Here is a 144,179-nt window from a genome sequence, read left to right as displayed (position 1 = left end):
TTGGCTTCCCCATAAATAGTGTTATTTGGGATGCCACAAGATGGTGCCAGCAGTCAGGGGAAACCCGGGCAGGACGGACTGACGTCTGTCGTCCTGCTTTGAGGTATGGAGGGTTAGTTAAACACGGCTCCCGGGACCTTTTCTGCCTGTTTCTAGTGAAGAACTTCAATTCCAGGCTCTTCCAACAGCTCTTAAAACATTTTTCATGGCTCTGCACCACACACTTCCATGGCCTATTTTAGGATTCAGCTCTGGATGCTGTAGGGCAGTTGGCATTCCCTCAAACATTTTGTTTTTCTAAAAAAACCCAAATACTTCTGTTGTTTCCCCTCGTTCCTAACAACTGTTTAAAATCAAGTGACATGGAAAATCTAGGGATCTCTATGTCCTAATCCTTCATGCATCCTTCCTTTTGGATTAATGTTTGGCTGTGACTGCTTTTGTTACTCAGTCATTGCAGAATCAAACCAAATCCCAGTGTTCCTTTTAAGAAATCAGTTATTCTGCATTACCCTGAAGTGTTTCTTTAGGGAAAATTTTGGGACCCTCCTGACAAGGCAGACGAGAGTCTTTCTGCTGAGCAGGTGTTGCTCACATCCTAGTAAACTCTGTCCAGATATTTACCATCATTGAGGCTGGATGTAAAATTAAGTCCTGCTTCAACTTTAACATTAAAACTCATCTCCACTTCTGTGGGGAAACCTGGAGCTCCACATAGAGCAGAGCTGTAGAAATGCTTTTGCCAGGGGGTGGAAATCGTGCCAGGGAAATACCCTATAGCCCCATCACTTCATACAGGCTGGGCAGAAGGATGAGGCACCGCTCTGCTTTTGCTCATACAGACTGAAATAAGGAGCATTGCAGTGGATCGAGGGAAGGGATTATCCCCTCTAATCAGTACTCACTAAACCAGATCTTCATACTGCATCCAGTTCTGGGTTTCCCAACACAGGAAAAGCATCAGCCAGACAGTGCAAGTTCAGCAGAGCCCACCAAGATGTATTCCTGGAGTTGATGAGGATGAATTACCCCTGAAGTGCCTTCTCTCTCCATTGATTACAAAGGGAGCCTAAATATCTAAAGCTAGGTGATACAAATCTGGTATGAGGTGAATTGCTGAAGGTCACAGGGGGATCTGAACAACCAAGCCTGAATACCTAAGTTTGTTGAGTGTTTAGCAGCTTTTCAAACAACTAAATTGGGCTTGGTTTTGAGCTTGCCCTCATGAGTGACAAGTTTGCCAGGCCTTTTACATTGGTTTCCACACATGCAGATATTAAACTTTACCCAAGCTTTCATCATAGGTTACTCACTTGATGAATGTAACAACCCCATTAATCTGCATCACCTTATTTCAAGTGATCCAGTCATCATTTCAACAGTAACTTTTACACTGACCCTAGAAGAATAAGTTAACATTCTCAGTTGGGTCAGCTTTTGTGGGAAACAGACTCCATAGAGCAGTAGCATCCTATAGAGCTACATGTAGTGCTGAAAAAGAAATGGGTGTAATCAGCAGTTCCTGCTCTCTGATTTGCATTTGAGTGTCTTGCCAATTGATGCTGTGATGCTGAGGTAGCCATGGAAGTCAGTATTTCCTGCTTCCAGTGTTCAGCCCCACTAATCTATGCTTGTTTTCAAAGGTGGAAGCTGAAGATGCTTGGTGGTGCAGAAAATTAGGCTCCTTGTGCAAGTCTATAAATACAGCTATAGATGCCAAGCTGAAGGAAAGAAGAAAACAGATACAGCTGTCTCTAACACAGCTGCTGTCTCATAGGCTCTTGAAAGCACCATTACACACAGATCTTATTGGCCACGATTTAAACGGTAACAACTGTAGAAGAAAACATCCTAGCAACTTCCTCACTGTACCTGCAAGCATGGGGAGGGAGAATAAAGATTTTAAATATGACTTTTATCTCAAAGACACCAAATATGCACTGGGACTTTAGCTTTCCTTTCCCAAGAAGCCAGTATTCCTGGAAGTCCAAATGGGTGGGAAGCTGTTTGCATTATGTAGTCACCTCAAGAGGATTCCAAATTCTTAAAATAATGTTAAGAAATTATATCTTTTTATTTCATTCTGCTTAGTTTGCTATGCCTGCAGTAGCTCTGTACCAGCTGTATCAGCTCCTCCCTGAACAGTGACATTTAGGCACAGCTGTTTAAGAACTCAGTGTAAGAGGCTCTGCTACAGGTTATGTTTGATAACAGAAGAGATGCCTGGGAGTCTGTGACATTTAGTGCAATAAAACAGTGGGATAACAAGGATCAAAATTTAAATCCTGAGGACCTACAACCAGCATGGCTGGTGCTGGGCCCTGGAGGAAAGGCATCTCGGGCTGTCTGTCACAGCCTTCTTGATATACCACATTAGCATCTTTTCCACACTGACCCCACTGAAATGTCACAACACATTTCTTTCAGTCCAAGCATCAGTGCCAATGCCAGTGGCACAAGTTTGCATTAGCTCTGAAAGATTTTGGGTGCACTGGCCTGAAGGCAGGAGACAAACAGGGGTGATCTCTGCTCCAGCTCAGGTTGCCCTTTCAGAGAATCATAGAGTCATAGAATTAACCAGGTTGGAAAAGACCTTTAAGATCATCAAGTCCAACCATTACCCCAGGACTGCCAAGGCCACCACTAAGCCATGTCACTGAGGACCTCATCTAAACAGGTTTTGAACACTTCCAGGGATGGTGACTCTACCACTGCCCTGGGAATCCTGTTCCAATGCCTGAGCACCCTTTTGGTGATTATCTTTTTCCTAATATCCAATCTAAACCTCTTCTGGTGCCGCTTGAGTTCGTTTCCTCCTGTCTCATCACTTGTTATTACCAGCGAGAAGAGACCAGCCACCTCCTCGCTCCATCTGCCTTTCAGGTACTCATAGAGAGCAGTAAGGTCCCCCCTGAGCCTTCTCTTCTCCACCGTCAGCCATTCCTCGTCACACTTGTGCTCCAGACCCTTCACCAGCTTCGTTGCCATTCTCTGGACCTGCTCCAGCACCTCAGTGTCTGTCTTATAGTGAGGAGCTCAGAACTGAACACAGGATTTGAGATGCAGCCTCACCAGTGCTGAGTACAGGGGGACGATCCCTGCCCTGTCCTGCTGAATGCACTGTGTCTGGTACAAGCCAGATGCCATTGGCCTTCTTGGCTGCCTGGACACAAGCTGGTTCATGTTCAGCAGCTGTCAATCAGCACCCTCAGGTCCTTTTCCACTGAGCAGCTTTCCGGCCATTCTGCCCCAAACCCATAGCTTTGCATGGGGTTGTTGTGGCCCAAGTGCAGGACTTAGCGCTTTGCCTTGCTGAACCTCAAATGTCCCACATGGATTTATTAGAGGTTTTCAACGCTATAATGTGGGAGAAGTTTTGTGCTTGTGTTGTAGAGCAGCAGGCTCTCCTCCAAGAGGCCTGGCAGCAACATGTGTCTGAAGCAACCCTGGCTTGTCCCTGCAGGAGAAGAAGCTCCTTTCCTCATTGACATGGAGAACAGGGATGCTCATAGCTATGGAAGGAGCTGTGGGAAATACCGTCACCTTCTTTATGGATTGTAGGACTTGTCTCTTAGATCTCACCTCTAGCATAAACACTTGTGCATGTGCTTGCATGTGTCAGTGTTTACCTGAAACAGGGCTTCCCAACAGACACCTCCAGAGGAGATGAGAGAAGAGACTTGCTCCAGAAGACACGCATGGCTGATCACACGCTCCTCACTGGTGGTCGATGCTACTGCATGAGCGCGGTGTAAGAGCCTGCATAGAATAAAGCTTTTTCAACTCTTACATTAACCTGCTTTTCTGGTGGAAAAAAAAAGAAAAAAGAAAAGTAATTTTTAAAAGGATGCTTTAGAAGCAGTTAAGATGGGTATAAACGAATGGCCAGATTACCTCTGTAAACCTTGGTCTGCAGTTTTCAGTACAGGGCAATAAAACCTCCTGGAAAACAGGAGCTCAATGTCCTTCCACAAAGACCAAACCAAACCTCCCTGAGCTATTTTAGAAACCTGAATAGCACTGCATAAATGTATTTTCATCCTCCAAAAGGCAGGTCACAGCAGCCTTAATTATCAGAGGCCAGGATGGAAACAACATAAAAATAAAAGCTTCCAAAGTTTGCTCTCATTACCACATTTGGCATATTTAAACATAAACACCATCTGTGTTTATCATGGAACACAACGATAACTGCTGTCCGATCTCGTGGTGACGCTGGTGTTTATGCAGTGTTACAGTAAGGGGCACCAGCAATGCTTCCTCAGAAACACAGCTCCCCTGAAACCATTTGCTGAGCCACCAGCTGCTTATGTAGACAAGAGGCACTTCTGCCAAGAAAAGGATTATTGTGGAAGAAAAACAAAGCCTCCAACCTTGCTCTTAGGGCAGCTTCTTCCAGCAGCCCCGAGGAGGCAAATAGCAGGGAAAATTACTGACAGCAACGAACCAAGCCACAAAACACACTCCGTGCCTTTAACATTTCGACTCCCACCAGGGGAGGAGGAGCATCTGCAGAGCCGTAGGGTAACCCTGCTGCTCTGCACCCTCGCTGTTAGAGCAGGGACCTGGGGACATGGGTGACTGCATGCATGGGCTGGGCTTGTCTCTCTCCTTGCTCCCAGGTAGGACAGTGTGGTCTGTGAATGGACTGGGCATTATGTCCTTGTAGCAGTCCATCTCACCCAAGTCTTATGCAAGAACTCCAAGAGATCCACGGGACATCTGTACACAAACAGGAGCCAGTGGGAAATGATTCCTCTGTAGCTGCTATGGGAGCACATAACAAGAAGAGCTGGCTCCTCTGGCCACATGTGCCCATGGGTCCTGGCTCTGGGTGATGTTTATTTGGGCTCCCCATGATCCTACAGCAAGGCTACTTCTGTGCAGAAGCAAAAGCAGAATTAAAAGACAAGGATAGGAACAGAAGCAGGATATGCCCTACTTAAAGCCTGGATGCAGTGCTGCCAAAGGGTGACGGCTTTATCACAAACCCTTCTAGACACCATCATCTAGCTTAATACAGGCATTTGGAGTTCTCCCACTGGGACCAAATTGTCCTGTAGATGTAGGATCCAGGGGCCTATCAACCAGCAACGCATCCTCTGTGAAGGTGAAGCCATCAGCCCTCTGAAACACAAAGCCACAGGTGATGGCAGGCCTGCCTCCACTGCAGGCTGTAGCACTGGGACCAGTCTTTGGTTCTTTGATAACACACAAGATCTGGGCAGACCACTCCTGTTACAGTCGCTGTGTATGGCTTGCTTCACCATGCTAAGGAGCCGTATGGATGATATAGCAAAATATAAATCACTTTTAGATGATGCAAGTAATTAAGTGAAGATGTAGCAAGCTCTTTGACACTGGAAGATTTAAAAAGAATAATGTAGACATCCAGAATGTGTCACATCACCTAAACCTGGCACAGCATCTGGTCTCCATTGCTCTAACATCACTTGCCCAAAACCAGTGAAGGTCAATGATACTGGTTTCATTCAGAGCATAATTTGTGTCATTATCTCCCTTCTTGTAGACGTAGCATTGGGTGGGCTGCTGTGTAACAGAATACACTGAACCATGCAAGGACATTTCAATTAAAATTAAAACAAATAAAAAATCCACAGTATTAATGTTGATTTGTTCAATTCCAGCCTGATGTCTTTCTGAGGAGCAGAAGTTAGCAAAGCTGTCAACAGCAGCTTCGCAGTACAAACTCATCAGTAATATGTTCATAGTGTTTAATTTGAATTTTCCTTTTCTTAATTTCCCCTCATTTAAACTAATTACCCTGCCAGTGTGTTTGCCTAAGCAATTTTTCTCTATCAACAGTGTTTACTCTCCTCAGATATCTACAGACTGTTTTCACATCTGCCCACACACTGTGTTATATTTTAGACAAACCCTACTTAGCTTTATGATTTCCCTTGTCAGTTGATCCCTCTGTCCTCTCCCAACACTGTCCCTTTATTCTGGACTCTGTCATCCCACGGGGCCCAGTGTACCTCCCAAAAGCTGTGAAGGCAGCAAGGATGATCTGCATGCCAAGCAAGCTGGCCCACAGCCATAGAAGCAACTTTCAACCTGTGCTTAACTTGAGGCACACAAGTAATCCTACTTGCTTTACGGAGATTACATGTGCCCTTAATATAAAACCTTGCTGAGCTGCTGTGCTGGAGTGGGACCAGAGGTCTCTGTCTATTCTGCATCAAGCCCATTAAGAAAAGACTTTTCACCCATTTCTCCACAACAAAACACATGTGTGAATAGAGTTCAGGGTTTGTTTTCTTGCAAGTAGCTGCCCTCTATTGCTTCAGTGTCTCCAGACATGCTCTCGTGTCTGTGCTTCTCCTCCCTGTGAACATTTGTGACTTTGGTCACTTTCCAGAACAAGCTCATGTTCTCCAAGCTAAGTCATGCTCTTATTATCTTCTGTCCAGCCTAAAAAGAGAACTTGGACAAATGGGGGGATGAAGGTAGCTTTGGCAGTGGGTTTACATTGGGAAAATACGACTTGGTGGGAAAGCAAGTGAAGAGGCTAACAGGCAGTGCAGGACTGCTTTCCTGGAGAATGTCTGCTGGGTCACTGCATTGTTTTATGCCAACTCCAAGACTTCTTCCAGTGGCTGAGGTAGTTCTCATGTGTTTCTCCTGTAGAGCTTCCCTTCTGTCTGAGAAGCCATTGGTCCTTGTCTCCTGCATCCCCACAGAGACATCCACAGGGGCTCTTTTTCTTCTGTACACAGACATTTATTTTTATCAAACTTGTAAAAACTGAGCTGTGGGACACACCAGCTCACATCAATCACAGCTTGATAGTGTGGTAATAAGGAGGAACACTTGCACACATGCTCTTCTGCCTAAGCCACAGTATCACAGGAGCTTCACTTCCTTAGCAAACTAGGCTAAAAGGAGATCTGCCTGAAGAAACAAGGAGTTATCCCAGATGAGTTATGAAGAGTTGTACTGTGCTAATCACATTCCCATTCCTTTTCAGTGAACAGCTGACTAAATCAGGGAGATCTGCAGCACCGAGTGCTTTTAAAGACTGTTCTACTTTAGTTAGATGTCCAAGTATGGACTGAGGAGTGCAATGCTAGTTTTACAGATGGCTTGGGCCATGTTTTCTGATGAAAGGTGGCCTACAAAAAAGAGCTGACTATGGCTCTCCATGTCTGGTTGTACAGCACTGGTAAGGCAGCTGGTGACTCCTTCAAATAGCACGAGCTTGAAGATGTGATATGTGTGGCTCTAGGGAAAAGTATCAGTATCAGTATGTTTTAATTCCAGGAGACCACACGAGCAGCTGCAACACTCACCAGAGGCTTCATAGAATCATAGAATAGAATAGTTAGGGTTGGAAAGGACCTTAAGATCATCAAGTTCCAACCCCCCTGACATGGGCAGGGACATCTCGTTCTAAACCATATCACCCAAGGCCTCGTCCAGCCTGGCCTTGAACACTGCCAGGGATGGAGCATTCACAACCTCCCTGGGCAACCTATTCCAGTGCCTCACCACCATAACAGCAAAGAATTTCCTCCTTATATACAATCTAAACTTTCCCCTGTTCATCTGCACTATGAAGTCAGTGAAGTGGCCACAAGCACAGCTCAGGGAACAGCGGGATGCTTGAGGGAAGAGTGGAGAACACCCAGCAGTCCCACAGTGAAAATGGTGTGTGCTGATGGAGCTGCCATCCTGCCCCAGCTGCAGATGGCACAGGGACTCACTGAACCAGAGGAGCCTCAGCTCTGCTCATGGTGAGGAGACACATGCTTGCTGCTGGCAGCACTGGTGCAGGTATTTACTGGGATACTTGAAACACCCATACATAGCACAAGGGCAGCCTCACCTCAAAGGTGATGGTAGACCTGGGCTCTTCCATTTGTCAGCTTTATTTTATCATGACTTGAGATCTCACAAGTCTTGTGTTACTAAACCCAAGAGGCCAAAGAAGTTTTCTTCTGGGATGCCTCATTGCTTCTTTTGACTGTTCTGTACCAGAATGGATTACCTTTGCTTGTCTTAAGAGCAACCAAGTGTGAGGGGAGTGCAGAAGGATGGGCCACACTGGCTGCAACTGTATGTGTGAAGTGGATGTGCCCACGGCCCCTTCTCTAGCCTTTGAGGGCAAGTGGCACAGCACAGATTGCATTTACTTGTCTAACCTGCCTACACCAACAGCAGTAGACCCATACAGTCCATTGGGTCTACATGTATATTGAGTCTATTGGGAGCTGAACTGTGCCCAGGCATTTGGGGTAGCTGCCAAGGCCCAAAACTGTGCCAGGGATCGTGCTAAGTATCTCACCAGGACAGCTGCAGGCCAGTGGTGAATGCACACATCCTGCCCCTTTCTAATTTAGCTGCATAGGCATAGCCACAGACCAAAAGGAGGCCCAGGAGAAGACAGGCTATGCTGGAAACTGTCTGATGAAGAGCAGGGCAAGGAAAGCCTCTGGCAGAGGGCACAGCGTTAGAGCTAAGCCATAGCTGGAGTAACCAAGCCACTTGTCCCATCCATTCCAGTTGAGCTGCCAAGGGAGGTGAGCCCTGCAGAGCAAGCAGAAGGTGTCAGGGCAGAGGGGGAGTGACTGTGCACGCCAGGCTGGATGCACCCGCATGCACATGGGGTCTGGATGGACCATTTCTGTAAGAAAAATCATCCTCTGGCTCTGAGCCCAGGCTCTCAGATCTGCTGTGAAGCCAGCCGTCCTCTTTCAGCACTGCACATACCTTTCATACTTCTTTCTCTCAAGGAAATGTTTTGTGATGATTAATGAATTATGAAGGTCACCTTTTGGGTCTTCAGCTCTTGCTGAACTCCAAAGCAAACAAAATCCGGAAGAGTTCCAGCTACAAGTGTCACAGCAAATGCATCCAGTTTATTTGTGATTATGCTCCCAATGGATTTAGTAAGTACATTTTTTAAAATAAACAGAGATTGAGACTGTTTGTGAAACGCTGCAGTTTTCTGTCTTAGAACATCTGTTGCCTATTTCTTAAGGACCATTGAGGTAACACCAGAGCATGTCCAGATATGCATCCATTTCCTGGTAACCGGTTAAACGTTCTTCAAAAATGTAGAAATCTGTGCCTTTAGCACTCAAGGAAACCCTAAAACTGAAACAAATGAGGCTGCTAGCAGAGAGAAATTCAGTAAATCTACCCTGCACATGAACTGTGTCGGTATGTGAGACTGGGAATCTTGCTGGCAGGAGATGGAGAAGTTGACTGTAAGTCTGTATAACTCAGCCTAGCAATGCATGATGTTGCATAAAGCAACCCAGATATTCCAGCAGTGTGCTTTTTCTAATGGTGTGTCTATTGAATAAACATCTGGACTCCTATCTTCTTCCACAATTAAGATGCTCTGGAAGGGAATTTCCTGTTGAGATTCTGTCCCATTGGATGCTTAATAATCAATATCCTTGGGAAATCTTTTTCTGCATGCCAAGAATGAAGTTATCTTCAGGATGCTTTTCCAGGAGATGTGACCCTTGTCACGTATTTTCATGATGTTTGATTTCTCACCGCCTCTCTGTCAATAAAAGTCCAACTGTACTCTGATATCCAGTGGTACTATGGCCTTGATGTCCCTCTGAATAATGGCAAACTGTGCCTCAGTTGCTTAAGCCACACTGAACTGACTGGAAGGATGCAGCTGAGATTATAAGAAGTCCTTCTGAACCTTTCCTAAGCTGCTGTCATGTGGGGTGTAGATATCCCATTCCTTTCATTTATAGTGCCTGTTACTGTTCTTTTCTAGAAGGAAACAAAAGCCCAGTGGTCCCAAGTGCATGCTGGAAAGAAGGCTAGACTTCTCAAAGACCTGCCTGTAACAGAAAGCATGATAAAACTCAGTGTCTGCTTAGCTGATTACCTCTCCATTAGATGAACAGAGCCCGAGTCTTGGATTAAAGCTGCCCTCGACTACAATTTACCTCTTACAGAATTATCACACCTCACTGGAAACTAATCTTGTTTTAGACCTGGGGAAAAGAAGAGAAGAAAGAAGCACAGGAGATCTAATGTAATGTGATGCATCAAATCTGGCTTGCAAGAAATGCTTGAGAAACACACATAAGGACTTTTTATAAGACCAAGATGGAAAAACCTTTTCTGGTCTTAAACAGTAACCATGTGATCCCAGCAATGAACAACTACCCCGACAGAGATTCTTCGGGATGTGTGACCTTAAACTACCCTCAGACCCGAGGATCACCTTCATGTCAGAAGGATGGGTTGGTACCCAACTGCTCACATCTGTGCCCATCACTCAGTTTGTGAGCTGTCCCAGAGGAATTACTTTCTGGAGCCTTTGCATAGGACTCTTGAAGGTTTTGCAGAGCATGCAAAGACTAAGCTGAGAGCCAGATTGTTTTATATCTAGCTGGGGAAATAAAAACCACCATCAAAACCCCTGAAGTATCATCTTAATTATTTGCAAATGCGCAAATTCAAAGCACCTGGAATCTAAACTGGTTTTGTGCTTAATGGGTTTGATCTCAGGTCCATTGCTCCCTTGGCTTTATCCTGCACTGAGCCAATTAACTGAGACGCATCATACTTCTTCCTTGCCATGTAAAGCAGCTGTATGCCAAACTTTCTTGTTCCTGCAGATGAAGGATTTGTCACTTGATCAGCCATCTAGCTACAAATGTAAGCTCACGCATCTGGCTTTTCACTGGTGATTGACACCACATATATTTCTTACTAACTAGCATTGTCTCCATAGTCATCACATCAGCTGTATCTGCCAAGATGGTGCACACTGCACACCCTCAGTGCTTCTGAGCTGTGTCAGAGCGTAGGCACCTTGACCTCTCAGCATCACTCCACTTCAGAACCCGGGAACAGTTGCAGTGACTTGCACATGCCTCTTGAAAGAGCATCAGTCTGGATCCTGCATTGTCTGGGTTTGCTATTGATGTAAAGACACTGACCCTACTAAAGTTTCTTTTCTCCAGTTCTTGTGTGGCTAACCAGCAGGCTAAATCTGGGCATGACAGCATGCCTGATTGCTAGTATTAGTTATGATGCCTCCAGGCCCTGGAGCTCCTGTGCTATTCAGGAAGGTTATTAAATTCTCCACCAAAACATCTGAGGAGTATTCTTAATTCTAAAAGAAGAAGGGGATCAGCCTCATGCAGAGAAGATTTAGTGATTCCTCTTCCCTTACTACATGGCGTGGCAGAAGGAAGGATAAACCTTGTAGGAGCTTTGCCTGCCTTGGCTTGCTGAGAGCAAAAAGACGTTGTGATCCAGCATATGGAGAGTCTTCCTGGTCAGAGCCTCAGGAAGAGAAGCAAGGGTCCTTCCTCAGGTTAATCTAGTTTTAGCACACATTAGAGAGACCTTAATGCAATTCTCACACAAACTGCAGGCTAGCAGGTAAGAGGGGTTGCTGTGTCATCCAGGAGTCATTAGAATAGAGAAAACTTCACTGTCTGAGGGACTTCAGCAGCCTCCCAGCTAGGAGACTCGTGTTTTCCTGGCAGCAGCAACTGCCTGCTGGTATGACGTGTCTCATCTGTGAAGAGAAAGTGTTAGCCCTCTTTTGGTGTACGTTTGCAGTGGAAGTTGTGGTTAAGAACAAAATTGAAGCTGGGATGACAGAATCTTGGCATTTCTCAGATGCAGAGCAATGGGTCTTCCCCTGCTGCATATACCAGCAGCAGGATGGGCAACGGTGCCCTTTCTGGGCAGTGGTTAGCCCATGGTCTCACTCCCTGGGCTGACATCACCAAAACAGCAGCTCCGAGGCATGTGCTCCTGACAAAGTGCACATAAGGTTGGGGATAGCTGGACAGGTGAGAAAGCAGGCTCGGCACAAACACTGACCCTGCCATAAAACACCTGCAAACAGAACCTCAAATGAAGAGTGAATATAATCTCTTCATAATTAAATCTCCCAGGAATTAATCAGTTTCATCTGGATTCATGGGTAGGAAGCATATGCTCTGCTCTGATTCAGTTAAATAATGATCTGCACCAGCTGCTGTAAACTGGGTGAGTTCACTTCTTTGATTCAGTTATGCCTACGCACTTTGGAGTCAGCATCCTCCTCCTGCACAGAGCTATCTTCAGACAGTTTCTCACTCTCATGGGGCTGGGGGAGCTTGCCTGCTGACAGCATGCTGCCCCACAGTCCACCCTTCACACGGGCACTGCCTCACACCCTGCTCACTGTGCATGGAAAAAGCACAAATACCCACAGGCACCAGCCACAGCCTGCAGTGAAGTTCCCCTTAAAACTGTCTTTTTTTGAATGGCTTCAACCTCCTCGCCTGCTCTTGAGGCTGTCCCAGTGTCTCCCTCAACTCCTCACCTTGCTGAGGGATCTGCCATCTCCCACCATGTCCTGGGGCACCAAGCACCTTGAAGGACAGGACTGTGTCTCTGCACCACCAACAAAACAAGGGGCCATAGCAAGAGCTCCCTGTGGGTGACTGAGGCTTGTGTAGGCTGAGTTCATTCTTACACCACCACTGCATTAACCCATTGACTAGGGATCGATCGCTCTCTGCACTGTCAGGGTTGGCAGGGGTTTGGGTGGTTGGTTTTAGCCTCTGTCACTGAAATGTCTCTTTTCAAGATTTCATTCTGTTTTGTTTTCGTAGTCACTTAGCTGTGGCCTCAGTCTTCCTCTGGTCCATGGGGCTGACTGATGGATAGTCACCTCCTTCAAGAGTGACATGTAGTTTCCTAAGGCATCTTTCAACTTTCATAACTCTCCTCCTTGTTTCTAGAGAGACCCCTTTAGAGGAAGGTCTATTTTAGTAGATGTTGCACAGCCTGAATGCAGAGGAAACAGAACAGACACAGACACAGGTCATCTCAATTTGCTAGGTAGGCTTGACCATCCAGGCTGGGTAATGAAGTTATTGCTGTCAAGACCTGTCAATTTTGGGTCTTTATGCCTAGGTCCCTGTGACATGTACCACAAGTAAATGTTGCACTTCACAGACGTTTCTGCCAAACTCACTGACACTGCAGCAGTTAGAAGGGGCGCTGATGATTTTTATGGTGCTTTCTGGTTAGGTCTTCGGGCATCTTTCATAAGCCTTCAAGGAGAAGAAGCATAGTAATAAATAGCTTCAGGTTCTGGCCTTCTTTTGTTCTTGATTTTAACAGCTCTTGTCCTAATTATAATTTGCAATGTGATTTTAAGTAATTATGAACTGACTGTAATGTATGCAGAGTACTGATCTCTTTGTTATGCACAAAACTCATTCACTCTGACAGCGATTTCAGACGAGGAGCTTGAGCCTGTGACTCACAGCTTTGCGTAAACCATTCCACAGCAAAACCTGGGAAATAGTAAACCTTCAATAAACAGTTTTCCTTAACAGAATCTTCACTGTTACTGTTCCTTATAAGGACTCTTTGCCAGGGGAGAAGAAAACACTCCCACACAAACACGGGCAATTTACACAGAGGTCTTTCATGAGGTAGGTGATTGTTTTATACCTGAGCAGATATTTATGGCGATTACGCTGAATTACAGCACAAAAAGCCTCATGCTAGCAGAGATGCACCAGGGAAGCTAAAGCAAAACCTTGCCACGTTCCTTGTCCAGGAGTCACTGGGCCATACCCTTAGGTGCTGTGGTCATAGGTCTGGTCATAGTGGCTGGAGGACGCAGCCCAAGAGAGAAGCTATGAAACACACAGCATTCCTTATATACTAGAGGCCCATCCAAAACCACATGCTGCTCATGCACCAGGCCAAGTTGGTTAAAGCAATGCAGTCAGTAAAGCAGACTGATGAAATAATTGAAAACTTCATGGAAATCTAGATGTTCTTCCCAAAACGTGGTCAGCTTTACTGGAATATTCAAAACAATTGCAGATAAGACTGCCAGGGTTTCCTCTCAGATCATTCAATATGCCAACACTGACACAATTGCTCTCCAGTATCAGGGAAGCAGCAGATCCACTATATATGTACAAAGACCATTCACATGGAATTTATGGACTTTGAGGAGCCTGGGAAGCCAGCCTAGAAACTCAGGAGATCACTGCCCAAAGCAGGATTGATAGCTTGGTATAGGAACCTCACAGCTGGTGACACCATCAGGAGGGGAAACCAACCCCAAAACCATCAGCTGCAGTTTAAGCTATGCCGTGCACTTTGGTTGCAGAATTAGACTGGACAATTCCTCCGGCTTTGTCATCACCTGCCCAGTGCTCCTTTCAGCAGGGCTGTGGTGATGAATTTACTACAGTTTCATAATGTATCAGGTACAATTGGTTGCTCATGAACCTCACTGTGGCTCACTTGGGCTGGTTTCCAGCAGGGAAAACGTGTGCTAATGAACATCATCATTTCTGGGAGGGCAACCCGTGGCTGTGAACATTAAGATCAACCCCACTGACCAGAATGACCAATACCCAGTGCTGAAGCAACTGTGCTTCTGTCTACCATAGACAATACTTCTGAAACTGGACTTGTTCTTTTTGTGTTTGCTGATACCAGTCTCATCATCCGAGGCTTAATTCACATGAAAACAAAGTCCTGCTGGCTCCAGAGAGGGACAAGCCAGGTCCACAATGATGGGAATTCTTTATTTTATGAGAGTAAGCGTGCAGCTGCCTCACAAATGCTGGAGTTGTTAGCAAACAATGAAGCAGTTTTATTTTAGCTCCCCACAATAAAGATCTTGCAGCAGCTCAGTAAGGGAGAGGAAACATAAGAGCCACTTGGAAGAGAACAGCAGCACTACAGGCTAAATGAAGCCGTTGTCACACAGCAGTCCAACAAAGACAGGATTCCATGGCTGTGGCAGAGGAGCCTCAGCTGGGTAGCATGTAGCCCTATAGCTATACCTTTAGGCAATTACGCAAGCTAAGGTGACACTGGATCTGGTGTGGTTAATTGAAGGGCACCATTGTGGAGACAAAGCCTAGGTTGCCCCTTTGTTCCACAGATTTGCAGATACTTCCCATCAGCAAACAGGTTGAAGATGCTGCACTCACTGTCAGCAGTACAACAGCAAGGGCTCAGCATGGGACACTGCCAGGCACAGGCCTGCAGTGGAGCTTTGGCAGGGACAATGGGAAAGGGCCTGAGCCTAAATGCAGTCCTTGAGCAAAGGTGAGGTGACACTCTAGGTCCTGATGCTCATCCCACAGATGTCCCCAGAATAAAGCAGAATCTGTTATAGCAAAGGTACAATACTCATGCCTTGTTTATGGGGAGAGGGTGTCTGGAAAAGAGAGGGAAGTGAGTGTGCAATGCAGGTGTGTCATTGGGAAACACCTGCGCAAGCACTGGTAGCCAGACATTGGATGCATGAGATGATACTGCCATGGACAGCAATTAATGATTTTACAGAGGCAAATAGAATTTGGTGGGACTTGCCCACAAGACAGAAAGTACTGGAGACTAGATGCAGGCATTGCTATATTCATACTGTGTTTATGGTGACATCCCTTTCAACCTCAAAGGCAGCTGTGACTAACATGACCATGACTTGACATTATCTTAGCCCTCCCCAGCATGCTATATTCATACTGTGTATATGGTGACATCCCTTTCAACCTCAAAGGCAGCTGTGACTAACATGACCATGACTTGACATTATCTTAGCCCTCCCCTTTTTATGTTATGTTTCTGACAGCTCTAGCTCAGTTATTCTGCTGCTCTATTTTAAAGATTTGCCAAGGACAGAAAGCAATTTAGGGAACACAGCGGTTCAGGCAATTAACGCATCAAACAGATTGTCCATCCATCCGTCCATCCATCCAGTCTTAAAGGAAGAACCTACACCACTGAGTAAAGACAGCCAGGAAGAGAATCCAAGCACTGGATCACCCATGCAGTTGTCCACACTCTGAGCTCACTCCCTGGCTCCAGCTTGGATCTCTTCAACTATCTTTTTTCCAAGAGAAATCTCCTACAGAAGGACTTGTCCTGAGCAGTGTGAACACCCAGAGCAGTGTGGCATTGAGCCTGGGGTCTGTCTCCAGCAGTATTTAATTTCCAGAAATACATAGTCTAGTCCCCACTGTATTTAGATGTATGACCAAGCCTTGCAGGCTTTGCATATTCACTACCTGGGTAGCAGGTCTATCCTTAAGCCATAAGCATATTCTTAGACTTCCAGATCCAAAAAGGGGTTCATGATCATGTGAAATAGGATCTAAAGTTGCTTATGATCTTGGAAGTAGCAGGGGTTTGAGAGTCCACAAATTAATCAAGAAGTACAAATTAGAGGTGAAGTTACGTGCATAAAAGTTTGAGAAGCAGTGATTCAGTCCTAAATAGGACTTGCCAGGTTTTATGGGCTAAAAGGAAATGTATTGCTTTTTAAGGAGACGTGTGCAACCTTTCCCATCCCTGCCCCCCGAGTGTATTTTTATCAAGTCAAAGGCAATTTGAATTCATCCCTTCTCCACTTGAAGAAAATATGAGATGAGAATCTGTTGATGGCAACTTTTTTCTAACACCACTGGATAGACCTTAGGCAGTCCTCATGTAACATTTCCGTCTGTCCAGGAGACAGTCTTCAGCAGCTGGTTGATTTGGTCATGCTCCACTGCCCAAAATGTCAAGCTGGAAATGACAAACCCCAACTCTTCTTTGGTGCCTCAGGCAGTACTTTGAGTGTCATCTCCCCGAAGTGGGAATTAGAGGATTCTAGAAAGTTCAGCTGCAAGCAGCCAGTAAGACCTAGAGAAGCATCTCTCATACACGTAAAAGCCTCCTTCTTCTTTGTATCTGCTTAGGTTTTTTTTTCTCTCCATTGTTTTACTACCTCCCCTATAAAAAGGAGCATAGTGATTCTTTACCCACCTCTGTGGCATCCTTTGGATGACTAAGAAGCACTGTGTGTCATTTTATGATTTAAAGGTAAAGAATGAGGGGCAAGTTCTATCACTTGCTACTGTACTGACAGCTGTAATTGTGTGTGAGTACTTGCAAATATCAAGGCCACCTTTGGGAACAACGATGCATAATGTCTCTTCTTGCTATATTGTTTGTCCAGTAGAATGTAATGGCTAAATCAACATAAAGTGTCATGCCTTTTTTTTCCTGCTCTCCCTGGGGCTATTCTTTCTAGTTACAAATGTTCAGCTTTGGTCTCCAGGAAAATCGATGGAGATTTAGTTGTTCTCAAAGAAACCCCAAGCTAAACATTTTAAGCATTTTTCTACCATCTTGGCGTGGGATATGTAATCCCTCTCCCCCTCCGGTTGCCAGAAATTTCGAGCACTCGACTCATCAAGCTTTTGTGAAATGAGAAGTAGCATAAAACCAGGTTTATACTTAAAGGTTATTTTTCTTGGGTCTCGTTCTTAAATGTAATCACCAAAATTGTTTTTATTTGTACTCACATAAAAGGAAACTGCCTGAAAAATAAAGGCAGTTTTCACTAAAGAAAAAAAGAAATGACCTATGTATCCATCCTCTGACATTCTCTTTGTATCAACCCCTGACTTTTCAGTTCACTTCTGCACATGGCTGTGAACACAACAGAGATGCTCATGATGCAGTCAGCCAGTGACTGCAGTAAGACACAGCGTAGCTATCAGACTGTATGTGGGAGTAATCTGAAAGGAATAAAAAATGAGAAAGCACATTAAAAGCAAACTGAAATCTATGTCTATACAAAAATAAATGTTTACAGAAGAGGTGGGGATATATTTGTAATAAAACCTTCATTCTAGCACTTAGGTCTTCACAGTGGATCCTTCCTCCAGTAAAACCTTCTGTGCTTTCTAAAGGTCAGATAGCAGTCAGTAAACTAATGCCTTACCCCTCAAACCATTTTGAGAAGTGGTGAGATTTCATGCTCTAAGATGTAATTCTGCTCTTACTACAGAGAAAGTTTTCGGGAATGATGTGACACCATCATAATATAGAATCATAGAACAATTTGGGCTGGACGGGACTTTCAAAGGTCCGGCCCCCCTGCAATGAGCAGGGACATCTTCAACTAGATCAGGTTGCCCGGAACCACATCCAGTCTGGCTTCAAATGTTGCCAGGTTTGTGGCTTCTATCACCTCTCTGGGCAACCTGTGCCAGTGTTTCAACATCCTCATTGTAAAAAATGTTTTCCTCACATCCAGCCTGAATCTCCCTTCTTTTAGTTTAAAACCATCACCCCTCATCCTATCTCAAAAAGCCATGCTAAAACATCTCTCCACATCTTTCTTATAGGCCCCTTTAAAGTACTGAAAGGATGCAAAAAGGTCTTGCTGGAGTCTTCCCTTCTGCAAGCTGAACAGCCCCAATTCTTTCAGCCTTCTCTCTGCTAAGCATAGCAGGTGTCTTAGGGATTAAAGGCATTGCACCCAGGAAGGTTTGGCATCACGGCTTATGGTCTGGCTGCTCACGAAGCAGGCAGGGAAGCTGAACAATCTGGAGCAACAGAAGTAATTCACTACCATTTTGTAAAGTACTTAGCTCTGATTTTAGCAGCTCAAATACCAAAGTTGCTGTATGGTGAAGGTAAAACATCCACTTAGGAGCATCAAAGTCTCTGATGCTCTGATGCTTCAACGTGCGGAAAGTAAAAGCTTTGAAAAATACCCTTGAGGGCCCCTTGACCCATTCCTCTCAATTATTTTTCTCGTGGGTTGTGTGGAGGTTTGGGAGGTTTTGCTTTGCAAACAAGTAGACTGAAGCAGGTTTGACAGTCCAGTTCAACCAGTTGCTCACAGATCTTACGAGGAGGACGGAAAGAAGCCAGATCCTCCTGCAGCCTGTGGGTGTATCGGCATATGCCTTGTGTCATTACCTGCATTAACAACCAGGGAAGGTGCATGGCACAGCCATGCCAGCACTGATCACACCTCAGTGCCTCAAGCACCCTTGGCTTTCCTGGCACTGAGAGCAGTGTCGGTGTGGGGTACGCTTGGGTCTAGTAGGTGAAAAACAACAAGTAGCCCCAGTTTTGGAAATAAAAGACAGAAAATGCTCTCTTTATCTGCAGTTGCTTGGCAGATGAAGTCGTCAAGACCCTGCTTCATGGCTGCAAGCAGAAAATGTTTGTGCCAAACACATTACCCAATGCTTGTGTAAGGACACAGTGCACGGGGTGGAGAGCACTGGGGACCAGCACACACCCCACTACATCTGTGGTCACTGGTGCCATCATCACCACTTGCTCTTGGCAGCAGCTCAGCCAGTGGAGCACAGCAGAGGGAAGCTTGAGAACTGGAGAAGTTTCTCCTAATGCCATCATCAAACGTAACATCCTTGCAGGTAGGTTACAGTGGGCAGATGAGCTAGGAAATGAGGATGGAGGATATGTGGTGTTGACCTCCACAAGGAAGCGATGGTGGAGTAGCCGATGGCAGCACTTCCTGGCTTGTGTCACTGTTTCCCCCAGCATCAGCAGCCGCACTGCAGAAATCTCCGAGCACCTTTCTCAAAAGCCACAAGCCAGCTGTGACTTGACTGGTGCCTTCAGACCAACCTGTGGGAAATTAAACTGCCAAATTGCCCTCTCTCCTCGTCTGACCAGTGAGAATTGCTGGAGCAGCCCAGGAGCATGAGCTACCATGTCCTACTGACAGAATGGGCAAGTATGGGCTCCACAGGCATTTAAGACCAGCCCTGCCAAAACCAGGCAGCAGCTACACATAAGAGATGGCTCTGGAGGAGGGTTCAAGCACACAGGAGTCAGAAAGCTGGTGTTGGAGATTGTCTGACACAACTGAAGCTTCTGAGGGGAAAAACAGATGTCAGGCAGCACTTTGAGACTGTACTGGAGCTGTGCAGGGGCGGAGTGCAAGGGTCTGAGTAAACCTGGTGCTTTCCAAGCCTCGGTGTCCCAATGGAGCAGATGTGGATGATATCCCCATGGATGTGTGCAAACAATTCTCCCTTCCAGAAGGCTCCTGGAGGCCTTGCCCTTGAGACTTCTTCCCTTAGAAAGAGAGCAGGAGATGTGACAGCAGAGGATGGCAGCACCTCTTTCCCACCTGGCTGGACCATCCATCACCCATTTAGGATACCACAGCAGAGACAAACCCAATTACTTGCTGACCCATCAGCTCCTCTGTTCGTGTCCTTCTCCAGACAAAATAACCCCTCAAACACACCAACATACACAGCAAGCACCCCACCACCCCACCAGCTCACAGCTGGGAATGATGGACAGACAAGGCTCCTATCCCTGCCTGGGCTGGAGGGGTGCTGCCCACAATACTCATACAAACAGGAGGCAGCAGCCCCAGCTAAGGCTTGTGGCCACAAGGTTTCTGCTTCCTGCAGGTTTCCTTTCTCAGCTTGGCTCTCCCAGCAGAGCACGACCCTCTGACAAGTGTTGACTGGTAGCAAAAAGGGCCTGGTTCAAATTAGAGCTGTTGCAAGTAACAACTTGCTCAATCCCCCAAGTGCAGCCCCGGGAAGACTAAACAAAGCTGCCCTAGTACCCTGGTGAGCAACGTTTTCTCTGAGCATAACAATGAATCCATGGTTCAACAATCCAGCAGGAAGAAAAGGGCAGCAGGACAGCAAGGAGATGATGTGCGGTCACCAGAACTTCCTTTCCCAACGCTCAGCCAGCCCCTGTCCTCTCAAGAGCCACAGCTCCCAGGTTCCCATGAGCCAAAGACTTCTGGCACTGCTTTCCCCAGGTCACTCCCATGGTTTGCATGGCCATTCCCTGGACATACAGAAAAGCTGGAGAAGAGGGAAAAATCCCTGCAAGCCATCCTCCCTCCTCTCTCCTTCCTCCTTCTGTCTCCACACCAGTAGGTTGACTTAAAAATCATGCAATTTGAAAAATAAGCTTTGGAGCTCAGGATGCCCTCTCATTTTCTGAGCCTTTGGGTTGCATTAGATTGTAGCCCATCACTTTGCTTTTCATGTGTGAAAGCTAGGAATTTGCCTGGAATGACAGGAGAGATTCATCTCCAGGAGCCTAGGGGTTTAAGTAAAAGTCATACCATGGGACTTGCACTGTGAATGCAGAAGTATATAACATTAGAAATAACTTAGAAATATTAATAATAAAAGACGTCCGGCTTGCCTTTCATTTCTAGTGAGGAAAGCTGCATTTTCTGGGGAGCAGCAGCAATGGCTACACAAATGTGTCTTTATTTAGGCAGGAGAAACACTGTCAGTGCTTGTCAGTAACAAATCTTCTCTCAGTCTCTGCTTGTGGAGAGACCATACAGAATGCATGGTCAAGAGCAGAAAGGAAATATAAGATATATAAGAAATATAAGAAATAATATAAGAGATATAAGAAATATAAGATATATAAGAATATAAGATATATAAGAAATATAAGATATATAAGAAACATAAGTCTTCCAAATTTCCATTTCATTTGGGAAATCTTTCATAAAGGAGTTTGCTGTTCCAAAGTGTCCCTAGGACAGAAATTGGTTATTGACAAGCTGCAGACCTCCTGAAGTTTCCACATTTTAGGTTTACTTAAATGCTATATACTATTGCAGCATTTCTATTGTAGGGTCCATGATTTCCTTGCTTGAGCACATGCTGCTATACATACAAAGCTTGCCCTGCAAAAGAAACATTATCCTTTCTCTCACTTTTGACAGTGTGCAAAATACAATTCACAAACTAGATCTCACCTTGCTCTCAATTTTGCACCAAATGCTGAGTGTTCATAGGGAACTAAACCAAAGCAGCAAACACCCATGGGTTAATATTTTTATAAACCACTTTTGAAGAGCTGTGGACCTGCAGATTGCCCAAGCTCACCGAGGAATAGGTTGGTTTCATTAGGAAATGTGGAGATTTGGGGTTGGGTTTGCTTTTACCTGGCCTTAGCTAATGGGGGCAGAGATACTGATTTGTGACTTGGGATGGCTGTGAGTGTCCTTAACTGTGGCTCCTGTGGGGTAACCCTGACCTGCAGGAGGGCTGGGGAAGGGTGAATGGGGTCAGAACATGATAAAGTGAAGATCTTCAGCACAGGCTTGTCCAAAGCTTTTGGGGAAGAAGAGGGTGCTCAGCACTGGTAGGGGCAGCTCCTCCCCTCATGGGGATAGCAGCTCTTGGAGCCTGCCCTGGGCAGCTGAGCTGCACCCCATGCCCCAAGGCTTTCCTCTCCAGCAAGCAGAGAGCCCCACATCCCACATCTCATAGGGAGTGATGAGGTGGCTCAATGTTTCCATGGTACACTGCTGAACTGGAGATGCAGAAAGTGTCCTGGCCACAGGAGCACAGACTACACCTCTGTTGCTTTTCAACATGGGGAGAGGAAAGAGGAATCACTGTACATGGTCTAGTGTGAGGTGTCCCTGCCCATGGAAGGGGGGCTGGAACTAGATGGAACTTAAGGTCCTTTCCAACCCAATCCATTCCATGATTCTATGATTCTATTGACAGTGGAAATTATGACAATTATACCAAGTTTATGCTGGCATAACCCCACTTCCCTCTTCTTTCTTCTTTTCTATATATACACCTAGAGTGCTCTTACAAATCCTAAAGGGTGAGCTTTTATGGTATCACTGTGCTCCTTTTCCAGAACTAACTGTGCAGACCCTTAGCAATTATTTCCATGTTTCTGTCCTAAATCCCTGTGCTGCAGCTTAAATCCATCATTTGCTGTCTTCTCTACAGCTGGCATGGAGGAGACAAGCCCCGCAGAGAGGGAGCTGACCTGTGCAAATGCCTGAGGGCAGGAGGGCTCCCCGGCACTGAGCCTGTGGTTCTCAGAAATTATATGAGATCTGAGTCAGTGTCATGGGCGCAAAGTGCAAACAGATGGGGAGTGCAGTCTGGAGGTGGGATACCAGGGAGGAATGTTTGTGATCTGCTAACCTAAGACCAACTGAAGGCCTGGGACTCCAGAGAAGACTAACTCTGGCCCAGGGGATCTGAAAATGACAGCTCAGGAGCAAACCATCCCCTTGTGCAGAAAGACCAGGAGTTTGTCTAAGCAACTATCTTCTCAACTGGCATGCTAAATAAGAGATAACCACAACTGGAAACTTGGGCAAGCAAGCAAATGAAGCATGCAAGCATTGTTGATTCACTCCGGGGTGAAATCAGAAAGGACAAAATCCAGCTGGAGCTTAGTTTTGACTGGGGACAAAGAGAAACATGAAGGATGCTACACTATGTTAGCAGCAAAAGGAAACATGGAGAAATTGTGGGTCCATCAATGAATGGGGAGGGCAACCCGCTGGCAGATGATAAGCAAAAGACCAAAGCATTTAATGCCTTTTTTTGCATAGGTTCTCATTGGCAAAGCTTACTCCTGCACCCTCACATGTCCAGCATGATTTGGGAAGCAGGTGAACAACCGATGGGAGGAGCAACAAATGAAGGTCTACCTAGAGAAGCTGTCAGTATTCAGATCCAGGTGAGCAGATGAGAGCATTGATGTGACTATGGCTGCGGTCCATCATCAGAAACTCACAGTGATTGGGGACAGCTCAGACAACTTAAAGTCTCCTTCAACATTTTCATGCAAAACACGAGTTTTATGAACTGAGTATGAGTTGTATGGACAGAAAATTTGCTGACCATTAGGTCAAAGAACAGTAATCAGTGTTATGATGGGCCATCTGGCAGCCAGTCATGAACAGAGGACCACAGGGAACGGCATGGAGCTGATATTGTTCAGTATTTTCATCAGTCACCAGGCTGATGGCACAGAGGGAGCTTTCAGCACATTTGTGGACGGTAATAGATTAGAAGCAATGACGTCCATCTCCGTTTGGCAGAGCTGGCAGAGCTTCAGTCCAGAGGGACCTTGAGAAACTTGGGACCTGTGTCAATAGAAACCCCACAGAGTTCAACAGGAGCAGTGCAAAGCCTGTGCTTTGGTGCAGGATGGCATCCTACTGCCTATAAAAGAGCCATGCAGGAAAGGACCTGGGCTTTAGTAAGAATTCAGTGCAAATCGGGCAAACCATGTACTGGGGATGTGTTAGGAGCAGTGTGACTGGCAGTGAGAGGGTAGTTACTATTCCCTTTCTACCCACTGTTGGTAAGATTGCCCCAGAAGTGTTGTCCCATGTTGGGACCCCCATTTCAAGAGATCATTGAGAAACCGGAGGAAGTCCATTGGAATGCTGTCAAGATGGTCCATGGCCTAGAGAGCATGATCTGCAAGGAGATGCTGAGAGACATGGGTTTGGGTAGTCTGGCAAGGGAGTGTCTTAGGAGAAGTTTGTTATAAAACCACCAATTTTGTGGGCTCAAACTCAGCTCTCAAGTAATTTTGGATATTTTGAACTGCAGGAAACAAAAAAAAAAAAAAGAAAAAGAAAAAAGGTGAAAAATTGTCATTAGGATGTCTGAATACTCCAGAAGGCCCAGAAGATACCCAGGACTGAATGCTATTTCTTGTAAACCTGGATAATCTAGGGACAATTAGCAGGCAGTCAGAGACCTCATTTGCCACATGAAAATAATTCTGTTCTGCTTCAGATCATGCTTATATTTTATCAGCTTCGTATGTGAACGTCCCATTAACAGAGACAAATGGACTATAATATCTCCTAAGCAAGCTTCCTCAGAAATCCCTAAAACAAGCAAAAGCCAGGAAAAACAATTCATTGCACCTGATGTATCAGTTCTTGGAATTTCAGCTATATTAGGCACTACCTCTTTGTTCACTCAAATTAGACTAATTGCATGCATATTTATCATGCACTGTGCTTTACTAGCTAGGCAGAATCAAAGTAGGCTGTTTCACTACCGAGAGGGCAATTTTGCATAACAAATATGGACAGTTTTACATCAGACTAATAACACTATTCCATTATTCAAAACCAGAGCTAAAATTAGCAGTCACCTCAACAGTCAGGCGCATATTTGATCATCGAGGTACGAGCCTGTATTAGCACAGAACTCTTGCTCCTATCAATAGCCCTTCATTCTAGGTCGGTTCTCTTCTATGCCAAGATTATTGGCATGAGATAGGCAACTCAAACTACCTCTTATATTTGTATCTTCTTATTTAAACACTAAAGGGACTCCAGAAATCACGCTCCATCTGCATCCATTTGCTATGTGCCTGAAAACTACATAAACCTCCAGATATGTCATTTTATATACCTTTTTTAATAGCAAATCACTTGCTGTTGAAAGGAAAATGATATCAAACCCACCTGCTTGTGCTCACTCCAGAAGCACCAGTGCTTTCTTGAGGGTCTCCTTAACATGATACGGCTTCTTTCCCCACTGTCGGTGGCCAGGGGATGGGGATCCCCTATTACAGAGCAGGTGATGTAGCTCATCTGCACATTGTAAATAACAGACAGAGCCTTGGTGTGCAACAGCCACAAAATGGTCCATTAGGAGGTCTTTTAACAGGCAGCACTTGGACAGATGGAAAATCCCCTGGTGACCAATGCTGTGTTTTAAGTACCCTTAATCTGCAGGGACATTGCCACTCAAAAGGGATACTGGACATCTTGAGGAATGCAATAAACCCAAACAAAGCTCTCTATATGCTGTCTGAGACATGAAGGGGTGAAAAAAAGTTAAAAAAACCCATAAGTCTGATATGAAATCCTCAAATGTCCCCCCTGCCTGTACTGATGTGGTTACTTCGTGTTGAAGGCCTGGGTCAGCTTTATCCCAACTCACTTTAGGGGCAGGTAGAGGAGATTTGGCTGCTTGAGGATAGTGATGAATGACAGAATACTGTAAATCTGGGCCATGGACTTGTCCCCTCCTTACTGGGGTGCACAGACCGAGGGGGGCTGCCTGAGATGGGGGCTTCATGCAGGGTGGTTATTCCCTGCAGAGGAGCAAAATGGTTGATGTGCCTCCTGCCCCTCATGGGCTGTAGAGGATGCTTTGATCAGGGGCTGAGGAGATGTCTCAGTTCTGGTGAGGGGACTGGGCAGGATCCAGGGCTAACCCCTGGGGGCAGCTGCCCCCTTCCCTGGCACTGGGCATGGTGGGTGACAGCCAGGCCTTTTGCTACCCAACAGCTCAGTGCAACCCATTCATTTTCACCCAAATCAGCCTAATGGCATCCATATTTATTGGCTGCTGTTGCATTGCAGGTAGGTAACACCTCTTCAGATGCTTCACATCCTATGGGGCTGCCAACACCATGCTGCTGTCACTGTGGTTTCTCCATGATGTCTGCACTCCTCAGGGTTCTGCCAGTTCTGTCTCCAAGGGTTGAAGAGGCCTTTGGACTTCTGAATATCAAAAGAAACTGCAGCAGTGGGAGGTTGGCTTGCTGAGGATGACTGTGTTCTTAAAGGGTCCTGGGAGGGTCAGGCTGTGAGGCCCAGACAACAGGCACATCACTTTGCCTGCGATGGGGTTTGTTTGCAGGACGGAAGGAAGTCTCAGCTGCAGGACCTGAGTATGTGATTCACCTCGCTGCCCCAGACATGGGGGGGTTCGGTCCCCTCTTCCCAGAGCTGCTCCCAGAAACAATATTTGCTGATATTGGCTTACGGTCCCGAGGGGGGAATTACTATGATATGTTTACAAGGCCCGTTTGAAACCTGAGGAGAGGATGTTTTTAGTGATGGAGACAGAGCCAAATACCTTAGAAGAAAAATATCCCAGCTTTAAGAATTAATTACCGCTTCCCAGTAATGCAGGTTGACAAATACACTTGCGCAATTTCCTGGACAGATACGTTTTAATAGCGATGTTGTGCACAGATCAAGAGCAAAATACAGTCTGCTGAACCTGAGCACATGGGCACATGCCTTTTCCCAAGCACTGATCCAGCAAAGCCCGAAGGACAAGGCATGGGGCAAACGCAGCCCCCTGTACACAGCAGTTCACATCATGAGGGCCTCTGAGCAAGGATTTCTCCTGTGGGTGGTTATTTTCAGGCAAGAAAGGAAAACACGGATAGCAACAACCAAGTGCATTTTTGAAAACGGCAGCTGTAACATCTATGGAGCTCCATCATCCTTATGCAAACTTTACTACACAGCTTTTCAGTTGTAAATCATATCACAGGCCAGTGAAATGGATGCTCTATACCCTAATTTTTCTTTTGGTAGTGTGAGAAGATAGCATATAACTGGTTATATTCCACAGTATACATAATCAGGCATAACAAGTCACAATACGTATTTATGCTTCTTTCAGTCAGGAGAATCAGCAATGAATTTAGTAGAAAAACTTCATAAACCAACTATCTCAGAAGCATTTCCAATAAAAAGGCATTGCTTTCTCCTTCTTTTCAGACAGGTTGGAAGAGGGGGGTGGTGGAAGAGCAAGTCTGAGAATCAGTGGGGTTTTGCTGAACATCTGAATTGTGACTAATTACCCAGCATCCAAGCTGAGATGCTGTTTGGTGAGCCATGCTCTAACTCACAGTTGGGTTTTCAGGGCATCACTCTGAAGGTTCCTCAGGAGGACAGCTCTTTGGAGGATTGCATGTGATGCAGAGACAGCATCATCCCTGGAGATACTGCTTCTAGAAGGACGACTGGCTTTGGATCCTGACTTCAGGAGCAACTGAAGAGATCCTGCTGTCTTACCAGTGTGAATGACCAGTGGTCATGCACCAAGTACAACAGCTGCTGCAGAAGGTCAGCTTTCCCTAAAGGAATTATTCTGAGCCTACCCACACCTTCCTAAATACACAGCAGCTTCACCAGAAGCTATTCAAGACTGCCAAGGCTAAAACTACTTTATAGACGGTCCAGGCATGAGCTGCAGATTTGTTTCTAGTTGTCTGTCCATCCAAGCCTCCGCCACTTTTGCTCCCTGTCTGAAGCTGGAACCACAGCTGGAACTGTCTGAAGCTTTTGCCCATGGTGTGAATGCAGTCCTTTTTGTCCATGGTCTGTCTTATCCAAGGTCCTTCATCCAAACAAACCACACAAATACAGCATAGACCTGCATCACTGACCAACACACATGCTGATAGCCAAGTCCAGGCCAAGAGGCAGCAAGTAAGCAGCCTAGGTCCAGGCTGCTCAAGCAGGGCAGAAAGCAAGACATCTGAAACACCTTTTGAAGAGAACATCCCTATCTCTGTCAAGGGATCTGCTGCTCCTGAAGTGAAGAGCAGAACAAGTTGATGGCAGCTGCTACTTTAAAATTCATGAAGTCTTAAAGCACTACTGGATGATCTCAGCAGAGATAGCTAGACAAAATAGCCCACCAGGGGGGAGATGCTGATGTAGGAGCAGCCACAATAGTGCGTGATGCCACACACGTCCCTGTTTCTGAGAGCCCACTCACCTGTCTTGTCAGGGGAAATTGCTGCCATTCTGTTTCACAGCAGAGGTGGTGGGAGGAAGGAGGCAGACATATATTTTCCTCTGATCAAGGAGAAAACCTAGGCCATGCCCTACTTATCTTCCTGAAGCCACCCTTGCCTCTGGGTGAAGGACTTAGAGAGTGCTGGTGGCAAGGATACAATAGGGAGGGTATGAGTGGCCATGGCTCAAGAGAAACAAGGCTTTGAAGCTCCTCTGCTAGCACTGGAGAGATGCTCTTCCATTCCTACCTCGGTGTGCTTCTCTTTGTCTGCTCACCCAGGACTGAAGGAGGTGCTTGGGCAAAACGAGCTAGGAGCCAGAAGGCTCCTCCTGCTCTTTGCCCATCAGCTCAGGGTTTTATGGGCTGAAAACTTCTGGGTAAGGTAAGTCTGTGTACTGGGTCAAATTCTGACAGACAGCTTAGATTTATGTACCTGTACCCTAAGTGTTATCCAGAATGACCCAGCTCAGCTGCTGCCTTAGACTAGAAGCAGGTCAGAGCAACCCTCCCTCCCTGCCATGGGCATCCTTTAGACAGCAAGATTCCTCATTGCATCCCCAAGAGGCCTCATCCTGCTCCCACATGTAGCCAAACCAGCCCAACAGCATGGGAAGTGTGGGGAGGGAATGGAAAGATTCGTACCTCCACCTAAATGTGGGTGCCTACATAACAACGGGCATCTCTTTAGGTTCTCCCCATGGCAGAGATGGGGCAAACGACTGTATCCACTTGCTCCTGCTCAACCTCTTCCCCTCTACCACAGCAGGGCCCTGAGCTCCTGCTTTGCCAGAGACTGGTGCCTAATGCTTTCACTTGGCCTTTAAGGACCATGGGGAGATGCAGACAGGTCCAGTGTACGTTACCCGTCCTTTTAGCATATTTTGTGCCCATGTATGACCTAGATAACTTTAGCAACTTGCTTGGTGAGACTCTGTACTGAATACATGAGTAAGGAATTGAGATTTATTATTTCCAAAGACAGGCTACAGTTTAAAAAACAACCAAAACCCTATCACAGCAGCAATTTCTCTTGTGATCCATGACTTCAGGACAGTGAAATGCTGCATAAATATCCCAATTCTGATTTTTCAGCTCCCATTCAGGTTTCCTTGTGAATTTATGACCAGTGTGGGGAGTTCAAGTTCGTGCTCATTCCCACCACTCACCTCTCCCTGCCCAGAATCCTGGGCCTGGCAGAGCATCTCTCACAGCAAAGTATTATTTAAAATGTGTTTTAAGCAGTCATTCGTTTTGTCCCAGACATCACCATGTTTTGGCACTTCCACGAACAAAGGTTTTGGTCCCAGTTTGGGTTCCTGCAGGTCTGGAACTGCCTCCCTTCAGCTTTCCCATTCCCTTTGGTAGGGCAGCACAAGACTTTCATAAAGGAGGTTCACAGGTATCTCATGTGCCTGACTGATGTTGTGTACATGGCCCTGGATGGGGAACAGTCCTGCTAGCATCCCACACCCCTACCCAATACTTCCTCTGATGCTTCCTCACAGAGCATCACCCTTAATTTACTTGGTCACTCTTCCCTCAGTTATCACCACCAGGGAGACTTTCATCTGCAGATGAAGAATGGAGCTGTTCCAGAAAGCTTCAAGCCCCAGGGATCAGAAACACCCCTCTAACTGCAAGGCACAGCAGCATCCCTGCAGCACAGGGACTTACACAGCAGCTACCTCCCTTTCCCAGCAAGAGGAAAAAAGAAAGTGATCTTTTTTTTAATCTCATAGCTTAAGACCAAAGTAAAACCTTACTGGAGTTGTGCTTGAATGGGAACAGCGAGGTTCCTCCAGTACAGATTACTCCACTTCCACACTTTCTACCCAGCACGAAGCACAGCTTTATTTTCTTACCAACACTGTGCACATACTTCAGAGGCACATTTGAAGTGCAAACCCCACATGCCATGCTCAAACACCCAGCAAACAGTTAATAAAAATCATTCTAGTATGGTTTAGAGCTTCTGTAAAACGAGACTAAAACATCTGACCTGTTTCTAATGGCTACAAAATCGATCTGGGGAACACAGAGATGCTATTCCTTTTAAAAGTAGCTATTTTCTGCTATTTTCTGTTAAGGGAGCCTACGCATCTCTCCTTCCTACCACACATCTCCAGAGAAAGCAACAGCCATCCCACACCCTCCTTTGCTATGGATTGCTCAGCACTTTGTCCCGTGGTAATCTGTAGGAGGAACTCAACCCTCCTGTTAAACACTGAGGGCTCAAGAGATTAATTCTGTGGCACTGATTACTCCAAAGCACATCAGAAATCGGAGCTCATTCCCAACAGCTTATTATCATTCAGGCGGTTATGGGTGCAGGTAAAACAGCAGTTTTGAGGGAGGAAAGTGATCCTGTGATAATCAGAACTCTTACAGACAGTTTTGTTTTCATGTTTAATAGAGCTTTTTTTTCCTTTCTCCATATGAAGCTTTCCATCAAAGTCTTTCAAATATTCTATAAAGGCAGCTGAGTGTTACATCATTATCACTCCCATTTTGGAAACAGGAAACTGAGGCCCCCAAAAAGTCATTTGAGCAGTGTCAAACAGCAAACCCCAGCCCAAAACAGAAATGGAATCAAACCCTCCTGGCAAAAATCCCCTTCTCCAACTACCTCTATTTAGTTGCTATGCATTTTTTCTTACTGTAAAAATAACCCAACCAGTCAAACAGGAGAGAATGGCAACAAAACCGCAAGCTTTGACATACTTACTTCCATACTGCTGGTGTTAGTACAAAAATAAAGATTTTTATTCAGTAGTTTACAAAAATAAGGTCTATTGGATCACACAGGATCTCACCACAGGGGTTTATTTGACTTTGGAAGACAAAGCCTGTTTGAAACGTCTCTTTAGATCTTGCATGTTGGGAGATTTGGGCCGAGGGATGATGGATGCCCGCCTCCTGTCCGTGCTGCCGGCATGCTGCAGTTTGCTGAGCTCCTTACACAGGTACTGGAACACATCACACACACCGTGGGAGTCGTCACTTGTGGAGATCTCCAAGAACAGGCTGCCCAGCTCATTCGCCAGCTGTAGTCCCTCCTTTGCCTGCACTTGCCGGGCGTGGAGGAGGTCAGCTTTGTTCCCCACGATAATAATGGGGGTCCTGGCATCCGGGTGGACCTTGCGTATGTGCTGGTAGAGGGGCCGGACTACCTGGTAGCTGCTGTAGTCTGTGATGGAGTAGACCAGGAGGAAGCCCTCTGCCCATTTCACGCACCGGGACAGGGCGTCCAGGACCTGCACACAGTCCTCCTGCACCTGCGGTACAACAGACAGCACAAATTTGATATCAGGCAGTGAAAGCATAAAGCCCGTATCATAGGTGGCACCGTTAAACAGGTCTAAAGGGAAGCCTGGCCTTGGAGGAAACTGGGGCTCAAAAGCTGAGCCTTCAGGTGGCAGGGTGCTGCCCCCCCGCCTGCAGCTCGTACCTGGATGCACCCCGGCGTGTCCTGGATCTGCACGGCAACGTGGTCACCCTCCAGACAGACCAGCCGGGAGTAGAGGCTGCCTGGGGAACACAGAGCGTCAGGCACCACCCGCGGCACCGGGACCCCGCACCCGCCGCCCGCCGCCGCCTCACCTGTATTGGGCTCGTAGTCCCCGATGAAGCGCTTCGTCAGGAACCGCACGATCATCGCTGAAACACAGAGGGGCCGCGTTAGGCGGGTCGGATGGGCGGGCACGGGAAGGGAGAGGGGGCTCGGACGGGCAGCCCCCTGCACTCACCGCTCTTGCCAACGCCGCGGGCACCCAGTACTGCCAGGCGGACCTGGGGGCCGGGCAGCCCCGGCGCGCACTCGGCGATCGGCGCCAGCAGGAAGGGCTGGGACATACTCGGCAGGCGCATGGGAGGGGCGGCCCGGCGGCTCCGCTCGCCCCTGTCGGCTCGGCCCGGTTCCACTCGGCCCCTGTCCCCTCAACCCGCCAGGCAGCGCCCAGCGCGGGCGGCCGCCGGCGCCTCTTAAAGGCTCCGGGGCAGCTCCGTGCGCGGGTCCGCCCCTCGGCGGTACCGCCCCCCGCAGCACCTCCCGCCCCCCGCAGCCGTCCCCAGCTGTAGCCCCGCTCGCTGCCCACCCTATGGCACCGCTGCCCCTTCCTCCCCACACCTCCCCTCTCCCCCGGTCCGGCCGTGCGACCTGCGCCCCGCTTTGGGCGGGCACCGCAGCATCCCGCCGCGAACCGCCCTCCTCCGGGGCAGGCGGGGGGGCAGCACCGTCTCGCGTGCTGGGGAGGGTGCACCTCCACCACTGCAACAGCCTGCGGCTTCTTGCACCCTCCCTGCAGCGGGGGATGTGAGTCAGGACTGAGAGGAAGTGATTTACTCTTATACTCCAGATTATTCTGTTTCCCACACCTGGACACATCCCTCCATAGCCACTGTTGAAATCCCGGACTGGATCAAGCAACAGCCAGTCCTGAAACCAGAGCAGCCCACAGGGCTCCGAGGTCTGGATTAGGCCCTTCAGGTTTTTAAAGTGGAACGAAGTTTCAAAGAGGGGTGCTCCACCACAAGCCTCAAACCTGCCAGCAGCAGCGTGGATGCTTCCGTCTCTGCAAACTGTTGCCCTGGCTCCTGCAAAACTGCTTCTGAAGCACGCAAGCGTGTTAACGGTTTACCAAATAATCCATTCAGGGGCTGCTTTATCAGGCAGAGAAGTAACACAAGACAGCAGGAAACAACACGGAGGGTAGCAGACTGGCACTGGAAAGGAGACGGGATGGGTCTGTGGCTTCACAGCCTGTAACCACACAGGGATGGAGCTACCGTGGGAGCTGCAGGGCTGATGCCCAGGGCAGCACTGGTCCCAGATACCCATGGGCAGCTGAGCTGAACCTCAGCAGAGCTGTGCACTGGGGCTGTACACAGTCACCTTCCCCTCCCCTTCAGCACAGCTCCTGAAGATTCATGCAGTGACAAGCCATGGTTTTCCTCACTTTCTCCTTGTCCTCCCTCTTACTTTCTCCCTACAACCATGAGAGTCCAGGTACTGACCTGCTGTGTGCTTCTTCAGACACCCTCACTCCAGTCCCTCCAGTGACATGAAAATTCACAAGAAGGAATGATGCCAGCTCTGCTCTACCAGTGAAGGTGGTCCTGAGAGAAGAATCCTTGATGCCATGGGGACAAGGATGGGGAGGAGCTGCTCCCTGCTTCCTGCAGGTAACATGAAGGCCACTTTTAACCTGAAAAATTGATTGCCTCTAGAATTTCTACTTCCCATCATGCCAACAAGCCCTTTTATTTTTGTAAACAAGATTCTTCTTTTATCCCTAAAAGCGTTTGGCTTCCAGAAGTTGGTGCTGTTGTCATCTGCTTCCACTGACATGGGATCTTGCTTTGGCCTTGCTCACCGTGCCAACACAGACTGTTTTTATGCATTTCTTTACAAATGAGCTATTGGAGTACATTTAACTTGCCCTTGGAAGAATGCCACCAAAATGAGTCTGTCCCAGGCAGCTGCTTCCCAGGTGCCGAGTTGTGAGTGCAGCAGTATTAAACAATCACCAACCCCAAAACTCAAGGAGCTCCCCGCTTCTGGGCATGCTGCCTCGCCTGATGCTGAGAGGGCAAACAGTGATGGTCAAGCACAGAGATGACAGCACAGAAACACAGGCAGGACACCCTGCAAAGGAAGTGATTTCCAGGGATCAATGGGCTGTCACTCCATCACCACCTAACTCTGGTGCAGCAGGAGCAGCTCAGTAGGTTGAAGCAATAGGGGCTCAGATCAGCTGTCCTCAAGTGTTTCCCCTATCTGATACCCACAACAGAAGATTACAAAAGGAGTAGTTTGTATATCCTCTTACAGCTGCTTACCTGCCTTCTCCATCAAGGAACAGGGCTGAAGGTGTCTGAACATCCCCCTCCCTGCTCAGGCATGCACACTTCAACTGCTTCCTCCTGGGGTCCTCAGCCTGCAGCCCGTCTGCACAGGCATGATTCCTCCTCCCTAGTCCTTTCTGCCCTTTCACTGACCCCCCTGGCCAGGCACAGAATTAGGACTAACTGCCTGCACAGCCCTCAGGGAGCCTCGGATGTTGGTGCCAGTGACAGGCTAAACCAGATGAAGCTGACAGCTCAGAAAGCTTCCTTGCTTCTTCTCCAAGAGACAACAGGAGATACTTGGCAGGGTCTTTGGCAGGGAACCAGCTGCAAAGTCCAAGGCAGTAAAACCTGGTTAGGAGCCGAAAGCTCAGCCCCCACTTTGTAATTGGGCTCCAAGGAACAGAGACAAAGCACTACACTGAAACATAACAGCTTGTGCTAATCCATAAGCACTTTATCCTTTCACATGTTGTATAGGGACAAGCTGTGCACCAGCCCTGGGATAATGAAGCCTCTGTACCAGAAGAGGACTGGAAAACAGGCAACATTAATACTGAACTTCAGCAAAACTGACTTTTGAATTGATTCCTAGCAGCTCAAGGTGTGTCCAGTTACATGGGAAACCTACAGCTTTGCACATTTCACAACAGTTCTCCACAATTCAAAGTATCATGGAATGAAACAAAATTCAACTGTCACAGTGTGAAAACACCTCTGTAGCTGGCAGGCTCACTGCAAGGTTTTGCTTTCCAGGCACAGCCTCAGAACAGGGGTGTAGACAACCAGTTACAGCTAATGGGTTTAAGTATGTGTAACTCCTTCCACAGCAAGCCAAAGGGGACAGGAACTTGCAACTCCAAGCACCCTAAGAAAACACGCTTCCTCCACCCAAGGGGGCAGAGGCTGAACTGCCAAAATCACTCACTCCCCTCCCAAATCTTCTGCAAGTTCTGCACACAATTAAAACTATTCTACCAAGAGAGACAATTTTCAATTTAGACACTAGTTTCATGACTCAAAGTGTCCTGACAGGCAGTTCTTCCACAACTTAACTCACAGATCTCTACCTTTTGCCACAACTGTGCTGAACACAGGAAGCAAACTTCAATAGCAGGTACTAAGACTGGTAAATACCTGGGTTGTGCTGCTGCAAACTTGAGACTACCAGGAAAACTACCACTGCACCGAGGGGAACTAACAGGCAGTGTCTATAAACCCAAGACAGGTTAAGCTGTAGCTAGCTTGTCCTGCTTTCAAACACTCACCCCCACTCAAAAGGCTACCCTCTTCCTGTACAAACCAGCTTCATTTTCAGTAATTTCTGGGAATTCTGACCAAGGCACGCATTCCCTCCTTCTCCTCCCAGCCCACACACGACTTCCAAACAGTATCTACTGTCAGCATTGCGACTTTAAAAACACTCACAGTAAATGGACTGAGAACTGTTGTAATACACAGCTTCTCCAGAAGCACAGCTCTTAAATGAGATCCCAGCATGCTGCCTACTCTTACTATTCCAAACTGCTGAAAATAAATTCAGAAGTTTATTACTCCCTCCCACTTACAGTTACTGGTAACCATCCCATCACGATGCTACGGCTAATTCACTGCAATCCTGACAGTTAAGTACAAACCAAACACGGAACCGAATAACTTACACAAGCATGTGAAGAAAATGTAAAAACACCATAACTGAAGATTGTACCCAATGAAGCCTCCCACTTAAGTCCTCCTTTCCTAATGGAAAATGATGCTTATCTTGTGAGCCAAATAGGGATTTTAAATTGCTGTGGAAACTGGCAAGCCAAAGATGATAGAGGTCTAAGGCTCAGCATACAGATGTATCTGCTCCAGCAAAACCCCGCCTGGTCATAATAGCTAAGTGCATAAACCGTGACAATGGAAGTTAAGATTCACAGACCTTCCTTCAAGAGATGGTGGTACACTTTATGTCCAATACATATGGTGTCAAAAGACACTACCAGCATCACCTACCAGTCTGCTAACAGAGCAGCTTTGTTCATCTTCTTCAAGGCATTTCCAAAGTCATTCCAACAATACAGCCTGTTCTAGTTTCTGAGATAGAAGCCTGGAGAAACTTCAAATGTAGCATCTGCTCACTGGGACTTTGAGCATTCAGTACCTAAAGCCTATCACCCTTAAATATCAGGCCAAGCCACACAATCATAGAATCATAGAATAGTTAGGGTTGGAAAGGACCTTAAGATCATCAGGTTCCAACCCCCCTGCCATGGGCAGGGACACCTCACACTAAACCGTATCACCCAAGGCTCTGTCCAACCTGATCTTGAACATTGCCAGGGATGGAGCATTCACAACCTCCCTGGGCAACCTATTCCAGTACCTCACCACTCCACGCAGCCTTCTCTTCTCCAGGCTGAACAGCCCCAACTTTCTCAATCTATCTTCATATGGGAGGTGCTCCAGTCCCCTGATCATCCTCATGGCCCTCCTCCGGACTTGTTCCAACAGTTCCATGTCCTTTTTATGTTGAGGACACCAGAACTGCACACAATACTCCAGGTGAGGTCTCACAAGAGCAGAGTAGAGGGGCAGGATCACCTCCTTCGACCTGCTGGTCACGCTCCTTTTGATGCAGCCCAGGATACGGTTGGCTATCTGGGCTGCAAGTGCACACTGAAGCCGGCTCATGTTCATTTTCTCATCAACCAGCACCCCCAAATCCTTCTTCGCGGGGCTGCTCTGAATCTCTTCTCTGCCCAGCCTGTAGCTGTTCTTGGGATTGCTCCGAACCAGGTGTAGGACCTTGCACTTGTCACGGTTAAACTTCATGAGGTTGGCATCAGCCCACCTCACAAGTATGTCAAGGTCCCTATGGATGGCATTCCTTCCCTCCAATGTATCAACCGAACCACACAGCTTGGTGTCATCGGCATAAATTCAACATCTAAAAGCTGCATTCTGTGAAAATGGGAACACTCACAATCAAATGGTAGGTAAGAGCAAGCAGCCATTAATCCGTTTATCTGTAAACAACCCGTTCAGTTTGACACTTAGGCACCTCAGAATTAAGGGCAAAAGCAAACCTCATTCTTTCCTAAACTTATTAGCTGTCCTGCAACTACCTATTCAACAATTTTTAACAGTCAATACCTACAAATGGCTTGAAGTCAGTAGCTTCTCTAATGGTACTCTACATGTAGACACTACTGGCAGCTAAGTAATGCCTTACACCACACTTAAAAAGGTAAAATATTACCTATCCATATCTGCAACAGTTAAGCTTGAGTTTATGCACTTTCAAAGCTAACCAAGCAGATTACCTTTTGCACTTTCTTTAGCACTCCTCACATTTTCAAACAACACTCACAAAAACAGCACTGGTTAATTAGCAGTCAGCTGAAGATTTCTTCCAATTAAACACTGGGTTTCGTGAAGGAAGTATCAATAGATCGGTGAGATGACAGGAACAAATTAGAACATCCAGGGAAAAGTTTAGATTCAACAGACATGAAACAAACATACAAAATGCCATGTTCAGCTACGACAGCCAATTAAAATGATAAAAATCAAATCACAAAGGCTGCCAGTTTTGGAATTAAAGCCTTATTTCTAAACCATCATTATTCCATAAGAATGCTTATTGGCCTGGGGTGTTGTAAAACCCCTTTCTTCAGAGGTTCAAATGGCAGAACACCAAAATCTGCCTGCAGCCATTTCTTAAGAGGCTGCTTTCAAAAACTGTTTCCACAATTCTTTGGTATTAATCTGAGGCCCCTTAACCAAAAGCTTCTATCAATGGAATCTGAAGCTTGTTATCCCTTTTCCCACAAAAAAAAAAAAAAAAGCTTCAAGTGACACTGTACAATTCTTTGCACATGTACTGAGTTTACTGGTGAAATATTCCATTCTCTCATATTGCCTCAGGATCATCATTAAGCTTTAGCAAGTTTCAGTGTTCCCAGGATTTATGGTGTCTATGAATAACTGAACTGATAAGCAAAAGCTGTAGACAATGCAAATGACCAAGCACAATGTAAGGCAAGTTGAATAAACAAACTTCAATAAAACAAAAGGTTTTTAAAGCAGCTGTTAAAAAAAACAACCAGCCCTGAAAGAACCAGCCACAATCACATACACTTGTCCAAAACCAAATCTTTAATTTACTTCTTTTAAACAAGCCTTATGCCATGAATTCATAGGGAATTGGCTCCAGCAGCTCTGGGTCCTTGCCATTCGTTCTCACAAAGTGTGCTTCCCTTGGTGGAGCAGGCTGTAAAGAAAATTAAAAAAACAAACTCATGGCACTAAAACTCAAAAGCAACCTTACAGAAAATTAATTTTGACAACCACTGAGCACCTTACTTTATTGACATTACAGCAATTTTACCATTAATAGTTTCTTTGCATTTTGATTCAAAGAACAGCAGTAAAAAAATTATCTGCTAGGAACTGTCTTTGACTTTGCTGAATGCAAAATCCCTACACTTTACCCTCTGCAATTTGCTAATCTAAATTAACACGAAGTGATGTACCAGTTCCAGAAACAACAACTGGTATCTCACTCTCTGAAGTCAAGCTATTAATTGTTTTCTTCAGGGTTACAACAAAAATTGTTGTAGCTAAAGTCAGCTAAACCAAAGTCAACACTGATCCTAGAAACCAGCCAAAGCTTCTGCTGCAGGTCAGCAGCAGAACAGGAAGCACCTGTCCCTTTGTTTGCAGCCAAGGCTGCCATCTCCACCCAGGAACACCACAGGTCTATTCAGGCACCAAAGGTATCAGAGCTCAGAGGCAGACACACTGCATGCTGCCACTCTACTCTGAAAGAAAAACCACCAAAAGTAACTTGGGTTCACAGTCCTTTCGCAGGAAGTGAGGGAGGGAGCAACAGACACTTCCATACAATCTGCCACAGACATGTGGTTTTCAGAATAGGTGTTTTTTTGGGGGAGTGTTTGTGTTTGAAAGACACAAAAAGAGCTCAGAAACAGTGTAGCACTGATATTTTGGAAGAACACAACATTTTACTCAGCTGGTTTGGTTTTAGCTGTTTGGGGGCTAAAACATTACCTGGCGTTTCAGTTGAACCCAAATGCCTTTTTCTTTTGCTTCCTTTTTCTTCCTTTCATTCTCTTTCACACGCTGCAGAAAGCTGTCTCTGCTCTTGGAATGTTTAATATGCTCAATGCGCACATTGATTCTCTTGGCAAGAATCTTGCCCCTAAGAAAGGAAATCAGTTTTAATTTACTGCACTTGAAAAAAAGGCCACTTCAAAGCTAGTTTTATGGCCCTTAGAGGAGTAACTCCATAAGCAAAATCAGATAGTTTTTCTTTAAAGAGCAATCACTTAAAATATACTGCTGCACATACAAACCATATATAACTTTGGTAACTGAAAGCTTATTAATATATAATAATGTGCTGACAATTTCAGATTAAGATTGTGGAGAACATGTGAATTTTAACCTTGCAGCACAAAAAGAACTGTGTTACTCCTGGAAAAAACAACCAGTTGTCCTTTTCTGTCCAAGCTGTTCAAAAATCCAGTGAACAGAGCTACAAGCTAATACCTAAAAGGGCTTCAGTATAAATGTGAGATTTGGCTGAAAAGCCCCGTCAGGTAACGTCACTTTATGTGCTGCTCAATAAAAACTGTTTCCTCTGACAGGATCCAAGTCAAATGAGCATCATTTGCTTGGGTTATAAAAAGGATATACACTTTACCCACCTTGAATGACCAATCAAGACAATAGCTGTCTAACTGGCAAAGTGAAAGGAGGGTGCAATTACAGATTAACTTTCCTAAACATTAAGTTTCAGGAAGTGGAATTTCAGTACTTACTTGACCTGCTTGTTAACAATAATGCCCACAGCATGCTGGGTAACATTATATACCCTTCCAGTCTTGCCATGGTAACACTTGTGGGGCATACCTTTTTGAACAGTACCCATACCCTGTTAAGAGGTAAAACAAGAATAAAGTGTAAACTCTAACTTGGGGAAGGGGGAAAAAAACCCAAAAAGCACCATCGACGACTTTTCTTTCAGAAGTTATTTAAAGTACAGATTACTTGATATTCATCTAAAAATACTCACATTTTATCTGTACATTAGAATTTATAGCCATGCATTTGTATCTGAAGACTACTAAACTTTGCTGTGAAAATTCTGGTTGCTTTCAGTGTCGGTGAAATGACTTATCACCTTGCTTTCAGCAAGCAATCACATGAGACAATCATCATCAAGCTCCAGTGTATCTAGAAGTATTAATTTTGAACAGTGCAGTTCTCAAAAAGTCAAACTAAAAGCAAGCAAATTACACACCATCTCCTGTGTGATGGTTAAAACTCTGCATTTCAAATGGAATGAAAGGATTCAACAAAGTAGGAATCCTTGGTGAAAGACTTTCAGATTCACAACAACTTAACTTTGAAAGTACAGTGGATTTTAAAGAACAAGTTACAGAAAATACCAAGTGATGGAAAATGCTGCTTCACTTTTATCCTGTATTAATACATATGATGTACCCTTAAATTTATTTCTTAGTTTCTAGTTTTAATATGGCTTCACAATGACGATCCCTGTACATTAAGTATAGTCCTGCAGTGACACAGGGTCACAAGATGTAACTATCACCTACACCACCAGAACGGCTCTTCTGAGTAGCAGCTACAAGTCAGGCCAAACAGAAAATCTACTAAAATGACAGGGGATTCCTTTCAAAGTAGCAGTAGTAGGCACCGTACAGCAATCCCAGTATTAGATACGGCACCTTTCACTCATGGTTTTCAGCTGCATATGGCAGTAACAAAGCACAGCCAAATGTTTTTATCTATATATACACACACATATATAAAAATAAAACCCTACATAAACCAGTGTGACACTTAAGTGTTACTTCTGGTTCAGTAGCACTGTTACCCCAGTACTGTTTCAAAAGTGAGTAGCAAGTATATGACCCAAGTAACAACAATAAAAAAGACCACCTCAAGAAACTGGTGACTGAAAAGGTCTACTTTAGCTTTCAACTACACAACATTATAGAAAGTACCTTGATATCAACTATATCACCCTTCTTGTAGATGCGCATATAGGTAGCCAGAGGGACAACTCCTGTTAAAAGACAGATTTGGATACTTATGAAGCCCCCAGTTTCACACACACACAAAAATGGGTGGGAGACAATATTTCAAATATAGGTTCAATTTCAAAAACCTAACACTGAAAAATCAAACCATTTTTTACAAGCAATAATTACTTCTTCACATACTTCTAATAAAAAAAAAAATAATCCAACTAACTCAGGAAAAAAATACAGCTTTACTTTCATCCCCAATGCAGAAGTTGGAAAGGCATTAAACTATTTACCACTTTGTTGTGAACACAGCTGTTCTCACTGGACACTGCTGAGAAGCAAAACTGTACATTTTGTTAACTCTTGAAATATTTCCTTCACCTTGAAATTAATCCTCAAGCACTGACAGAATGTTGTTACTGTTAAGCAATCAGAATCCAACGCATACGCTGCAAAAACTGACAGTTTACTTGTGTATCGCGCAGCAGTTTTTAGCCCGAATTGTCAGAAATCCTTTGCCACAAGCCACTGTTTTACAAATGCTGCCTAGGGGCTGTTAACATCCAACAGGCAGCGTTCCTACTGTAAGGTATACTCACCATGTTTGCGAAACGGCCTTGAGAACATGTAACGTGTCCCCCTCCTCTTTCCCTTTGTGTTCGTCATTTTGGCTTATTACTCTAAAAAATGAATGCAAATTATTCAGAACCAGGAGTTGACTAAAAATCCAACTGACAGCATTTTCAGACACTTCAGAAAAATCAAGACTTCAAGCTTATTCATAATGACACCACTTCCAAATTGCTGGTCTATTCAAGCAGTGCCATTAGCTCAGAAATCTACAGAAAGCAGTATTTTTAGAAAAGGAGCACAGGATAACTCAGGTTAGAATGGATGTTAGCAAGCTACCTAGCACAACCTACTTAAAACAAGGCCTACTATGACCAGTCCAGGCTGTGCAGAGCTTTGTCCAGTCAGGTCTTGGAACTCTTCAAGGATGGAAAAACTACTGCACAGCTTCCCCTCTGGGCAGCCTGTTTGGAGGCCTTTCTCATGATTTAAAACTTTTCCCTTATACCCAGTGTGAGCTTCTCATTTTACCTCAAGCCATTTGTCTCATGCTTCTGCCTCATACCGCTGTCAACCACAATGTCTGTGACCCATGTGGCTCCTGCCCCATGTCCCTACCTTGCCCCCAAAAGCACCTGTTTCTGGTGGATTAAATCTAGTTGCCTCAGCCTCTCCTCACATAGCAGCCACAAGACATGATTCCTGCCCGTGGCAAGGGGGTTGAACTAGCTGATTTTAAGGTCTTTTTCAACCCAGACCAGTCTAAGAGTCTGTGATTTACGGGACGCTGTGTAATCTGGCACGAGGCGCGCGCATGCTTAAGCAGATCGGACGCCAACCACCAGGCCCGTCAGCGAAAGCCAAGCCCCGGTGCTCCCGATTTCCGGTCCTACCTCGGGAGGCTGCCACAGCCGCCCAAGCTATGCAAGGCCGGACTGATCGGGCCCGCCGCCATGTGTGCCACCGGCCCAGCGGAACCGCACACCTGCACCGCCACTGGCCCCAGCGGCTCCTCCATCCCTCAGCAGCCTCCCGGCCCGGCGCCCCTACCCGCGCCCTACAGGCCGCGGCCCCCTCACTCCCTCAGGCTCCTACCACAGCAAGGCCTGGCCTCACCGCCCCAGCCAAAGCCAGCGGCCACTCGGCCCCGCCACCAGCGCAGCGGGACGAGGTCCAGCCGCCCTCCCGGAGCCGCGGAGGCACCTGAGGCCAGCAAGCGGTGCTCAGCGAACCTCACCGTGCGCCCTACAAAATGGAGTCCCGGGACGAAAAGAAAGAGGCGGTGCCGCGGCCGCACTTAACATGGGGGCCTTGGCGGGGCTGCCCGAGCCGCGCCTGAGAAAAACTCCTGGTAGGTGCCTGCCTGCCTGCCTGCCTGCCTGCCTGCCTGCCTGCCGTGAACCCACCACAGCCAGCTGTGGGGCACAGATCCTGCTGGGCAAGGACGGGTCTGTCAGCCTGAGGTTTAACCCGTTTGCTGGAGCACGGACAGATACCGGTTTTGTCACGGCCGTGAGACGGGGCTGAGGGAAGCTGGCAGCAGGGTGGCAGGGAAGCTTTGTCTTGTCAGGGATCCCAAGGAGCAAGTGCTGTGTTGGGGTGGCTGGCCTGCTGTCCATAAGGAATTACGTTTGGTCATTTTAACTATACTGAGCCCACAACATTAAAGAAGCCCACATTAAAAGAGTCCAGAGGAGGCCATGAAAATGATCAGAGGACTGGAGCACCTCTCTTATGCTGACAGGCTGAGAGATTTTGGCTTGTTCACCCTGGAGAAAAGAAGGCTCTGGGGAGACCTTAGAGCAGCTTCCAGTGCCTAATGAGGCTGAAAGAAAGCTGGAGAGGGGCTTTTTACAAGGGCAGGTAGTGATACGACAAGGAGGAATAGCTTCAAACTGAAAGAACGTAGACTTAGATTAGGTGTAAGGAAAAAGTTCTTTACTGTGAGGGTGATGAGACACTGGCACAGGCTGTCCAGAGGAGTTGTGGATGCCACATCCCTGGCAGTGTTCAACCCAAGGCTATTTGTAGTTCTATGAGAGCCTTTTGCTGCTGTGTGTCTGTTACAGCTGCCTGACTGGAGACCGCATTGTCCTGGACAGGAAAGCATGGTAGGAGAAGCAAGCCAACAGCAGAAGCCAAAAGGCTGCTCAAGGTTTAGGGTTTATTATTATGGGGTTTCTTCTTATTATAATGCCATCATCTCCAATTGGTGTGGCAGATGTTCCACAAAGATAAATTAGGCATGGATTCTCAACAAAGAGCCTTTGTACAGCCACAGGTTGCATCAGCTGTGTGGTGCCTGAAGATGGAGCGGGCTGGTGAGCAGCTTCCAGAGCTGCTGGTGTGACTCACTGTGTTTGTGCATCGTCAATATTCAAGCAGACAGGATCATCATGGGAAGCTGATTGCAGGGAATGAGTCAAAAGAGGGCCTCCTTCCCCTGAGCTAAACACGCAGGGACAGTTCAAAACTTGTCTTGGCAAGAAGTTACCCTGCTACAGGAATTTCTGTTTTGAGTGAAAGCAGCACTTATTTAATTTAGGGGAGGGATGATTACTTAAAGCTGCATATAAAAACATATTTGATCTTCTGACTAACTTCACAGTTATTCTAATGTCTTGCAAAACTTAAGCCCTTTCTATCATCATTTGAAAGCTAGTTTAATATTTATGGATTGCAAGAATGGATATGGAGGACTAAATACACTGTCAGGTTCTGCCTGCAACGCTAGCTGGGAGAGCATGTTATGACGGACAAAGGCCCTGTCTCCACATGAGACCTCTTGGAGTAAAGTGTTACATTTAGAAAAAACATGTATGTATTCCAGCTCCGTACCATGAAAATTCTAAATTTGCAGCACCTGATATCTACACATTGAAAATCTGTATCATTTAATATGCATTCAGCCTAGGAACCATGAAGCTTCTTCAAGCATGAAGATAGTTATGAGCCTGAACAGCTCTTAAGTAGGGAAGCCTATTGGCAACAGATAGAGAGATGTCAGGGAGGATATCAAGCAAAGTAAAGACAGGAAGCCAAATCCTGAAAGGCATTATCAAATAAAGGGAGATAGGCGTTTTCAGTGAGCTGAACACCTTACTCTTGCCAAGGGCTGACATAGAGGGCGTATCTCCACATGGAGCAGGAAGGAGAGGGCAAGAAACTCCACATGTTAAAACTCCTGTCCAGGTACACAGCATATAAGTGCAATTTGTAAGGGAGCAGTAACTGTGAACTTAACTGAACTCTCCTTTACTTGGGGCCAAGGAAGACATTCAGGATTTGCTACATTTTTTTTCCTGAATAATTGCATGATGGGCATATTCAAAATTTCAGTAATGTTTTTATTCATAAAATTGACCTTGATTAGCACTTTCTGGGATCCTTGTTCAGCTCCACATTTCGAAGAAACAATAATGTTTCAATGTTTGTTGGCACTGGCCGTGCTGTCTGGGTCTGATCCAGAAGTCCAGTTCGTCCTATCTACCAACATTTCATACACGTGTTCCCCAAACTGTGGCCTCCTGAGCACTTAAAGGCTGCAGAGCCTTTGTATGTTGCTCACAAAAGGACTTCTTAATAATGGCTGTCTCCAACAGATAAAGCTGCACAAGTTGTGGGGCGAGTTCTTGTCTGGAAACTGGAGCTAGCAGCCAAGCATACATGGAGGAGACCTGCAGCTCTACATTCCAGACTTAACGTGCTCCCCTTACTGCCCTGCCTCATCCCCTCAGAAACCCTGGCTAAACTGCTCTTCCTTCATCAAACTGCAGTTGTAAGATCCAAATTCCAGTTTCTGTTAGGCTGTAGAGAAAATACCACATCTGGTTCTGTTTCAGAACCACATCCTCAAGACTGGGGTGAATGTGACTGGCAATGCCCATCTTAACATGAAGATCTAAAAACCCATGAAGGTCCCAGGTAGGTGCTCCACCCATTAATGTGCTCTGGAAATCTACTACACCATGATAGACTGTGTTTTCCTCCCACTCTCTCTGGCTTGGAGGTAGAGCAAGACAGGGAAAGCAGCTTCAGTGAGAGCCAATTCAAAGTTGCTGGGGAAAGGAGCTTGAAAGGGAGGGCTCATTAGAAGTCAGAGGAGTGGGGACTAGATAAACATCACTTTGTTTTTCAGAGTGGAAAGTACCATGCCAAAAAAATAAATAAACCCCAAACATTTCCTGTCCCCAGGCTCCCACAGTCAGGATTCTGGTATCTTCTCTGGGAGAGCCTCATTTTTATCCTGACACTTCTCTGCAGCATCTGGCCAACAGCTCTCTCCAAAGAATAAACGTGCTATGATGATTCTGCACATGGGGTTGTCAGGAATCCTTCACTGAAATTTTAATGCACAGTGGGATCTGGCTCGCTCCTACGCTCAGAGGACCAAGTGATACACAGAGAGATCTGGAGTGTGACATTCCATTTGTGTTAGGTTATTCAGCAGGGGTGTGGAAGGAATTTAAATTAATGAGAGTTTGTAAAGGGCTCTGAGGTGAAAAATGAAAAATATTCCCCTTCAGTAGGGTGCAGATCTCCCGTGTCTCACATGATGCATTCATTGTACAATAAAAGATAGCTAATTAGGACTAGAGCAAAATTTTAACAGAAATAACTGAGAATAGGTGTTAAATAAAGAGCATTGAAATCTGCAGTTCTTCTTGTGATAACACTGCAAAATGAGGAGTCTAAATTGAAAATCAAGATTGTGAAGTTAATTGGCTGCCCCATCCATACAAGCACTTTTGATCAGAAAGTTACTGACCAAAGTCATCTGTGTCACCTCTTGAGTTGACCCTTTTGTTCTGCTCTTTGCTCTTTCTAAAGGAATTGAGTTATGTGGCATCTCAAAGTCATGCTTCTGGTCCCTTTCATGAACTCTTTAGCTCCCTGCTGATTCTTCCTCTAACAACATTTTATTTCTGGTTGCCCAGCTCCTCATCCACAAAACTCACTCTGTAAATATAAACTTGAGCCTAGTTTCATGGGAATTAAAATCAATAAAAGTTGAGTCTAAGCAGCAATTCAACTTCCAAAAATGGCTGTACAAACTCCTTCAATGGGTCTGCTGTGGAATTGCAGAGGTGCCTCTACAAGTGGCTGTACTGAGCTGCATTGCCAGTGAGGCATTCCATGGAGAGAGGAATGGGAAATTCCTTTCTCAAAGACACAGAATGTCTTTGAGATAAATACAAAGGCAAAAACTATATAGACCAAGAACTGTGACGCCACACATGGGGGAAAGTGTTTGTTACACCGAGGTTACATGTATTAATTCAAAATGTTACTAGATGCAGGTAGATTGATACCGAAGCCAAACAAATGGCCTTTTTTTCCATCATTATCTTGACTGCCACAGAAAATCTGATATATGAACAAGTTCTCTCATTCAGCTGCTTATTTGAGTAACATGACATTCTACTTGTATATGTACGTCAGTGAATACGGCATTACTGACCATGCAGAAGTCATCAGGATCTTCCAGGTACTCTGTTGTATAACTGACCAGCCTTTCATGGGTACCAAATAATACAATCAATTTATCAAACTTCATTTTAAAAGCAGTTAACATCCCTTTCCTACCTTACTAATGGAGTGGCTCCTCAGGAAGCTGGTTTCCTTAATGTATCATTTTCTCAAATTCCTTGTGGTACCACTTTTTTGAGGTCACCTGTCCCTGTGACCCTGAGTCCAACCCATCAAGCTATGTACAAGCAACTCCTCACATTGTCAGCATCAGCTCACTATTTATTTAGCAGTTTTCACTGCATGCAATTAGCCACGTTGGCTGACACAGCTGATAATTACAGATACCTTTTGCTCCTTTTTCATGGTGGAACTGAGCTGCTGCAAGAAATAAATCTGCGTAAGATGGGGATTTTTGTGGGGCTTTCCTTTTGATAACATATTGAATACAAATATAGAATTAGCAGTAAACTATATTTTTAAAAATCTGTTTCTTCACAATCCCCATTAAGCTCTTTGCTGGCCCTCTTGGGAGCTGTTCACTACAGTTGAAGAAACACCTGGCTTAATGATTAGGAACATACTGCTATTTTGTCTTTATTTGTTCATGTCTGATCTTACATGTACTTCTAGCTGGAAGAACAAGAATGCTTGCCCTTTTTCTGTGATTGTTTACACAGAAGAATATGCCCTTCACACATTCATTGTACTAAACGGAATAATCAAGGCTCTTGGAGCCTCCAGACACATGGCATGCTCTGTGCATTTGCTCTCATTCCCACACATCTCTCGAGTATCAGTGACCAGATTTGTACACAATAGTCCCAGTTAGCTTACTTAATGTGCACCCATTATTTCTGAGATGCTTCCTGTTATTACTGAAATTATCACAATCCACAAAACATAAAGTTCCTAGGATTGATATTTTGTTTGGTTGGTTGTTTTGCTGGCTGCAGATGTTTCAGTGCTTGTCCTTAACCTGCTAGCTGGGAACTAGGAGACGACGTTTTAATCTTAAACACTGAGCAATGGCAGGCCTCAGTGATTTTGTTGGCACAAGGTCAGTTCTCACATATTGATGATTTTGCTCAGGTAAAACTTGTAAGTGTCTTGGAAGAACTTTTGTCTATAAGGAATAAACAGGACAGAATTGGCCTTTAATCCCTGTTGGCCAAAACAAAACAAATACACTAAGAAAAGCTGCAGGCTGGCAAGGGCCAGATTTAGTTGACTTTTTCCTCATTTGATTTCTAGCATGTGACTATTTTATTCACTATAAAGTATAATTTTAACAGGAGCTTAACTTGTGCCAATTAGTCTTTCAAGACAGGCTTAACTTCGGAGGGCAAAGTGCTTCAGTTTTAAATAGATCTCAATATAAGCTTTGTTGCTGAAATGTGATACCTGATCTAAAGTATTGTATATAAGAACAGTTTATTGTAATGGCACACTGAGTTTGAACTGATGAAATCTCACTATATTACAAAATGGGTTTTTTTGGTGCTAATTCTCAGGTGGGCTTGCAGATGACACCTAATTGTTAGGAGCGGTCAAATCCTTGAAAGGCAGGGCTGCCACTGAGAGGGACTGGGACAGGCTGGAGAAATGGGCTGCAGGAACCTTGAATTTTGGGACAGGCAAGTACAAAATCTTACACTTGGGTTGGAATAACCCCACACAACAGGACAGGCTGAGGGCTGACTGTACAGGAAAGGGCTTTGCTGAAAAGGACCCGAGGGTGCTGGTGGATGACAGCAATACGCCCTTGCTGCAAAGTCAGCTACATCCAGGACTGCATTAGCAAGAGGTTAGCCAGCAGGGCAAGGGATTCTTCTTTTCCATTTGGCACTTGTGAGGCTATACCTGGAGTATAAATCCTGATCTAGGCTCCTCAGGACATAGAAGACATTAATATACTGAAGCAAGCCCAGTTGAGAGCCACCGATGTGGTCACAGGACTGAATCACAGGGACATACAAGAAGCTGGAAGAGCTGGATTTGCTCAACTGGCAGAGAAGGAAATCTCTCTTCCACTGTTTCATGGCAAGGTGAGGAGAAGATGCAGGCACACACCTCTTGGGTGCACAGTAGAAGGACAAGAAGCAATGGATAGAAGTTAGAACATGGTAAATTTCTGACTCAAAATAATAAAAATGTTTTTATTGTAGAAGTGGTCAAAACTTCAACTGGGTTGCTCAGAGAGAATGTGGAATTCGCATCCTGAGCTTTTTAAAGCTCAACATGGCAACCTGATCTAGCTGAACCTGCTTTGAGCAAAGGATTGGATTAAAGACCCCCATAGGCACCAGAGATGGTCTTGAGTCTATGCTGATTCCAGCTTCTCAGCAGCAGGTGCTGTAGTTTAAAAAGGCAGCATGCCTAATGGATGCAACAACATAAAGTAAAAATGTGGGTGGAATCATTCTCTACTCTAGAAAACACTCTATGGCATTGTATTACTGTATAGGCATCTGAAGTAGCCATTTGCATTTCTTATTAATTATTCTAATTAGAGCCATTAACATAATTGTTTTTAATTGCTTATGTAATGGCAAATAACCTTGCTGAAAGGGCTATATAAAATATTGCTAGTTTTATTTCAAGAAACGTTTTCTACTTAGTGTTAGCTGAATTCCAGTAAGCACAAGTTTAAATTTATCTCCAATCTATGCCAAATTGAATTTGTTTTTCTGTATGAATACATAAAGACAAAATAGAATGTTTATGATTTTAATAGTGCTACAAAATGATCTTTTTAATAATGCATGAAGTAACCAGAGTTATTGCAAACTCAAGTACTAAGCAGATTGTAACCACCTTTCAGTAAACATTATTGTCTTACTCAAGTTCTGCAGATCTTCTGGATGCTAAAAGAAAATCCTATCCTGCTTCCATGGCCTCTTTGTGAAAGAAAAGGAAAGAAGAATCAAATACAGAAACCACAAGAGGAAAAAGCACACTGTTCCCTGCACCAAAGCACTTCACATGTGATTATAAGTCAAATTATATATTCTTTCCCCAGTGCTTTAGCAGTTTGAGTTTGTGGTCAGAAAATGTCAGCCTTCACTGAGTAATGTGCTTTTTACAGGCCAGCCAGCTTTCCAAAATGAGAAAGTCTGTAGCTCCTGCAGTCTTACACATACGAGTATCTTAAATGATGAATCTGAGGTACAGATGCTTTAAAACAGTTGTATTAAGAAAACAAAACAAAAAACCAAACATGTGCTTTTATTTTCACCCTGTTTTGAACATTTTCAGTCCTGCCATCATGCTTTTCAGTTTTCTAGCTTATTGAGCCCTAAACTTTTTATAATAAGCAAAAGGTGAATTTTTCAAGTAATCCTCATCACCTGAACCCTGGAATTGTGGTTGCAAGGGAACTATAAAATGTCACAAGGCTTGCAATGAGAGAGTTGGCTATGCTCTGACAACCACTGTCACTGAGACAACAGCTGCTCTGAACAATCACTGCAGCCACAAAAGAACAAATTAATGGTCAGTCAAGGAGAAGCAAAATGGAGAACAAAGGATAAACTTGACCAAGCTATGACCAACCAAGGGTAAACTAAACCAACTTTCCCATAATAGCACTTACTTACGGAGCAGGGTTATTTTCAGTTATCAATTCATTAATATTTGTGAAATGCTGTGGAGTCCTTCATGGAATATGCAAAATAATGCAAAATGTGAGCTAATTAATGTATGTGCTGCTCCAAGGCAACCACAGCTTGTCTGGGGGAGAGAGGCTGTGTAGGTGAGGGGGTAAAACAGGGAAAAACAAACACAGGGCAAATGGCAATAAGATGTGCCACAGAGGAAGAAGAGGAAATGAAATCGTAGGGGACATGTAAGGAGGAAATGAGGCCACATGGGACAAAGAGGTGATGCCTGGGTTACTGCAGTATAGAGACACAGGCACAAATCTATATGTAACAGCTTTATTACTACTGCTGCTCATGCAGTAACCTGTTGTTGTCTGTTTGGGGTTTTGTTGGGTCTTTTTGTTTTTCTTGTTGGGTTTTTTTGTTTTGTTTTGTTTGTTTGTTTGTTTTAAGAAAAAAATTAAGTATAACCGGAGAAAAAGAAGTATAACCAGATGGGAGTATTTAACTGACCATCTGCAAGTACAGAGGGTAACTGTGCATTTTTCAGGGTATAAATCTTCCAAGAGAAGAAGTCAAAAGCATTATACTTCTGTATTGCTGACAGAGTGAGCACTGTTTGAGAACTGATTTCAACATGCACTTGAACAATAGCTTTAGAACAGCTGAAGCACAGAATACGGCTGTGACATATGTTTCAATTAAAACAAAAATAATTAACCACCCGTTAGTGTCATGAAAAGCAGAGGCTATTAACAGTAAATGCTCTTTAGCGATTGTGTTATTTCCACAAAGCTGTTTCCAGTGTTTTTTCTACCCCTTATTGATAATGTTTTCCACTGTGTAGCTATCTGCCTGCTGTTTTACATATTCCTCCTCAGCTTCCTTTATATCTTGGTACTGTAGGAAACTGATTAGTGGGGGAGACTGTAATGATACAAAGGCTCTTCACCTGGAGGCTGCCTGTTGTCATATTGTGCGTCAGTGTTGTTATTACATGACAGCTAATTTTACTTCTGGAGAACTGCTGCGTAGATCACAAAAATACTGTCTTGCTGACTGCAGTGGGAAGCTTTGATGGTATTCTGGTAAAGAACAGAGAGACTGAGTGCCTTGCACTTCTCACCTCTAGTAATGGATTTTCCAAGTCAGTGTTAGATCACTGTGACTGACTCCTGAGTTTTTCATACTTAGGAGAAACCAGTTACTGAGATGATGGTTTTGCTTGTGCCTGTGTCAAGGATCAAAGCCATTAATTTTTAAAGAAAAGTTTCTACTATTGAAAGTATTTATTTCAATATTAAAAACCCCCTTATTTCTAAATGTACCTGTAGCCCTATTTCTGCAAAATATTATGTTCAGAACAATGTCAAAAAGCACCCAGTTACTATTCTCATACCTAGCTCATGCCCTTTAATATTGAGATAACTGAGACCCAAACTATACGCATTTCTTTTGTAGTATAAAATGATATCTTTCAAAAGAGTTATTACCTTTTTATAAATGGACTCTTTTCCTAAGAACTTTAACTTCAAGTTAGGATTCCACCTGCTTTTAGGAGTCTATAGACTCACACAGGGATAACTGTTTAGAATTCTACTGGAATAGGTTGCCCAGGGAGGTTGTGAATGCTCCATCCCTGGCAGTGTTCAAGGCCAGGTTGGACGAGGCCTTGGGTGATATGGTTTAGAGTGAGGTGTCCTTGCCCCTGGCAGGTGGGATGGAACTTGATGATCTTAAGGTCCTTTCCAACCCTAACTATTCTATGATTCTACTGTTATTTTCAACACAAATCATATTGAACACAATCCCTAATTCAACACAATTCTTATTCTTTACAGTCTCATTGGACATCTCAGCTGATGTATATATTAAGTGCTGTTGGTAGATATTTATATTCAGTTTGGTAGCATTAAATTTTGTATTTTCTCTTACAATTTTTCAGATGCTAGTAATCCTTTGTGTAATAACAGGTTTGTTTTTTGCTAGCTATGTATGTATGTCAAGATGCCTGGTATCAGCTGAGCTGTGAAAATGAAAGTATCAGAATATCCCTGTGTGTGAACTCTGCAAGAAACAAATACTACCCTCTGCTTAAAAAAAAAAGGCACAAACCAACAAAACCCAACACCCTTGCTTTGGTCTTCTGAAATGAGTGTAAGGGAAAAGTCATTATGTGTAAATTCTACCCTGTCAGAGAACTCTCACCCAATTTATTCTGTTTACAGATTTGATCTAAGAACGATTCTCACACCTCTGAGTGTCAGGTTTACTGATGGAATGTGCTCGGGAATGAAATAATATTCAACTATTGTGCAGTTGAATTCAACTATTGTACAGTTACAGTATCATATTAAGTTTTATAGTTTGGTGATAATTAATGTCTTGCTTATGATTACAATTAAGACTGATTTTTTTCTTTTGAACCCATGAAGTGTACAACTCATTTAACTACTTGCTCAGATCCTCCCATATCCAGTTAGTCCACCATCACCCCTCTGTCACAGCACCCAGACAGCATGTACGACTCTTCTGAAAATGTATCCTCAGCATAATTTACAGAGATTAATCTACTAATACAGATGTTTAACTATTTGTGAATCAGTACAGATAGTTTGATATAACATGAATTTCCAACTATATTTTCTGTTTGTCTCTTCTGTTCCCCATAAATGTGTTAACATTCCAGTTCTGTATAGTCTGATGCAGCTTCAGGTTTCCCTGGAATTGTGAAATACAAGTTCAGGAAAATTTCTTTTATGTCTAACTATATATTACCGCATAGCACAAATCCTGCAACACCTGCTGCCCACAAAGTAAAGTGCATATACATAGCTAGACTGGTTAATATATTGTGAGAATGGTGGAAGACCTTCACTGGGTTATGTATCAATAAAAATAGATGGGGAATAATTCAGAGTTTTCTTGCAAAAACCAATGCCCCTCCTCCCTTCCCCAACCCCCCACTCCTCCATCCCCTGATATTTTATGTCTAGATCCAAATTTAAGAATTTCCAGAACAAGTAAAAAGGTATATATACACAAACCAACTTGTTCTGACCTCAGACCTGACTCTGCTACGAGCAGAAGGCTGGACTAGAGACATCCAGAGGTCCTGTCCAACTCGAATTACCCTGTGGTCCTATGATCTTGCAGTCATGCTGTATACTAATCCAACCAGATGTGATATGTCTGCATTCAGATCCAGCAGCAACAGTCCAACCAGTGGGTGGTTTGACAGGTTAGTGGAGGGGTAAACAGATTCACGGGACCCATTCTGTCGTCAAGCAACGTTAATAAAAACCCGACATGCTCCAGATTCAGCAAAACCATCTGTAGTCACAGATAGATGATACAGGCACAAACACACCTGTACCGTGCCTACTCTTCAATTTCTAAAGCCAGCCTACCCACACACCATAGAGTAAATTGGGTGCCCGCCAAACCACAAGATTATGAAACAAGGAGAGGCACAGGGTGAGCAGCAGCAGTTTACACTTATTGTATTTTCCTTTTTGCTCCTCTGTGTCTATTAATACCTCTGTACATTTAGAGTGTAAGTTATTCAGAAGATAGAACAGGGTTTTCTCCTGAAGTCTTATGTAGTGACTAAGGAGGTGAAGTGCTTTGGACTCTTGATTTGTTTTTCTAGGTGTTAGGGTAATTCAAATACTGTGTAATAACAACAACACAACTCTAAGAGACTTTCAGGGCAGGGAATTAATTCTGTCTGTTCAACTAACATACTTCTGAGAGAAAAGCATCTATTCTTTAACCAAAGTCCTCAGGAGATACAGGATGGTCCATTTCTCATGGAGGCATATTCCAACCATTGTCTTCCACTGTGAAAAGTTGTGCAGAATTTCTAATTTGAATTTGTCTGATTTCAGTTTATAGGTATTTTTCTTGTTATGCCTCTTACTGTGAAAGATTAGAAATCACTGTAGCCACCTTCCAGTCATCTTTTGGAAAGCCAAACAGATTGTGCACTTTTAAGTCTTCCCATGCAAAGAATCTTCTCTAGCCTCAAATAACTTCTTGACATTCTTTTGACAACAAGGGCACTAGAGGCAAGTGCAGTATTACCACAAGAATCTCCCCAGTGCCACATGTAGAAGGAAAATAATGTCTCTTTCTACTTGCCACATCGGTGGTTACATTGTCAAGGATTCCATTATTTGCTCATATTGTAGCATTAGACTGGAAATTAATTTTTGCTGTCACCCCAATCTCTGCAGACATGACCTGCTCATTCTATTTTTAAGCTCTACTGATGCCTATATTAAAATACACTGTATCTGAATGGGATTAATTTACTAAACAATGCAGATCTTTTGATAACTCCAGCTTGCAATTAATTTCCCATTTAACCACTCTTTCTCTTCACAGTACACGAGTTTTGCTTTCTCATTGCTGAAAATACTAATACATGTATTTTTTTTTTCTGTATTAAGATGCTTGCGCTCTCCTGCCAGCTTTCCTGAGCAACTATACCCTTTGGAGCTGGTGTTCAGTGGATACCACCTACCGGTTTCCTGAATAAACAGGTCTGTTCCCCTAAAACCAAGTTCTGTATTCTGCTGCTCTCCTTCTGCCCCCACAGGATCATGAAATCCATTCCTCACTCCAGGCTAGGCTCTGAGAGCCAAGCCATTGATTACATCCCCCAGTTCTTCCTTGTTGGTGAAGAACCAATCCAGCTGTGAATCACCCCTGGTTGGCTCAGCCAGTATCAAGAAGTTATCCACGGTGTTCTACAAAATCTCCTTGACTTCTTGCATTCCAATGTGATGTGTTGTAGCAAATGTCAGGCAGGCTGAAACTCACTCAAGATCTGGGGTCTGTGATCAACAGACTTCCTTGCTCCTAGTTAAAGTTCTCTCCAGGTTGGCCGACCAGCAGGCAAAGATGCTCTTTTTGCGTTTTGTCAGGTGGATCTTGTCTCTCTCCCCAGTGACACAAGTTCTCACTGACATGTTTTCTCAGACAGGGTTAGTTACCATGCTGATCTATATGCATTGCATTCACTGTTTTCAAAGCTCTGTCTCCTCAAGCATACACAAACACATGCACAATCCTGGCCTACCCACCCAGTTTTTCCTTAGCTTGTCAAATACCTGGCATACTTAATTGTGAATCATTCCAATCACCATAAGGGTCTTAATGATGACAATTAAGTGATAATGTCCAATTCTCTTACTTGTTTGCTAATATTTTACCTTGGTTTTATGGTCAATAGTATTGAAAGTGATTCTGCGTTTCCCCTTGTTCTATGCGGTGATAGTTCAGTTTGCTGCTAACACACGACCTCAGTTTACATGGCACTGCAGAAAAAAATCAGCCTCACTCTATGTTACTAATTTAGCATCTTCCAGCTGCTCTGCTTAGTCTCCAGCCATGATTAACCCACACCTAGCAGATAGAGGCCAGCATAGCCCTACATCCCCCACTATCTTTGAAATGTGTCTGATACCCCACAATACCTAATTTTTCTCTTGGAAATATGGACAGAAAGAGCACTTCACACCAAGTATATTTTGCCTTCCTTCTCTAATATGTGGGCAGGAAGAAACTTGAAGGCAATCTCCGACTTTCCTTTTGAGTGCCTTTCAAGGTTCCTGCTGTTGTCTATGGCCTGTGCCATAGACATCAAGACATACTCGATGCCACGTAATTGGTTCCAAACTGAATTATCTCCCAGATAACAGTGTAAGCTTCTGCAGTAGTGCAATTGCTTTTTGTGGTTTTGCTTTGGGGAGACAACATGCTGTCGTATTTTCCTGGTGTCATTTTTTGTCAACTTTGCCCACTCCAGATCATACAGGAGTGGCATGTTTACTTAATACTGTAAGGACTGGTGCTGCAGACGTATTTGGCAGCATTGTATTTCAGTACACGAACTGCTGGATATCTGAAGGTTTGACACTATTAGCTGGCCAAATACCCATTCTTGCTTTTTTTGCACATCAAGTGTCCAATCCAGTTCTTTTGTTTCTATTCTCATTTCCCTGATGCTGTCCTCCCCCATGGTTTCTGTGGCAACAGCTTCTGAATGTAGTCATCCAAGAGGCATTCGTTTTCTGAAATACTATACTTTTGAAATACACACTTCTAGACCACAGATATTATGTAAAGGAACTGCTTGAGGATACTTCAGGTTGCAATAGAGTTCAGTTATAAGACTCCTGAAGTCATGTTCTTTATGTTTCAGGTAAAGTAACATTTACTATTTCAATTAGTTTCATTGCTAAAGATTGTTTACTTCTTAAAATGATAGAAAATATCATGATTTGACATTGCACACATTATCTTTTTTACAGTGAAAGGATGCATTTATGATCCAAGGCCTTACATGAATTAACATTATTCTTATTAATAATAATCATTTTCATCTGCTAAATGTACCCCATATATAAAAAGAGGCAGGGGGGATGTATCTTAGCTAGCTTTATGCTTTTTTAATGCAGGTAGGAACAGCTAGAACGACTCACCCAGATTTCTGTTAGTCTGCATAGACAGGCATATCTGAATGATTCACCTCCTTCCCGAACAGATACTTCCAGTGACTGATACAAATGACAACTCTACAGATCAGCTTTATTATCCAAGACGTCTGAGACTAGGGTATGCAAATCCCAGACCACAGAAACCAAACAGTTGGTCGTCTGGAGAGGAACTGAGAAAAAGAACTCACAGGTGCTGTGTGCCTCTTCATGTGCCCTTTATGCTGGGAGGGACCCCAGGGCTTTGAAAGACAACGGCTGTTCAGATGCATGAAGTCTAAGGTGAGCGTGCCATTATTAGTAGGTAAAAGTTTTCTACTTCTGAATTTGCCTTATTCTTCAGTTGCGAGTTAAACCTGCTCAATCTCTTCACCTCTCCAGGCCACAAGGGAACTCTTTCCCTTGAAGCGGCTCAGCACTTGCATTGAGTAGCACCCACCAAAACCAGGCCCCGCGCCCTCCCTCTTCCAGCGCCCTCACCCAGCGCCCGCCCGTTAGATCTCAGCTGTAGGCCACAGAAGTTAGCAAGAAAGAAAGGGGAAAGAAAGCAAGCACTGATGGCGGGGGGCAGCCAGCCCGCCTCCCCCTGCCATGTTGGGGCGCAACGACCCCTCCTGCGGCAGCCAGCGAACCGCCCCCGCCACTTCTAACGGCCCAAAGCGCGCCCCCGCCCCGCCCCCTCGGCTCCGCGCATGCCTGTTGGGGCGCGCTCGGCGCCGCGGGAGCCGCCGAGGGGGCGTGGCCAGCTCCGGGGCGGTGCCGCGGCTGGAGGGGCGGGCGGGAGGCTGCCGGTGACCCGGCGGGGCTCGGGCGCGGCTTGAGGCGGGGCCGCGCTGCGGGGCGTGGTGCGGGGCGGAGGGGAACGAGCCCCAGTGGCGCCGGCCGGTACCCGCGCGCCCGGACGTTGGGGCCGTTGGGGCCGTTGGGGCCGCACGCGCCCCGCGGCGGGCGCTGCCCGCCCTCCGTCGCTCTGCCTTCGCTTTCCCTTCCTTTCCCCTCCTACTCCCGCCCGGCACAGCCCGGCTCCGCTCTGCTCGGCGCTGTGATTGGGCGGAAGATGGCTCTGGGCGGATGGAAATCCTAATGACAGTCTCCAAAATCGCCTCCATCTGTACCATGGTGAGGGAGTGAGTGAGGGGTCGGGGCAGCTCGCTCCCGGCTGCTCGGGGGTGGAAAGGGTGTGGAGGCTGGGTTTGCGCAGCGCCCCGGTGGGCGGGTGGGTGGTGCGGAGCTGAGCGCTGGGACGGAGCAGTGGGGAGGCGGCTGTGGCCGTGGGTGGGGATAGGAAGCGGAGCGGGGTTAATCGGCTTTGGGAGGCTCAACCTTGGTGCAGACGCTGATGGGATCGGATTGGGCTGGGGGCCGGGAAGAATCCTGTCTGTGAACGGGACAGGGAGGAGTGCGGGGTGGCCGAGCGCAGCTCTTCCCGAAGTGTGCCGAGAGCCGGGAGAGCTTGGGGCATTGCCTTGAGTTCGGGTGGCTTGTTGCAGGTGTGTTGCTCTTAGCGTAGGGTGCCTCCTTGTCCCTGTGCACTCGGTAACTGTCCCTTCTCCCTGCGTACCTCACTCCTGCGGTGGAGCAGTGCCTTTGAGCGGGCGGGTGCTGCTCGGGTTACCCGGAAAAGTGCTCGCACCCTGCATGATCTGCTCAGCCGGGCGCGCTCCACGCGATGGCTGTAATTGGTCTTGTTCGCTTCGATCCACGTCCTGATCGCGCTTTCATTACACTCTCGCTTGAAATTAGTTATAAGCAGATGTGATAAGGCGCTCTCGGGGTTTTTTAAAGAGGGGTGGATTCACTGGTGGAGGAATGCTGAATGTAAGGAAGGAAATAGCCCTTAGTCAATAGAAGTTACTACTACTCGTCATGGAAGAGATGTATCGATGGGTCATAGCTGAGGATCTTGCGTTTGTGCTGTTTTCTACCTATTCTATGGCCAAATGAAAGTTCTTGTTCTCAAATCTGTTTCTGTGAGGGAGGGGAAGAGATGCTTGAGGTGAAAAACTAGATGCACTCTGTCATCTAGTTTTTTAATTTGCTGATTTGGGATTATAATGTCTTGTAATGTCAAACAGTGGGGAATGCTCACATTTTGTATTACTGGAAACTGGTTTATGGTTTTCATAAATCTTGCTGCAAAGAGGCTTTAAACAGGAGTTTCAGAGGTGGCTCATGTGAACTTTGAATATCTGGAAGTCCGTGCAGTGAGATTGCTCAGGTGGGGTGTTGGTCTGCTGGAGCAGTAGTTTTCTGTGGCATGGGAGATCACATTCTTTTGTCTGGACTTGGAAAGTCTGACTTCTTGAATGCATGAGGTGTATACCAGCACCTTTATGTGGCCAAATGTTGTAGGACACAGACTTCAGGAGTTTTCATTCTCTGAAGTAGTTAGAGTTTAGGTTATACTGTTGAGGCATCAGCGTGGTTGACCCTTGAGCTGGGACCACCTTGTTTTATTACCATTCTAGCTAACATATTTTCTTTTGCAGCTGACCACTAGCCATTGTGTCAGTATAAATCCAGTGCTGGCCCTTGATTAGGCCTGCTGAAAGAAGAGGCCTACTTTTCTGCTTCTGGACAGCACAGAAGTTGTATTTGTGGACTGGCCAAGCAGCTAGTTCAAGATTATTCTGTATGTATGTTTATTAGAAATTACGTTATGTCATTGCCGTTTAGGTCAGTCCCGAACCGATTTGTTTCAACTAAAAATCTTCTGATTAATTAAAGTGTCTATATCCATGAAGATGAAATTCTGATGGCAATTGGGCATTATCTGTCCAGTCGTAATCATGTGCACTGAGGTGGATAAATTCCAGGCATGACATCTTTCCTGTGCATTTCTGATGCATGATCTTGTATAGTACTGCGAGGTGGGACAGCTGGTACAGGATACCTGCTTTAAAAGTTCTTTCGCACATAATAGATAGTGTGAGATTGTGCTTAAAAATATTTCCATAAAGATAGTGTGGAGAAGCACTTGGTATTTACTGTGGAGTTGTTTAGACCAGTGTGGTTACAATCAGGCAAATCTATTTAATTTTAACAAGAGTCATATACTCATGTTTAAGCATATGTTTTGCAAAACCAAAGAGGAATATAATTGCTGAGTAATACTCTTTTTTTGTTCCTGGCAGTTCTTCTTTGTGTCAACACACTGTTTGATAACCTGCCAACTTCTTAAAAATTCTTACAAGTTTGTCTTGCCCTTCCCCATGTCTCTTACAAGAACTTTCAGGCTGCTGCTTCTCCTCTTGTGTTTGCTTAGTACAAAACCAGTAATAGGCATTTGTTGTCAGAGATGGTTTGTCCCTACACAAACCTAACACACACATACACTTACAATCTGTAACAGAGCAGTCTGGAACTGTGTTGAAGACACATTCCACTGCATTCCATTGCAGTCCTGTGTTTCACGACTCAGACCCAGTACTGCTGACTCACTTGTATTTTATGCATCTTATTCTTGTTCAAGATTTGAATATTGGAAAGTAATAAATGACATTTTATGGTACTGGTGGGTTGTGTGGGTATAGTGAAGAGTGATATCCAGTAATTTTAGGTTGTTAGCCACTGTGCCTTTTGAGATGATCTTACGAGAGCACATTCTGCCTACAAAGGGTTGGTTGTTTTCTGTGCTTCATTAGTTCATTGATCTGTACTCCAGTGTTCATACCAGTGATGGCAGAGCTCTTCCTGTCATACTGTCTCGTAGTGCTGTATTCCCTGAGATTCCTTTTCTGCATCACCACTCACATGGTTCCTTGTGCTGTAGTCTCAGTTACAAGGCTGGAGATTGTGGAAGAGGACTGGAAAATTGCTTTGCCCTCGAGTGGTTTACCCAGTGTTCTTGTTGCAAGTGGATAAAGTTAACAACGTGGGGCCTTTTTTTTTTTTTAATGTCTTTGCAGTAAAAGTAGAACTTGGTCTTTTACCCTCATCCATGCATTAAACTGCAGCCAAAGTCTTACCTGACTGAATTATATGGGGTTTTTGTGGACGGCTGAGAAGTGGTAAAGTAACCCATGCTAACTGCCATGAACATGTGACCCATGCTGTGCTCACCATAAAACAGAGATTGAATCTAATATTTCTGACTTTTGCTTCTGTTATCTAGAATCTAACAAAAAATTGCTGGCAGTTGAAAAGTATTAAATCTTATAGTGGCTGTAGCAAAGAGGAGATAGAAATTACCTTTTGTAGCTTAAAAGCTACAAAAACCTACAAAGATGTCAGTCTCAGACATGCAGAAGGAACTTGTAGTGGGAGTCGTACTTGTTTTTCAGTGTTCTAGGAACTGGTTGCTTGTGTTACCACAGCCTGAAAAAGTTTAGTGAAATTTAAAAATGATGCTAATCTAGAAGCTGTAGCGTTAGACATGAAAATCTTCATGTTTCATGTATTTGTCTACATGTTCCCTTATCTGTCTGCCAGTTTAGCAGCTTATTTACAGGGCCAGTGTCACGGAATGTCTTCAGTGATTCACTCAGCCCCCCAACATTGACATGACATACATAGCTTTTAGCTAGACTGTATGGTGTAACAGTGTGTTCTGCATGAGAAGTTTGTGCGTATCTTATAACCCAAATTCTTGTTTTTGAAAGGAGTGGGACTTGTGGAATCACTCTGAATGGCTATTGTCCTTTTCCTGCCTGTCTCCTGTCTAAGGGTACTGTCATCAGTACCCTTTTACTGTTTCAGTCACATTTGATGAGGATTTAGAGGTCTTGGAGGCGCTTAAGTTCAAACAAGCACGTTGGGAGTGGTAGAGGGGGAGGAAAGCAGCTTAGAGGAAATAGACCCTGGAAGTGCCCAGTTGAGAGAAGGCTGCAGTGCACCTACCTTGGATGTCATAGCAGAGAGGCTTTGTAAAAACATTGAACTGTAGGAAAATGTAATAACTAACTGTGAGATGGGTAAACATACATGGACTTCATTACTGCTTAAGGAATTATGTGTTTACAATAGGCTTTTCAAACCTGATTGTGAAATCTGCACTTAATGTAAATTGATGTTTGCCAGAGTCTGCAGTGAGCCAGAAATGTCTATGATGTACTCACTCCTGTTCTCTCTAATTGCACCGTCTCTTCTGAAGCGCAAATTACAATACTTAAACATTAATTGATGATAAGGTTAATAGATTCAACAGGAAGGTGTACAGAAGACTTGTGCTGGAAGAAGTAAGAATTGGAAATTACAGCAGAGAAAGAAAAGTTGTGGGAAAACATTCCTTCAAAATGAATTGGTGATAGAAAAGAAAGCAGAGGGGGAGGGGACTAAAGTAACACAGAGAAGATAGCAGTGTTATAGTATTCCTTCATCCAGCTGTCTGACTTGCTCATGTAGCAGGGTTGGCAAGAAGGAACATGTGCTGTGTCTCAGCCACTGCACTTCACTCTGGCATCATGACCTGAATCTGCCTTGAGACACAGACTGGAGTGTTCAGGCACGTGTTCTGATGTGGTGATTCTGTTGCAAGCACATTACATTTTGGAGAAGTATTTGTTGGACAGTTGGGTAACAGCTTAAACCACAGTAGGCAGGTTCAGTCATCTGTTGGGAGTTCTCATCAGGAGAGTCTTTCATGATAAATATGAACCTAAGATTCAAGTTGTCATAATTTTTCTAGATGTAACAAGCTACAGTATGGTAATAAAAGATGAGTCCATATATTTGCTCTTTAAAATGACACTGCTTAATATACTAATTAATTTAGACAAATTTGTTTTAAACTTACATGAAACTGATTTTGACTCTAGATTAATATAAAGCAAATGTCAAATATGAGACACAGAGAAAAACTCCTGAAGTTGTATAGCTGTAAAGCAATATTTATACCAGCACAGATAATTATTTAGTTGGCACATTACTTATATTGGAAAATGTCAATTATATAAATGTTCCCTTTTCTTTTTTACCTGCTTGTACACATATACTCATCTTGCAAGTTCTAAGCACAAAGAAACAACGAAATACAGACTTGGGCTCTGGTCTTGCCAACAGAATTTTTAGCTGTGTTGTAGGGAATACAAAGCTTGAATACCTGAATTGGTTATTTAATATTCTTTGTATTTATTTTTTTAACTACTGAAACAGCTAATTTGCATTAAAACTTCTAGGAATGACTCTATAAGATGTGGTAAAAGGATTTTTGCCTTTTGATTGATATTGCCTACTTTTCTCTTTCAGATCTGTTGAAGGAAAGAGGTATATAAAGGCCCTGTATGGGGGGTAGCTTGTATTTTTCTAGCTTAGGAAATTTGCTAAAGTTAAATGCTTTTAACAAATAATTTGTTCAGGCTATGGGATCTTTCAGTTGAGGGGAAAAAAAGCCCAACTAGATCTTTTTGTGGTGTAGAACCAGAATGATGTGTATTTACATAAGTAGACCAGAACTGGAAAAGATTTTTTGCTATTTTTCATCAACTCACATTCTTGTTATAATTCCACAGAAATGGGAAATTATAAAAGCGACATACTTGTTTTTATGAAACAGGAATTATGTGGGTTAAAAAAGCATATGAGACACATCACAGTGTGCAGTTTATCAACGAAAGCAGTTGAGCAAATGTGTTGTTCCCTACCCTCCCCCTCATTTTGGGTGATTAGTTAAGTCTGATTTTTCCAGAAGATTAATATAATGTACTAACTGTACTTTTTAGGCAGTAAAAGATTTCTAAGATCAGATCTTCTTTAAATACATCTCACAGACTCCTGTCTTGTCTGCTAGTGTAATTCAACCTCTAACTAAAAGTCTTTGAAGGTGATAGTTTTGATCTTTTGGGACCCCACTTAATGAGTGTTGTTGTGAGATGTGTTGCTCTGATGCTATTGAAAATCCATCTGATTGGAGGAAATTGAAGCAAAGGCACCTAATATCATAAACAGCATCAACCCAGGAATTTGCTGGAATTACACAGTATAAATACGACTTACCTTGTTGCCAGTATTATAGTTTTTAGAAATATGATTTTATTCTGTACTGGGGGTAGTACTGAACTGTAGAAGGATCACTGCATCTTTTCATGTTTGGAATATCCATTCCATGGAAGAACCAAACCCAGAGCCCTAATTCTCCCTGTGTCAGCTTCATAGGTTAGAGCAATTTATCTTTGACTTCAGTATTGCTGTGAAGGAAAATGTGTTGTGTATGTTCAGTGGGGCTCAAAAAGATGGGTTTGGCAGATACACCGAATGTGAAGAGAAGGCGATTTTATGCGATGATAACATTTTCCTTGCCCAGGCAGAGATGTTTTTGCTTTGTACTCAATAAACCCCCTTTTGTCTTAGCTGCACATGGTTAGAATATATAGGACTATGTTTTAAATTAATTAGTTACAAATAGTATTAGTTTCTCAAGTATTTTAAAAATATGAACTGAAACTATACAAACATTTCATAGTTAAATTAGCAAGTTGTGTATAACTAACATATGCTCTTTTGCAAATAAGTGAACAATGAGGATTATTGAATCCCACTCAGCATATTTAATTTCTGCTTCCTGGGCTAGAAACAGTATCAAAACAAATACATTTCCATTTTGGCTGCAGTTGAAACAAGATATATATATAAATTGATATAATGTAGCTGTTCTGTTTGCCCTTAATCACAATTCATATAAATACATGGAAAAGTATGTATTCACATATTCTGTTAAAACATAACTGGAAGAGTGGAAATACGTATTTCTTTTTTAACAGATTCTATCAGTCACAGTGGATTAGTGTAGGCTGTGAAATTCTGGATACCTTCACCAGTGGCACAGACAGGAAGAGTTTTCTAATACATGGCCAAAAAAAAAAAAAAAAGCAAAAGCACTAGTAAATGAACATTTCTACATTGAAGGGTTTTTTATTATAAGTGATTAATTTTATGCTTGCAGTGTTTTGTTCTTGTTCAGGAAAACATTGCTATTCCTGGTTACCAAGTTTCCCTTTTAGTTCTAATGCCATTCTGTCATAGGAAGAATAAAAGTTCCGTTTTGTAGCATTAGTTTTTGTGATTGTTCACTTACCTGTAGATAAGGTAATGTTTAAAAAATTGGACTTACATATTCCTATGCAACATGGTTTAGTTATGTGAGTCACCTTAGAATCGGGGGAGGTGGAGAGCATTGTAGGGAAGGATCTAGCGTAGTGCACATGTGAAGGGAAAAATGTATCGTCAGAATTTTTGCAATAAATCTAAGTTTCAAGGTAAATAATTTCAAAGTGAATTTTTTTTTTTTTTACGCAGGAAATTTACAATTCAGTAAAGCTGGAGGATAAAGCTGTTAGAGCAAACTACTGCAAAGATGAGCCACCGAGTTACCAACTGATACTTATTCTAGAGAGGGATAGATCAACCCCCCTAACCCAGCCTAATAGGACTAATACCAGTGTAATCTTCAAAGCACATTTGGCTCATTATGAATATAGTCTTTGTAAGAGAATTGCTGCCAACTAGGTGGGATGATAAACTGCAATTGTTTGCCTGCTGGCTGGCATGTTTTTAGACAGTATTTTTTTTATATAGGTTGGCTTTTTTTTTTTCTTTTCGTTCTTTTTAGAAAAGTGCCAGATGCGTTTTTGTTAGTGTTTTAGTGCAGATGTGAAGGTCTGTGCAATTCTGAAGTGATTCTCCCGAACAACCTGCATCTTGGAGTGGTCTTAACATGCACAAATCAGATTGCTTGTGGAGGAAACCAAATCAGGCAATGTAGTTCAGCTGCAGCTGGGTGTTCAGTCACCAGCCAGCCTGGAACTAATCTGACAAAACCCTTCTGAAAACCGAAGCCTGTATATCAGATTGTAAGCACCAACTGATTTGCTTTACAGTTTGGCTTCTGTTAGCTTATCCTTATGTTAGCTGTTAGTGTGTCTCAGGGATACTAGTTTGACATGTAGCACCACAACGGTGTGACTTGTATGGTAGTGAGAAGGCACTAGTAAAGTAGAAATGGCATTTAAGGGTATTACTGCTTTAGCAAATGAAAAACTAAACAAATAAAAATACCCATTGTATGTCTGCACTTTTCGGGGTTTTTTTTCCCCTTTTCCATTTAAATGTACAATATTGGGGGTTTAGTTTATTTTAGAGCTTTGTGAGAATATCTGTAAAACTTGAAAATCAGGAAAATTCAACTGTACTTAATTAAAAGATACTACACCTTCCTCTCCCACTGAGTTTTCTGAGCTTTGATTCCACTAAACTGAAGTGAAACACTCATTTGGTTAATGTTACATGTAGTTACAGAAAACCCAAGCTCTTTTGAAAATAAAAGTTGAGAAACTTAATTAAGGGCCTTCAACAGTAAACATGGACTCTTACCTCTTCATTAGTAGAGCCTTCTTCTCTAACTTGGTGGTGGAGATCAGCAGTACATGTTCAACTGATTTGAACATAGTTAGACTAAGCTTACTCATTGTTTATCTCATATCAGTTTGATGTTAAGCACAGGATAAAGCGTACAGTGAAGTAAAGGTCGGCTTTACACCTAACTTTCATTATGTATGAGAGCACTCATTTATAATCAGTGATACTTTAACATTGTTTCCAGGATCATTTTTGGTAACAAAAGAAAGTTACACAAATCTTCATTTCATATTGTATTTTTGTATATACGCCTTAGCTGATAAACTTTCCACTTCGTAAAGCTATATTGCATTCACTATGAGAAATAGGTGTTCTGTATGCCTTTATAATTATGTCTGTCCTAGAAGGGGTGTAATGCAGGGCAGCGTTTGGTGATGTATAGTTTTATACTAATCTGATGCAGAACCTAGTAAATGCCAGTACTATTTCAATATTAGCTCTTTTGGACTTTGTGCCTCTGTTCCTTCCTACTTCTGGTAATGCCTTGCATGCTTCTGCTCAGAAGGGTAGGAGAAACTGGAGGTGGATGTACTAACCAAAGCTGATGATGTTCTTTCTATCCTCTGCACAATGTCAAAGCCAAGTTGCTGTGTGGGAGCTGAGCACCTATTGTATGGGTTGTTAAGTGAGACCCCCCCAAAACGAGAGGTTTGTTTTGGGGTCTTCATACATCCCAGTTAAGTGGCAGAGGAAGAAATTCTGTATTCTGCAGCATGCATCACAAGCTGAAATTTCCCAAGGCTAGATCCCAAGCCCAATAAGTCCATCCAGGCTGATGGAAAGAGGTAGACTCCACTCCTGCTTTAAACCCCTGCTGTCCTCTTGACCAAAAGATGGCATGATACTACAGTAGTTGGTGGTGTGACAGTGCTTCCCCTCTGCATCTGTATTCACAGAATGGAAGAGTCAACTGGGGCTGGTAGCATGTATGGTAATAATGAATGCGAAATGTTTTGCAGTGAGGGATAGCTAGAATCTCCAAATGTTTTTTATGGGTCAGATGTGAACATGCATTTTAGCATACTCTTTCAAGCCCCTGCTGCATACTATGTTTTCGCCTTCTGAAACCAACACGCTGTGCACTGTATGAATGATTCTTTGGAGGGAGGAATAACATCTTTTATGACAGACCAAAAGAGAGCTGTAGAGGGAAGTCTGAGTAGCTTGAGGGTTTTTATATTGGTGTAAAACATCCGCGCTGGTTTGTAGTAATAAAACATTCATAAACAGCTGCATTCAAACATAGGCAATGCTGTGCTTTGAAATCATGTGAAAGTCTAAGCCTTGAATGAAACAGCCTTGAAGAATCAGGAAACATAACAATATGGGAGTATCTCAGCATGTCTATCTTGTTGCCAAGTCAGGGTCTGTACTGTGCTACAAAACTAAATACAGAGTTCAGGTCTATACAAAACAGAAACATCAAAGTTTATACCATGATATTCTTCCTTCCAAAGATAGAATAAAGTAGCTACTCCACCCTAGCTTCGAAAAGAGAAAGAAATTCCTAAAAGCCTGCTTTTGAATGTATTTATTTCTAAAGGAGAGATTTTAACAGTAGGATAAAAAGGCCTCCACAATTCCTTTTTTGCCTAGTTTATTTGCAAATAGTATCCACCTAGCCAAAGCTCATGGGTGTATTTCAGTAAGGCTGCAAAACTAAATATTCAGAAGTCATGGAGAGCTTTAATCTTAAATGAGGGTTTCTACCCCTTTTCCTTAGCACCAACATCACATCTGAGAACAGCTTCTAAGGTAGTAAACCCTGCAGCCAGGTCCCTGATAAAGGAAAGGATTTATTGTATTGGATAATTGCAGGGGATACAGCTGACCATGCCATGCCATGACCTGTCAGCAGCTGGGGCTGTGATGTGAATGGAGCATAACTGTACTCTCTCAAGTGTGGAATTACACTCTTTTTTTTGCTCTATTCTAGTTAAAGTTGCTATCTCCAAATGGGCTTTTGACCATTTGTTCCCGGTTTCAGAACTACTAAGCTAGATTGTGTAACCACTCTTAGGTTCTGTAATACCAAAATCACATCATGGCAGATACCGCAAAACAGTTTCATTTTTTTTTTTATACATTTTGATACATTCCTAATTTTAAGTCTGCACCCTTCCCCCATCTGTAATTAATCTGTGAAATCCTGCATATAATTTTTAATGCAGTTGTGATTTTGATTTAATTTTACTCTTGTAATGCCCAGGGCTATTTACTACATCTTTGGTATAAAGAAGGAACTTGTCGAGAAGGAGTCATAGCTGGTTTTAAGATTCTTTGCTGTATACTGTGTGCCATTTTAGCTTCACTTAGGCCTGATTCAGACTGGAATACTGGAACAGTCATGCTTATGCATTCGTTTGATAGTGTGTATGTATATATATACATATCAGTGGTGTTGTATGCAACGAAAGTGATTTAGAGTTGGATATATTTGCTTTTCTCTAAAACCAGTCAGTGTAAGAGCTCATAAAAAGCTAGGGGGTTTTAGTTCTCTCAGTTTTCCAGGGTAGAGGTTTTTCTGTCTCTAAATAAATAAAAACAAAAACCACCTCCAAAACAACCAAACAACAAAACCCGCTTATTCCTTTGAAACCCAATGTTTATTGAAGCAGTTCAGTCAACAGTTATTGGTTGGAATTATAGAGTAACCAAAGTTACCTTCTCTGAGCTCTTTTTGAGGACCAGACCCAGCAGATTTGTTGTGCAAAGGCTGCAGCATTTGTAATGCACACCAACAGTAGCTGTACTACGTTGTCTTTTAAAAGTTCAAGGTATTTAACAAAGCCCTTTGAACAGTTTATGTTTTCGGTGTAGGTGGAACAGACCAGTCTCTCTGCTTCCTATGACCAAGCTGTGTTTTTTAACTTTTTCTGAAATGTGCTATACAGTATGAAAATTACGTGTGAAGAGGAGCTTGCCATTTGGCCTTGTATCACCTGCTTTGCAATACTGTATTAATGCAGTTGTTACTAAAGGAGCTCCTGTCTGAAAATAATAAATACAGGGCATCGAACCAGTATAATTGCATGAAAATGATAAAACTTACTTGGGATGTTTTTGAACAGAACATATTTGGAAACATGTATCTCTGAGGCACTTTGGATTACGTTGAAATAGTTTTCTTGTGGTGGAAGAGTGTTAGGCTCTTCATTATAAGTAGTGAAGCATTATGTTATGGCACAGAAGACTTGCTGTCTACTTTAAGACCTGTGGGAAGTGGTTTTGTGGACAATCTAAATGCCCTGACAGTGCAAATCAACAGAGAACTTAAACGACTGAATTTTCTGCATTCATGCCTAATGTTATCGTGCCTATGAGCTTGTCTTCGCAAGTTCAGTTAATTTGCCCTGTGTGATTGTTGAGCGGGGTCACAAGGTCCACTTTCTCTCCCACCTCCAGGGTAGAGACAGGAAGGTGTTTCATCCATTTTCAGTATTTCGTCTCTCATTTATTTCTGTTTTTCTCCCTCCTGACTAGAGAGACTTTCAGTGCAAGTAAACTTAGTAAACCAAAGTCTTATGGTCTGAGATCTGAAGATACTGGTTCGGTGTTAGCAAGGTCTATAGTAGTAACCAGGTTTTTTAGGGGGCTGTTTTTTTGGGATTGGTTTGTTTTGGTCATTTATCCTTGCCAAAAAAACTTCTTGCCTTTTCTCAACTAGTTAAATTTACTGTGTACATAGTTGCAACACTGATATTTTGTGGCTCTTGGTTTTTCTAGGGCGCCAATGCCTCAGCTTTGGAGAAAGAGATTGGTCCGGAACAATTTCCAGTCAATGAGCACTATTTTGGTTTGGTTAATGTAAGTTTCAGACCATAACTTCATTGCTTTGAAATGCCACCAGTGGATTTGTTCAATTACAAGACTGTGACTGAATGATGAATTAAAGCACTGAAAGATGCAGTAGTTGAATATACATACTTATTGAAACCTTTCAATATTTACTGTATTTGTAGGACTGTGTATTTAATGCTTTATTTCATTTTACTAATGTAAAATGTAGATTACTCTTAAAAATAATTTTCTTTCTATTAAAACGTCTAAGTCTTAACAAAAGCTTGTTCATAGTATGCCAATCTAAGTGAATAAATAACAGGAAAAATCTGTGAAAGGCTGTTGATGATATGTTCACATCTGCTATTTGTGTTAAGATTTACAAAAAATACTGAGCCCAAAGAGGAAAGCAGTGGTAGAAGAAACATACTGAATTGTTTGATTCAATCATTAGTTTTAAGGAATGATTTAAATTTTAATTTCTGGTATTCCCAATGAAGAGTGTATCTTGTTAGACATTGCATTATTCTGACACGAAATATTAAATGATTTTCTTTTGGGGGGCTTCAGGAAGTACATATTTCAACTAAGTTGATTTAACAAGAGCTATCATCTTGCTTTTCTTAATGAAACTCATTACTTCTAATGCCATCCTGCTACTGTAACATAGGTTTCTACTTCTAGGTCCTTACCACTGACATGTTCAAGAGTGCAATCTGGGTATACACTTTGAAGTCAGTAAACATTCTAACTGATAAGCTGACTTACATGGGTCTCAAATGCCACGACATAAATTACTGCTAATTTTAACTTTCTCATGAAAGTTGAAATACCTTCAAACTGACACATCGTTTCTCTGAAAAGAGGAAGTACAGTAGGTTAACTGTTAATATTTGCTTTGTAGCAGAGCTTAGGCTTTCCGTCAAAACTGTCCTTATCTGCTATTATCTGTTACGATATTATTAGTATCTTCTCAATTCTGTTATTCTGTTGACAGATTATATATTTTCCTAATTTCTTGTTCAAATCTAGAGAGGATTTAAGACTTAACAGTAAAATTGTATTGTACGCCTAATCTTGAAGTTTTACATACTTTGTACCCTTAAGAAAAGTTTCAATAAAGGACAGTCTTCCTAATATATAATGAATATAAAGAAGTTTTGCCTTTCTGTAGTCCAGAGGGAGTAGGAAATTTGAGAGGTCGTCTGTCTTTAAGTCATTGCTCTCAGCCATACATATAAGAGGCAGGCCAAGATACCTTGGAGTGCTGTTAACTTTCTGTGTAATACAGGAATATGCTTACTTTAGTTCCAAATAATAAAGTTTTATAGACCATAAGTCTTTGAATTGTAACAGATAGTAAAATGGGATTCCATTACATCTGTGGCACCCTGGTGCCGTGTTTTTGGCTATAGTCGTTAGCAAAGGAAATTCAGTCATATTGTTGCTTGGATGGTTTTCAGATCTGTTCTACATATTGTGTTTACTAACACAGTATGTTTACAGAGAGAAATATATAAATATATAATATAAATAAAAATGTATAAAAATAATAATATATATAAATATATAAAAAGCTTTCAGAATTTAAATCTATCAGGAAAAAGAAAGGTAGTGACCTTTTCATTAGCAAACTATGGCAATAGCCATTCAGAAAGAATGACAGCTAGTAATAATTACAAGAAATACTAGATAATTAGGTAACAAATTTAAAGTACTATTAGTTTGAGAAGAGATAGAAATCACTGTTTTTGCCTTCATTCATTTCTCCAATTGTTTTTTAGCAGTTACAAGAAATGAACCTCTTAGAGGATCATTACCATTTAGTGCTGAATTTTTCTAATTTGTTTAGTGATTTTGTTTGTCCTAACTTTGCCCAGAGTAATGGAAAAAAACTGAGATAATGTGGAAAACTGAGGTAATGTGTAGCTCTAGTCTACCTCTGTAATAGCTAGCCATTTGAAATGTCCAGAATGCAGGTCAGGAATTTAGATAAAGATGACAGTTCTGAAATAGAGATCTGTCACTGGTAAATGTGGTGTTTATTCAGAGGTTGTGTAAAAGAAGAGAAGGTAGAAGCACTGACTTATCTCCTCTCCAGCTTTGTGGTGTTATCTAAGGATTATTCAGAGGATGTGCTGAAAGAACAATTAGAGAGGTAGGAGAAGAATTAAGAAAGGGCAATTATGGGAAGCAGATGTAAGACCAGATGGAGCTTTTGTTCTGTCAATGAAAGCTCAAAATGGAAAATTTAGTTTAGACTTCAAAGAACAATATCATTCACTAAATCAGCAGGAAACGTTTTAAATATGAGGAAATGAAAATGTTAGTAGTATGATGTCCCGTCACATGCACAATCAGGAACACCAAGTCTGCATATCATTCTTTCCCCCTATGGTGAAGTGATGCAAACTATTAAAATCTGTGTGTCTCACAAATTAAATGGATTATTTTATCCAAAGGGTATGAAATAATGAACATTTTGAATCTCTTAAGAGCTAGTCTGATGGCTCCTCAACAGTTTACCAGGCTTGCTGTGAGGGTGGTGGGGCACTGGAACAGGTTGCCCAAAGTGATAAATGCTCCATCCCTGGCAGTGCTCGAGGCTAGGCTGGATGGGGCCTTGGGTGACATGGTCTAGTGTGAGGCATCCCTGCCCATAGCAGGGGGGTTGGAACTAGATGATCTTAAGGTCTTTCCAACCCTAACTATTCTATGATTCTATTGTAGAGCCGCAAGTTCGGTTATTCAGTCTCTTGCAATGGATTGCATATTTTGGAGAAAGCTGGTTTACTGGCATGGCCCATTGCAGCGATAAAAGTCATCAGATCTGTCAATATCAGAGCTGGGAGGAACCCTAGTGCTGCTCAAACAGTGCTCTCAGCAGATCTGAGTTCTTGTAGATCTTGTGTTCATTTTTATAGCTCTGCGGTGTTCAACAACCAAGGTTCTTCGCGGTTGTATGTTGCATCAGAAGATTAAACTATAAGGCTACAAGCCTTAGTGAGTGTGTGGTGTTTTTGCTGCAGCTTTCCTGATTGTCTCTTTTTCTATTTCCACGCAGGTTTGGGTTTTGTAACTCTGACTTTGGTTTGGGTTTTTTGGGGTTTTTCTTTGGTGTTTTTCTTTTTTTTTTTTTTTTTGGGGAGGGGGGAAGGGTGTATGTATGAAATGTCCAGAATGCAGTATTTTTGTGAAAGGAAACAGTCTGATTTCTCAGAATTTGGAATAGAAGAGTAATATGGACTGAAAAGAAAAGCGAATGTGTATTTTGTATTTTTCTTAGATATGCACATTTTAAGAAGGTTCTCATAGAAACAGAGAGGCAAGCAATTAACCAGTTGAAAACATGGGTTAAAATGACTCTGCTGTGTATAGTCTCAATTACGTTTCCCAGAATGAGGTTGAGGAGTTTCAGTATCCCACACATTACAATGATGGCCTTTCTTACAGTTTGCCACTGTTACTCTGAGGCAGACTTGACAAGCATTTTGTTATACAGCACTTGCCAGTCTTCTTACAAGTGTTGTGCTTCTGAGGCTGTCAGGGGAGATGGAAGAGGTCTGTTGGCCCTGTTAAGAGGGTTGAAGTGTTGAGTGTTGAATAAGCAGAATTAGAAAGCAAAGTTCAGTGGGTAGTGGGAGGATGGGGAGACTGAGAAAAATCTTGGGTGTTCCCTAAACACGGGATGACGGGAAGTAAAGTAATAATGGTGGTAAGACCGGTATTTATCCATGTAACAAATTCCCTGTTTGTTTAATCTAGAAACCTCCCTGCCCTTCCCCCTTGTTTAGTACAGGTATTGTTGTAATTTTTAATGATTGGAAGCTTTTCTTTCAAAGTATTTGAAGTTTTGAAGCAATGAAGCCCAATGCTTTAGATATAAACCAAATGTGAACTAATTAATCTTTTTTTCAGGAGTTTATTTTACAACAATCTTCTATTGCCTACTGTCTTTATGGATTAGGTCGAAGAAAACCTTTTATGACCTTTCTGTGCTTGCTTTTATTTCCTACCTACAGGCATGTAGATTAGCACACATTCATCTTAAATTAATCTGAATTTTGTTCATTGTTCTGAATTCTCGTATTTTCATTGTCCTTCACTGCCTGTGCACCATTCTGATTAATTTATCATCAGACTATTCCTTTTTAAAATGTGAATATTATGGAATTTCTAATTTGCTGCTTTTTCATCTTTTGACACTTTCTATATAAATTTTAACATTTTTCCCATTTTTCCCATTTTTTTCCCATTTTTCCCATTAATTTTAAGAACTTTAACATTTTAATGTAGTTCTCTGTAGCTATTTCTAATTATAAACTTATAAACAGTGAGCTTAAAATATTAAATGTTTTGACATAAGCTGCTGTGTAATTTCATCTGCTTCCTTTAAGGAAAAAAGCCTGGTTTTCCTCTTAAGGTCATTTACCTCTTTGAGAGCAGATTTGGACAAAGAAGCTAATATAAGAATTTTCCCTAGCTTAAATAAATAAAAATAATGGCTGTTAATTTCCTCACTTTTTGATATGGAGCTCTTAAGACTTCTAAATATATACATATATATATATTTGAATACACTTCTTACTTATTCTTTGGACATGTCTTGGGTATTTAGAAAGTAGTTCTTAATATTTCAGTAATTTACAGTAAGAGAAAACAATGTACTTCCCAGTTTTGTGATGAAATGGCATAGTGCTCTTGTTTGCCATTGTCTCATTCAGAAGAGAGCAAAAACCAGTTACTTCCCTGTTATTGCTAGGATGTAAAATCTTTCAGTTCTTTTTATCTATTGAAAGAAGCTGTTCTTAAAATATCTCTCAGTGCACTCTTTTTGCTATATGACAGTCTCCCCATCACAATACAGTCTTAGAATTTGTTACCCATGTATGCTGCTATCTTTACAGAAAACGTGAATATGAACGCTATTTTCACATTTTACAGAATGTGTGTGGTAGGTATGTGCTTCAATTTGCAGGTTGAGTGACTGCAGCTGAAAGGTTGGATTACTTGCTGAGGACCTTAAAGATTTTTCTCACACTTTCAGTGTTAGATAATAGGTTTCACTGGAGGAGGGCAGCATAAAATGAGAGTGGCTGTATCCACCGGCAACGCACGATGCCTTCGCAGAGGTGGTGGGGAGGTTTGCTGTGTTGGAGTGAGCTGGAGGCAGTGTCAATGAGGTGGAAGGAGTCTGGGGAAGAGGGACATCTGGAGCATCCTGGTACAAAGGGGGTTGTGGATGCTTTTCCTGCTGACTCTGCTTGCCCCCTGGCAAATCAGTAGCTTGCCTCCTTCAAAATGTGCATGTCCAGTTTGTGCATTTTTTTAACTTTCAGTCTTGCTTTGAAACTACTGATAGTGCCACAGCTTGAAACCTGAAGAGGCCATGTTGCACTGTTTCTAGAAAACTCCTGAATTCCAGTCCTGTTGTAGAATCACATCATAGAATCATAGACTGGTTTGGGTTGGAAGGGACTGTAAAGATCATCTGGTTCCAAACCCCCTGCCATGGGCAGGGACACCTTCCTTTAGACCAGGTTGTTCAAAGCCCCATCCAGCCTGGCCTTGAACACTGCCAGGGATGGGGCAGCCACAGCTTCTCTGGACAGCCTGTGCCGGTGCTTCACCACCCTCACAGTAAAGAACTTCTTCCTGTATCTAATTAAATCTACCCTCTTTCGGCTTAAAGCCATTCCCCCTTGTATCATTACATGCCCTGTCACCCTAAAATGAGTGTCACTGAAACCTGAGGAACAAGTTAAAGCATTATTTCTGACTGTGATCACCACTAATAAGATATGGAGAATCCGATTTCTGAAGTGTCTTAGAGGCTTTCAATTTATTCACAGTAAAAGCTGAATTTCTTCACAGTATAAGGTCGTGCTGTGCCTGTTCTTTACTGTTGTGGCTGACTTAAGTAGATGGATAGTTATTTTTACCTGGGGATATTTTGGGCGCTGCGAACTTGATGGTATTTGTTGAACATTTTGACCCAAGTAAATGCAAAGTATTACTAATAAGTTAAATTTACAAGTGAGACAGAATTAGATAGCATTGTTCAAATTGACCTCGGTTATTCTTGAACTTATGTACGGTGTACTTGTTAATCCTTTGCAAAACAGAAATATGCTTTACTATTTTAAAGTCAAGAAGAAACAACTTGCAGAAGATTTTTCCCTGCTTATGCATTCTCCTATGCTTTGAATTAAATTTTACTTCTCTACAGTAATACAATGCAAGCTAATAGATCTCTTTCTCATTTTATAGTTTGGGAATACCTGCTACTGCAATTCAGTTCTTCAGGCACTTTATTTTTGTCGACCATTTCGAGACAAAGTCTTAGCATACAAGAGTCAACCAAGAAAAAAAGAGAATCTCCTTACATGCTTAGCTGATCTGTTCCACAGTATTGCAACCCAGAAGAAGAAAGTTGGAGTAATACCTCCCAAGAAATTTATAACAAGATTACGAAAAGAAAATGGTAACTACTTTTCTTTTTTCTTGTGTAATAACCATAGCTATTGTGATTTAATTCTGAAGCTGACATAGTGGGATACCTATATATTTGTTATGCAAATATACTGTAGTGCTACAGTATAATAAAGAGGTCTCCCTAGAATAAAGGTGTAACCCTGGAGCTGTTTAGAGAGAACCCTTGTCTGTCTCACTTCACGTAGAACTCTGTGTATTGTCAGGGGCTGCTTAGGATATTGCTTGCTAATTTTGCCTCTCTATGAATTGTCTTTTTACAATCAAAATTCACTGCGCAACTTTTGCTCTGTGTTTAAAAAAACATGACTCTTTGGATGCAGGAATCAGTCTCCCAACCTGAGTGTGTGGGAAGGACGGTAAGACTTTTTCCTGCAAGAATCTATCTTAAAACCCCACAATTTTTAACATTCATTTAGAATTTATGGTACATAGCTTGAGCTACTTTTTAAAGGATCAATGAATTTTAAAATCACAAAGTAGTTTTGTCTTATTTTTTGAAGTGTATTTGATAGCCTGAACCACAAGAGATTTCCAGATATTTTAAATGTTTCTGGTTTCTTATCTGCAGGGCTAATTGGTCAGAATGTTTTAGAAAATCAATGTTAAAATATAAATGAAGCCTTGTAATCTAGTACTCAGTTTGCATACAGTTATATAAAAATATAACATAAAACCTCTCCAGAAAACAAATAATGGATTTGAATAAACGGTATAAGATACCTTATTTAACACAGCTGCATGTTCATACTGTTGTAATCTCAGCAAGACTATATATGCAGAACAAAAAAGTATTTAAATGCTATGATGACCATCTCTGTAGTAAAAACAAGAAATAAAATATTGTGATGACACTCCTAATTCGAAGTGACCCCTCCAGTAAATGCACACCATAAGTTGTAATAGTATTGTTTAAAAAAGGCTCTCAGATAATGTACAGTCTCTTTCCTATGGAGAATGGAAACTGTCATTCAGTTCTTTGGTAAGTATACTTGAAAAATATGCCTGCATGTTGATGCATTTACAGAAATAGTTCATTATATCAACAAATGTTGATTAAATACAACAAACGTGGAGAATGGTTCAAATGGAATGCAGAAAGTAAGCCACAGGAGTCATTAAGTTCTTTCTAAAACCTGCTCTTTTTAATGCTTAATTACATCATTCTAAGTGGGAGAAGGCAACTGGAAACTCTTAGAGAAATCAGATGAGAAAGTTCAGCTCTTGTTGGCTTTTTTGGTTTTCTTTTAATGATAATACTCTCACCTTTCCTACAGATAAATGGCTAAATTGTCAGGCAGCGATTACATGGTCATCATATATGCTATGAAGTGATTATTGTAAAGGTATATAATTTTGAGCTTTAAAGAAGAGATAATTAATGAATGAGGTATGCAACACCAGTTGTAGGTTCTGTTTCAGTTGTTACCTGGCTATACCAGGGTGATGACTGAGAAGATAATATATTCCAGACTACAGTGCTGCTGTTCAGTTTTTATTTTCAATGTCTGAATACAGCATACATGTATTAAGACCTTAAAGCTTAACTGGCTGGAAGCAGCTGCTGGGTTGAAGTCAGCTGAATGTATACTGTAACGTTTGCTTAAAGTTCTTTAATCATAAAATGAACAGTGTGTACCTTTTATTCTGTTACTGCTAATTTAGTGACCGGGCACATAGACCTGAGAGATCTGTGATGCAATGCTGTGAAGAACCTCTGAAATGTTTAACCTCAAGAGACTTGTAGCTCTTGTTCTGCCTTGATTTACTTGATTAAATAAAGACTTTACAGTTGGATAGATTCAGAGTGGAACTTACTCTCAAGAGTAGTGTAGTAGTTAATTAAATAAACTTCTTGATTCACACTCTCAGCTGGCTTGTTGCACTACTTAACCTCTCCAGATTATCTAGATGAGTATCAAGTTCTCTCTACTTTGTTCATAAATAGGGATTTTTTTCTTTTTGAAGTTTACTTCTGGATGCCATCAAGTGATTGATAATAAAGCTTCCAAGTAATACCTGTATGCATGTTATAATTTCAGCTTCACTGAGTATCTTTTCCATTCATCTTTCCAGTCTTGGGAATTATCCCTCCACCGAAGGCCAGTTTCATAGTATATTCTTGGACTGCAAGCAAATTGCATGTTATAATTAGCTGAAGTAATTGCACATTGAAAGACTTGCATGATATTAGCTAGTGATATAGAATGCTTTTTAAGTTGGCAAGTAAATTTACTTGTAACAATTCCTGGTCAGAGAGAAGTAGTAACTATTACTAAATCTGGTTCAATGCCTTTATGGTTTTCTTAGCCCCATACCTTATGTGAGGATTTGTAGCAGCAGGGAATTTCTCAGGTTGATATCCCAGGGGACTGCAATAAACAATGTACCAATTTGAACATAAGCCAGAGCGAAGACTTGTGAGAAATAGCTCAACTTTATGCTTTAATCTATATCATTGCTATACATTGCAAGTATGTGAAACTGTTCCCCTTCCACTGAATTAATCCTAAAATTATTATGCTTAGAAATGCTGACAGAGTGAGTACATGAAACATAAAGCATGGTGAATCCATTATTATCTATCCAGCAGGTCCATCAGTAATAAAGGTGTCACATATACCAATATCTAGAAGCAATACTTCACATCTTGAAAGGCAAATCTATTTATTACTAGAAGTTCTTATTTGAAAACTGCTGTGGCTAGAACTTTAAGCTAATTTGGCTTCTGCAAGTACTACCTTACTTAAAAAAGAAAGAAAATACTTGTTTAAAAGTATCAGTATCTCTAGATTTTTAGTCTTCTTACTTTCATTGCTAGTATTTATGACACTGTGCTTATGACAGAGCAGTAGACTTAAAACCCTAAAAGTGAAAATAAATAAAACAATGTTTTGAGCATTTATTTTTCATGTTCTTCCTGTGATAGAACGTATCATAGGATCTTGTCGTGGTTTGGGTTGGAAGGGACCTTAAGGATCATCTAGTTCCAGCACTGCTGCCACAGGCAGGGAAACCTTGCACTAGACCAGGATGGTCAAAGCCCCATCCAGCCTTGAACACTTCCAGGGATAGGGCATTCACAACTTCTCTGGAAAACCTGTTCCAGTGCCTCATCACCTTCCCCTTCTGGTTCCTTACATGTTCTTGACTTGCTGTGAGTGGTTCTTAAATCTTCCAGTCCTTATGTTTACCTTCTGCTACTTGGGTGGTGTGGCTGGAGCACTACCAGGTGAAGACCAAGGCAAGAAAGTCACTAAGTAGCTCAGTCTTCCCCATATCCTGGGTAACAGGTTTCCGGTTTCCTGTTTCCTTACTGAGAGGGCCCACATTTTCCCCATTCTTCCTTTTATCATCAGCATACCTGTAGAAGCTGCTCTTGTTGCCCTTGAGGTCAAATTTAATTCTGTCAGGGCTTTGGCTTTTCTAACCTGATCCCTGGCTGCTCAGACAGTTTCTCTGTGTTCCTCCCAGGCTAGCTGTCCTTGCTTCCAGCCTCTCTAGGTTTCCACTTAGTGCTGGAGTTTCTCCAGGAGCTCCTTTTTCATCCATGCAGGCCTCCTGGCATTTTTGGACTTCCTTTTTGTTGGGATGCATTGCTTCTGAGCTTGGAGGAGGGGATCCTTGAACATTAACCAGCTTTTTTGGGCCGTTCTTCCCTCCAAGGCTTCATCCCATGGTACTCTACCAAGTAGACCCTGAAGAGGCCAGAGTCTGCTCTCATGAAGTCCAGAGTAATGATCTTGCTGTGCACCTTTCTCACCACCCTAAGGATGTTGAAGTCCACCGTTTCTTGGTCACTGCAGGCAAAGCTGCCCCTGAGCTTCAAATTCCCCGCAGCCTCTCCTAGTTGATGAGAACAAGGTCCAGCATAGCACCTCATTGGCTCCTCTGTCACTTGAAGAAGGAAGCTGTCATCAACTCACTCCAGGAATGTTCTGAATTGGGGGTGATTGAAGTCCCCCATGAGGGCCAGGGCTTTTGAAGGTGAGGCTGCTCATGTCTGTCTGTTGAGAGCCTTATCCCTCTCATACAGACATTGAAACTTCATGTAGATGAGGAGACATTTCCTGTTATAAGTTCTCGGTTAATTTATGGAAAGTATCAGTGTCTAATGCCATTTGATATGCCCTGTGTTACTCAAGACATTGACCTAAGCTTGGCAGAGATATCATAGCCCCTGTAGGAGAGTGAAATCATCATGGACTGGCATGTGGAGGCTGGATGGGAGGAGCTGTAAAATTTCAGGTGGCACTGTATGTACACCTGTGTTTCAGTAGCTGAATCATGCCCTAGTTTGCTTGCAGAATGGCTCACCCCTCTGTTAATTCCCATCAGGTGAGAGATTTCTGGGAGTGTAAGCTGACATGCCCTCTCCTCTTCCCATCCCCTATGTTTTTGGCTTAGTTTATGAATTTTGTGTTGGTTTGTATTATCATGAACAATTCAAGAAATAAAGACAAATAAAGACTGGTTTTGAAATTTGACTTCTTTTAAAAATATTTTTGTAGTATAGCACTAACCAATCAAATAAAAACTCTTCTGTTGTTTTATGTTGTAGAGCTTTTTGATAACTACATGCAGCAGGATGCACATGAGTTCTTAAACTATCTATTAAATACAATTGCGGATATCTTGCAAGAGGAAAGAAAACAAGAGAAGCAAAATGGTCGCCTACCTAATGGCAACATCGACAATGAAAATAACAGCCCGCCAGACCCAACCTGGGTTCATGAAATCTTTCAGGGAACATTAACTAATGAAACCAGATGTCTTACGTGTGAAACTGTAAGTCTGTATGTAATTCATAAAATGAATTCTTCTTTGTTTCAGAACTTCATGTTTCCTTATTCATTTATCTCAACAGACTAATGTCATAGCTTTTTTCTTTAGAAATCTTATGTTCATATGAACATTTGCAGTTTTTTGTTGTTACTGAGAAAATTTGAGCGACTCATTCGTGAACTGTAGGAAAAGGGTTATGTTGATATTAGGAAAATGCTCGCTTGAATTTTTGTCAGTGTGATCATAATCGACTTCTCCTCTATTCTACTCTTGTGAGACCCCACCTGCAGTACTGCCTTCAGCTCTGGGGCCCCAACGCAAGAGGGACATGGACCTGCTTGAGCAAGTCCAGAGGAGGCCATGAAGATGATCAGAGATCAGAGATCATCTTCAGCCTTTCAATATGTAAAGGGGGCCTCCGAGAAATCTGGAGTGGGACTTTTTACAAGGACATGCAGTGACAGGACAAGGGGGAATGGTTTTAAACTGAAAGATGGGAGATTTAGATTAGGTATTAGGAAGAAATCCTTTACTATGATGGTGGTGAGACACAAACAGGTTGTCCAGGCAGGCTGTAGATGCTCCATCTCTGGCAGTGTTCAAGGCAAGGTTAGACTGGGCTTTGAGCAACCTAATCTAGAAGGAGGTGTCCCTGCCCATGGCAGGGGGGTTGGAACGAGGTGATCTTTAAGGTCCTTTCCAACCCAAACCAGCTAAGATTTTATGATTCTGTGAATTTCAAAATTTGGATTAGAGAATGCTAAATCAATGTATCCCTAAGAGCAATGAAGCCTGCTACCTGGGGATGTGGAGTTCTCAAATTTAATGTCATGATGACCTAATGTCATGCTTAGTGGTAATAAGTATTGTGATTCAACTTCCAGCAATTTCTAGTTTTAAATTTAAAGCCACTGAAATCAAGAATCTGTGGTTGGCTTTTAGCACTGGGACAGTAGACTGGGATTCTCAAAGAACATAACAATGTGCAGGAAAAATAATGCTTTTTTATATGTCTTTTCACAGGAATTCTGATATTAGACCCTGAGAAATAAACTACTCATTTGAGCAAGCTATATAAAATTTTATCTGGAAATAGCTCTATAATAAGAAAAAGCATATATTTCAGAAAAAAATCATAATTGAATTTTAGCAGCTTGAGAAAGAGAAAAAGCAGTACAGCTGGAAAATCACAGTTATGATCTATGCCTTAGATATAAAAAAACTAAATGATTGTATTTTGTATGACTTCATGCCTATTTTGCTTAACTTAATTAGCTAATGAATGTATTTCAGCATGACCTTGGAAAGGAAGAATTAATCAAATTAAATCTGTATGTTTCACATGGGATTTTCTCCATCTTCTAGAAATACCCACCTCTCTTTTATTTCAAAGAAAATAGCTTCCTAATGTCATATATAATGTACCTACAGACCTTAGCAGATCATGGTATTTTGCGTAATTTAGGTGATGATTTCTGGCTACCATATTTTCTTTCCTGGTGAGTTTCACCTCTCTAATAACTATCTCATAGCAGTTGTCAATTGCTTCTCTTTTAGTTCTTGAACTGATTTTGTTTTTCTTCTTGAAACATGAGTTTAGCTGAGCCTGTTAACATGACTGACATCATTTCCTTTCCTTATTATGGCATCATGAGTTACTGCTGTCAGGATTTTGATCTAGGTATAGTCCTTAATACAGTTTTTAAATGCTGATATGCTCTTTGCCAGCATACTTTATTAGTTAGCAGGCCTATCATAATTTTGAATTTTACTAAGATGGGTCAGTTCTATTTTTCTGTTAGCTATTGCTAAACAGGATCCACCATGTCTGTTTGCCACTGTGCCTCCTTGGACAGTTGAATTTTAAATTCAGTGTTGTAATGCACATGAGGTTTTAGTATATTAGGGCCTTTGTTTTCCAATAGTAGTAATTTCGATTTCTAATAATCTGCAAACTATTTTATCAGCTTCTGTCTATTCAGTATATCAGCTTGTTTATAATTAAAACAGAGTGACCTGAAAATGAGCGCTTAGAAATAGATTTAGACACATTAAGTAAGTACTATTGCTGTGAATACTATCTTACTTTCAAATATAGTGAGCATATATGATTGTTTTAATGTTTTTTGGAAGCTGTTGGCATTTAGACTAGTTCTGTGTTAAGAAATGTAATTTAAATGTCAGGAGTACTTGAATGCAGCTCATGTGGAAGATTACACAGCAACAGTGGATGAATTAGTGCTTTTTAATGATAAGACAATAACCTTAGGTTTTTTTTTAATTTAAATTTGGAATTTAATGCATGCATAAACGCAAAGCATAATATATCTAAGTGAGAATGAGTATCTTCTAATTGGCCAAACCTTCTCAGTGTTCCTAAAATCACCATGGCAAGATTTTGTTCTAATTTGTGTAGTCCTGACTGTAGAAAAGCGCTTCTTTCCAGGACACACAATCTCAGCCCATCCTTGTGATAAAAAAATGAACTGATTAAAGATTTATCTTCAGTTTACGTATGGACAGTGGATATAAGGAACATAGATATGATTCTTTAATGAAGATTTGTGTCATGGGTCAAGCCACACATAAAGTAAATGTTATAACATGGGCTGCAAGTTGTCTGTACACGCTTTTAATGTGATTTCGTGTTATGACGCTTTCTCCCTTCCTGGGTAGAGGTAGTATGATGAAGTGAATGTTACAAATTTTTGTGGCTAATTGATAAAAATGATCCAGAAGTTATTTGGTTTTACAGACTTATCTCACACAATTTAAGGAAATCATAACAGTAAAACAAGAAATAATGTAGTTGACCACATTGAGGTTAAATCTGTAACAGATAAATGTGGGCGATACTTCTAAATAGGAAATTGTGTTGGGTCAGAAGCACCAAATGTATCAATAATGTTATTCTACAGCTGATGGTCTTGGTCTTGTGTTCAAATGACTCTGTAGGGCATAAAGCCCTGGCTCAATTCTACTTTGGACTGAGAGAAGGCAATAAGGCAAATCTCGGTAGTCTCTCTTCTGGGAGTACTATAGGTACTATAGAAGTGTTAACTATGCCCTACTTTTTTCTTTTTTTTTTTTTTCCCTTAATAAACCCAAGATAAGTCATGTCTTTTGTTTCAGCTTCATTTAAAAATAGTTTCTGGTTTTGCACACATGGGAGCCTACAGTTGCAAAACCGTTTTTGTCAGTAAGCTGATGCACATTGCTAGTGAAATTCCAGACTGAAAGAGATAAAAATTCCAGGAATTATAGCCTTCTGAGTTTTCTGTTCTTTGTGACATTGGTTGTCAGGGTACAGCTGAGCTGTTTGAGTGCAATTATATTTGAGTATATATATATTATAATTTGAGTGCAGTTATATAATTAAAAGATATATATATAGATATATATATATATATAGCATTGGTGACTTTAGTCTAAGAACCTTAGTGGTGTTTATTTGAAACAAAACCTCTGCAGAAGCAGGGGGACAGGCAGGCTGGTCAGAGTGGAGGGTGATTTTTTTGTTTAATTAAAGCTGCTGAGTTAATGTTGACCAAAAAAAATACTGTTCAAATACTAATGTTCAAAACCTCTTTATTTTTAAGACTAGCCATTTCTAAATTATCAACATAGATGGAAAAAAATCCAGTTGGCTGTTCTTTCAATACAGCCTTTAATGGTTCTTTATGATCCTAAGTGCACAATGGATCATCTAACCTGAGAGAGGTTCTTTAAGGCTGCATTATCTGTAAGAATGGAAAGATTCTTTTTGTGAACTTCTGGTTTCAGTACCGATCTCTCTTTAACCATGTGCAGCGCAGCCCTTTCATCTTCTCCATCTCCTCCTTGCACTTACAGCGCCTGTGTGAGATAAAGCTGCCAGTGAAATCTTTGTTGGTTCATGGAAATTTTTTTTATTAGACCAAGAGAGGAAGAATTCTCTAATTGCATGTCTGAATAACACTGATCACGAGTCCTTAATTCCAGCTGTCCTAACTGAAGAATGCAGCAGAGTATTTTCTGGAACTAATGTGGCTTTTTCCTGAGCCATTCTTAATCCCTAGGCAAAGATGAGTTCCACCTGAGTTCTTAGTATTATGAATTTAAGTTTGGTAATTCCAAAAGCTTTAACTTAATTTCAGAAGTTTTTGATTTGCCATGTGGCATTAATTCTCAAAAATAGTTGATTATCTGTATCCGTTTTTTTTCTCCATGTATGCTGTCCTTAGGAACGGTGTGTTTGCTATCTCTTGATATGAGACATGAAGAAAAAAATCCCAAATCTCTTTTTACTCTGAGTTGAAAGGGAACAGATCTCATATGTTTTGAAGATCAATTTACAGTAGTTCTTCGGTAGCTGTTTAACTTTTCCTGCTTTCAATCAACAACTGCAGCCAGGCATCTTTTCTAAAAGCATTTACTTTTGTACCTAGGAGTAATAAAAGGGAGAGAACATTCTCAACAGTGGCATTGAGTATCTCTAGAGAGGAAACACTAGCAGACAAAAGTTAAGGCTGCAGACTGCTGTTTCCTAAACCTTTTGATAACAAAGCTGGTTTTCAGGGCGGCTGTGGATTTCATCCACCACCGTTTTTCAGGATTGGTAATGGAATATATTCTCTCCTTCTAGGAATTTCTTTTTGTAAGAAATGACTCTGTACTATTCTGTCCCTATCAGACCAAGTCCCAGGCTCTCATTTGCTAACTAATTTGCTATCTGCTGCTCATTTAATAGTGTGAATCTAACCAGGAAGAGGCTTCAAAGTATTTGTGCTGTTTATTAAGGACACTGTGACATGCAAATACACAGCCCTCAGTGGGAGGGAATCATAGGAGAAGAACAGTGGTGAAAGTGCTAAATAGGAGATGATTGTGTTCTTTTGAAAAGGGTGAGGTGTACGAGGAACTTGGCGTTAATAGTGTTGAGCTGCAGTCACAGCATAATGACAACTGGCATTACATGTCCTCACAGGCACATACACACTTCCGTCTTCCTGAAAAAAACCAAAACAGATCTAGCAGATCTCTGAAATAAAAAGGCCACTTATAACAATTTTTAAAAGGCTGTTATAAGGTAAGAGAGGCATTCTGTCCATAGAAAATGGTATTGAGAAACAGAGATAAATTCATATAACTTGGTTTAACTATAATCTATTGGTTCTTTTCTCATGCAGATAAGCAGCAAAGATGAAGACTTCTTAGACCTTTCAGTTGATGTGGAGCAGAATACTTCAATCACTCATTGTTTAAGGTAGACACAAAAATCTGAATTTTCATAGTTTGTCTTTTATCTTTAACCGAAAGAGCAGGAAGTAAAACTAAAAGCTCACAATTCTAGCTTATGTAGACTTAATACTATAAAATTATGTTTATAATGTACATCTTTTTATGTATATTTCAGAAAACAAAATCATATCCGTAGCATTTCTTATTTTTTTTTTTTCATCAGGGGTTTCAGCAACACAGAAACTCTGTGCAGTGAATACAAATACTACTGTGAAGAATGTCGCAGTAAGCAAGAAGCACACAAAAGGTACATTGGATTCCAGGAGGACAAAAAGTAACCTGTGCATTTCATGAAAATACTCTTGATTTCCTTGTGCGTCTGGTATGAGGCAGGGCGAGAATGTTCTTTTTCCCTTAGTTTTTCTCACTCTCCCTCCACTTACGAATAACTTAGTTTCCAATTGCTGTAAGAATCAGTTTGATAGAACTTTTTTTTCGGATTCAATCAAAAAGGGGCTTGTAATTTTTTTTTTGTTAACTGAGTTTCCAGTTTCTTAAAAGTGCACAGTTAGTTGTGCTAAACGTCTGCTTCACAGTGCTCTTGAAAAGCATCAGGAGCTCTGTAGAAGCCTGAAATACATTATATTTAAAACCAATTCTTGTCTGCCTAATAATCCTTTTAGTCTTGCTTGCACCTTTGAAAAACCTCTGATTTTGTGTACTGTGTGGTATTTATTATCTGCGAAGGTATTTGGTTGAAGGGGTGGGAACACTGACATGCTCTACTGGTTGTGCCACTGATTCTGGTTATTTGGTTTAACCATAGATTCAGCACATGGCTTTGACATGTCTCATCTGCAAAGTCTGCCTTCACACATTGCCTAAGCTTAATAATTGGTGTGTATTAGAGGGTTGTGAAGCCAGGTCTATCCTGTTGTTTTTTCTGTTGCCTGAGCTCTTTTACTGTGTGGGAGGAGGTAATGTGATTTCTGGCCGATATAAGCTGTGTTGATGTAAACCTGTACTGTAGGCACTGCCATATTGACAAAACACAGCTTTTATCGTTTGTGCTCTTCATGTGAGGCTTAAGTTCAGTTTCACTACAGTCATGATTTTCTTTGGTCCCTATAACAGGGAGCTTATCTGTGATAGTTTCTACTCAGCAAAAGTGGTGTACCGGATCCCTTCACCAGTGAGAGAGCTATTCTCACAGTTACATTACAAGAAAAGGACATCATTTTGAAAAAAGAAATGGAGCAGAAATTGTATCTATATCTCAGTAATGCAATAAATTGTAACCTTTCTGAAAAATAGTTCCTTCTGTCATCTTTCTGCCCTTTTCCTGCTTTTTCCATTTCCTAGTTCATTTGCAGGCCATGGAGAAAAATTGAGTCTAGCAGGGTTTTCCTACAGGTTAGTGTCAGCCTGAGTTTAATGAGAAAAAGGGAAGGAAGGTGAGTTTTCAAGGAGTTTGTCCCCAGGCCCCTCTCTTTTGAGAAACATACAGACATAATTCCTGATATTCTGAAAATATGGTCTCAGTAGACAAGTCTGAAACCTGGGCTGTGTTGTTGAGGTTGCTGAGCTAGTTTTCAGGGCTGAAATTCATCACAGTGTTGATCTAAGGTAATCAGCTGTGCTGAGAAGCAGAGCACTCCAGCTTGGCCACTCTTTTAGTGTGGGCAGATTCATTGCCCAGACAGTGGAAGTCTGTTTGCTGCCAGGAAGCTGTGGTTGGCTGAGGAGGATTTGTAGGCACTGGTGCAAGATCTCAATACCTCCAACTAGGGAAAGGGGCCAGTGTGCTCTCAGTAAAACTAGGTAATCTGGCTTTGACTGGCATAAAGTAATGCTGCAATATTTGTACAAAATTACTGTTCTAGAGCACAGCATTATCTTGTTTGGGTAGAATGAGGTATGATGCGTAACAGTGTGCTTTTTATAACCCCTGGGGATGCTAAATGAATGGCTTCATATGAAAACTTGGAGTAATACATATGTAGCAAAGTGGCTTACTTTAAAAAGCTTGTTTGACTTGGCTGGTTTACTGAGTAATTGGCTTGGAACAGGGTACCTGGAACAACTTTGTTGCAGTACCTCCACTGTATGCCAAGTGGGATCTAGGTTTTGCCTTTGGGAACTCAGGAAAGCTATAAGTAGGTACATTTAAAAATGAAATTCTGTGCTATATGGTCTTTATGTCTAAATTACTATATGGGTTCATCATGGCTGTTACGTATTATAGCTGATTGTTCTAAATGCATTTGCAATTCTCAATTGTTAAAATCCACCTTTAGCAACACAGGACATACTTGTAAACAGCTGAATAGTTGAGCTTCTTTTAATGCTTGCAGAACTATTTTAAGACTTCAGTAAGACAGGTTTCCTGTTTGTTGATATCAACTGAATATTTTGAATGGATATTGGGAACACTGTTGGATTTTGGTTTGTTTTTTGGTTTGTTTTTTCAGGATGAAAGTAAAAAAGCTGCCTATGATTCTAGCTCTCCATTTGAAGAGATTTAAATACATGGATCAGCTGCATCGATACACAAAACTCTCTTATAGAGTAGTTTTTCCTTTAGAGCTTCGTTTATTTAACACCTCAGGAGATGCCACCAATCCTGACAGAATGTATGACCTTGTTGCTGTGGTAGTTCATTGTGGAAGGTAATAACTCTTATTTTATGCAGGCATTTTTGTGTAGCATAACTGTGTTTAAAAATCAGAACAAAGTACCCACTGCCACATAACTCTAATAGCATTTAAAGACATCTTAAATGAAAACTTTCTTAGGGAAGAAAACATTGTGGGAAGATGGTACCAATCCTGACAGCATATGGCTTTGTTGCCATGATAGTTCATTGTGAAAAGTGATAATGGTTTACTTCACATCACAGATCTTTGTATGAACTTAACTACTTTTAAACCTCCCCCCCCAAACTTGCAGTATCATGTTGCTCTAATAACATTAAAAGATCACTTTAAAAAAGTTTCTTAGGAAGGAAGGCATTATGGAACAGATTCCTTTACAATGCATTTCCTTTAGGGTGTTTTCTTTTGAAGGCTTGAGCAACGTTTTCTGAAATATATCCATATATTACTAATTTTGTTGATTACTTTTGTTTCCTTGCTTTTGAAATATGACTGTTAAGAGTTGTATTTGATTTTGCTGTGTTCAGCAAATGTTCTTGTGGATTCAAGTCTTAAAAAGGGCTGCTCTACAAACTGCTTATTGAGTAGATATAAGCCCTGAAGATGGAAGTGATGGTTTAACATCTAGAATCGCAGAATAATTTATGTTGTGAAGTCAACTACTTAAAGCTCCAAGCAGGGCTAACTTTGATATTAGATTGCACTGTGCTTGGTCTGGTGGCTAGGAGTGCTGATTCACTGCCTCTTTGGGTGGTTTGCTCCAGTCCCTCAATGTTCTCACTCACGCTTCCACTCCTCCCTAGATAGACCTAGGATTACAGTAGAGCTAAGATGACTACAACTCAAGTTGGCCAGGACAGTTTTGAAAAATAAGCCTTTGTGCCATAGTTTTCCTGGATGCTCTTGTTCTGGATTACAGGGAAAATCTGTTCTGTCCATATCTGACCATTCTGTCAAATTCTGACCGTTTCTGTCTCCCTCATTCAATCTGCAGTTTTGGGACTGCATTGTCAGAGCCATGGCACGATACAAACCTTGTTTTTATTGAGTTATGCAGTTTGGTACACAGACATGTCCCTCACAGGTGGCAACCTTCCCTCCCTGATCTAGACATAAAATCTGTAAGAGTGCTGTTAGCCAGTTCAGGCAGTTCCAAAACTGCTTTAAGTAGCATTCCATTTTGAGTTGTAAGGTTCAGCTATTTCAGAAAGTGTGTTATTTCCTTACTTGAAACCTGATTAGAAAAAGGACACCATTAGAGTTGGTTTTTTTTCTGTCATAATTATGGAGAAATTTCTTGTCTGCCATAAACTGAAGAGCTGTGCATTATAACAGTTTTAGTTTAATTGTGAGCCCTTCTTGTTGCTGTGAGGATTCTTGACTCTAAACTGTCAGTTTAATTCAGTTTTTGCTTACAGTGGGTCATATAAAAAGGTTTCTGATAGAGACTGTAGATGAACAACAGCAGCTCTGCAGCTTCTTTCTGAAGATCAGAAATAGGTTGGGATTTGTTTTTTTAATTTCATTTCTCTGTCTCTTCATTTATATTTTCAATGCCTGTGCTGTTTGTCCCTCATTTGAAATTATAATCCCTCTTTTAACACAATATTACATGTAGAGATAAGTAGGACCTTTTTATGAAGATGATATAAGTGGAAGGGAAAAAAAGGAAAAGCAGAAATTGTAGTGGTAGCCGTTTTAATTACTGCTAAATATCACTTTTCTCCAAGAAAAAAATTTAATCAAATGTATTCCTACATACTTATGTGTTACTGTCTGTGTTCTTTCCTAATTTTATTCTACAGTGGCCCTAACAGAGGACATTATATTGCAATTGTGAAGAGTCATGATTTCTGGTTGCTTTTTGATGATGATATCGTTGAGGTAAGCTTTGTGTAACCATGGCCCTTTTTTCTCATACTGACCAGAGCGTGTGCACACTCCCTGCCCCCGCCCTGTGTACGTCATTAATTAAAGTAAAAGGACTGGTATGCTAACGGAGAGTGTTCAACCCAGTCTAAACAAGCATTAGCTGACTGCAGAGCTGCTCCTTGCAATTTGACTGTGCAATACTTTGAATACTTTGAATTGCATTTTGTTTTTTATACTTAGAAGAAGCTTCCCTGTTTATGGCCATTATATTTCACCTTTGTTTAACAAGCCATTCCTGTGGCCGGGATACAAGGCAAATAGAGATACATGAAAACCAACAAGGTGCTTGGTGACAGCCAGCATGGCTTCACTAAAGGGAAATCCTGCCTGACCAATTTCGTGGTCTCCTATGACGGGGCTACAGAACTGATGGATGGGGTAGAGCAGTTTGTGTCATCTACCTGGACTTGTGTAAAGTGTTCGACACTGTCCCACACGACATCCTTGTCTCTGAATTGGAGAGACATCAATTTGATGAATGGACCACTCGGTGGATAAAGAACTGGCTGGATGGCCGCACACAAAGAGTTGTGGTCAATGGCTCAATGTCCAGCTGGAGACCAGTAATGAGTGGTGTCCGTCAGGGATCAGTGTTGGGACCGGTCTTGTTCAACATGGACATGTGGGATTGAGTGCGCCCTCAGCAAGTTTGCCGATGACACCAAGCTGTGTGGTTCAGTTGATAACGCTGGAGGGAAGGAATGCCATCCAGAGGGACCTTGACACACTTGTGAGGTGGGCTGATGCCAACCTCATGAAGTTTAACCATGCCAAGTGCAAGGTCCTACACCTGGCTCAGAGCAATCCCAGACACAGCTACAGGCTGGGCAGATAAGAGATTCAGAGCAGCCCTGTGGAGAAGGACTTGGGGGTGTTGGTTGATGAGAAAATGAACATGAGCCAGCTGCAGTGTGCGCTTGCAGCCCAGAAGCCAACTGTATCCTGGGCTGCATCAAAAGGAGAGTGACCAGCAGGTCGAAGGAGGTGATGCTGCCCCTCTACTCTGCTCTTGTGAGACCTCACGTGGAGTATTGTGTGCAGTTCTGGTGTCCTCAACATAAACAGGACATGAAACTGTTGAAACAAGTCCAGAGGAGGGCCATGAGGATGATCAGGGGACTGGAGCACCTCCTGTATGAAGATAGGCTGAGAAAGTTGGGGCTGTTCAGCCTGGAGAAGGGAAGGCTGCGTGGAGATCTCATAGCAGCCTTCCAGTATCTGAAGGGGGCTGTAGGGATGCAGGGGAGGGACTCTTCGTTAGGGACTGTAGTGACAGGACAAGGGGTGACAGGTTAAAACTTAAACAGGGGAAGTTTAGATTTTCTATACAGAAGGAGTTCTTTCCTGTGAGGGTGGTGAGGCAATGGAATAGGTTGCCCAAGGAGGTTGTGAATGCTCCATCCCTGGCAGTGTTCAAGGCCAGGTTGGACGAGGCCTTGGGTGATATCGTTTAGTGTGAGGTGTCCCTGCCCATTTCAGAGGGGTTGGAACTTGATGATCTTAAGGTCCTTTCCAACCCTAACTATTCTATGATTCTATACAGATAAATTGCTTTTACCGCAGTTCTTTTTTGAGGGCAGTTCATTGGAACAAGTCATTTGTTCATATTGTCTAGGAGCTTATGATTTAATGGAACGGATCAGTGTGGTCATCTGTTTTATCAGGTATCCTGGATTGTTTCAGATGAAGGTGTAACAAAACTCAGAATAGGTAGAAACTTCAGATTTTTGAAATTTGACCCTAAAATTGTCAAGTTATTCACTGAAACAGGAGCCTTTTGCTTCTGATGGTATTTTTGCCAATATTAGCTGTGCTTCCAGGAGTTACTCTCATTAAAAAGAAAAAAAAGCAAAAAAAAATAAAAATCTTTTAACTAATTTCTTGGAACAGCAGAATTCCCTCCAACAATTTTGACTTTGTCATCTTTCCATTTCACCAGTTGTATTTTATTCTTTATTCAGAGCAAGAGCAGGAGCTGCTGGTTTGCCTGTATTGTATCATCTCACGGTTTTTGCTAGTTCTGTTGTGTTCCTTTTGTTCCCCTTGTCTCTGCTTATGCATGAACAGAAGTATGATTTTGCTGTCCAAGTCCTTTTCCTGCCTTTATTTGAATGAATCCAATTTATAAAATGAATAGTTTATATTTTCCTTACAATGCACAAAAATCTGTGTGATTGAAAAGAAGAAAAATGAGTGAGACAGGTATTGGACTTGCATTGTTAATTGGCAGGCAAGTCGAGTATTGAAGAGTTCTCTCCAAGCCACATTATGGATGTTTTTTCATGTAGGAAATGTCAGACATGGAAGTATACAGAACTGTTGGGAAAGTAAAAGGATTGCCCCTGTGTCTTAGCAAGATAGACAGCAAAGTGAAATGTCTTGATAGGGTCAGAAGTTCACTTTTCTCCTGGGAAAAGAGAGAGAGCTGTAGTAAATTGCACATCATTTCACAAACATCAGGGACAGTCTTTACAGTACCAAAGCAGTAACTTGGCAGTAATGTATTTTTTTCTGTTAGCCCTTCTTAAAGAGAAAGTAAATAAATTTTTTTGTTCTTAAATGTAAAACAATCTTATTCCAAGTAATGGGAATGAGTTCAAATAAAATCTGCCTAAGTGGAGGGAAAACTATCTTTCTGTCTTTTGGCTGTTAGTAGCCTAATTGCCTTTGACATAAAATGTGGCAAGAGAGCATGCTTTCAGTTTCAGTTTCTTTTGTAGATGAAAATGATGACAGTGAAAAGCAGACAATACTCTTTTCACCTTCTCAACCGAAGTTTTGCATCTTTTCCCCCACATTTTGATTATAGGAGGCTTTCTAAGCTAAGAGGATCACAAGCAGTCATTCTGCCTTCTCTTAATTCTCCTCTGCATTGGATTGGCTCATGCTGCTCAGAGTTAGAAATTATAGTTTGTACTTACATTTTTCATATTGATAAATGTCTTAATGGGATATTGTTGTCTTTAAAACTTTTCCTTGTGAAATTTGAGCAAGCAGTGCACGTAAGATTGCACTTACAGTAAGTAGGTTCACTTAATACTTAAAAATGCATATATAAAAATATCTATAGCTGCTGCCTTCTGTGCAGTTGATGACAGATGGGAAACCAAAGCATAACAACTTGAAGAATTATTTGGGTTTTATTACTTTATGTAATTATGTGAGTTATTTTTGTTTTGATAGTAGCTTTTAGGTGGAAATTCATGTCATGTATATGCTATGCAAGATATTCTTTAAATTTTTGTTTTTTTACACACAGAAAATTGATGCACAAGCTATTGAAGAATTCTACGGGTTGACATCAGACATCTCAAAGAACTCTGAGTCCGGTTACATCCTCTTCTATCAGTCTCGGGATTGAGGGGAAACTGTAGTGAAGAGAGATTTTCATGTCTCACATCTCTATCTTGGAATGGAGGAAGCACTGAGAAAAAGGAAAGCAGGGAGCTCCAGGGGCAGTGGCACAGTTTGCACACAACTAAGCAAAGAGTTTGGGATTACTGAAACCTTTGTATCATTTTAATTTTATTTGCTCAGGTATCATGCTGACTACACATCTCCACTGCATCCCATAAGCAAAAAGAGAGATACCAGCCACTCTTGCAGGAGCTTTCTGTTAGTGTGTTAGTATCTGTGGTCCTAATTCAAAACCCATTAAGGTCACTGGAGAACCTTTCATGGACTTCAGTGGAATTTGAATCAGGTTCTAACTGCGCTGCCAGGTTGGTGCAATAGGAGCATTAGAAATCTGTATTTTATACAGACTTTGTGTGTAAAAGGTAAAGGACTCTTTGTGAACTTAAATTCCTGTGCTTAAGTTTAAAAGAATGAGGTTCGGGGGATAATGTGTAAGCGAGAAGATATATCTGGGCCCAACACAATTGCCTTCTTGATGGTAGTCGTTTAACTGAAGATATAAACTGGTGTCAGGGAGGCAAGTACGTTTTGCTTCTCTGAAGAAGCTTACGTTATTTATAATGTATGACCGGGAACAATCAGTCAAGATTATGGCTTTTAATCTCCGTATGGGGAAAGATTTGGTTTGTAATAGTTTATTTTTATTTATAAATTATTGTAACTTAGGATCTTGTGTATTGTCCTTTATTCTAACAAGTATTGGAAATTTTATATATTAATTTGAATTAAAACTAATTATGTTTGAATGTTAAGCAAGAGCCAATATAAATTCTAAAAATAGTGCTTATGATATCTGTCAAAAAATGGATAACACAGAAGAGAGATTTCCTTCTGGAGGAACTGGTATCTAAGTGAGGTACTTTAATAAATTAGAATATCCTCTTTCCATTAATGGGTGAAAAAAAAGGTGATCAAACTATTAGAAGCCCTCAAAAATACATATCATAAGAAAATGATGGTGCAGTGGTGGTATACTGGTCTTATAGTTCTTTAATAGGTTGTTAATGGTTCATACGAATTAGAATGGTTTAGATAAATTAAACCATTTCAATAATATTGTTCCCTTTCTTAAAAATGGATCTTTTTCTGTTCCTAGTGGCATGGGTGACTCTCAAAAGCCACTCAAGGTCTCAAGTATAAATGATGTCTGAGTGGTAAGAAGAAATAAGTTTGGAGTTTTGCGAGACTGAAGATACCACATTCCTCTAAAAGTAATAATTCTTAAGTCCCTTAGAGTGAAAGTTTCGGAAACTAGGCAGTTCATCTTGCTTTAGGTTTATGAAATAGCATTAAGATTTAATTTTGACAAAACACCTGATCTGTGAACTACTGTGATTTGACATTCTTCCACTTACCAGGACGTTGCCTGACAGTAGCTGAATGTAATTTCTGGAAAGTCATGGGATGTGCATTCCAGATTATGGCAATCAGGTCTTGGATGTCCTTGTCACTCCCTCTTCAGCTAGTGATTTTTACATTATTGTCATTTTCTAATGTTATTTTATTGATACTGTTACAACTTTTAAAAAGAATGTCTCCTGTCTGCTGCTATAACTGACTATTTACTTACCTGTATCTTTTAGCTCAGGAAATGACTTCACCTGTTCACTCAGTTCAACAAATCTTTAACAGGGTCACTAAATAAATTGGGCTATTTAGCAACTGTCATACTGTAACAAATTGCTTTTGTAAAATGCAAAGTTTCTAAAGCTTTCTAAAGCTTGGTTTGGCTGGAATTCTTTTATAGAAAATTGTGTATCATGATTAAACTACCAGCATTGTAAAGTACAGCTTCAAATACTGTGCAAGATGCAGAAAATATGATCGGATTTTTCTAAAGGGATTCAAGTAATTTGCAGTCCTTTTTTCAGCTTTCAGTGGCAAAAAGGTTAAGGGGTGAATCAGTTGGATAATGGTGCATGTTAGAAGGATGAAGTCCTTTGCATACTAAAGGTACAGTATTGTAAAAGAACTGTCACATTACTTTTTGTTAATTGAATATCTGGGGGTTTTTTTTCGCTTTTTTTTTTCTTTTTTTTCTGTTTGGATTTTGGGGGTTTTTTTTAAGTGTAGTTAAAAGCTGAGATTAGTAGCTAAATAGTTTATGCGCTATCAAAATTGAAAATGTTTTTGTTGTTTCACTGGTTTTACTCCTGCTATGTATTTTTATAAGATACTGACACTTGTTTTGTACAGGGGCTTTGAGATAGTATTCCAAATTGTATATTTCATTTTTATTTTAGTGCAGTTGAAATGATTGTAAGTTCTTAATTAAACTGGTATCAGAAGCTGCAACTTAAAACACTGAAAAGACAGAAAAGTGCAAAATACAACTGATCGATATGTAAAACATTATGGGCTTTTTTTTTCTTGGCTGTAATACAGGGGGGAGCGTGGGAAAGTCGTCAGTTGTTGTAAATGGTGGAAATTATTTGCTGTGTAACTATGTAAATGTTAATTGGGACTACAGTCCCTTATTTTGTATATTGGAGCAAAAACATTCTATTAAATAAAGTATGTTCTCCAAAGGTAAGTACTGTATCCTTTGTGGATCCTGAATGGTCAGCCAGCTGCCTTGTGTGCTTTTCAGTGTTTTCAAACCTTAAAAGTATCTGGAATTTCCTGTATTAAGCTAACTGCCATGAGCCATGGAAGGAGAAGTGTGTTTAAATACTCTGCATTATATATCTTACTAGATGCATTGTGAAGAAAATAGTTCAGTGGCAGCCATGGTTTTGGTGGTGTACTTCTCTAGAATTAGTTTTTAAATAAGTTGTTAGTTTCTGAGGTGGAGAAGGGAGTGTTCTGAAGTACTGCTTTCTTCCATTTCCTCAAAAAAGAGCTGTTCCTTGCTATTAAATATACATCTGAGTTATTTGAGGGATCACCACTTTGTAGAAGGGAAAGCAGAAGGAAAGAAAAATAGGATTTGTTACAGCACCAACATATCAGAAAGACTAACCGAAGAACGGGAGTCCAGCATCAGAAGAAAAAGATGCAGCTGGTTACAACATCCATGTAGGATTTGGTATCAAGTCAGTCTTCACTTGGAGTATATGCTACTGTTTGTACAGTTTTACAAGCAGTTCATACCCTGCTATATTGATACCTGTGATAACCACATCCTTTTACTGCCTGGAAATAATGGCTTTTAGGTGTTCAGAGGAATGGTTAAATCTAGTTGTGTTTTAAGAAGTTAGTCCTTAGGTGACAGTCAGATGTTAGCACATAGGGATTTGATGCTGTTTCAAATTGTCTGCTGTACCCATCGACATCCGCACAGGACTGGTAGGTGTAACATAAGATCCGCACAAGATCTGTATCCTTCTAGAGCAACAACTTTGAAGCCAAACAGGACATCCTGGCTTGTTCCCCTTGTCTGTCTAGCGATTTCCACAAGCACTGTTGCATATGCTCTATTTGGATCACACACAGTTGAAAGTCTATATTGCTTGGTTATGTTTTTGTGGTGGTATTTGTTAAGTTTAAAACCTAAAGTATTTGAGGCCTCTAGTTGCTTTCATAATTCCGTTATTAAAATTAATAGAACTCTACCTTGTGCTATTTGGTCTGGTCTCTCAGCTGTAGGTTTAAGATGATCATAATATAATCTTACAATTAAACTCATACTTGTAACTAAAGGAAATTTTGGTATGTGACATCTTCAGTCTTCATTTACCTGAACTTATTTAGCTTTTTCCCTTACCTTTTCTACAGAAATTTCCAGTTGCCTTAGCAGAAAGATCTGAACTGTGTACAGTTAATGTCACAAACTGATCCTTGTAATTTTCCTCTTTGCTTTGTAACTGTTCATTAACAATTCATAGTAGTCCCTTTGCATGCTATTACCTGCACAACACTGATTACTGAAGAACAGGGATGAATTCTTGCACACAAAGCTTTGTCTACTTACACACATGAAGAAGTGACATCTTTTTTTTCTGTTTAACTGCTGGACTTTGTTCAGTGACAGAATTCACCTTGGGCTGAATGAGTCTGAGAGTGGGAGCTTGCAGAAGGTCTTGAAAATGCATCATCAACTGAGGATGCCAAAAAAGGGTTGGGTGGTGGTTTGTGTGAGTTGCCTGAGAGCAGTTATTTGCACCTATATTCATAGGTTAAACCAGCAGTATGTGCATCTCTTCAGTTACTTTTACCTGTAAAATAATCTCTGAGATTTCGGTAGGTGTTGATAATCTGTGGGCTGCAGTATTCCGTTGCAGATACTTTTATGACTGTTTTGCTAAAAGTTTCAATAATGCAGATACAGTTTGTTGCTTTCAAGGAGTGGTTCTACAGTGTAAGCTGTCCACTTTCCCCTCCTGACATTTTTCTGGGGTAATCTTAAATTTGTGTGTCTTGTACATTCAGTCTTTATTCTCCCTTCCAGTAATGCAATATGCAGTTTATGGTGTCTGTCTTGTAAGGCTTGAAAGTCTCTAACCTCTCACAGCATAATAGTGTGAGATGTATAATACATTAGTCTCTTTACATGCGAGCCTCCAAGTACTCAGTTATTACTGAAATTAATATTCTATGTAATGCGTATTCAAGGCTTGTTCATTTTGCAGGAGCTTTGCTACTGATTGATTGTTATAAATGAGCTATGGAAGTCAACTACCATGCAAACAAACACAAGCTTCATCTTTTAAATACAGACTTCTCTGGAATCTGTTGTGTCCGGTTTTAACAGCAGAGTGGTGAGGCAACTTTCTTCAGTCTCTATTAGAAAATGTCTGCAAAATTCTCTGTCTCTTACCATTTTAATTTTAGTGAGTTAATTTTTAGGCTAAACATAAGTATCTGCTGTTATGGATGATGAATCCCTTTGGGGAAACTCACATAAGAATGTGTCGAATATATAAGAAGGATTGTTGGCAGACATCACTAGTTTTGATATAAACTGAGTAATATCTTCCAGTTTCTTCCCCAAAGTAAAAATAAATTATATTCTTTCTTCCTCTCTAGTGGCTTGTGATTGCTGCCTGCATAAGAGATTGTAAGGGCTCAGAAAAGGGCAAGGCACTTTCTACTTTGTGCTTTGTATAGCACTTGTGTTGGCAGCACTAGGGAGCTTTAATTACAGAAGGATCATCAGCCATGTCCTTGATCTGTGTTCTGCAGGCTCAGTAATCCAGGAGAGAAAATGCACAGCAGGATCTGTCAGAGAATAGGGAGAAGGAGCTTTACAATTATTTACTAACACAGTCAATGTAAAACCAGCATTTCCCAAAGAGACAAAATACTACTGGTAATACAGATTTCTGGTGTTTGGAGAATTTAGGGTGTGCTTAAAACATCCTGTCATTCTCAGCTTTTGTTGCTTATTAAGAGGTAATGCCTCTGTGTGTGTGGGTGTGTTTAATTTGCTATTTAAGTTTGTATGAGAAATTTCCATCCGTACGCAAATTTGTTAGGCTGATGTGATTGTATTAATGAGTGCTCCTCCAGAAACAGTTTATGCGTATATGTGAATCAAATGGAATATAATCTTTTAATGGTCCCATTTACAAAGCATTTCCAGCTGCTCACTAGGATTCATTTTTGTATTTTCTGTTACTGATTTTAGAAAAAAGAAAGATCTCAAAATATTTTACTAGCATGCTACATTATTAAGTGATTCAATACCCATGCATGCCTAGAAATCTTACTGCTGTCAAGTATTGACTGTTCAGCATTTGAATGTCATCACATTGTAACAGAAGTTGATATACATCAACTGCATTGAGTGTGATCATTACAGTATTTCACCTCTATTTCACTAAATGTTGCTTTATTGTAATGGCTGCTTTAATCGTCTCTCATGAGACATGCTAACAACATTCAGCTCGAGTTACATACTTTCATGTATGCACATTTATTTGTGTTTCTAGAAGCTGATTATTTTAATGTTATGTCACGTCAGTCTTCTCTCCATATCTCTCAAGTCAAGGAAGATTGCTGATGCGCAGCAGCTGGCAGTGTTTGCTGAATTACTGAGTTGTATTTCAGAGATGAGATCCGTGCTTGAGATTTTTGCACTGAAAGTATCTGGATCTTTTTGCCTTCTAATCCTCGTCCCTCTCTGGTGAAAGTTTTTAAACAAAAAGTTTGGAGTCATGGGACAGAGTTACAGAATCTGATTCTATGATTCTATGACCGAACAAATACAAGCTGAGGGTACCCCTTTCTTCCTCTTTTGAAAGGAGATACTGAAAGGCATTCAGCATTTCTCAGTAAGGTTTTTGCAGAACCGGAAATATTTGAAAAAGGGAACATTTGCTGTATAGAAGATATCCCTCAGATTATTATTGAGTTATAGTTCAGTGTTAGGGGCATGGCAATATTGCAGAGCGATCTATCAGGATGAGCAGCTGGTTACATTAAAACTCCTTAGGAGCACAAACTGAGGGAGGTACCACTGTATTTGCTAGTCCCAGTGTATTCTAGCAGATCCCAAACTTCACAGAGCAGCCACAAAGGACCTTTAATGGATATCTAGAGAAAAGCTGCGTTCAGCAGGACAGTACATGCTGTGCCTATGCAAGGCTCCAAGATTGGCCACTGTTCCTTTTCATTCATCCTTTTTTTTGGATAAAGGGGAGACCATTTAGAAGATACAATTTTGGTATGTGTAAGCCAGGTATTCACTCACCCTATTTGCACTAAAATTCTGGTAAGTTTCTGAATTGCAGAGTGTCTGGGGGAGGGATTGCAAGTTGAGAGCAAGAGGTGCGTTCCATCAATATATTGCAACACCAATTAGCTTCTTTTTTCTCTGTATTGCGTATAGAAAAATAGATAATTCACAGGAGGAGACAAAAGTGACTGTAGTTCCTAAACTGTCTTTTGTCTTCTTCCATTATGGGATTCTTAGCAAGATAATGAATATTCTAGGGGAAAAAAGGTTCAAAAATTACTTGGGCATTTTAAAAAGTACAATGCATGATAATTTCGTGCTTCAGTGACTAATGGTAATTGTTAATATAAAGCAGTGAAAAGCTGCTTTTGGACAAATTTAGTAGCTTTAAAAAATACTAGTGTAGTGAAAGCCAAATAATAAGGATTAGGGTGAGATGCAAAAAAGCCCCAGAGCCTTGAAATCTTTTAAACAATGACCATCCTACTAGAATGGAAGGGGAAAAAATACAGTAGAAAAAGCTGCTTGTGGAGGCTGAATGGAGAGTCTGAGTTATACACATTGTCAGCCTACACTGTGAGCCTGTCTGAGAAATGGCGTCTCCTCGTGTTGGTGCTGTATGTCAGGTACATCTATGTATGTCAGAAGACACTGCTGTGCATTCAAAGGAAGACTTCTGTAAAGAACCTATCTGTGATAATAGAGCACATGAATATTTGTCTTTAACTGCACAAATATCAGCTTTTAAATTTGGAAATGGAGAAGGAATAATGTGAAACCACAGCTGCCATGTGTCCCAAAAGAACCAGAAATACTTGGTTTATGAGGATGCAGAGCATCGCTCTCCAGAGTCCAGGACAATCCAGTCCCACTTTGTATTTCCCTTCTGGAAAACCTGTGTGATTCAAAGAGCTTCCATAAATCTTTCCAGGAACACCCCAGCCTGCCTGCCTCTTAGGCTGCTGTAGGCTGGTGTTGCAGCCACCTACATGAAGTGCACATAAAAAAGCCATCTTATAAAACATTCCTTGCAAAATCTGAGGTTAGCCTGGGTAGAAGGCTACAAACTGGCTGCCTGCTCTTCCACTTGTGTGCAACAGGTACAGCAGCTTCTAGGACTTATACATGTCCTCAGTGTTCTTAGGTTCAAGTAATCCTTGTTCTAACTTGCTCGGTTTGGTGGTTTCTGAGGAGCATTTGTCATCTGCTCATGAAGATTATCTCATTAAACTGTGCTCGGACTCCAATTGCCATTGCTGGCAGGGCAGAGAGAGCAAGCACATCCTGATACCTCATGGCTATTTACATAAGTACTAACAGCAGCAGTGCATTTTGTGTCCATTTCCCTCAGGGCTGGGTAAGATTGTATGGGTCAGCATGTGGGGAGATTACAAAGATCCAGTTAGTCATTAAATTTAATGGGAATAAAATATTTCAAATACCCGTGTCAATAAGGATCAGGGATAGTATAGGGCAAAAGCCATAGATCCGTGTGGAAGCAAGGGGTGCTGAAAGTTTGTGGTCTTGAATATATGTGAGTACAAACCTTTCAAGTGCTCTGCAAGAGTGTACGGACCCTCAAAAAGCACTGTCTTGGAGATGCTGATTCAATGCGGATGACATGCCTTTTCTGGTGAAATGAAAAGTAATGAGGCATTTTCCCCATTCTGTAAGCAAGATCCACATGAATTTTGAGACTGGAGATGTTTTTTCATAGGAAATTAGTTTAATGTTTTGTGATTAATAATTTACTGGAACACTTCTTATAGCTGATTAAGTCTGGTGAATTAAAGCTCTGAGTCTCCTTGTGTCAGTGCTGGTGTCCCACTGTTGCTGTGATTTTCTTAATTCTAGTAAGGAAGATGTGGAGATTAGAAGTCAGCTGTCACATTAGTGTTCCATTTATTTGGCAGATTGGTCTGTTGTGGATGTCTCTGTAATTATGTGTAAACCACTGACTCTTGCTAATGACCAATGGGGGGGGGGGGTCCACAAATCTGTCAGTTCTTGAATGTTTCTCCTAAACAGTGAGGAGGAATTAAAAAACATTTTGACATACTCGTGCAAACGCCAGCTGAATGCAGACATAAAAGTGCTTCTCATGCCTATCTAAATATGGGTGCTTTCCGACTCCTACTTTTATACTGGAAAACAGGCTATGCGTTTGAAAACAAAAACTTCTGGAACGCAAGTGCCTGACACTCATCATCTCAAAGTGACTTAAAATTCTACTTGTCTTTGGAGTGTTTTTTCAGTGTTAACAGTAGAAGTCTGCATTATAATGCAGAAGCCTAATACAGAGTTGCCAATGTTGGCCTGACTTATTAATAGAAGTTTTCAGTAGCTTCATGTAAGGTAACAAACCCACCTCATGGGTTATGAAAATCTGCAATTCCATATAATAAAAAGAAATTTTTGCATTTCTAAATCCTAATTTTCTTAAAATCACTGGAGCTAGTAATAGCAATGATTACAGAATTAGGCATGTTCAAGGTGTGGCATAGTAGAACAGCACATTCACCTATGTGAGCACAGATTTGTGTTTATGGATGATTAATGCTATTCATGCAGAAATACATCAACAGCAGAGCTTTCACATACCAAGTGTGAGAGAGAAGGTCTCTGTTCTTTAAATAGTCTTTGGAAAACAGTCAGCTCATAATTTTACTCAGTTACTCACACAAATCTTTCACTAGAATTCAATCTAGTCTCCTTCAGATGCCATTTGGGGCTTGCAGAAAGCATTCACAGTAAATTGGGATGGCTCTGCAAATTCAAATGAACGAATTTCAAACTAAAACTGAGTTGAACAATGCAGCCAAACATGGTTATGATTAGTTCAATCCAGTTCATATATTATTGCATATAGAATTTTGAATTTTAAAAATGGGATTAATAATAGTTGAAGAACAGTCCTCATGCTGTTTTCTTACCCTCTTGATCGTATGGGTTTCGGGTTTGATAACCATACATGCTATTTGAAAAGAAAACCCCCTTCCGTGACATGTAATAAGCTAAATTACAAACCTGTACAGATATATACATGTAGTTCTGTGAGACTCTGTATGTCTTTCACTAAGCGCTGAAATAAACATTGCTGAGGATGCTGATTAATGAAGTGCAATTCCGAGCTGCAGAAAGGCCGGCTGATGGCAGGGCTTGGAGGTTTTGTTTTGCAAATCATGTTTTGTTTGCTGGATGTAAGTATTTGCCTTTCCCTGATGCCTCTTGTGCTCCTCTCAAAGAGCTCTGAGAAAAAACATTGATCTGGTGTTCCTGTTGCTGGGTTAGCACTGGTGAGCGAGGAGGAATCCTGGCCACAGCACACAATATGTGTACTTGATTTCACACAAACTCTGATCAGTGTTGCCCCATGTCACTCAAGAGCAAGGTGAACTGAAACACTGGGTATGGAACAGACTTACCCAAAGGGCAGGGGGGTTGGAACTAGATGATCTTAAGGTCATTTCAAACCCTAACTGTTCTATAATTCTTTAAATGCACGATTTCATGAAGAGGCAACTGAAGATTCACCCTGGGATGCTCCCAAGCAATGCTGGCTAGAAGGAACTGGCAGTCCTGCTGGAATGCTGTTAGCTGGGCTCCAGGTATGGCTCTGCCTGTCTTGCAAGAGGACAGACATCACACTTACAGAACTCAAACACTTGTTACACCAGTCCTCCCAAGGCAACACCACATACAGAGTGGGCTCAGTATTTGATTGCCATCAGGAATTTCACTGATGACTAGTGGTGTATTAGGGATTTTTTGGTTTAGGGTGCTGTTATGAGGAAAAGTAATTGCATTAATGTCAGTGATACACACTTTTAAAAGCAGGGCTGCCACAACAGCTTTGTGAGAAAAGGGAATCTAGCTCTGTTGAAACATGTTTCCCTTTCCATGGCAAAAATGAAATCCAGCAATTTGCTTGAGCAAACAATGGGATTGCAGCAGGGGGCTTTGAAGCAGTTCCAGCTTGTTGAGCATGCAGTGGGCCAGCTACCAAGCAGCACTTGTCACAATAAACATAACACCCAGCACTCTGAGCCCTGTGCTAGCTTACTGTAAGATACTGGCTCAGCTCCATTGTGCTATTCCCACTCTTCAGAGCGCTAATGGAGTGCACCTCAAATGTCTCAAATCCCATCCTTCTCTCTCTGATTAGAGTCAACAGAATGGAGCTCACCAAACCCACAAGGGCCAGGGTAAACTCCAGTAGCAGGGTACGGCGCTTTCTGGAGAGGGTCAGCTCCTGATGTATTTGTGCATTTGTGTCTTCAGAGCTCCAGCTGGGTAGGCATTTTCCAGCAAAGATTAATGATTTATGAAAACGGAAATGTTTTGTGGTAATGTAATTCACCAATTTGTGGTGAAACAGCTTGCAGAGTGAAGAGAGCCATCAGTTGCTTGCCTGCCAGCTCATCAGACAGGTTTATGGGGAGCCCAGATTGTTGCCCAGATTGAGCATGACTTGTGAGCTGTTCAATGGCAGGAGATCCCACCAGGTGGAATGGGGTACTCATGAGGTTTTAAGACAACACAAAATATAGAAGCAGAGGCTTTTTCTTGTGCTGGTAATTTATCAGTATCGAGAGGGACTGGAAACTTTGACTCTATGAAAAAAAAATTAAGGGCATTTGAGATAACAGCAAGAGATGGATGGTGGCTTCCAACCAGTTTGGCATGAAAAGAAATAAGTCGTGTACTAGTTGATAGGGAGAAAACTAACTCTATCCCAACCAAATCTAGGACACAGAAGCAGCCAACAAGAAGTAATTAGTCCCAGCTTCACACAGGGGATAGATTCTGTGGCTCTATATGAGATAGCCAGTGGTCTTCACAGGCTTTCTGAAGAAAACAGGTGACCGTGGAGTGAGCTTCTGATTCCTCAGGCTGGAGGAGATAGTCTCCCACCTAACCCTCCATTAACACATCCTGCCCGTTCACAGGCTCAAGGTGGTCCATGTAACATGGGGTTACTCTGTGCCAGGGCCTGAGCAACGCTGCCTGCCAGAGAGGGTACTACCACTTACTTACTCTGTTTTCAGCCTGGAAACCCTCTTCCCTTTGCAGTGTTTCTGTTTGTATTATACAAACGCTGTGTTTTTTAGTTCCTTCTTGTCAGTGGTCTGCTCCCCGCTGTTTTCTGCACTCTGTCTTGGACAACCATGTTGGCTTAATTTTCTTAACAAAGTCACAGTACCTTTTCCTTCATCTCCATTTGTTCATAATAGGAGTGCTCTGCATAAAATCTAGTAATTTGTAAACTAAAAGCACTGGTGACATGACTTCATTATCTCCTTTCTAAGCAAAACTATCCTTGAAACTCACCTGTAAGATCACCTGATGGACTGTGTCTGCTGCTAATAACACCATAATTCTTCTCATTTTCTAATTTTAAGTTAGCACTGCTCTCATCCATTTCTATCTCCCAGTGAGTTACTCTGTTACCCTGAAACTGTAGGGAGCACTGGGTTATTATTACCTGTTTATAAAGGATGAGGCCAGTGGGGCTGGCTCCCTACATGCTGTGGAAGGTCAGTCACAGCAATCATTATCTGTGCAGGGTATTAGACACTCAAGTAGGAGGCATTCATTACTGCTGAGCTCAGATTTACACTTGTATTCCCTGAGACAGTGATGGAAACTGTGTTTTTTATTTTGTGATGAAATCAGTTCTCTTTTTTTTTCGTCCTTTGGTGATGGGGGGGATTCCTCATTCTCCGATCCGTGTAATGCATTGCCCTTTTAATGGTCTGCCCTGCACAGCAGGCACATAGAGGTTCCTGCTGCTGTAATTAAGCCGTGGTGGTGGAGGACTGGGGGGATCCTAGAGGGACATCCATGGGGTGCAGCACACTGGCTGCCCTGCCATGATGCCCAGCTTCAAGGGCTTGCCCAAACAACATCACCTATGAAACCCAGCAGATGTGCAAGACAAGGAGGAAAGGCTGTGGTAGAGCAAACTGTGTGCTACAGCAGCTATGTTGTATACAGCTGTCTTGCTGCTGCTGGGGGTTAACAGCAGGCCTGTCTCATCTCTTCTGCAGCAACAAACCAAGCTTGCTAAGAGGACCACTTTCTACCCAGCAAAGGGCATGCAGCCAGCACTGTGAATTCCTGGGTTTCTGTTGACAAGTAATGAGCAGATGCAGGATGGACCCTGTGCTCCTGATGGGAGGTGAGTCACATCCATCTGAACAGCGCTCCAGTTTGATGCACTGGGGATGGAGTTTTCCCAGTTGCTTCCCAAGTAGAGGTTGCTCACAAGGTACCGGGGCTCTTGCCTTAGCCTAGCGCTGCAATGTCCCCCTGGCACGGCTCCCCGTCATCCCCACTTCCCTTTTCCTTGCCAAAGGAGGTGAACAGCTTGGCAGCAGCACACACCACCTCAGAAAACAGCTCTCAGGGTTTATAAACACTGCACCAATACATCACAAAGCGGCATGAAGCTGTAATGGGGAGTAATGAGAGGAGGTGTGGTCCCAGCATGCTGCTAATTAGGTACTAAAAACCTGTGCGCAGTTGTCAGCGCCATTCTCTCCAGTGATAATTCGAAACGCGGTATTCCTCCCTGGCGAATCCCCCTTGATAAATAAATAAAGTGACACTCGGCTGTAATCACCTAAAGTTATGGCAAAAAAAACCCATCCACTTTAAGCTGTTCCACATCTCAGAACAGTCCCTGGCAAAGCCGGGAGGACTCATTCCAATTACAGTGGAACATGACAACATATTGCCCTCTTCTTTACCAACACTTACTGAAAACTGCACTTGTTATTTCCCCACAGCCGATGGCAGCAGCGCCACTTCCTCGCCTGGCTGGGCTCCAGCCCCGGGCTGTGCTGTGCCTGCTATGGCTTGTCTGGGAAATCAGCTCCCGAGCTGTAATTTATCCCTCCAGCTGGTGCCTCTGCAGCATCACTGGAGGGATGTGCTAATTACCTGGGGTTAATTCAAGCTGAGACAAGCACACCGCGCTTTCTCCTTTGTAGGTAGGATGAAGAGGTTGGATGGTGGTCCTGCCTTTAACAGTTCTTTGATTGTGGTGGTGGTCGTTTTGCTTGGCAAAATAAGTGTTAGTAGCTTGCAGGAGAGTCTGATATTTATCCTTTATTTTCTCTCTATCCCAGCTGAGAACAAATACGCAAACATTAGAAATCTCCCCCCAGCCAGAAAGCCTTGGGTTTAGATTTTAAAAATTCCTGGTATTTGGGGATTCATTTTTATATTTGATAGAATCATTTAGATTGGAGAAGACCCTTGAGCTCACTGAGTCTAACTATTAATGCAGCACTGCCAAATCCACCACTAAACCAGGCTCTTCCCCTCTTCTTTAAATCTGAACAATATAACTCATTCTTCTGGGACATACTGCTGGGAAGTCAGTGACTGCAGGGAAGTACCAAGGAGAGGAGAAGTTCTCCCAGTAACAATGTAATGGTGTCCCATGGTCAGAGAGCAGGACTCTGGGTGTCTTTTCTCTGCTCAGTCTATGCCACCATGCAGTGTATTTTATTCCAGTGGGGGGAAGAGTGGTAAGAAGGGACGGAGGCTGGAAGTCAGCACTGCAAGTGCCTCGGTCACTTACCAGACTTTTCTGTGAGTTATTCCCACTAAACATGAAATGTCCTTATTTCAGGTGTGTTATATGGCAATTGTAATGGAAGAATGAGAGGCACCCAGACACAGCTGTGGGTCAATGAGTGTGTGTATGGGAGAGCAGGATGTGCTGCCTGCAGCTGTGGGAGCCCTGAGGAGCTCAGAGCTGGGCAGCCGACTCATGACAGGCCCCTCTTAGGTGTCTATTAAACTAGATATAAGGAAGAAGTTCTTTCCTGTTAGGGTGGTGAGGCACTGGAATGGGTTGCCCAGGGAGGTTGTGAATGCTCCACCCCTGGCAGTGTTCAAGGCCAGGTTGGAAGAGGCCTTGGGTGATATGGTTTAGAGCAAGGTGTCCCTGCCCATGGCAGGGGGGTTGGAACTTGATGATCTTAAGGTCCTTTCCAACCCTAACTATTCTATGGTTCTATCTATCTCCCTATGGCTCTGCAGAGCCCCAGCTGCCCATGGGTCAGTAGCCAGTCTCTGATGTGGGTGAGGCTGTTCATGTTCCCCGGCAGACAGGACAGAGGGTCAGCTGGAATTTCCCCATGGACACAGCCAGACCCGGTTTGAGTTAGCTAAAGCAGCACAATTATTTTAAGGCACAGCCAAGTAAAAGATTCAGCAAGACCTACAGGAAAGTTTTAAAAACTGTTCTTTTAAATCCACGTCTTTAGGAGGTGAAGATATTGCGCTGCTCACATTGGGCTCTTTGGTTTAGAAGATCAGATTGAGTACAAGTGTAACTTCCTTTGTCCCTCTTCTGCCTGCTGGCCTCTGATATAGGCCAGTTTCCCTTTAGATACAATCAAAAGATAAAAGATAGGGTTTCCAAAGGTCAGGAGCCCTGGTTGTGCACCAGGAATCAGACCCCCAGTACATCACACACAGCCTCTCTTATGTAGACCTGCGTAAACCCAAAATCAGCTGTTCTATGAGACCCCTACAGAGCAAAGCATTCATCCAATTCAGTGACTCATTCAGGGTTGCCCTTTGCTCTCCTACTCTTCTTGTGCCACCCTGAAGCGTGTGAGGGGTGGAGGAGTGCGCACCCCTGTGCAGCTGCTTGGGAGGGGAGTGTGAAGGGAAGGAGAAGCTGGCTCTGCTGGCGTGGGTGCCATGAGAGCTGATGGCTCAGTCATGAGCCTCTGGATATTTTTGGTGGGGATCATGGATTAACTTGGAGAAACAACATGCAAACACGAGGGCCTATCAACTCAGACCAGGTACTCTCTGGGGTACCCCCACTCACCCCTGCATCTCCTATCAAGGAAGGCTCTTGCTGTTGGGAGGCTGGAGAGGCCCTGGGGGCTCTTCTGCTTGGGGAAAACAGCATCTGGGAAGAGGGAAGAGACAAACTGAGACAACACAAGTGAAACTGTCAGGCTTGACAAGCTGATGAAAAGAGCCTTAAACTAAAGCTGCTGGGGAAGGGGAACCTCAAACCATCCCACTCCTATAAGTCTGATGCCAGTGCCAGCAGTAGATGCCCAGAGCTTGGACGAGGATCATAGATCATCTGAAGAGCACCTGAAGAGCAACACAAAGGAATTCCAGCCACTCCAGCCACTAAGTCAGCTTCACTGGGGGCCAACTTCAATGCCTCTATACATACTGCATGGGGAATAAACAAGAAGAGGTAGAGATGTGAGCACACCTGCAGGGCTATGATCTTATTGGCATCATGGAGATGTAGTGAGATGGCTCCTCTGACTGGAGTGCTGAAATGGAAGGAAACAGGCTTTCCAGGAAGGTCAGACAGGGGAGGCAGATGGAGCATCCTCTGGGCAACCTGTGCCAGTGCCTCACCAGTCATCATAAGAAAATCCTTCATTATGTCCAGTCTATACTGAAATCTCTTTCAATTTAAAACCCTTGCCCCTTGTCCTGTCACTGCAGGCCCTGCTAAAGAGCTGTGTGTCCCTCATCATTTGCTGTATGTGGTATGGGACCATGGTCCCTCCTGTGCACACACCTAAGTCAGTCCCTGTTTGTAGTTCAGATGGGGAAGGACAGGAGGTGGTGGCTGGGAGTCTTGGCAGCCCTTAGCAGCAGTGCTCTGTGGGTGCTCATCTGAGGCTGCTCTGCAGGAAAGCTGCTGGGGTGTCAGGAATATGCCTTGTGCCTACAGTCGTGGTGAAAACCTGCATCTTGTTGCTTTTCTCCTCCATAAATTGTATGTAGGTGGAACCAATTATATGCAATGTACTTGAGCTTCCTAAATGCAAAGCACAGGAGGCTAAAATGTGCCTCTGACTGACGTCAGTAGTATTTCAAGTGTGTAACTGAAGGCAGTGTCCCTTTGATATGTCTATTAGTATCTGGTTTGCTGATGTCATGGGTAGCTTATCTTCTATTCGTCAGTTTTGGGTTTTTTAAACTGTATTTTAAACAATGATTTTCACCAGCAGAATAGAAGAGAATCAGCAAAGACTGGCGTGGGGGTGTGTGTAGCTGTTTCAACAATACGATGCTGTAGAAAACACTCCTTTGAACTTCCTGGGCTCAGAAATAAGCCCAAATCCACATTCTTTGGAGGTGTGAAGTACATCACTCACAACCCAGTGGACTTTAAACTGCGCCAGCGTCTCCTGGCTCTTGGGGACCCAAGTAATGGTTCTGCTCTCATAAGCATGTGTATTCAGTAAGAAACAGTTTCTCAGCAGCTTTGGAAATGCCAGAGCTGGCTCAAAGCTGTGCAGGCAGATTCATCTCTGTGCAGGCAGCTGGGAGGGAGGAGTGTGAGGGAGATGATGGGGCACACATGTGAAGGGGGTGGGATGGGGAATGTCCTTCAGTGGGCAGCAGTTGGGCTTTCCAGGGGCTCTTGGTAGGGAGCATCTCTCTTTGTCCCACATCACCTCTTCCCTCATCCCCTCAGGCAAGGGAAAACCCCACACTTGCAGGTCCTGGGACCCAGAGCCTTTCTTCTGCCCATGCTGCTGCTACCGGTTGCCCCACTGAGTCAGCCCATAGGGAACAGGTAAGGGATGCACAAGCAGTAGGGGAATGCAGATCCACACAGGAGCCTTCCTGCAGGTAAACAGACAGCTCCTGTGAAGGGTGTGAGATGCAGCCTTTCAGCAGCTCTGTGACCTTCAGCAAACAAGCAGGAGCACCTGTGATTGCACAGCAGAAGATGCACGCTTCTATCTTGCATGGGAAAGAGAGAGATTTATTTATGAGATGCTGGGCTTATTTCCACACTTGCTAACCAGCCATCTCTTTTGCACCAGTCAAGGTCTACTGCCACTTCAGGCAGCCCTAGTGCCTGTATCCTTCATTGCTACTGATGCTTCCACTGCAGGGGGAAAAGGTGGAGAAAAAGAGCTAGGAGATTGTCTGTTTTCAAAAAGGACCACACATTCAGTAGCTTCTGACACCCTTCAGTTATGTATTTCACCTGCTAACATAATATCATCGTAATGCTCAACACTGTGGACTCAGTATTAAGCAATAACTTTCCATATGCTGCTTCTTCAGAAAACTCATATCCACCACTAATGAAGTGTAATTAGTAATTGGGGTCTTTAATGATGTTATTTAAAATGGATTGTTCTCTGTGGACGATAATAGTGTCAGCCCTCTCTCTGTATCCTTTCCTTGAAAGCTCCAGCAAGTACTTCTGCCTTCCCGATGAGGCCACTGCTCGAGGAGTTGCGAAATGAAGAGCAAACCTGAGCACACAGGCAATTAGTTGAAAGCACATCTTATCCCTTCAGAAGCTGGTCCTGGTAATGGGCACTCAGCCCACCACACTCAGGAAAGAACTGAAGAGATCATCTGGGGAAATACGCTACGCAGAACCAGCATGTACAGAACACACTTGGGTAAAAGGACATTCAAGATCTTGGAAGGCAGCAGCCATTACCCTGAGGGCTGCTTATGCCAACAGCTTCTGGCAGCCCCTGTTCCTCCCACTGCCCCTCATTCCTTCTCAGCATCCCACAGCCATCAGGCACTGCTGTACCCCATGTCCCTCCCCATCTTACCCCACCAGCATTGTTTTCCCCAGCACTCCAGCACTGCATCCAGCCATGCAGGGTGGAGACTGTGAGGGGATGAAGCTGTGCAGAGGGATGTGTCTGACCATAGTGGACTCAGAGAAAAAAGAGTCCACTCTGCAATACAAGAGCAAACCGAGGTCTAGAAGCTGGCCAAAGCTGTGCAGGGTTCAAAAGCAGCACAAGCACTCTGGACGTGCCAGTCACATGGGCCAGCGGCCTCGGAGATGCAAACATTCCTCCGAAGCCACCAGTGCTGAGAACCATGGTAATTCCCCCTATTCCATGTCTGCAATGGAGTGGAGCAATTTTGGCTCAAGCGGTTCCAGTTCCACCTGGAACTAACACCTATCCAGGAAAAGTCAGCACAGAGTTAAAGCTGGTGATTTTAGACACAAATAAAACCTTCATTTCCAGAAATTTCGGTACCGTGGGGAAAGGTTCAGCATTGCCTAAAAGGACTGTCCTGAGCTGGGGAATGTCTCCTCTTGAATGAGCAGGAGGAAGATAAGTAAACCACAGTGGTGCAGATAGAGCAATGCCTCTCTGCCCTGTCTCCTTGGGGAAGTCGCTGGCAGTGCTGTATTTTAGCTTGGACAAGTGTCCAGACATAGGCTTATTCTAGGTTTATTCTCTCTCTGTTATTTCTTTCTCAGTCCCATCCAGAAAATGGATCAAAACAAACTGATAAGAGCCACCACAGACTACATCATGGTTGGTGTTGAATGCAGGCACATCTCTCCCTCAGCCTCGCTTCAGTGGCTGTTACACATGAAAGCCAGCAAAGGATAAAGCAGTAATGAGCAAGGCAATAGAGGATCAGAGGAGCAGGGATGCTATGGCAGGGACTGTGGCAAGAGCACCACGTTAGTCAGAGGGACAGTCATGCCAGGTGATTCAGCCTTGGAAAATGTGCTTTTTTGGATGACTTAACAAAAGGTTGTTCAATTTTTGCATTGAAATCACTGCTATTACTGACTCATTGTTCAGGATGTTGGGGCGAAGGGAGCATGATGGCATTAGCCTATCCAGCAGACTTGCAGCTATCACTTCAAACTGCTCCAAGTGTAGCTCAGGCTCTCATTTGTGCCATGACTGTGATTTTGATGGCTTTACAATTTTGCCAAGTAGGCACCATTTGAACTGAGTTTTCCCATGTGGGTGGCCTGCCTTGAGCTTCCTATTAGTAACAGGACATGGTGTTTCAGCTGTTTCCGAGAACTAAATGAGGCGGAAGTGTTTTGCGGATGACTGTTCTGTCCATTGCAGGACATGGCAGTGACATTCTGGGCTCAAAACACCACCACAAACCATCAATGCTTTTGAAGTGTATCACACTCTGCTTTCTCAGATCTCATGTGTTTCCCACAGCCTCCTCCCAGTTCAGCATCCCTGCGGATGTTCCATGCCGGCGCTGAGCCTGCTCTGCCCTGGCACGTCACTGGTGCATTGCCCATTCTATAAACAAGGCCATGTCTAGAGGACAATGGCCCCGGCTTCATCCACAGGTCAGCGCTAGAGCAGGACTTCCTCAGCAATTAGTTTATTTCAGCTCCTGGGTGCCATGGACAAGAGGCCAGAAAACCTCTCAACCCTCTGCTTTAATACATCTGCCATTGGCACAGAGAAGCAAGGAGGGGAAGGAAGTGTCTTTGTTCAAATGCCAGACAGAAGTTAAGTTCATCCAAGGATAAAAGGTATGGGGGGGGAGGAGGAGGAGGGCAACAGGAGACAGCCAGGCTGGAGACTGCAAGGGTAGAAGGGGTCAGGTTAGCTTGGAGGGTACAAGCAGATGAAGAACAGCCTGTAACGAGTGCAGCACACTCCTTTCTTGAAACCTGGAACAGGACCCAGCACTGGCAATTGTCCACGTTCCTCTGCAACCAGCAACATCTCTGCTGGTAGACATGGTGTGGGGTTAGCAATTGGGGTGCACAAGCACTGGCTCATGGATATCCCCTGCAGGTTCTGCAGCAGCCAAAAAGCCATGCAGTCAGCTGCCATGTCCCTGATGAAAGCTTGCGTGAGGCAGCTGGGGTTCAGCAGAGGGGAATCAGTGCATGCTCTGGAGAGAGAGGGAAGGAGGGAGGGAGCTGTACACACTGCTGCCCTACAAACCCTCTGTGATGACAGAGAGGACACCACTGAGAACACTGACAGCATGTGGGAAATGCCATCACCCATGAGACCCGCTCTCCATTCCTCAATGAGTGGGAATCGCAGAATAGTTAGGGTTGGAAAGGACCTTAAGATCATCAAGTTCCACCTCCCCCCGCCATGGGCAGGGACACCTCACACTAGACCATGCCACCCAAGGCTCTGTCCAACCTGGCCTTGAACACAGACAGCAATGGAGCATTCACAACCTCCCTGGGCAACCCTTTCCAGGGCCTCACTTGTTTTATTGCTCATTTGAATAACCCCATGCTTTAATCAGCACACCCGAGCAGCTCCAGGAGCAGAGCACGTCCCCTGCTGTCACAGCTGACAGAATCTTCATCCTTTGCATAAGTGATTCTGGTCATGAAGGAATACAGCTTGGGTCTGCTCGTCCAGGAAGGCTCTGTCCCAGGCTCTCACTCCTCACAGCACTCTTCAAACTCTGATTATCAGCCTCAGTTTATTCAAGTTTAAATCAATTTATTCTCAGGCTTCTCAAAGCCCCGGACACATCATGTACTATGTGAAGGGCAATCTCTATGCTAATGGGTGATTCCCCAAAGAAACTCCAGCCTGAGAGTCAGAGTATGATTGATTTTTTTTATTGCTCAGTCTCCTGTTGCTTGCATTTGTAACACTCAATGTTTTTACAGTATTACTGTATATTACCTGGAGTTATTGCACCAGGCTGAACTTAAACAACAAAGGTGTGTGGCTGATATTGAAAGTCCAAACTGAGAACTATTGGGCCTACTGCTTCTGTTCTTGTTTTGATGAAACTTTAGCCCGAATCATCTCAAAGAGGACGATGTACGTTTGTGAGAGCTGCAAAATTAGAACTTACGCTGTTTATCCACAGAGCTTTCTGGAAAATGGATTAGCAGTGATTTTGTTTTAATTGCCATATAAAATATAACTAAATAAATCTATCAGGATGTGCTCTAAGAATGATTCGGCACTGGCAGAAAGACAGATTGTAACATTTCTGAGCCTTCTCTTCAACAAGGTTTTATAATTGTCAAGAAAAGGCTCCAAGTTCCTGAGAATGAAAAATGGGCCCCTCCAGTACTCCCAGTTGCAGTTGTGCTGGTCTCGTTTTGTGCTGGTGCAGCCTAGATGGCAGCATGAGGACCTATGCCCGGGGTAACAGGAGGGTGTCTCAATCCTTACAGACACAGCCAGGCACCTGGCACTTTGCTTTGCCAAAGGAGCATCACAGAGCATAAAGCAGCTTTGGGGCAGATCTACAAACAGCAGCCGCTCACCTCCTCTCCATTCCCTAGGAACCTCCGCTTCAAACACCCCAGCTCTCTCTGCAGCTTTCCCGTGCCCACCTCACCTTGGCACCAGCCCTGGCTTTTGGGAAACATTGTCTGCCCTCCTCTTTTAGTCACATTTTCCTTCTCCCTCTTCCCTGTCTTCCTCCCACTTCTCCTTTTCCACAAAAGCTGGTGTTGGCTTTCCCTCACCTTCACTGCCAAATCAGCTGGTGTGTGTGTGCGTGTCAGTGTCCTTGTTCCACTGGGCCAGTTGTGTGCACATCCTCCCAGTCAAGCATTATAGAATCGCAGAATGGTTTGGGTTAGAAAGGACCTTAAAGCTCACCCAGTTCCATCCCCTGCCATGGGCAGGGACACCTTCCACTAGACCAGGTTGCTCCAAGCCCCGTCCAACCTGGCCTTGAACACTGCCAGGGATGGGGCAGCCACAACTTCTCTGTGGCATCTTGTGCCAGTGCCTCACCACCTTCACAGGGAAGAATTTCTTACTTATACCTAATCTAAATCTCCTCTGTTTAAGTTTGAGCCCATCCTCACCCTCCACAACTCTATTGCTCAGTCTTACAGGCTTGCCTCTTCCCATATGTCCCCTTCCCTCCAGCATCACCTAATATCACTTTCTCCATCAACTCTTCACTCTCTGTTCCTTCACCCTGCTTCAGGACACCCCTATGCTGGTGCCTTGCAACATGCTGGCTGGGAGCCCAGAGGATACAGAGACCTCTGCAAACATCCCCTGACCATAACTGCCCTCATGCCACCCAGCTCACATGGACTTTGTTTCCATCATGGCGTTGGTCTCCACTTGCAGCATGCCCCTTCCTGGTGTGTTCCGACACATCAAGCTATGGCACAGACCTGCCCCCCAACAAAGACACTGCACTGCTTGTAACCATCATGTCCTGGACACCCAGTCCTTCCACAGCACCTTGGCTGCTCCGGTTCAAGCAGTGGATGACCACAGCCGCACCCCACCCCACAAACCAGCTGGAAAAAAAAAGCAGGGGGTCCCCTAGAAGTCCTGTACCCACTCCTTAACAGGGGGGCCTCTGCTTTAACTGCAGATAAGGCGATGCAGGAGATGGATGCAACATCTCGGGAGGGGGGGAAGAGGTAGGATGGACACCCCCATCCCGCCTCGGGAGGGGAGAGCGCTGCAGTGCCACAGCGCCACCTGGTGGGGCAGGGCGGCTCCTGCGCTGCCCCTCCTCGCCTCGCCGTTGGGAGCGGGCACCGGTGTAGTCCCCGTCCCCAAAGTGCGGGTGAAGCCCTCCGGGCACGCTTTGGGGCTGTGGTTTAAAAATCAATCAATCAATCAATCAATCAGTCAGTCAATCGATCAGTCAATCGATCAATAAACCAACAAAGAAGAAAATAACCCCTCTGCCCCCCAAAAAGCCCCCACAACCAAGTGACGCAAAAGAAAAGTGATGCCTGCCACCAAATGTCTGATGCTCAGCCAGTCCTGAAGCATCGTTAGCCCACTGCCAACCTCCCCCCCGCCCCAGTTCTCTTCCTGAGCATGACACCATATAGTCTGGGATATCCTTTTGGTCAGTTGGGATCACCTGTCCTGGCTGTGTCCCCTCCCAGCTCCTTGGGTACCCCCAGCTCACTCACTGGTGTGGTGATGTGAGGAGAAGAAAAGGTTTTGGCTCTGTGTGCACTGCTCAGCAGTACCTAAAACATCTCTGAATTACCAGTGCTGTTTCCAGCACAAATCCAAACACAGCCCCATACCAGCTACTGTGAAGAAATTTAACTCTATCCCAGTCACACCCAGTAAATTCTCCTGCAGACAAATGGGGTACTTGAAATCCCCAGTAATATACAGCCCCAAGAACACTTCAAATGTCATCACTAAGAGCCCGTGTTGTAACAGCACCCAGTGTGACACACACACATGTGTGTCATAGACCCCAGCTTGTCAGCTCTGCCCATCAACCTGGAGAGAAATGTGGCTTGGCCTTGGGTCCACCCTAGTGCCATTGCTTAGCAAGGGGAGATCTGGGTCTGCAGAATCTGGTACCACTGATGTTCAACCAGTTACCAACCCCTCCTACTCCTTGAGCCTGGAAAGGGTTTGTCCTGGGTTCAGCTGCTACAGCTGGAGCCAGGACAGGGTTGAAGCCTTGAAAACCCTTGCAGAGCAATGTCTTTGCTCACAGAACATGCACAGTATTTCCTTCAGTACAAATATCTCAGAGGAGGGTTAACAAGGAATTAGCAGTAAGGCACCCAAAAGGGTCCTCAGGTGTACATGAAGTTCCCTCAGCAAGAAATTTGGCCAAAGCCACTTCCTGTGTAATCCCAACACATGGTTCCTGGGGAGCAGTGAGATTCCAACCTCCCCTTGCTGTCTGTATGCAGCACATCTGCACACAGAGGCAGATTAAACCCACCACTGCCAGAGCTGTTGCAGGTCTCCTGCTCCCTTGCTTATACCAGTGGTGATGGTAGCCTATCACACCTCACCCCCTCCCATTCCCTTAGAAACAGCCGTGCATTTCCTTTTACAGAACCGTAGGTCTCATGGGAAGTTGGAGGGACAAGCCTGGGCCATGAGGAAGGGCTCACAGATTGTGGATTAGAGCCTTGTCCTGTACATCACCCCTATTTTAATACCTGCAGAATGTTAACAACAAGGGAGTTCTTTTTTTCTTCAACCTAATGAGGTCCCAAGGGACTAAAAGAATAGGCTGTTGTGGTATGGGCTGAATCTAAGCACTTTGTGGAGGACTGCATTTGAGGGCTCTCCTTTAAGCAGTAGATGTGTAACCCCTATGCGTGCCACCTCCCCTGGGCCAGCAGCCCCTGCTATGCTGCCTCCCCTGCCTGCTGCACATATAAATGTGCCATTGGAAAAGTTATGAGCTTTTTATTGTCACTTGTGGAGTGAGATATTGAACCATCGAAGTGCTTATTCATTTCTGGTTATCTGATTGTCATAATGTTTCTAAACTGCCAGTTGAAGGTAAGAGATAAACTGCAGCCAGGCTCAGACTGAAAGGCGCCTTTGACATAGCTGGTTTTTTTTCATCAGGGATGATATATGATGTATTGACCCACACAGGGTCACCTGGAAATACTTCATGCAGGGAATCAAAAGGGAAGAGTAAATACTGAAATCAAAGGCCTGCAGCACCTCGTTCTGCCAGTGGGACAGTTTATCTCTGCTTGTGTGGCCATGGTGGACCGAGACTCATTCTCAGAAGGAAGAAACTCCTGTGCCCTCTGTCATTCCAAAAGGCAGCTGTGTTATTTATTTCTCAAAGAATTCCCTTTCCCTGTGTCCATAACCTGGCTCTTTATCACCAGCTTGGGGATGGTAAGCAGAGGTTTAGGGGCCAAGCTGCTGCAGGTGCTTGAAGGAGTGAATGGCAGGGATCTCCCTGAGGATGGCAGGGGACTCGGCACCGCTGCCGAAGGAGAGCAGGCGGGGAAGGGGGGGGCTCACTGTTACTGTTCTTTAGGTTTCCCAGGCTTGCTTTCTACATCCTCATCCAAATGCATCCCCGTGAAACAGCATTCACATTGTAAAATGAAGAAAAGGCTTTTCCGAGGCCCAGGGGAGCTGTGTGTGTGCACAGGGTTCAGAGATAACAATTCTCTGAACAAATCTTTGATGTTAGCCTTTCAGCGCATAATTTCAATGGAAGACAGGAGAGACATCCATCTGCTAAAGGGAATATTTACCTCTTCCATTCTGCATCTCGCTTCGCTGTTGCTATGGTCACATGTTGTTATAATTGTCTTTTATCATAGAGACTCTCTTTCAAAGACTTTCCTACCCGATGCATCCTGCCAGCTTTCTGGTTCATGAATGTCTATTTACCTATTTAGCCTGTCTGATGATGGCATTTTTAAGGCCCCAGGGTATTTGGTTTCCAAGCAGTGATAGAATTAACAGAGAAGTTCCCAGCATGATCATGATTTCCTGAAGTCAAAGGCAGGTTGAAAGTAGTGGGGCTGGGTATATTTTGTGTGTGTGTTGATAAATAAAACGCTCCTTTCCGAAAAAGAAAATGTGTGAAGATTGTGGCTTTTTCTCATTCCGATATCAAATAGAATAGGCTGAAGGAGATTAATTACTGCAACTCATCTGCTTGGATGCCTTCTGACGGGATTTTGTCTAGCCTGGTTTTCAAAGGCCTCCAATTGGCCTATTATGGGCTACATACAGATTTTACAATTTCCCTCAGTTACCGGTGCCCTGAGAAATAAAGTCTTCATTTCAAAAGCAGATTTGCTCTGCAGCAGAGCCTTGCTGCACACCAGGCTGGGTACTTGCAGTGAGGCCAGTGCCTTCTCCACAGAAGCTGCTGGAGTATGTGACGTCTTCATCCCTGCCCCATGCGCCTGGCCATCCTTCCAAAACCAGCATCTTGGGAAATGAAGGGAATGTGCATTTGGATCCCATCACAAACCCAAGCTGTGACATGGCAGCAGGATCTAGAGCCTGGGAAATGTTCCTGTGTCCCATTTATGTTACAGAAGCCAGGTTACTTTTTCTTGCTGTTTGTAGAGATAGAGAATATTGTCACTATACCTGGTGTAATGAACTGAAGACCCTTGCAGTATCACTCTGAGTTTTCTTCCTCAAGAACATAAAACTTTGCATATTATTTTGCATTAATTTAATTTTCCTTCTTTCAGTCCATTTCTGCACTTCGGATCATGCAACATCCTAGTCCCTTCTTCCCAAGCACTTCTGGTTTGCTGACCTGGGCCAGTTTTATAAGGATGCCCTTTACTTTGTTATCCGCATGATCCTGGAGCCAGAGGATCACAGCATGGTTTGAGTTGGAAGAGACCTTAAAGCTCCTCCAGATCCAACCCCCTGCCATGGGCAGGAACACCTTCCACTAGACCAGGTTGCTCCAAGCCCTGTCCAGCCTGGCCTTGAACACTTCAGGGATGGGGCAGCCACAGCTTCTCTGGGCAACCTGTGCCAGTGCCTCACCACCCTCACAGCGAGCAACTTCTTCCTTATATCCAGCCTCAATCTACCCTCTTTCGGTTTAAAACCATTTCACCTTGTCCTGTCAATGACCTCACAAAATGATACCGAATGAGAGCAGACCCGTGTTAGGTTTCTCTTCAGACACCCTCCAAGATGGGAAGTGAATTGTTGGTAACAACTTGGCTTTGCTTGGTTTGAGCACGCAGAGGGGTTGAGCTGGCAGCATCCCTCCATGCTGAGTGCTAAGCATTGGCTGAGTTCAGCCTCACCTGGCAGTGGGACAGAGCTTTCAAAGAAAATCCTGCCTGTCCAAATGCCACCAAAGTGCACAGCCAGATGGGGACAAGGGCCCTTCCCAGAAACTGCACTGAGCAAACAGCTGTGGCTGAGCTCTTGGCTTCTCAGACACCAAGGAATCAGCACAACTGAGAGCTCTGATGAACCCTCCAGGCCAAAGCAGAGCTGGAATCAGGCGTTATCACCTTCGATGCTGGAGTCAGCCGCAAGGCAGGTCTGTAGATGGGCAGGCTGTGCTTGGCCCAGAGTTGAGTACAGCTCCTGAAGCAGCTCCAAATTCACCTTACCACCACTCTTCCCTCTTTGCTGGGGAACCCCACCTCAGCCAGGGTCAAAAGCAGCACACTGATCAAAAGGAACTGCAAGTGGCAAGTCTCACCCTGCAGCGAGGCAATGATGCTGATGGCTCTATTGGCCGGCATGGGTAGGCTGCTGGGTATTGAAAACAGAAGCTGAATCCTAAATGAAGCAAACCCAGCTCCATCACTGTGTCTGCTCCTGAGTGTTCACATGGTGCCAAGGGAATGCATAAGAACTGCCTTATGGCCTGGGCTGTGTCCCACGCCACAGTCAAAGGCTGATGGGCTGTTATACTCCTTCAGACACAAGGTCTGCGCTGTGCCCAGCTTAGCACTTCCTTGCCCCATGCAGTCCAGCTGATGTGCTCAGCATTCGAGCTGTGGCACCATGTAACGCCAGTGGGACCAGCTGCAGCCGAGGCCTCCCCAAACTGCGTTGCCATGGCAATCTGTGCTCCAGCCTCATCCCTTTTGGTCACCCACTTGGCACACAGCAGGTCTCACCTCCTTCTCCCCATGTCTTTCATCCTTCTCCCCATGTCTCTCATCCCTCCTGCCCTGTTCTCCATGGGGCAGTGAGCCTCCATGGTCCTTGCTATCACACAAGCTCTCCTTTTTTAGGGGAGCATCCATCCTCTTTTCGCTGGACTGCTTTGCCATGGTTTGCCTAGCAGCTGTGGTGAGAGCTGTGCTGGGGCTGCTGGGGCACTGCAGTGATTACATCTGACCGTTTGTATTAAACAGGGGGACTGCAGAGCCAGGACCAGAGGCCAAACTCAAGTGGCTTCAATGACTGGGAGCTTTGTGCTCAGATGTTGCTGCAAGGGCAAAATAATAATGGGGTTGTGGACATTTTGCTGCTGTTGCAGAGTATTAGCTTTCAGGGGAAATGGGAAAGAAAGGAAACAGCACTCAGCTCGGGGCTGGTGACTTAATTGGGCAGAACTAGAGTAGTTTTACCTTGCCCAATACCAGCCACTGATCATCTGCTCCTAAAATCTGCCTACTTCTGGATGCCACCTCTGCCATGTCTATCGCTGTGTATGGCTGTTTTGAAACCAAATGTGGATAAGGAAACAGGTGATGGAAAGGCAAAGCTGAAATTGCATGGTCAGAAATTCACCCTTCCTTCGCCTGGGGTGAGGAGGTGGGTGGGGAGGTGAGAGGGCTCCGTTTCTCCTCCCAGTCCTCAGCATTCCTGGCTGCAAGGAGCAGTGCCTCAATGGGGAGCAGCTGCAAGAGTGCAGCTCGGTCCCATGTTCAACTGTGTGATTATCTGCAATTAGCTGTGTGCAAATCCAGCAGCTGGAGTACGATGGGAGCTACCAGACCCAGCTCCTGAGCAGCTCTCAAAATGTTTAGAAGAGCACTGCCAGTCACTGCAGTGATGGCAGAAGGATGATGGTGAGAACATAGGCATGGCCATACCAAGCCAGCCCAACACCCTGTCCCCAGGTGATGGCTGAAGAGAGAAAGAGGCTGTTTAGGCTTGTTAAGGTTGCATTGACGCCCGTCTCCAATGGAGAAAAACCACAGAAGTGGCTCAAGGAAAAGCAGAAGGACCAAGCAAGTACATGAGATGCCTTAAAAACATGTGCTCATCATGCAGTAATCTACAGCTTGGGGGCCTCTGGGGCCTTTGCACTTATGACAACTCAGTGGATTTCACCTCCTTGAGGGTGTCCAAAACATATGTGAACCTGTGCACACTTCCCTTATACCCATGATGTATTCTCAAAGGCAGCATCACAGATTTAAACACTGTGCAACCGTACAAATTCTACACTGTATAAAAAGAAAATGCATTTTGTTTTCCTTGATATTGCTGCCTGCTGGTTTTGTGTGAGTTGCCTGAGCTCTTCTATTAAAAAAGGCTGACAGGTGGTTCCTCATTCATCTTCTCCATGTCATTTGTAATTTATAACCCACTAGCATATCTTCCTGTCTGGTTTTTGGGCTCAGGCACTATCTTTACCTGTTTTTTGCATGCACAGAAGCCTTTCTGTACCTTTGATCTCCTTTGTCAGCTTTCTTCATATCTTTCTAGTCATAAAGCAATATCCCCTGTCACCTGTCCATAATGCTGTGTAAATGTTAAGTAAGGCCAGTGTGTACCATTCATTAAACCCAAGGGAAATCTTTGGAGGTGTATGAACCCCACAACACTGAGGGGCACACAAAACACATCCCTGTGTATGAGAGAGTGGATTCAGAGCAGATAGGCCATAACGAAGACCAGAGTGTGGAAGGAAGGAAGGAATATCTGTGGGACCAGAGAGTGAGCAAATTCTCATCCCTACGAGGACACAGCATCCTGCCACAGCCTGAAATAACCGATAAGAAACACAAAATTCTCTGTACTGAACACTGGAATTCCTGCTGAATTCCCAGAGGGAGGCATTTTAAACATGGGAGGGGTTGGACACATCCTTAGAGTGACAAAGGGTTCCCTTGAACCAAGCACTGGAGATCAACCTGTGTCAAAGGGCTAAGTCGCTCTGCAATGTCCAGGTGTGCGTAAAGAACATGTGCTCACAGCTATAGGGGAGTGCCATGTGTGAGTGTCTGCCTTAAATTCCCAGCAGGGTCTGGGTTACACGAGGAAAAGTCTCCGGGTGTGTGGAATCTGGTCTCACTGTTTGCATGATGTGACAGCCTGGATCCTAACACCGAGTCCTCATAGATTCTTAGCATGGTTTATGGAGGAGTGACTCTAATGGCTGTTTCTGAAACACATAAATATAGAACCTGGCACTTTTATGCACAAATCACAGCACTTCTTTCTCTTCTAGAGCTAGAAGAGGCATCTGTTGTTCAGGGTGGCTTAGCAGACCCCATGTGCTGGTGACGCCAGCATTAATGAGCCAAGGTCTGAGCCATCAGAGCACTTTCCTTTAATACCTTCCCTGATTTTGCCTGTCCAGGTAGCACACACTTTGAGGATGGCAGAGACGTGAGTGCAGCCCCTGCACAAACACGTTTCAGTCCACATCTCCATCTTGCCAGGAGAGTTCTCTATTTCCTTCCATGCAGCTAGTCAGTGTATGTCAGAAGGAAGAGGAGTACAAATTACAGTTCTAGGTCATCAGAACATTTGAAAAGGGCTTTCTCAGGGAGTGATTTTTCTGCCCTGTTGCAGACGTGAGTGGTCTGGGCAGAGCCCAGTTGTATGTCAGGCAGGAGTGCTGCTCTCCAGGCACTGCAGGAGGAGCCCCAGGGGCCCTGGCTCAGAGCTGGACCCTCATGTGCCCAGGCAAGCCCTGCCCCAGAGCCCTGGCAGACTGACTTTAAGTAAGGCAGAGGAACAGTTCACCATCACAGATGCCAGGTAGGACTCAGCCAGGCCAGGGACACTGTTTCTGGTCCTTGGCCACCAGCCTCGCTCTGTTCTGGCACCTCGGTGTGCTGTTACTTCCTCTTCGGCTGCTCCCCTTACCATGACACAGAGATCAGCTAAATTGAAATCACTGTGGTTGCGTCTTTATGCAATGAATATTCAGGCTTAATGACAAAAGTGTAGGCACTGTTGCCTTGAAAATGTGTTGCTAAGAAGCAAATGAAGAGGCTGAAGTATGTAAAATACAGGCAGCAAGGGAAAACACATGCACTGCTATGGAAGGAAGGAAGCAGCTGTACTCACATCTCCCTATAATCAGGTACTGCAAAGTTTAAACCCTTGCTTTCAGGAAAATCCCAAAGCCATTTTTATTTTAGGCCATCACAGCCAGGTGTTATCATCAATAAATATGTTAATCACAAAGAAGAAATCAGCAAGTAACTGAAAGGAACAATCCAATAGGGTCTTCAGCTTCTCAGACCTTCCTGGATTGCCAGGGGAGAGATGTGGGATGGGTGAACATGGGACTGAGTCTGTCCGAGGCAGCACTGCATTTTTCCCCTGTTATTCTTGGATGATATTAAGAGGTCGGTGAAGAGTGTTGGAAACATCTGTCTGAGCCTCAACAAAGGAAAGAATGGAGTCCAGAACATTTTAATCTTTCATACCAAACACTTCAAAGGTACTCTGAGTTGCATGCAATGACTTCTACAAAAAGCATGAACATTTATAGTGCTCTGAATACTTTAGTCCATGTAAACACCAGCTAATTAATCTAAGTAATATCATAGAGCAAATTAAGCTATTTATCTCATCAGAGATAAACCTGTAAGCAGAGTTGAAAAAACCCCAGTCAACTCCCTAGCAGAATGCTCATTTAAAAGGGGAAACTGTTATGGTGTTTATTTCTCCAGAATAAGGAAATTTCCTGACATTTCTGCTACAGGTGAGTGCAGAACAAATGGAAAGGCTGCATTACGTTCATTTGGAAGTCCTGCTTTTCCTTCCAGTGTTACAACATTGTTTTTGGAAGTGTTGCTTTTTGTCAACTGGTGTAAGCACTTGGAAAGATGGATTCCTAATTCCAGTGACTGCTTCTTCAGCTGTTGTCTTCCTCTTTCATATGCATACAAAGGAAGACTTAAACAACGGACACAACAATATTCTGATGCTGAAATTGGGTTCAGCTGCCTTTGCTTTGCCTAAGCTAATGTAGTGTGGTATTTCATGGGGATGAATTCATCCAGCCTAGCAATCACTGTCTAAGAGCTGGGCATTTATTTCGTTGCAGTCTTCCAGCCTTCCTCATGAGCACATGAGCACAGCAGGAGCCTGAACTGGTCATGCTAACAGGAGGCCACAGCTCCTGCTGCCCCTGCACCTTGGTTTTGGCACAGCCTTACTTAGCTGAATAAATGCTTTGAGGATGTAGCCATATAAACCAATGTAAATACTATATAACAGCTAATCATCATTGTAGAGGAGGAAGTAATGCAGCTTTATGAGCGGGAAGGTCAAGGAATGTTATCTGCTTTTACCTAGGATTTTTGTGGTCTCCATTTATTTATTATCCATTTGCTTTTCTATTGACACTGGCTTGGGATAGAGGAAACTCATGCAAACATCAGATTGCCAGTCAAGATCCTGACAAATGAAGGAAATGGCCATTGATTACAAGGGACCTGATTTGGCAATCCTTGCAGAGCTCCTTCACCCATTGCAGGGCTTGCTGCCTCTTTGCTGCCTGCTTTAGGTGCCTCAGCAGTGCAGAGTGGAGCCCTGTGCTTGTCCAGAGCTGGGAGCAGGCCTCTGGTGTAGCTTGTCTGGGACCATGCTTGGGGAATTTCGACTGTAAGAAGTAGTCAAACTGGTTATGATCATTCAGAAGAGAGCTTGTCTTGAACAAAAGCTGTGTCCATATGGATCTATTTGCTGACCCCTTCAACCAGAGGGAAACCAAAAAAGGTCTGAAGGGATTCTGTCTCCATTCTGTCTCCATCGTCCATCCACAGTGTTTCACATTCTGGACCATTTTTTAAATACAAGGGAGCACAGGGAGAGTGAAAGTAGGTACTTCTAATGATTCAGATCTCATAATGAGTGCTATTCTTTCTAATACCTGTTGTCCATCTAACAACAGAACACGTTTACATACCATTACAGATCCACTATATGCACATAGATACACACAGACCCACAAGCGTTTATATACCAAGAGTAATGATCCCACATAGTATAGTTAGGTTCACTTTAAACACCTGTTTTCCCAAAAGTTATGATAGTGAGCTTTGTAAAACATGGGAAAATTCCTAGAATTTATAATTCTAAAACATAACAAATAGAAATTAAGAACAAGGAAAAAAATTGCATGGGATCTACAAGTAACTGGAAAATTATTTGTCTTTGGGAATAACAATTTAACAGATCACTACTTGGTGTTATGATATGCACTGGCATGCAACACAACACTCAAGATTATATTTTATCAGTTCAGGTCCAATTTGCAGATTCTACTGTCAGTCAGGGGATCCAAAATCAAGAAAACTCCAGTTTGTCTCCAATTTCAGATTCAAATCTGTGAACCAGAGACTGGAATCTGGTCTTGCATGTTTGCTCATTACAGAAGTCAGAGAAATGTTAACGTGAACCCCCATGCTTGTTTTTGCCCTTGGTTTTAATCACAAAGTGAATTCTCTGCCAACACACAGAAAATCAGGAATGCTGTACCATAGACTGGGTTCAGTGAATAGCCTACCAGGAAACAGGCTTTGCCCTGCAAAGGGTTTTCTGGGCTTGGGACAGATAAACTTTCCCATTGGCATATGCACGTGTGCATGCACACACACAGAGCCAGCCAAAGCCTCAGGGACTTTTGCCACTATTCTGTTAATCATTATCAAAGCAGAGCTGTATTCTTTGAGATCTCTGACCTGTTTTGCAGTCCTGAAAGGTTTATTGCAGCCAGTGCAGCCTTGGCCGGTGTTTGGATTGCGTGCTGACAGCCAGCCAGCTGGCCGCGGTTCAGAGCTCAGCGATACTGAGCGTTGCAGGGCTGCCCGATTGTCCTTCTTGGCCTCTTGGGAAAACAGAGCGGCTCCTGCTTCCACAGCCAAGGGGGAGCGGGCAGCACAAGGGACTGGGGTGAGGAGGAAGCAGCCAGGTGAATTTTCCTTGGGTTATAATGAGATCACGTGGAAACTGTGGCTGCAAGAACCTTGATTCAGGACTGAAGAGCAGTGGGGTGAAACGGGATGGTGCAAGGACAGCCTCTGCCTTCAGTGAACTGTGCCAAACACATGAAATCTCAGCCTTAAATCTTGAAGATTCATGTGTACAGAAAAGGCTTCTCCTACTCTTCTTTAAGTCCATCTATTTTCTTACTTCTTTTTCATGACTCTGGAAGCTTTCTTGGAAGCTTCAGCAAGATTGAATGAACTTCTTGTTGAAGTTCATTCAATTGTGAATTCATTCAAGAATTTGAGTACTGTCCTATTCCTGCTTCCCTAAATAATTTCAAGCAAAGAGGTATCGGAACAATTTTGCCAATGTTTTTGATTAGCCAGAATCTTGCTGGCATCTGTACATCCTTTCTGGTGGATGGCTCTCAGGGTAGACATCTGCTTCAAATCCCATGGAAGTAAGACAATAAATGATCTGTAAAGTGAAACTGGGAATTTAAACCCAGTAGTCTTGCTGGGTAAGGTGCCTGTGACTAGATAATCTTTAAAGGTCCCTTCCAACCCAAACCATCCTGTGGGTCTGTGACCATGCAGTCCCTGAGGGAATCTCCTTTTTTGGTACACATTCCCAAGAGGACATAAATAAAGAGGATACTTAACAGTACCAGAACCTTGTGAAAATGATCTGCATCAGTTATAACAAAGAGCACAAGCAATGATACATAGAAGGCATCTCCATGTGGTCAAAAGGAGGAAGCAGAGATACCAATCTCTAGCATGCTCTCCTGAAGAGCATGTTCCCTCAACTCTGACTAGCAACAAAACTGTTCAGGCAAAGAGATTTATCCTTTTGCATTTATCAAGAAGGTGTTAGGAAATGAAAGGGTGTTTATTTCCCACCATCACTCCAATAAAGTTTCAGCACATTTTGGCATATCTTCATACAGCCAGATTTTCTGGTCCACTGCCTCATGTGCCACCTACATAAGGCACAGAGTTATGGGCAGCATGAGCTTGTAGTGACAGACAGCAATCCCAGTAGCAGCTCCTGCCACGCCTGTCAGCTAGACCAGAAGGACTTGCTTTCTGCTCTAGCTAATCTTATAGCAACTTCCATAGAGCACAGGGGGTTGCATAGTGTCTGATCCAGTCTGCTCAGGTTCACACTTCTGTGTGGCCAGAGCTGACCAAAGGGGCTTGCTTGGTTCCAAGAGGTGAGCCCTTGCAGAAAGTTGTGTGCTGCAATCAGGACATTATATATGGTAACCCTTCTCTCGTCAAATCGTGGAAAGGGGTGACTTTTTCATGGGACCAGAAAAGGGCTCTATTGACTTTTGTGTGCGTGTGGAACAGCAGTACAATTCTGAGCCTCCCCTGCTGTCTCACCAGTTCAAACCCCAATGCTCTGCAGAAATAACAGTTCTGTACAGGATGAAATCACTTGGAACTAACTGGTACAAAGAAGACTGAGCACTATTGACAGAAGCCTTTTCATCAGTTACAGCCAGCTGTCTGGGTGCATATTCCCAAAAACCTTTGAAATTTTGGGGGCTGAATCACTTTAGTTGCATTTATCTATCAATTTTTCAGCATTACTCAGGAGTTTGTAGTAAGAAAATTCTACTCATTAGGGATAATGAACATAATTCACTTGTAGTTCCACTCCATTTTACCAACTACATCACGGGCAGTCATCCTTAAGGTATAGAATATAAACGTTCAGTAAAGGCTTATTTTATTGCAGTCAATAAGATATGATGGCACCATGTGCCCAAGAAAGAATAATTTAGGGAAATTGAGAGTTCTTTCATGGATGCAAGAACAAAGCTCACTTCCAGCAGCTCTCTGCTATGTGGTTTCTCTGGTGTCTAAGGAAAGGTATCGTGTTCAGCGGGGACACAAAGGGTATAAAACCTTCTCTCAGCAGTCACTGGAGCCCTCTTTAGATCTTGAAGATGGAGCTTCTTGCCGAGAGAATGTTAGTGTGCACCAAGGGCGCTTGACAGCCATTCACTTTTCTGTGTGTTGTCTTTCGGGGGTCTTCCTGAAAGCCAGAAACCATGTCCTCATTGAGCTGGCCTAAACAGAGACCTCCACATCCCCACCAGATGCCTTCAAATTCTGATTTTAAATGAACCAGTCCTGGAAGCTCTGTAAACCCTGACTCACCTGGGCTAACGCTTGGTGGGATGACACACCTGACTCCAGGTACCTTAACCATTTGCCCTTAGCTTTTACTAGGACTTGGTGCAGAGTCCCTCTTGGCTGCACTGAATTACTGAAGTATGGGGAAAGCAGGTTTGCTCTTCCCTTGATATAGATCTGTATGGAGGCAATGATGCCACTGGTATGTTTTATTAGTGGAGGGGATAGCACAGGATGCTGCCTATGTTTTTCTTTCCCCCTAAGAAGGGAGCAGTGTGTATATATACTCCAGTATACAACATGCAGAGATGCGCTCACATTACTCCTATATATACTCAACTTAGTTATTTTGACCACCATGGTGGCTAAGACCAAGGTGACAAGCAATCCAGACTGCTTTCCAGGGCTTCCAGACATTGCCTACTTCCTCCATTGATGGTAACACTTAAATGAGGCATGCTGAGCAGCCTACATGCAGTGTAGACGGACAGGACAGGAGCAATTAGAGTATGAAGGGTATAAAGGCAGAATGTAAGAAAAATAACATCAGAGACAAAGGCCTGACAGGATGGTGCAGAGAAGCAGAAGAGGAAGAATGAGAAGCATAGAAATGAAAAAGCCTGGAAGAGAGTGAAAGGAGCAGAGGAAAGCATAAGGGTTAACTTTAGCAGCAGTTTCACTGGAACAGGGAGGGGGGGAGAAGAGCCAGAAAGAAATGCAGAACAGATAACAGAGTCTCCAGTCTTCTGATTTATAGGGCCTATATAAATGCTTAATCACACAGCACTTTCATTTTCCAAAACTGCCTGGTCACGGCGCAGAAAGCACTCATGCCATCACTGTGCAGTCTCAGGAACATGGCTCTTGTTCCTGGTGCAGGATGCAGAGCTCTGGCCAGTGCCTCCAACGCAGCACCACAGCCTCAGCATGTCCCTTCCTCCTGTGGTCCAAAGATATGCTGTAGGCACGTGTGGTCCAGACCTTGTACCTGTTTAAATCGAGTTTTCCAGTCATCTTGTTCTTTGTGCATGTCTCATCGCTAAAGTACACAGGATTTCTCATGCTGATAATTTAACACGACGTTGTGGTCCCACATCCTGTAGCTCTCTAGTGGAATTCCCTGGTGGGAGCGGGAGGTTCTTGTCCTCCTTGTCACTTAATTGATTCAAACTCTACTTTCAAATTTAAGAGCAAGCCCTGGAACTGCAATTTCATCACACAGGGTCACCTGCAGAGCACTAAGGCTTCACCTGAAGGCCACCCATGCAGCCTGCTGGGCACTGACTTTGCATCAATGTGCGCAAAATGCCATGATTGTTTCTGTAAACTACCATCTGACGGAGTAAGTGCATTGCCTGTATCCCTCTGAGTGGTGTTAGATAATGTGCAAGCATTGAAAAGACCTCTGTAGAATAACATAACCTAAGACAGAGACAGAGCAAGTTCATACAATTAAGATGTGCTACCAAGTGTCACTGGTTGATCAATCAACTGACTAATTGCATCTGACTGCAGCAAGCAGAGATTCTTCTGTCACCTAAATGGCCTGAGGCACAGGCTAGCCAACAAAATTTAGTCATTTCATTCAGTCACCTTTGTTGATGGCAAAACACAAACAGCTCTCTGGAACCCCTAGAACTTTTATGCAAGAGATGGCATGCAAAGAAATACTTAGGATAAGAAGCATTTTGTATTTTTGATGTATCTCTAAAAGTAACTGTTATTTTATCACCTAATCCAGATATATTGTAGCATTTTATTACCGAATCTGAAATTTATTACAGTTGTTTTGTGGTTATATACAAAGATTGAATCAGTGCTTTATTACTATAAGCAACTGATAACACATACCTAATTAAGGTATCTTTGTATCTATCTCTCTTTTTTGGAATTGTTCCTACACCAAGTTCTTGCTAGTACTGAACAATTGTTATTGTTAGTGACTTTAGTGACCTGAAACAGGGCTGAGCTAACAGGTAGAGAAGATGTGATTGCACCACCAAACTTCTAATTAGTCTGATTAGTAAATAATAGAATAATACCAATTAGAAGATCATAGCTGCTTATCTCTTGGAGATTACACAATAAAACAAATATGGAGCTGTAAATAAATCTTGTTATTGTGTGGTACAGTTTGCATGATTTAAACTATTTATAAGAAACAAGGCTGCAACACATACACACCTGATGCTAGCAGCACTTTCATTTTCCAGCTGCATTTCCTAGGCCAAAATTGCTCCAAAGAACAAGAATTATCCCAACAAGTGATTAACATGGTCCTCTGTATGGTACAACTGCTTAACTTCTGGCTCAAGATCACGGTGTTAATGTGGACACTGTGTTTCTGAGAGGTGCTCCATGCTGCTGAAGTGAGCAGAAGTTACTGCACAGCACTGAAGCATAATCATTTTCCTAAGGTTTTGGTGTTCCCGGGTGGGCAGTGGAGGATTTCTGTTAGGGATGTAGTCTTTTGGAAATAAATGTGTGAGAAAACACATGCACAGAGAGCAGGCAAGGCAGCTCAATTTGATTTCCTTATGAAGAAAGTAAGGAAGAGGCAGAGACTGTGACATGTCCAGAGTCATGGTTGCAGTAACTGGGGAAGGTGGGAACAGGAAGCGTTTTTCATTATTTCCCATTCCATGCTTAACCGTAGGACCAAACCCAGAGGATCTCATAAAATTCGTCAAGACTAGAAATAAAAGGACCAAACGTTTTTCAGCTCAGACTTTCATTTCTTCCTTGTAGGAGCAGACCCACCATCCGTTTGTAGGTAACTTTCTCTTTCCTTCTTCAGTTAGTTTTATTCTTCAGTCATAATTTTATTCAGTTCCTCTCCTCCCCCTCTGTTCTCCCTGCTACCCCAGGACTGGAAGTGGGAAGGGCAAATGGAGAAGACCTGCCACACACATTCAGCAGGCAGCAGGGTTAGTAAAAATTCCCTGCTCCCAACTTTTATGGCAGGGTGCAATCGGTGGCTTGTGTTTGCTATTCAAACAAAGGACCCTTGGAGTTAGAGGGAAGGTCTTCCCCAAGAAGCTGCTGACTCCTGAAACCCAATGTCCTGCTCCTTATCGGGACACTTTATGACAGGTTTCATAAACTTTTTATGAGGCCCTGATGACTGCATCGCTGAGCAGGGTGGTGGCTGCTGCCTCTGACTTTGTGTGTTGTTGACAAATGATCAAAGACCAGATTTACCACCCTGATAAGATTGGAAGGATAAGAATCCTGAGCTGACTTTTTCCTCATTTCCTGCACGGGCAAGCACATTGCAGAACTTACTGGCAGAGGCTCAATCCTAAAGACATTGTTTGGACAGAACTCCTACCTATTTCTACACCACGCCCTGTAGGCTTAGTGGAGATTCCTTGGAATAGTCAGTAAAGTTTGAGACCATTGTCAATTTAGAGTAAGTCATCACTTCAACTGAAAACCCATATTCCAAGCGACCCTGGAGAGAGGAGCTCTGAAGGGGTTGTTGGTCTTGGGGGGTCAGGTTGATGGAAACCACCATGCATTACCAACTTCCCAATTTTATAAAGCATTGCTGCGCAAAGACTTCCTCCAGCTGTTGCTCAGCTCCATCTCACTCCCTCTGTGGTCAAAGAGCTGGGGATCTGGGATCTGTTTACCAGTAGCATCCCACCATCTGAGCCCAGTGGTTCCAGCAGCTGGGAACACAGGTTGCATCAGAGGTGTCAGCCAAGCCTGTCATGCACAATTTGTCTGACTTTAACAGGTCTGATTTTCTACCTGTCCAACCCCCAGGAAGGTCCCTGAAGCCAGGGCTTGAGGTAGTACTTGTCCTACAGAAGAAGACCTCTCTCCTAGGCATGTCCACCCCCACCTCCTGAACCAGGAGCACTGACTCTCAGGCTGGGAGCTGTTGTCCAAAAGGATCCACTCAGTGCCGTCAGAAACACCTGCCATGATTTAGGGTATTAGATGTGTTACCAAGCTACAGGAAGCAAGCAATAAGGCAGGGCTGCAGTGTGTTTCAAACATAGCTAGAAGTCAGAAGAGTTGGCTTCTGTTAGTATTTTTTGCTGTAAACTTTCTGGGTAATTGTCAGAAAGAAGTGTGGCTCTTTTCTTTTCCAGGGAAGAGAAAAGGGCTTTAAGCCCTTTTTGTGGAAGTATGAGTAACTCCACAAAGTGATGGAGAGACAAAAATCAAACCTAATGACCTGAAGTACCCAAGGGACTTGGCTTTTAAACACATGGAAAATGAACATATTTAACCACGACACGTGGGTTTGCAGGAGGTAATAAGAACAAATACTCTGTTATACAACAGATCCAGTACTAAAACATCAAGAAACAGGATGTGGGGAAGCAGCAGCTGTTAGCCAAGGAAGGGTCTGAAAAATCTAAAAAGAAGCAAAACACCCTGTTTGAAACATTTCATGTTGCTCACAGCTCATCTGCAGATGATCTTGATCATGAAATCTTAATTTAGGTAATTATTTGGCTTCTAATTACTTAATCCCCCTGCTGGTTTGCTGCTGTGGGAAGTAAAGGTAACATTCTGCCCCCCCTCCACCCCAGAAATGGTTGAAAAGGGATACTGGGGTGAACCATTTCTCCCCATGGAACATGAGGTCCATCATCGTGGGCTGCAGAGCACCCCGTGCTAAAATACATGCCAAGGCCTGACATTGCTTGAGTCTTCTCCTCTGTGAGGTGTAAGAGCTCATTCCCAAGGGAGAGACAATGGGAAATCAGCCCTGTCTGGGGTCTGGCAGGGTGGGAAGGCAGGCAGCAGAGCCAGCGTGAAAGTAGGCAGCGCTGCCGTTTATAGCGAGCACAGGCAGGTGGATGTGGGTCTTTATCTTCTCCAAACTTGTTTTCTAAACATTATCAACTCAGATAACTGTCCACAAATTTCACTCCAAAACTTGAGAGTAATAGGCTTTTACAATGTAGTAAAGAAAGATATTAACTGGTTTGGGGATTGACTAGACAACCATTTACACCGCTCTTTTATCAATATTGCCATAATTTGACACTTCTGAATGGAGGAGGATTGTAAAGTGCCTGCAGACCCTGTAAAACATGTTAAATGGAGATTAGTCTTACTGCTTAGTTTAAGCCTAGTAAAAGATAATTAAATTGACTGATGCAGCTGTAAATCTCACTTTTATCAAATCCTGGCTCTCTTTGTCCTTATGATTTTACAGCATCATTAATGTTGTGACAATATCATTAATCTCCTCCTGCTGTTCAGAAAACGAAAGGCAACCAGCAGACACTGTATAAATCTGCTCTCCCCTCACTGTCATTATCTTTTCTGCCTTCTTGACTTTCACAGAACCCAGACACACATTTCATTCACTAGGTGATTTCATAATCTAAATTCAATTGTAAATATATTATGTGCTTCTTTCACTGCTGCTTGTGTGAAAAGCATTTATTAGATTTTTTTGGTTTTGCTTTGTGAAGTGCAAAGAGATTAGGAATAATTCTTCAGTGTTCTTTGGTGTCTGGTTTTGGGTTTTTCAATTCAACTACGTTACAACACGCGAGACCACGAGGCCTACAAGTGGAGGTACACTGCTGCTTTGGAAGCACAGGGAGCTCCAGCTCAAGCCATCAGGGACATATATTTTATTTTTCCTGAACTTTTAGGCAGGGATGGTTGAATTTTTTCCAATTCTGGTTTCCAAACAAGGACTGGGACTGAGCTGGACATGGGGAGGATGTGAACAGTGTGGAAGGGGAACCTGTAGCCAAACAACACTGTGTAAGAGATCCCAATGTAGTAACTGGAGTCGCTCAGCATGCGGAAGGCTTTGCACATCCTTCCCTAGATTCCTAGGATGGAGCAAGGAGCCAGCAGGATTTTAAGAGATGAATAATTAAAAGTCATCATAAAGGTGACCAAAATACCTGTGCTGGTGTTTCACAGCAGTCACCAGAGGATTTGGGAAACCTCCGGAGGCATGCAATCCTCGTATCACTGCCTGGGGGTGCCACACTGTATCTCAGCTGCCCAAAATTATTCAGTCTTTCTTTCCTCTGTGTGCTTCTCCCCTTCATGTCTGAATATGAGCCTGAATTGTATGGGCTTTTCATTTCTAAACCACTCTGCTCTCCAGAGGAGGGCTGCTTGCCTTCCCAGGGTGTAACTGTGGACACTGGGTCATGCACATTAGGTTGGTTGGGGCACACAGAGTCCCCTCTCTCCGTGTGAGGTGGACAACATAATCCCACCTTAAATACCAGGAGACTTCAGATAAGTGATGTTCAGATAACCATGCTGTCTGCCTTCCCCAAGGCCAGCTGGCTCAGCAGGGCCTTATCCGCACTGCTTTACCTAGGATGTTTGCCTGCAACCCAGTACTGAATCCCTTCAAAGCTACATTTCCATCCAGGCACTTCACCTTGGGTGGTGGGTCACACATGACTAGAATTCTGTGGGGTCTTTCTGGAGCACCCAAAACTAACCAACTAAAAACCTCCCAAAACCAAACAAAATCCCCAACAAAACCCCTAAATCCCAAACCAACAAACCCCAAAGAATCTGAATGCTGATTGAAATCGAGTGGCTTCTCCTAACAAAGGGTATCACAGAATCACAGAATCCCAAGGGTTGGAAGGGACCTCAAGAGATCATCCGGTCCAACCCCCCTGCAAGAGCAGGGTAACCTAGAGTACATCACACAGGAACTTGTCCAGGCGGGCCTTGAATATCTCGAATGTGGGAGACTCCACAACCCCCCTGGGCAACCTGTTCCAGTGCTCTGTCACTCTCACAGTAAAGAAGTTCTTCCTGATGTTAACGTGGAACCTTCTATGCTCCAGTTTACACCCACTGCCCCTTGTCCTATCACTGGATATCACTGAAAAAAGCCTAGCTCCATCATCCTGACACCCACCCGTTACATATTTGTAAACACTGATGAGGTCACCCCTCAGTCTCCTCTTCTTCAAGCTGAAGAGACCCAGCTCCTTCAGCCTCTAGCCATTCACTCTACTTGTACGTTTTTGGTTAATTCAAGGCTTGAGGCTGTCCCCTAAGACATATAATGAGAATTATGCTGCACTTGGCTGAAGTCAATGGAACAAACTGGGTATTTTAGCTCACTGTTTATAGTGGGAAGGTTTATGTAAAAAATATTTGGGGGTTCATAATCTGGTGTTTAAGTTACAGTGAAGCCTAAATGTAGTGCTTTAACCACCAGCTATGATTTCACTCCCATATTTCTTTAAACTCCACGATATGAAAGTCCAAAAGATAAGAAGCACTTCTCAGCATTGCAAATAAATGCAGAACACTGGGTTCACCCAGAGGCCGTTCCTCCAGCCAGGGCTGTGCTTACCTTTCCAGCACCCACATAACCGGGAAGAAGAAAACGGAGTTCCCTCCAACCTCAGCTCTTTCAAATACTGGTGGTGAGCAAAGCTTGCCCCTCTGCAAAGGTCCATCAGCCTTTGTTCCAGCATCCCTTTTCTGTGTGACCCTGTAGATAAGCAGCCAGGGTGGTTGAAAGAAGGTCCCTAAGCTCTGCAAAGGTGGGGAAGTTATAGGGAAAGTACAGCAGGTAGCAGTGGTCTGGGATAAAGTGATGGTGGGAAGAAACACACAGTTTAGTTTGGGTATGCTGTGTCCTAGGCTTAGCTATATTTTCATACTAATGTATGCATAAACGGGGCTATAGATAGTTTTTGTCTAGGACCTGTGTAGTTGATGCCTCCAGGTAGTGCTTTCCTCTCCATGAGGGTCCATCTCACTTAGATGGCTAACTTCAGTATTGCAAAATGTAGATGCTTAGCCTTAAGCTGATCATCTGAGCTCTCTGAACGATCAGGGGAGATAGATAGGCATCTCCTGAAGACTGTTCATCAGGGACCATATTTAATAACCTCCCAGAGGAGCCTAACTCTCTCAGCTGACTGTCCAGGTAGACATACAGCTTGTACTGTGGGGCTTTGAGCAACTTGGTCTAGTGGAAGGTGTCCCTGCCCATGGCAGGGGGTTGGAACCAGATGACCTTTAAGGTCCCTTCCAACCCAAACCAGTCTGATTCTGTGATTCAATAACTAGATGTGTGACACAGTGTGGTTCCTGTCCAGTAAAGAAACGACCAGGAAAGAGAAACCTATGTGAGCAAAACACAAGGATAACTGTGCAGGGGTTCCAGGCATGGTGTGGGCAGCTCTGTCCTTTTGCTGCCTGTCAGGAATGTCACTCATGCAGAAAGTCCCTGACTCTGGCTGGCTGGAGCAGGGAGGGAAAGGACATCGGGCAAGATGTCAGGTCAGCAGGACAGGAGATGGGCTTTTCCAAGCCAGGGGCTGGGTGTCCTTACAGGGCTCTTGCTGCTCAGACCTGTCCTCCAAAGCCCAGCAGACCCCCCAGCAGAGCCCTGTGCCTGGCTCGTTTCATAGCACCATGACCTCAGAAGTCCTCTGAAGCAGGTCAGCAGGCGCAGGTGCTTAAGTCCAAGGGTAGGGCTTTGTCAAAGTCCACCCCTTTATGGTGCACAAAGGTCTGCCACCACTGCACCCAGGGGTGAGGCTGCCCTGGCTGCAGGCAGCACAAGTAGAACCCCCGCTGCCCTGAAAGCATCTGTGACCAAGCAAAGCACTGCATTTCTCAAACCCTGCTATGAACTGAGCACCCAGCCACAGCACTGGGCATCAATGGCACCAGCGATGCTCAGAGGCCCAGTGTTGCAGCAGCTGGAGGGGCTCCGATGCCTGTTCCCAAAGGAACAGGCACTGGAGCAGGCTGCCCAAGGAAGTTGTGGCTGCCCCATCCCTGGCAGTGTTCAGGGCCAGGTTGGACAGGGCTTTGACCAACCTGGTCTAGTGTGAGGTGACCCTGCCTGTGGCAGGGGGGTTGGAACTGGATGGTCTTAAGGTTCTTTCCAACTCAAATCTTTCTGTGATTCTACGATTATCTGGAAATATAAATAACAGAAGATACTGAGTGTAGTTAATCCTCAATAAAAGGTGCACATTATTTGATTCTAATTATATTTAGTTCAATTTGCTTCCTAATGATTAGCATTTGAAAGAGATGTCAACAATTTTCACTTTCTTTAAATGAAGAGTGATAGGCTTTTATAGCAGAGTATAAAGATATCAGCTCGGAAATCTATGGCCATCGAGGGCTCTACTTTTTCCCCTTTATCTATTGATATAGCCCTAATTTGACACTGTTGTCTGCTGAGGAAGCTTGTAAAGAGATTGCGACCCTGTAGTGCAGTTTAAATTTAGATTAGTCTTACAGCTCACTTAAAGCTTGGTAAATTGATAATTAAATCCACTGTTGTGGCTGTAAACTCTCGAGTATCTGGAATTAGCTTTATTCCTGCCACTGGCAATGTGGCTTCATTAAAGTTGATGCTGTCCCATGCCCCGGGGCCCCTCCAAACACCAAGTAGAGTGAGCATCAGTTGAGGTCCTGCAGCCTTATCAGGCCCATCCGACCTGGTGAAACATTGCATCATTGCTGCCACGAGTTGCTTCTGAGCCTTGGCACAAGGCTGATATGATGGTGCTTATCTCTCAATTCAGACCAGAGGTTATAATCCAGGTCAAAACTATTCAGTTTATCAGAGAGAAAAGATAGCCCTGCCCTGCTGTTGAGGCAGAAGACAAATAATTTTGTGTTATTCTATCTTGGATTCTGCTTTTAAGCAGCATTAGTCATTTCAGAACTGAAGCTATCAGACTTTGGCCAAGGTTTCATCATGTCTGTGCTGAGTTCTGTAGCAGGGGATTACCCAGATGCCCCTTTGATTGTGTTGCCCATGAGCCAAATGTGCTGCAGCCCCATGAGGACAGCCTCAGAGGAGAAAGAGTGCTGGAGGAGAGCGTGGCAATTTGCTAAAGGGCATAACAAACAGACAGGCAAAGGGAAAGCCCCTGAGCTGGAAAGACAGCAATGGCTGGGTGAGGAAGGTCTTACGTATCACAGGTCTGTCCTTAGTCTTCCCTTGGCATCTGCCACTAACAATATCTGCTAGAGGCAGGAGGCAGGTGGAGTTTGGGGCTGAATCCCAATAACCATTCGTTTCCTAAATATATTGAGAAACTGGTTTGGTAATGCCCACCTTTGATTTGATGCCAGCCTGGTGGCATTGGCTGTGTCACATCTCTGCCCTGCTTGGATGTGAAAAGATGAGATAACCATGTCCTCAAGTAGCTGTTAAATTTAGCAGCCTGCCTATAGGTCACTACATGCAAACCCAGTCTTTGAGCTCCCCTTAAAGGCAGTGCTGTGGTCAGGTGTGTAATGCTGCCAACCCCAGAGATCCAGGCTGAGCTCAGTGGACTGCACTGACAAGGTCTCTGTTGATGACCGGTGTGTTACACACCTTGTGTGCAGGCGAGTTCCTAAATCATAGAATCATAGGGTTGTTTCAGTTGGAAAAGACCTTTAAGATCATCAATTCCAACTGTTAACCGAGCACTACCAAGACCACCACTAAACCTGAGCACCACATCTACATGTCTTTTAAACATCTCCTAGGATGGTGATTCCACGACTTCCCTGAACAGCTTGTTCCAATGCCTGACAATCGTTTTGGTGAGAAAATTTTCTCTAATATCCGACCTAAACCTCCCCTGCTGCAGCTTGGTCATTTCTTCTTGTCTTATCACTTGTTACTTGGGAGAAAAAACCAACATCCAGCTCACCACAACCTCCTTTCAGGTAGTTGTATGCAGACGTCTTAATCTTGGGCCGAAGGCTTTTATTGTAAGATATGTATAATGTGCCAACATCAAGGCTTTTGGAATCTGATCCTTGCACGGAACGCTTCGCAATGCAGCAGACTGTGATGTGAGGCTGTAAGATTTGTACTGTTCAGACAAGGACCATGACACATACAACGCTATTTCTAGAAAACTTTAAAGTCACTGATGCTGAGGATGGCACAAAAGAAACGCAAGTGTTACAGAGTGAAACCCGTGGGAACGAAGGGAGCGCTAACGCCAGCAGCCAGCTCAGCTCCGCCTCTCCGGAGCGCGGGGCGATGCTGCCACCCGCCGGAGCTCTGCTCCAGCCACACCGCCGGCAGCGGAAATTCCCGGCCAGGGGAATGCTGGCACCCTTCTCGCTTGGATTTTTTGCTCTTATGACCCGTGAAAGCGTGCTCTGTCCTGAAACATGCCGGGGGCTGCGCGCGGAGAGTGTGCACAGCACCTTGAGCACTTAAAAGTTGAGATAAGAAAGAAGAGTGTGCCATAAGGCTGAGTCGCGTTATTTCATGGCTTTCAAGTCGTTATTTTGCTGGACTGGTACTTTGAGAACAGTAAGAAGGAAACAGCTTGATAGCTGCTGCCAAACCAAGGAGCTGGGCTTTGCTTCTGGAGCCGGGATGCTCCTCAACACAGTGAGCTGCCCTTCTGCCTTGCTGCTGCTCCTCTTCCCAGCTTCAAAGCACACGTATGCTCTTTCCCAGACTGACACCTGGCAAAAGAGGGATGCCCTGCCTGTATGGGCTTTTGCACTTGTGAGTTAGTTTTCCTTTGGGCTTTCACTCCCCTTCATCAGACAGGACTTCAAGAAAGGACAAACTATCCCTGCTGGGGGACTTTATGTCCCATGGCAGGGCAGCTGAAGCCATCACATACCAGTCACCGGGGTGGCATCCAACATTTCCATCTGCACAAATGAAACCCTTTGCCTTGTCTTTCCACTTCTGCCCCTGTGCAGCCTGTGAGGGCCTTACCCTGGCACTGTGGGGTGGTGGACCAGTGGCCTTCCAGCAGCCCGATGACTCCCAGCTTCTGCCTTCAACCCTCCTGCACCAGTCTTATCTTCAACTGTGATCACCAGAGAAAAGCAGAGGATGAAAAACACCCCAGACACTGATATTTAAATGAGAGGTGGGAGTAGAGCAAGAAATGATTGCTCTCTTAAAGCAACCAAGAGTTAGACACTGTCCCATGCTATTTGAAGACATAATAAAATTCAATGTGTTAGCCCTTCAAGAGTCAGCAGTGCATCTCCCCTTGGCTGCCTTCAGAAACGCTTTTTAAATATTGAAAATCCCACCGAGCCTTCACTATGAAACTTTAATGGAGCCCGCTGAAAGGATTCCTCTGCAGCATCTATTGCTGCATTTCAGTTAATTTACTGGGCTTCTTTCTACCCAGCACCTTCCTTTTCATCATCCTTCTCTCTCTCTCATGCTAGTTTCGCTCTTTGTTTCATTTTTCATTTCTTCTCTTTCTAGACAGAATTAGTTGAACTTTCTAGACATGTCTTTTTCTCACCCATTTGATTTGAGACTAGGCCCTTTCTACTTTCTCCCCTTTGGCTTCTACTTTACATCGTCTCTTTCCTGTGTCTTTAGATGAGCTCTTTTTCTTCTACCTCTTTCTGGGTTTCCATATTTTCTCTGATAACAAAGTTCATGATGAATTGAATGGGTTAAAATGAAGAGAGAAAGCCATTCTCTGCCATATTACTGGAGCTCAAGAGACCATACAGCTGCTCAGAATAATGTGAGCAAGCATAGGGTGAACACAGGTTATGAGGAAAGTCTTCCAGCTGCTGATAACCTGCCTGGACCCCTTTGAGTGATGCTCTTCATTCCATTGGTCAGACATCTCATCTGAATTTAGGGAATTGCAATATGGCATCTGTCTCTGAGGGATTTGTCTGATACTGTTTATAGCCAAAGGCAAGAAATAGGCATTCTGGGTTATAATTCATTGGATGGATTTTAGATGTCTGTTTAGATGTTAGATCATCTTCTGCTTCCTACCTAACACATTCCACAGAGCTTTAGGCAATAACTGTTTGTTTTCGTGCTGTGATCACTTACTTCTTGTGGCATTTTCTCTGAGTACATGGGTTACTCAGCATTTTCTTGAGCTGTGGACATTAGACATGAACACAATATCCAAGGGTGCTTGTACTATATAGATTCATGCAATGGGCAGTGGCATATTGTGGTGTGGTGGATGGAAACCCTGTCACTGCTGCAGCATGTGGACCTCAGATGCCTCCCTTAGTGCCCTGTGTCCTGCAGCACTGGAGCAGCTGGGAATGGCCAGTTCAGATGAGGAGAAGAGCTCTGGTGGTCAGCAGCAAATCTTTTATTCTGGAAACATGATTCTAAAGGAAAGAAGAAAAAAGACCAACAAAACCCTGTAGCAGTTCAACTTCAGTGTCTTCTGTTCTGTTTCCCTCAAGGAGATCTGCCAAGAAGAAGTTCCTAATTCAGGCAAAACAAAGCAGGGATTACCTATTTCCAAAATTTGGCTCTTGATACCATTTTGCTAAGCAGGGATTCAGCTGGAGCCTGCTATTAACAGACATTACTTTTGTGAAACTCAATTCCTGACCATTCTAACTCAAATTGTTACCAAGGATGGAGTGGGGTTTTGGAGGGTTGACTCCAGCCAATAGCAGAGCACCGACACATCTGCTCGCTCTTCCTTCTCCTGTGTGATGGGGAGAAGACAGGAGGAAGGCAAGAAGACTCGTGGATTGAG

General features: G+C 43.4%; 3 protein-coding genes, 1 long non-coding RNA gene and 2 other non-coding genes across 6 annotated transcripts; 1 reads left to right on the top strand and 5 right to left on the bottom strand.

The window, feature by feature from the left end:
• Positions 1-30,537: 30,537 nt before the first annotated feature.
• RASL11A (RAS like family 11 member A) lies at positions 30,538-32,066 on the bottom strand. The gene is made up of 4 exons (XM_061374392.1): positions 31,892-32,066; positions 31,746-31,802; positions 31,594-31,673; positions 30,538-31,420 (listed from the first exon to the last, which is right to left on the bottom strand). The coding sequence occupies exons 1-4, from the start codon at positions 32,010-32,012 to the stop codon at positions 30,968-30,970; spliced, it is 711 nt and encodes a 236-aa protein (XP_061230376.1). The 5' UTR covers positions 32,013-32,066; the 3' UTR covers positions 30,538-30,967.
• Positions 32,067-38,109: 6,043 nt separating this feature from the next.
• On the bottom strand, positions 38,110-42,901 carry RPL21 (ribosomal protein L21). Its single transcript, XM_061374631.1, has 6 exons — positions 42,827-42,901; positions 41,653-41,731; positions 41,030-41,091; positions 39,821-39,933; positions 39,048-39,198; positions 38,110-38,247 (listed from the first exon to the last, which is right to left on the bottom strand). The coding sequence occupies exons 2-6, from the start codon at positions 41,717-41,719 to the stop codon at positions 38,158-38,160; spliced, it is 483 nt and encodes a 160-aa protein (XP_061230615.1). The 5' UTR covers positions 41,720-41,731; positions 42,827-42,901; the 3' UTR covers positions 38,110-38,157.
• LOC133223702 (small nucleolar RNA SNORA27) lies at positions 39,629-39,761 on the bottom strand. The gene has a single exon (XR_009728657.1). It is a non-coding gene; the product is annotated as a small nucleolar RNA SNORA27 (small nucleolar RNA).
• Positions 40,152-40,226, bottom strand: LOC133223701 (small nucleolar RNA SNORD102). Its single transcript, XR_009728656.1, has one exon. It is a non-coding gene; the product is annotated as a small nucleolar RNA SNORD102 (small nucleolar RNA).
• A 9,323-nt stretch (positions 42,902-52,224) lies between the features above and the next one.
• LOC133223576 (uncharacterized) lies at positions 52,225-52,826 on the bottom strand. Its single transcript, XR_009728612.1, has 2 exons — positions 52,454-52,826; positions 52,225-52,278 (listed from the first exon to the last, which is right to left on the bottom strand). It is a non-coding gene; the product is annotated as an uncharacterized LOC133223576 (long non-coding RNA).
• Positions 52,827-58,086: 5,260 nt separating this feature from the next.
• Positions 58,087-97,361, top strand: USP12 (ubiquitin specific peptidase 12). Its single transcript, XM_061374619.1, has 9 exons — positions 58,087-58,316; positions 70,275-70,355; positions 76,599-76,812; positions 81,382-81,608; positions 86,774-86,850; positions 87,049-87,132; positions 89,297-89,494; positions 91,285-91,363; positions 94,671-97,361. Exons 1-9 carry the CDS (start codon positions 58,269-58,271, stop codon positions 94,770-94,772), a joined length of 1,110 nt encoding a protein of 369 aa, XP_061230603.1. The 5' UTR covers positions 58,087-58,268; the 3' UTR covers positions 94,773-97,361.
• The last annotated feature ends 46,818 nt before the right edge of the window (positions 97,362-144,179 follow it).

The sequence above is a fragment of the Neopsephotus bourkii genome, unplaced genomic scaffold (assembly GCF_033783945.1).
Source record: "Neopsephotus bourkii isolate Nb327-2 ecotype Australia unplaced genomic scaffold, CSIRO-AGI_Nbou_v1 NB_1638, whole genome shotgun sequence".
Lineage (NCBI taxonomy): Eukaryota > Metazoa > Chordata > Aves > Psittaciformes > Psittacidae > Neopsephotus > Neopsephotus bourkii.
This window is presented reverse-complemented; position numbering and strand designations above follow the sequence as displayed.

What these genes read in the sequence shown, in the direction of transcription:
- RASL11A (XM_061374392.1), bottom strand. Translation starts at nt 32,012, where the DNA reads ATGCGCCTGCCGAGTATGTCCCAGCCCTTCCTGCTGGCGCCGATCGCC. An exon ending in GGACTACGAGCCCAATACAG is followed by an intron (nt 31,674 to 31,745) that starts GTGAGGCGGCGG and finishes TGTGTTCCCCAG; the next exon opens with GCAGCCTCTACTCCCGGCTG. An exon ending in ACACGCCGGGGTGCATCCAG is followed by an intron (nt 31,421 to 31,593) that starts GTACGAGCTGCA and finishes GTTGTACCGCAG; the next exon opens with GTGCAGGAGGACTGTGTGCA.
- RPL21 (XM_061374631.1), bottom strand. Translation starts at nt 41,719, where the DNA reads ATGACGAACACAAAGGGAAAGAGGAGGGGGACACGTTACATGTTCTCA. An exon ending in GTGATATAGTTGATATCAAG is followed by an intron (nt 39,934 to 41,029) that starts GTACTTTCTATA and finishes ACCTCTTAACAG; the next exon opens with GGTATGGGTACTGTTCAAAA. An exon ending in GGGTTCAACTGAAACGCCAG is followed by an intron (nt 38,248 to 39,047) that starts GTAATGTTTTAG and finishes TTTTCTTTACAG; the next exon opens with CCTGCTCCACCAAGGGAAGC.
- USP12 (XM_061374619.1), top strand. Translation starts at nt 58,269, where the DNA reads ATGGAAATCCTAATGACAGTCTCCAAAATCGCCTCCATCTGTACCATG. An exon ending in ACTATTTTGGTTTGGTTAAT is followed by an intron (nt 70,356 to 76,598) that starts GTAAGTTTCAGA and finishes CTCATTTTATAG; the next exon opens with TTTGGGAATACCTGCTACTG. An exon ending in AAGATTACGAAAAGAAAATG is followed by an intron (nt 76,813 to 81,381) that starts GTAACTACTTTT and finishes TTTATGTTGTAG; the next exon opens with AGCTTTTTGATAACTACATG.